This window comes from Marmota monax, unplaced genomic scaffold (assembly GCF_021218885.2).
Source record: "Marmota monax isolate L192 unplaced genomic scaffold, Marmota_monax_Labrador192_F-V1.1 WCK01_AAM20220418_F8-fsc00362, whole genome shotgun sequence".
Taxonomy (NCBI): domain Eukaryota; kingdom Metazoa; phylum Chordata; class Mammalia; order Rodentia; family Sciuridae; genus Marmota; species Marmota monax.
This window is the reverse complement of record NW_026694757.1, coordinates 728,905-872,694: the sequence shown is the minus strand read 5'-3', so window position 1 is coordinate 872,694 and position 143,790 is coordinate 728,905. Positions and strand designations below refer to the sequence as shown.

Here is a 143,790-nt window from a genome sequence, read left to right as displayed (position 1 = left end):
CCCAGGGATGCCCCGAGTGAAAAGAGAATCCTGCAGGGTCAGGATGTGAATTAAGTCCAGCTCCACCTCTCAAAGCGACACATGGCACAGGGCCTCAGTCTCCCCATCTGTCAAATGGGGTGAAAGGTCAGAGAACATGCCCGCTCTTCCCACTCCCTAGTCACCTGTGGCCACAGGCCTTGCAGGTCACCCTTTGCAAAACCACATTCTCGCCCCTCTTCATGTGCCCATTCCCCTTCAGGAAGACACCCTATTGCCAGCCGGGACAGTTCTAGGATGCGGCAAACTGCAGCACCCCAGCTCTGGACGTCCTGGGACCCCGCTCTGTCTTCCTTCTGGTCACCCAGCCTCCCAGGCCTGGGCTTGCTTAGGGCCCCTCACCTGACCCAGGAGAGGAGGCGTGGCTACAGCCCCAGCCGTGGGAAGGGGAGCAGGGGACCCCAAGGCCGCCTCTGCAGCGGTTATGACACCCCACCCCAGGCTTTCAGACTCAATTATTCCACTTTCCTCCTCCACCAGGCTCTGCATCCAGCTCACCTGGGGACCACCGAGGCGCCCCCTCCTCTGGCTGCCGCCGCCACTCCAGGCAGCGCTGGGAGGGCGGGCTGCTGGGGTCACATGACAGGAACCCTGCCCTCCCCGCCCCTGCCTCTCTTCCCTCTCGGCTCGCCCCCGCCTTCCCCGCCGTTTCCACGGACGTCTACTGCACCGAGCAGGCGCTTCCTGTCGGCCGTGGGGCGCGGGGGCGCAGGTGAGAGCCGCGCGCCGGCTCCGGGGGTTGGGCAGGCCCGGTGCGCGCCGGCTGGGGTCCGGTTCAGCTCCCTGCGGGCGTCGCGGGCTCCGCTGCCCTCGGGCCACGCTCGGACCCCTGCAACTGCAGCGCGTGCGCCCCTTCGCGCCCTCTTTTGGCGTGGGAGCCGGGACCGACCCTCGGGCAGCGGCGGCGGGGTGCAGGGCTGGGCTCCTTAACTGCTCGCCGCAGGTCGCTTTCAGGCGGGAAGCAGCGCACCCGGCCCCTGGATCTGCAGAGGCCTCTGGCGTTATTTCTGAACTTCCCGCCTCTATCATTGGCACCACCCTTTGCCCAGGTCCAGGGACGGGCCTGGCTTCTGGCCCGTAAGAAGCCTTCGGGAAGCAACCCTAGGCGCCGGGAGCGCCCCTCCCGGCTGGACGTTTCGGAGTTGTCCCGGCATTCCCGGGCCTCATCCCCGGGACGCTCTGCAGCCCAGCCCTACCTCCCTCTCCTTGTCCCCCTCCCTCAGAGCCCCGTCATCCCAGCTCTGAATCCTCCCAGAGCTTTTCTGCCTCCCTGATCACCCCGCTCCTGCTTTCCAGATCCCACTCTGTGCCAGCCCCCAAGCTGGCTGCTGGTGGGCGCAGTGGGCTGGGGGAGCAGGGGGAAGAGCCTCAAACGCTCTTGTGTGTAGGAAGTGGCACTGCTCCAACTGCGTTCACCTGGGGCCATGCACACGGCGCCTGGGCATGCAGAGAAGGGCCGGGGAAGAGGCGGGAGGGGTACAGGGCCTGGGCGGGGCTGGGCCTCCATGCGCCAGGGAGCCCACCTGAGAACCACACTTACAGCTGCGAGGAAGCCCCACCTGGCCTCTCCCTTCAGGTCCAAGCTCAGATCCCTGGACCCGTTCCCACAGATTTCATGAAGTCCTCGCACTCCTGCATGCTCTCTGGAGTCCTGACCTCCCCCCCCAGGAGGGCCCCATCTTTTCATCGGTCTTCGACTTCCTGTTCAGTCACGTGTCTGCCTCAGCCCCCTCCACCTTCTCATGAGCTTGGGGGAGAGGTGTCTCAAAGTCAGTTTCCTGCTTACAGCTCCCAGCTGGACCAAGGCCCCTGTGCTGGCTGATGGCACCCTGGAGACTGACCATCCTTTCTCAGCCTCGGTTTCCTTATCTGCGAAATAGGAAGGTCAGTGCCTGCCTTGAAGTGCTTGTAGGGAATAACAGAAAACCCAGCAGTGGGCGCAGCCCTTGGGAAGTTCGCTGTCTTCCTCTGCGCCCCCTCCCGCCCGCTGGCTCACAGGAATCGCCAGAACTTTTACTAGATAAGCCACAGGAACCCCGCCCCGAGCAGAAGGGGGCGATAGCCGCTGGCGGAGCTGGGGGTGTGGCGGATGTCGCGCTGGAGGCGCGGGAGGCAGGGGTTACCCAACACGGTGTGGAAAGGCTGCGCACCGTCGGGTTTTGACAGTCCCTCGCCCTGGGAAGTGGGTGGGTCTGGATGATTGTCCCCTTTTGAAACTTGGGGAAACCGCGTCTTACAAAAACTGGGGGCTTGGGCCGGAGTTTGCCTGGAGGCCGACAGTCACCCCTCACCCTGCGCAGACTCCAGGGACCGGGCGAGAAGGGTCGGAAGTCGGCGGGCAGAGGGCGCAGTCGGCCGGTGCCCCAGCGGGGCTGGGCACACCCGGAGGGAGCGGTCACGTGACCGATGCCCGCCGCCTCGCGGGGCTGGCGGTGCAGCTCCCTCTGCCCTCCAGGCTTGCGACAGTCACTGATCGCCCCCCCTGGGGGGGCCCTTTGTCACTCGCTCCCACTGACCCTCCCTCAGGTCGTGGAGCCCAGAGCGCCGTTCCCGGCGGCCCTTGCGGGACAGGTGAGCCACTCGCGGGCGCACCGCCCCGCCTCCCGGCGCCTCCCAGGTGAGTGGCCCGAGTCCCGGCGCGGGGTCCCCGCGGGGTCGCAGATCGGCGTGGCGTGGGGTGGGGTGGCGCTGGGCCTGCGGCGGGCCGCTCCGCGGGGCCGCGCTCCTTCGGCCTCGAGGCCACTTGGCAGCGAGTTCCCAGAGGGCCTCCCAGGGCCGACTCTGGCTGGCACCGGAGCTGGGAGCGGGAGCCCAGCCCGGGCAGCGCCAGGGCGGGAGGCCTGCTCCGCGGCCCTGTCGCCGTCGCCGCGCGGGGCTCGAGGCAGGGGCGGCCCGGTAGTGTCGCTGTCCTCAGGGTGCGGGTTCCTGAAAACAGCCCCGGCGCTCCCCACCTGGCTCGGCTCAGGAAACGCTGGGACCTGGCCCGCCTGGGGCGGGGCACTGGGTGTCGCCCGCTGAAGTCAGGCGTGCCGGGGAGCCCAGGGACCCTGGTCCGCAGCCCCCAGCACCTCCCATCCCCTTGTGGATCTGAGCTTGGGAGGGTCTGTCTGCCCAGAGAAGGGTTCCAGGGGACCCCTCAACCCTGCTTGGCTAGTTTACACTTGGGGCCCGGTGGGGGCCACCTCTAAGGCTCTAGGTGGCCTCCACCAGTTATGTTTCTACTAGAGGGAGGGCAGGACCTGGGTTGTTCAGTCCTAGGTGTCGAGGATACCAGGCTGGGCACAGTGTGGTCACCAGTCTGCAGGGACTGTGCTGTTGCTGGTCGGGGAAGCCTCCTGAAAGGAACCGACTTTCCTGGTTCCCTGAGGCTGAGGGCAAGGAGGATGGAGGGCAGAGAGGACTGAGGCCAGGGCTGGGCCTGTGTCCCGCGGGAGTTCTGCAGAGTCAGCCCATCGGCAACAGTGTTGGGCACCCCACTCCCACAGGGCGCTAGGCCCAGAGGCCCAGCCCCACACAGGGCCATGCTGGCTCCACTTGTGCTGGGTGACGCCAGAGCCAACACAAAGGGGGCTTGTTTGGGTCCAGCATCCTCCCCCATGGCCACCCTGTGGTGATGGAATGTAGGGAGTCAGTCTCCTGAGGACTAGAGGACCTTGGAGTGCCAGAGTGGAGCACTCAGTGGGGTGGGGGCAGGGAGCCCTTCTGTGTGCTGCTTCCGCTGGGGGGGGGCAGGGTTCAGGGCTGCCTGGCGGATTTCCTGCTAGAGGAAGGGCTTTGGGGTTACAGGGCAGGCACAGGCAAGGCCTTGAGCTGCCCTGACCTTTGTCCTAGAGGAAGGTGTCCCTGGGGCAGCACCCTGGGAATGGAGGGCCTGAAAAGGGCAGCGTCCACAGGCACCCACCCCTTCCTCATTTTCCAGGCACTAGAGACCTCTGACGACATCGAGGAAACTGATGGGAACTGCAGGTCCACACCCTTCCTTCCTTTCTTTTCTCTCTTTCCCTCTTCCTCAGCCATTTTGGCATGAGAGTTACTTGGGGTCACTCCCCTGACCATTTGTTTATCTGTGGGTGGGGGATAGGAGAGGGGGCAGGCAGCTTGGTCCCCCAGGGAGCAGGCTATTTGGATGTGTGCCAGGCATTGAGGGTTTACTTTGTCTCTGTCTCATCAGATGGGCAGTGGGAGTCTCCAGAGGTGGTGTCCAGGGTTTGAGCTGCCCTAAGTCTGCAGACGGGCTGGGCGTGGACCGCAGACATGGCCCAGCCACTGGCCTTGGTCCTCAATGTCCCTGAGGCTCTAGGGGACCAGGAGTAAGTGCTTTGGGGCTGGGGACTGGTGGATGGTGGCTGTGTTACCATTTCTGAGCTGGAGCCTGGATTCCCTCGTCCTCTCCCGCCTGGCAGCCAGGAGCCCAGTCCCTATGAGGAGAGCGAGGTGCATGACTCCTTCCACCAGCTCATCCAAGAGCAGAGCCAGCTGGCGGAGGAGGAGCTGGAACTGCAGCAGAGGCAGCTGGTGGCCGGAACCCTGGGGGTCCCAGGTGAGCCCAGGCCTGGAGGCTAGCAAGAGTGGACAGGAGCTGGAGATAACCCTCCTGGCCATGGGGTGGGCAAAGTGGCTGGGCAGGGACATCTCCTTCTTTTATAGGCAGTGGTCACCAGACCCTCCTGGGGTCAGAGGGTGCCCCTGTCCACAGCGCAGCCACACTCCGCATCTTGGCCAGCATGCCTAGCCGCACCATCGGTGAGTTGGAGCCTCTGCCCTCATTGCTGGCTTCGACCCCCTCCCTGGGCATTTGTGCACCTCTGAGCCAGACCCTTTGGCTCTTGGCCACCCCGCCTGCTGCCTGGAGGCCCCGCGCTACCCCACGCTGCCTTGCTGGGTTCTTTGGAATGAGTGGGTCCTGAGGTCTCTGATAAAGGAATTGTCTTGGGCCCTGGGAAGACCTGAGGGATGGGGAGGCCTGGTGCTGACAGCCGTCCTGGTGGCTGGCAAGGTCCGGCCTGACTCTGTCCTCCTCACTTTGCCACGCACCTTCCTAGGCCGCAGCCGTGGGGCCATCATCTCCCAGTACTACAACCGGACGGTGAAGCTGCGGCGCCGGGGCAGCCGGCCCCTGCTCGGCGACATGGTGCGCTCTGCCCGGCCCAGCCTCCGCCTGTATGACCTGGAGCTGGGCCCCAGGGCCCTCGAGGAGGATGGTGAGTGAGTGGGGGCCTGAGCCCCGGTGTTGAACGCCAGCCTGCAGGGAGGTGGGCAGGAGGTCCAGGTGGGCAGGGGGCTGGGGTGCAACAGAGTGAGGAAGCCTTCTTCCTTGAGGTCCCTCCTCAGGGACTCTCAGGGGCAGGCAAGTGGGGGCTTCAGGTTGCAGACAGCTCGGGCCATGCCCAACAGGCACTGAATAGCATTTGCCACGTGCCCTGGAGCATGGGAGTGTGTCTGACAGTGGGCGGTTTTGACACTGGACACGCAATGGTGGTCAGTAGACCAGTGCAGCCCTCATGCATCCCCCCTTCTGCCCAGTGAGACAGACATGAGCCAAGGAGACAGAGAAGCAGATGATCAGGGCTCAGATCAGTCTCCGAGAAGAGCGTCCTGAGAGCCAGCCCAGCCTAGAGGGTCCAGGGAAGCTTCCTGGAAATGACCAGAGCAGAGAGGACAGATTCAGAGACCCTGAGGCAGGAGCCCCCCCAGCCTGTCTGAGTAGCTGAGGCTGTGGGGAGGGTCTGGTAGGTGATGGAGCAGGACAGGATGGTGTGGCCCCTGGGTGAGGGCAGATGCCCCAGTCACCATTTACTCTGGGACCAGGCCATGTTTCAGCTCCCCGAGGCTCATTTCTTATCTGTGGAATTGGGATTAAGGTAGCACTCACCTCCTTGCTCGTTGTGAGGATGTAGGGAGGCGGCACCCATGCTTCAGACCCCAAGTGTGGTGACTGACTGGCCCCTGACCCTGTGTGGCCTATCTGCTGCCACTGGCCTAACCTTATGTTGGGCTTTGAACTTCTTAGATGAAAGGAGAACTCTTGTGGGTCCTGGAACTCTTCAGTTATTTTTCTTTGTGGTGCTTGGGATGGAACTCAGGGCCTTGCACACGCTAGGCAAGCGCTCTATGACTGAGCCACACCCCGGCTCTGGGTCCTAAAACTCTTACTGTTGAGGTTTCAGAGTGCCCTGGCCAGGGCTGGGGATGTGGCTCAAGCGGTAGTGCGCTCGCCTGGCCTGCGTGCGGCCTGGGTTCGGTCTTCAGCACCACATGCAAACAAAGATGTTGTGTCCGCCGAAAACTAAAAAATAAATATTAAAAAAAAAAAAAAGAGTGCCCTGGCCAGGCCATCTCAGAAACAGTGTGTGGGGGCAGTTGACGTCAGGGCTCTGAGCACCCAGGCTGGGTCCTGCCTCAACTTCTCCCAGCAAAGGCTGAGCACAGCAGGGAGGTGATGGGAGACGGTGGGGTTTCACTGGGCCCAGAGGTTTCTGGGGGCCTGGTGGAGACAGGAGAAGGGGTTCTGGGCTCCAGGGGGTGGAGGGAGGGGAGGGACAGAGGCTGCCATCAGTGGCTGAACCTCAAAGGGGCCTGGGTCCTTCCTGGGGGCCACGAGCCCACAGACTTGAGAGCCTTCTATCTGGCCAGCAGGAGGGGGTGTGGGCTGGGTGGTAACTCACACTGCTGGCCTGGGTCTGGCTTTGGCCGCACCTGGAGAGGAGCCAGCCAGGCCCCGCAGCAGGGTACAGAGCTTGTGTTGGGTGATAACCTGTCCAGGACCCTGGCCATGGGCAGAAGGGAGGGATGCCGTGCATCAGCTGAGCCTCTCTCGCTACAGAGAAGCAAGGCCTCCTGGTGAAGGAGCTTCAGGGCCTGTCGGTGGTCCAGCGGGACCACATGCTCCGGGGGATGCCCTTGAACTTGGCTGAGAAACGCTGCCTGCGGTGAGTGTCCCCCAGCCTCGCATGGCCTCAAGACCTACTTCCTCAATTAAGCTGAAAGTGGCCAGAGAGAAGGGTCTCAAGTCTGTGGGCGGGTGGCCCCTCTGAGGGTCGGTCACTGACAGTAGCCCCTGTCCCCAGAGAGAAGAGCCAGATTCAGAGGGGGAAGCGGAGGGCCCGGCAGGACCGTGGGGGCGTCTTTTCCTGCTGCAGCCGGCTCAGATACGCCTGCATCCTGGTAGGAGCCTGTGGGGCTGGGGCCTCGTGTGCAGTGGGGCCAGGCGGTGGGTGACCGCTCCTCTGCTGCTGCCCTGATGGTGGCCTCCTAATCCTGGCCTTGCCTTGGGGCCGCGGGTGACTTGTGTGGTCCTAGCCCTTAGAGCCTTCCTGTCACTGTCCCCGCAGGCCCTGCATAGCCTAGGGCTGGCGCTGCTCTCGGGCCTGCACGCCGCGAGGCCGTGGCGCCACACACTGAAGCAGATCGGAGGCCAGTTCGGCTCCAGCGTGCTCTCCTACTTCCTGTTCCTCAAGACCCTGCTGGCCTTCAACGCGCTGCTGCTGCTGCTGCTGCTGGGCCTCCTCGCGGGGGTGCAAGCTGCCCTCCCGCCCGGCCCGCCGGACCCTGCCCCCGCCTTCACAGGGCTGGAGCTCCTCACAGGCGGGGTGAGGAGCCCCTGGGCCACCTTCTGCCCTGACTCGGCCCCTGCCTCTGGAGGCCTGAGGGCGGGTGGGCTGGGCGGGAGGGGTCCTGACCTGGCTCTGCCTCCTCACAGGGCTGCTTCACCCACACTGTCATGTATTATGGGTACTACAGCAACGCCACGCTGAACCAGCCCTGCGTCCCTCCGCGGGATGGCCACCAGTGCAGCCCCGGGGCCAGCAGCCTTCCCTACAACATGCCCCTGGCCTACCTCTTCACCATGGGGGCAGCCTTCTTCATCACCTGCATCTCCTTGGTTTACAGGTAATGGCCTTCTGCCACGTGATCCTGGCTCTGAGCACCACCCATATGTCCAGTGGCACTTCCTTCCACCCATCTGTCCTCCCATCTGTCCACCCACCTGTCCGTCCATCCGTTATTCATGTATATTTCCATCATTCATCCATCCTTTCTCCATCCATTCACCCATTCCTCTACCTGTTCTTCTACCTATCCACCCACCGTCTATCCATCCTTCTACCTATCCATTTATCATCCATCCATCCCTCTATCCATTGATCCACCTATGTACCCACCTGTCCACCCACCCATCCACCCACCCGTCTACCCATACATCTTTCTATCCCTCCATCTACCTATCCTTCCATCCTTTGTCCATTCATCCCTCTACCTGTTCATCCACCTATCCATCCACCTACTCATCCACCCACCCATCCATCCATTAGCCTATCTATCTACCCATCTATCTGTTTATTCATCCTTACTTTCATCTACCCATTTGTCCATCTACCCATCCACCCACCCACCCATCCACCTGTCCATTCCTCCCTCAAGTGTTGGGCAGGAAGGTACCCAAGCATGAGGCCTAACCTAAAGAAGCTTGCTGTCCCTGGGAAAAGAGCAGTGAATGGGCTGGGACAGTCCGGGCCCTGGGGGCGTTTGCACAGGTGTTGGGAAGGTTAAGTAAGAGTGGGCAGAAGAACAGAAGGGAGGTGCTGTGGTCATTGGGTGAGCAATGCAAAGGCCCTGAGGTGAGCCTAGTGTTTTCCATGTGGTGTCTGTTACTGGTGAGTGAAGCCCTGGCTCATCTTCCTGTGGGCGTGTGGCAGACAGGGCTGGCCCAGAGCGGCCAGCAGTCCACTCCGGGCAGGAAGCTGAGGGCATGGCTGCCCAGGGCAAGGTGAGAGAGGAGGCTGCAGGGCTTGTCCTGTCTTCCTCCTGGGCCTCTGTTCCCCTAGGCCCCCGTCACCCTGCCCATCTCTGCTTGTTCCCAGCATGTCGCATGCTTTTGGGGAGAGCTACCGGGTGGGCAGCACCAAGGGCGTCCACGCCATCACCGTTTTCTGCTCCTGGGACTACAAGGTGACTGAGAAGCGGGCCTCTCGCCTCCAGCAGGACAACATCCGCACCCAACTGAAGGTGAGCGGCCACCTGCCCTGCCCCACGGCCCCAGAACTCCAAACCAGCCTGCCAGTCCCTGCAGCCAGCCCGGGCTGAGGTGTCCCGGGAGCCGTCTGTGAGCTGGCCGCGAGGGCTGGGATGGGGCGCAGTGGGTCATCTGCCATGTGCAGGCGGGGCCAGTGCTGCCAACACGGCCTCGGGCTCCCCCGGCCCTGGGGGGTGAGCAGGGCTCTGCCGGAGCCCCAGCAGGTGAGGGTGACTCCCTCCCAGGGCCTTTTCTGGGGTCTGTGCCCTCCTGTCCTGCGGCCCTGGGGTGATAACTGCCCACCACCTTCCTTTAGTCACTGAATGGCCACAGTGGCCCTGTGAGTAAGGAGGACGAGAGAGAAAGTGGGCACAGAGGTCACGTCCTTTGCCCAAGGTCTCAGGCGCGGGGCCTTGTGGAAGTCCTCTGCCGTCCTGGGTCTTGTGCTGTGGAGAGCTCAGCTGTGACCAGGTTCTTGGCAGCTCCTGTGGGGGGGCATGTGTCCTTACCTCAGGGGCCACGGGAACAGAGGGCAGCTGGCTGGCACTCAGGAGGCTTCCTGGAGATGCTGCTGGGGCAGACAGAGGGGGCCGGGGAGATGGGGAGGCGGGGAGGCCTGGGGCAGCAGGAGGTGCGGGCTGCACAGGGAGCCTGGCAGCCACCTGTCCCTCTGTCCTGCCTGTGTTCTGTGTATCTGCACGTTCGTGCTGTGGGCCAGGTGACAGGTCCTGCTGCCCCCACAGGAGCTGCTGGCTGAGTGGCAGCTGCACAGGAGCCCCCAGAGCCTGCGTGGGCGGCTGCGGCGGGCGGTCCTGCTGGGGCTGGCATGGCTGCTGTGTCTGGGCACCATGCTGGGCTGCTCCGTGGCCGTCTTCGTCTTCTCAGAGGTCACGATCCAGGTGCGGGCAGGGGCCGGGCAGGACCCCTCAGGCTGGGCTGCAGTCTCCCTCCTTCTTCCCCGCCCTCCCCTGTCCTCTGGACTTCCTGGATTTGTGAACTGAGCCTGGGTGGGCCACTCCTGGGCACGGAGGTGCTGCCTGGCTTTCTGCCCCTGGGCCCCTTCCCACAGCCCCTCTGCCCCCTCAGAGCCCGTCAGTCAGAGTGGACGTGACCCCATTGGTGCGGTGCTTCAGTGACCGCATCCCTCCCCTGGTGCCTTGCAGAGCCCGGAGTCTGCCGGCCAGGAGGCGAGGCTGCTGGCTCTGCCCCTGGTGGTCTCCCTCCTCAACCTGGGGGCCTCCTACCTGTTCCGTGGCTTGGCTGCCCTGGAGCGGCATGAGTCCCCGGGGCTGGAGGTGTACGTGTCCATCTGCAGGTGTGTGGCTGGGCGGGCATGGGCTCCCCGGGTGTGCCTGCTATTGCTGGCCCCCTCCCTTGGCCTTCGCACTCACCTCCACCATTCTGTGCAGGAACCTCATCCTCAAGATGGCCATCCTAGGCATTCTTTGCTACCACTGGCTGGGCCGCAGGGTGGCTGCCCTGCAGGGCCAGTGTTGGGAGGACTTCGTGGGCCAGGAGCTGTACCGGTTCATGGTGATGGACTTCCTGTTCGCACTGCTCGACACGCTGTTTGGGGAGCTGGTGTGGAGGCAAGGGGGTCTGGATAGGCTGGGCTGGCTTCCCACCCTGTACTGGTCACCTGGACACTCTACCTGGGCAGTGAGGCAGGGCCTCAGACCGGTGGGGCCTCCCACCCTCGTACATCTGCATCATGCCAAAGCTTATTGAAGTTTCCAGAAGGTGCAGGAGGTGGAATGCGATGTGTTTTATTTATATATTTATTTTTAATTTTTACTTATTTTTTGGGGTCCTGGGGGTTGAACCCAGGGGCCCTTAACCACTGAGCCATATCCTCAGCCTTTTTATTTCTTATTTAGAGACAGGGTATCTCTAAGTTGCTCAGGGCCTCACTAAGTTTCTGAGGCTGGCTTTGAACTTGAGATCCTCCTGCCTCAGCCTCCCGGGTTGCTGGGATTACAGGTGTGCGCCACTGTGTCTGATTTGGGTCGTGTTTTTAGATTGGAAAGGAAAATGAGGTGTCTAAGAGATACATGTGTCGTAGTATTAGCCTTCTTCAAAGGAAAAGAGGAAAGAGAGTGGAGAGCATCTTCAAAGTGTCACTGGTGGGCTATTATAGAATCTAGACTTCAGATGATTTTTATTTCCTTATTTTTTTTAAATATATGAGTTTAGTAATAAAAAACAAGATTGTTAAAAAACTTTGCAGTTTTTGCTGCTGCCGCTGTGTGCTTAGGTCAGGTGTATCTTCACCAACTTAGAGAAAGGTTGAGTGGGGCCAGTTGCAGTGTCCAGTCCTTGAATGTTCCAGGATGGCCGCTCTCTCTCCTGATACAGGCTGGGTGCCTGTGTGGGGAGGGCCACGTGTACCAACCTGGTGCCTTCCAAGGTGGGATGAGGGTCTTCTGCCCACCAGTCAGGCCCCTTCTTTACCCAGGCTCATCTCGGAGAGGAAGCTCAAGAGGAGGCGGAAACCTGAGTTCGATATTGCAAGGAATGTTCTGGACCTGATTTATGGGCAGACTCTGACCTGGTGAGGTGCCCCCACTTGCCTTGGCTGCCCAGTTCCTAGGGCAGGCAGAGCACTGTGGTCCGTGACCCTTTCCCTGGGTGGCCTCCCTTGCAGCAGCAGAGGGTGCGGGCAGCTTGTTCCCATCTGAGCTGGGTCCAGGAGGTGGGGGTGCTGACAACTGGCTGTGCCCCTCCTCCAGGCTGGGGGTCCTCTTCTCGCCTCTCCTGCCGGCTGTGCAGGTCCTCAGGCTGTTGCTCCTCTTCCTGGTCAAGAAGGTAATATGGCTGAGCGGTGAGCAGCTGGTGGGGGAGCAGCAGTGGGTGGGCACACAGCTCTGGTAGCCCATAGGTGCCCCGGGCTGGGCAGACTCTTCCCTGTCCAACTATGTGGCGCCACGGCCTAGGGCTGGGCATGTGCCTGGTGTCCCTGCCTTGGGCAAGCCAGGCACTGGGTTCAGAGGTCTCATTGGGGCCTGTGCTGTGCTGGGTGCTGGGTACTGTTCTCAGCAGGCATGCTCAGGGCTGAGAGCCAGCGACTTTGCCCACACTGGTTCTGAGCTCTCCTTGATCCTCCATCTGCTCACCTGCATGGTGGGACCAGTGCCCTTGCAGGGCTGGGAAAGGTCAGACTTAGAGCTGGGCACAGTGTCAACCTTCAGTCAGTGGAGGTGGCTGCTGGCCTCAACCCTTTTTTTTTTTTTGTGGTGCTGGGGATTGAACGCAGGGCCTTGTGCATGCGAGGCAAGCTCTCTACCAACTGAGCTGTGCCCAGCCCTGGGTTCAACCCTTTTGTTGGCTTGACCTTGGGCAGTGTGTCCTATGTGCCTCAGTGCCCCCTCCAGGCGAGGAGGGAAGCCCTGCTGGCTCTTTCCAGCCCTGTGCTCAGATTCCCAGTGTTGGCCTTTCTGCCCATGGCTGCCACAGTCCTGTAGAGTGAGCACAGTGAGGTCCAGGTCCTGTCCTGGAATGCACGGCACCCTCCAGGCCACTGCCCTTCCTCCCTTGGGGCCCTGGGTCTGGGAAGGGCCCTCCAAGGTGCTGTGGCTGTGGCAAACTGTGGTCTTTCTCCCCAGGCTAGCCTGATGGCCAACTGCCAAGCTCCCCGCAGGCCCTGGCTGGCCTCGCACATGAGCACGGTCTTCCTCACACTGCTCTGCTTCCCTTCCTTCCTGGGTGCCGCCATCTTCCTCTGCTACGCCGTGTGGCAGTGAGTAGGCTTGAGATGGGGTGGGCAGGAGGCCTGGCCATTTTCTGTGCATTCCTGGGTTGGGGGTGGTGGTGCTTGGCTGGAGGACCCGCCTAGGAATTGGAGTGATGTGGAGGTTGCCTTCCTCTGAGGCTTGGGGGGGAAGTGGGTGGAGGGCCCATTGCCCAGAGGGTTCCCATTAACCTCTTCCCTCAGGGTGAAGCCCTCGAGCACCTGCGGCCCCTTTCGGACCCTGGACACCATGTATGAGGCAGGCAGGGTGTGGGTGCGCCACCTGGAGAGTGCGGGCCCCGGGGCCTCCTGGGTGCCCTGGCTGCACCGGTACCTGGTGGAGAGCACCTTCTTCCTCTTCTTGGCATCTGCCCTGTTGCTGTGAGTGCAGGGCTTCCGGGGACCTCCTGACAGGATGCAGCCTGCCATGGGGCCCTGGCACAGAGAGTACCCACCCCCAGGCTCCTGCTCTGGGCACTATCCTGTCCTGGCCCTCCCTGCCACTTGCTGTCAGCCTGACCACTATCTCCTGCAGGGCCATCATCTACTTCAACATCCAGGTGGTGAAGGGCCAGCGGAAGGTCATCTCCCTCCTTAAGGAGCAGATCCGCAATGTGAGTTTCCCTCCCTTCCACACCTGGGGGATGCCTGGTCACCGGCCAGCTCCCCCAGGCCCTGCACCCCTCCCCTGAGCATCTTGGATGGTAGTTTCCATGGATTTATAGGCGTGATTTGGTTAAACAGGTGTAGAGGTGACAGGACCAGGGCTCTGGCCAGAGCTCCCGGATGCAGGGGCACCACGGGGACTCCAGTTTGAGGGTGTGGCCCTGCTGTGGTGCAGTGTTGGGCAGGGTTTCTGAACTATTGGAAATGGCTTTTGGTCTTCTCCAGGGACACATGCTGGAAGGCGGGTCCTGGTCAGTGCTCTCATTGGACAAAGAAGGGCAATGAGGCTGGAAGACATTTCTTTATTAAGGAGACACAGGCACTTTCCTGGCTGGTCACTCCTGCTGGCCTCTTCTCAGGAATGCCTTGGCCTGTGGCGGGATCATCTCCTTCAGGGTGCTAGACTGTGACCCCTGCAGATTCCCAGTGGTGGCCTTAATGAACCGTCCTGAGCTCTGACCTCATCCAGTGCCATTCTGACGAGCACTGGGCCACCTTGGCTTGTGGGTGCCAGTTTCCAGATGTCCGGCCAGGACTGGGCCTGGGGCTTCTCTTTAGCACTCACCCTGATGGAGGTCAGGGGCTGGTGTCTGCCGTTGGTGTCAGGAGCAAGGGTGGAAGCGGTCAGGCTAGGGGGAAGCTCTCAGGGATGGCTCCTGGGTGGTAAATGGCACAGCCACATAGACCCCGCTCCTGCCTCTCACACTGGGGCTGAGCTCAAAGCCAGGTGTCTGGCCGAGATGATCTCGTCTGGCCACACCATCAGAAGCAGGCTTTTGGTGAAATGGCTCCTGCCCTTCCATGCCACCTTTCACTGCGTTGGGGTACTGTGTGGGGAGGCACACAGTGGCACCGGGAGGAGAGTCCCAGCTGTCCTCCATTTCTCTGGAATTAGAGGCCTTTGTCCAGGTGGACCCTGGTGCACAGTGTGCACGAGGCTGAGCCCCTGCTCCTAGTCCGCCTCAGGGGCTGCAGGGCAGGCATGGCTGCTCCTGTGGCCCTCCTGGGGTCCTCGCTGGCGGCCAGGAGAGTAAACAGCCTTTCCTTTTCTGATACTGGAACCTGGGGCTGTTCTACCACCCAGCCACGTCCCCAGCCCCCCCCCCCCCCCTTTTTTTCTCATGACACTTCTTGCTAAGTTGCTGAGGCTGGCCTGGAACTTGCCTCCTCCTGTCCTCCTGCCTCAGCCTCTGGAGCGAGTGGGACGACAGGCATGGCCATGGCGCCCAGCTCCATCCTCTCCTTTTCTGTCAATGACTTGCTAGAGGAAGACGAGGTGCCACAAGGAGCCTGTGGCCCCTCTTTACCGTAGACATTGCAGGGTGCTCTGGGGCAGAGCCAGGTCACCAGGCACTAGGAACCAATCTGTTTGGCTACCAACAAAATTGCTCCTGGAGCTGTTGACTCCCCTGGTGAGCTCCGCCGCCTGGTCTGGAACAGGCCAGCTCTGGGTGGACCCAGGGATGGACACCTTCTGTCTCTCACCTCTTGTGTTCTGACCTCCCTAGGAGGGAGAAGACAAGATCTTCTTGATCAACAGGCTTCACTCTGTCTACGAGAGGAAGGAGAGGAGCAGGTGAAGGGCTTGAGGGGGGGGGAAGAGGCCTCTGTGAGTTGAGTGGGAGGGGCCGGGGCTGGATAGCCAGCATCTCTCTGGGTTGCTGACTCGAGGTGGGTTGGGAGGAGGAAGCAGGAGCCAAAGCCTTGCACACCCTTGCCCCAGTGCTCTCTCTCTTCATGAGCCATGAAGTGCCAGCCCAGCTGGGCCACCTCCCCACAGAGTCAGCCTCTGCTGTGGCTGCCCTGCAGCAAGGCTGGGCTGGCCAAGCACAGACATGGTTCCTTCCTGTCAAGGCCTGATAGCCCGACTGTGCAGTCTTTCTGCTGGCTTCAGCCTTCATTGTTACCTGTGGGCAAGGGAGATGGCTGAGACGCAGACCCACTTATTCAGCTTACACATGCACATAGCCACAGGAGGGTGGCCTCGCAGCTCCCTCTGCCTGGTGGACATACACCAGTACGTACGTGCACAAGTGTGTATGAGTGCAGAGCCACACACGCCTGGCTCTCCCACTTCCTCCATGGCCCATCTGCTTGGGAAATGGAGAAGCTGGCCCCAGAGTCACATCTGCAGGTCTGTAGCTACGGCCACCAGGACTTCTCCCCAGCAGCAGGCCTGTGTTTGGAAGCATCTCAGAATAAAACCCTTACTCAGTCACTCACTGGTCAGACATGCTGGCCCCTGAACTATCCTTGGGGACCTGGAGGTCATGCACTCTTGGCCTTGGTTTCCCCAGGTAGAGGGATTGGCATCACCCAGTCGCCACTGCGGGTAGAGGCACCGTGTTCCCTGAGCCCCTCCACTGCTGCAGCCTGCACAGGAAGCATGCCGACAGCACAGGGCTGCTGCCTGTTGCTTACATCACACAAAATTGTTGACATGTGACAGCATTTGACCAGCAAAAGTGGAAATTTCACACAGTTCAGTTCTCCCAAGCAAATCCATGGAAGGTGAATCTAGTGGCTGTCTCCACTCCAGCCTGCTGCTCACCTGCCTCCATCCTCCCTCAGCCTTGGGAGGCCTCCAGTTCTGCCAGGGACTTAAAGATTATCTCTTGGAAAGAATTTTGGCATTTGGCCATGCTGTTGGGCCCTCACTGACTTTCCTTTCTGGCAGAGCTCACAGGAACGAGGAGGCCGTGATGCCCTCTGCCCTGCTTGCAGACGGAGGGGACAGCTGGTGGGACAGTGAGGGGCCTTGCAGGCTCCCCCAGCACCCCCAGTTGCGCTCCGTCACTACATCCTGGCAGGCAGAGACGAGGATCTGAGACCCCGTGGGACACTAGGATGGTGGTGTGACCCTGCTTCCCCCTTCCATAGGCTGAGCTGAGCTGAAGATGGAGCGCAGAGAGTGGGCAGGTGGGGCCTGCATGCCTCCAGGGGGCCCTGCCCCATCTGGGACTCTTATTTATTTACATTAAATGGGTTTTGCAAAATGGGCTTGTCTCAGGAGGCTGTGCTTGGAACCTGGGCCTGGCCAGGTATGTATAGAGGGTTCCTGCAGTGCTCAAGGTGTCTGTGTGGCAGGGTGTTGTGGAAACTTGGCCCAGGGGCCATGGAGTTTCTGGGCCAGAGGGGGCCCTCTGCTGGCCAAACTCTTGGAGGCAGTGCCCCTGACCAGCCTGACCCTGTATCTGGGAGAGGACTTGTGTCTGCAGGGTAGATGGGCAGGTCCAGGCTGTGTCCAGGGCCATAAGTTGACCAGTGGGGGAAGCAAATTTAGGGAAGGATGTTGAGGGAGGACAGGAGCCTTGGGGAGAGGAGCCACCAGCACCAGGTCCTGCAGTGGATGGGGCTTGATGTGTGGAATGCCCACGGGCTGGGGCAGGCCTGATCATGGCTGGCTGGGGGTAGGGGTGGGTCTGGCAGGCTGAGCCTGTGGAATGCTTTAGACTTGAGGACACAGGGAGTGGGCACAGCCTTCCACTCCTAGCCCCAGTGTCCTGATCTACAGATGCGCACAGGATCAGGGGCAGCAATGGCCCTGCCACTCATGATTTTTAGCGGAATCCGGAAAAGGCCAGGCAGAGTGAAGCTCATGCTGACTACCAGCTGTCCCCCACCTGGGCCCTTGCTCACTGGAGCCTTCCCTCCCAGGGACAGAAGTCCAGAGGCAGCTGCCATCACTCCTGTGGTTCACCAGTCATGGCTGAACCAAGTCGAGCAGTGTTGAGGGACATCTGCAGGTAGCAGGTACTGACCTTAGGGAACAATTCTGGCTCCATCTGTGGACATGGTGCTGCTGGGTGAAACTGAGTGGAGAGTCCAGAAAGTGTGCAACTGACCTGGAGTCCCCAGGTCCCGTCCAGGAGGTGCTGACCTCTCCATCACAGCCCTTGTGTTGGATGGGGATCACTGCTGGTGTGATTGAGCACTGCCGTCAGTCTGGATTTACTGAGGCCATTACAACTCCATGAGACCAGGACAAGCTACTCTGACAGATGCTCAAAAAGCTGACCATGGTGTTTGTAGAATTACCTAGTGTCCTGCCAGTCTTGTGTCAGGCCAGTCTGTAGCACCAGTGACTTCTTTGGATTTGAATCCAGAGGTTGCTGTAAGGGAAGCTGCTGGTGCGGTTAACAGCTTTGAATAATGTGGGTGGATCTCATCCAATCAATTGAAGGCCTTATAGAGCCAAACTCAGGTTTCCCGGAGAGGAAGGAATTCTGTGCCCACTCCTATCTGTCTTCAGCTTGCTGCCCACCTGTGCACTTGAGGTTTGGTAGCTCCAAGACTGCTTGGGTCACTTCTCTTCCTTCTTTACTTCCCAGTGGTTCTGTTCTCTGGACTCACTATGTGGCCTTAAGGTCCTCTGGATTAGGTGGATGGGCTTGGGCATGCTCTGTGACCTCTCTTACTCCAGTTCTTCATCTCTTGGGACCACTGTAGCAAATGACACAGCTTCTGTAAGTGCTTAGCACTGTGCCTGGCACCCTTGAGTTTTTGGGTAGTGCTGCAGTTCAAACCCAGGGAGCTACTCCTCAGCCCCTGCACTTAAATTTACTTAAAAACGAAGAAAAATAAAGAAGGAAAAAAGCTCACTATATCTGCCAAATGAAATCAAGTCAAGACTTGGAGACTGCAAACTGCGATGCCAGTGCAGGGGAGCGGCCGTAGTACGCAGACTGAGGACAAGGCGACCGTCTCTGCTTCTCCATCTTGGCTGCACAGGGGAATGATGGGGATTTTAAGACTGGGGTTGCCACCCCAGGGACCCTGAGTTGGTTTACATGTGCCTAGCACTGGCATTTAAGCACCGCCAGGTCATTCTACCCTTGCTCTGGGCCCTGAGGCCAGCTGTGCGGCACTCCATCAGGGGACATTCCTCATACGGTGGCTTGTCAGCAGGAAGCCAGTGGAGAAGAGCTGATGTGCAAAGCTGGAAACTGAGTGCATGTTCCCTTTTGATCCTGCGTTGGGTGTTTCTCTCAGTTCAGCCAAAGGTTCTCTTCCTGCAAGGAATTTTCTTGAAATGCCTGCTGCCCCTGTTTTTCCTCTTCCCACCAAACACAGGCCAGCTGCTGGGCACCTCTGACCTTGTCTTCCGTCCATGTTCTGGGCTCCCTTTGTACCTCTTCTCCAGCTTTCTCTGACACGCCGCCTCTGTTGAGCACCCCTCTCCACCAACCTTCCACGCTGGTGCAGGAATAGCTCCAAACCCAAGTTTCCTTGACTCCAGAACTCAGGCCTCTTCCCCCCTGGATACCAGGAACCCCTGTCCAGCCCTGAGGCCTTCACACAGGGTCCCCACTCTGCTCTGAACCTGCCCCTCACCCTCCTCAGACTCTTAAAATCCGATGGTGCCTGCAGCGTGCTGCTCCCGCTGGGCAACTTGAAGGCCCTGGACTTCTCCTGGGGGAGAAAAAGCAGGTGCACCCACCCTCAGCACACTGGCATAAATCGACCCCTTGCTGAATGTCTGCACATAGTGCCAAGGTGCAGCTCCTGATTGATGGAGTGTTGAATGCCAAGTGCACTTGGTAGGTCCCATTTCTGAACTCCATCTTCCTCTGCGTATGGCCCTCTTAAGGCCCTTCTCAACTTTCAGAAGAGGCTGGTCAGGGCCAGTGGCTGGCCACCCTCTCGGGGGGCCAGCTGACAGGAGGTGGACTGATGCACAAGAGCCAGGGGAGTCATTCCTCCAGTCCCTGAGGGGTCTTGACGGGCACTTGGGGTGTTGTCCAGAGACACTCTCGGTACTGATCAAACAGAAGCACCAACACATCAAGCTCAGGCTGCAAGTGTTCCAGGATGGAGTGAGAAAACGGTTTCAAATCTGCCACCTGGAATCCTGTGGCAAGGCTGCTGCTGCTTTACTCAGCACGGCAAGTCCCACCATACTGGTACAAAAGCTTGGTAGAAGTTAAGCTAAGGCAGTGTTTAAAAACAGATGAATAAAACGTCCAGGAAACACAGAAGACCTTTGTTGTACTCTTCTCTGGGACCAAGGGCGTGAAAGTACTGCACCTGGCTTCTGTGATTGTTATTTTTTGGTGCTGGGGATTGCACCCAGGGGTGCCCTACCCGTGAGCCACATCCCCAGCCATTTTTATTTTGACACAGGTCTTTGCTAAATTGCTGAGGCTGGCGTTACAGGTGTGCATTACCGTGCCTGGCCTTCTCTGATAATTTCTGATGCCCACACTGGGTCCTGGTGACAGGGTTGGTCCTCAGTGCACCCTAGCAGACCCAGGATCAGCCTGCTGTTCTTCCAGACGGCACTGTTTCTCAGATGCACCAGGCTGACAGGTGGCCGCTGGTAGTGGAGAGCTTGAAAACTGTTGTTTCCCAATAATTATTAAGATTTAACCATTAATAGCAAAGCCAGAAAGCAAATGATAAAATACGTCAAACAACCAAAATTCAGAGTTTAACTATATATAAACCTTGAAGATATCAAAAAGAAAGAGAATTTGTCCTACACAGGACAACTCCTAGTTTCAGCATACAAAATCAAAGTTGATAGTATCTGTTTTTGAAAAACAAAAAACACATTAATTTGAACAGCCAAGAAAAAAATTGCAATTTATTAAGATTCAACAAAGCGTTGTACTGTTGAAAGCAACTTTCGGTGCATGTTCTTCAACAATCACATTCTATGAGGAAAAACATTAAGAGCCACAAACTTGTTTTTTAATCTCAGAGTTACAGACATCTTAAATTCAAAATAAAAGGTCAAAAAAAAAAAAAAAAAAAAGGAAAAATAAATCCCCAACAAAACCCCCAAATAAACAGATTCTTTCTTCCATTCCCCAAATTTAAAACATTGGGAGTTTTCTCTACGACTCAGGGCTAAATGGCAGCACGGGAGCTGTATGACTGAGTGCTCACGCACGCACACGCACACACACACGCGCACGTATATTTGATATGCATATCAAATATGTAGGATGCATGTACTGGCAACGCGATGCTCACTCTGAGGAGGGGTCGTCAGCTAGATGCACTACTAAGCTTGAGGGAAGTTCTGAACCTAGGTTGTGCATAGTTCATGATCCTCTGTAAAACCAGCTTTTGTTGATCTGCAATCTTGCAGGACTTTTTTTTTTTCTATTTTTTTTAATTTTGTTTTTTTGTTTTGATAAAACCATTAAAAAGCTAATTAAAAAAAATGTAATGCACAGGTTTCCTGATTGAGCAGGCAGGGAGCACAATGTCCATAGACTTTTTAAAAACATACTGGAGGGTATGTTATTCCATTGTCTTTCTTCCTTGCAAAACAATCAAAACATTGATCATTTTTAAAACATAAAGCAATTTTTAATATATAAAGCACTCTTCAAACATCTATTTCTTTTGAGTCCATTATTTGGTAAATATGTAACTGCTACACATTAGAGATTAGGTATTTTTCATCTTTGTGGTTTTTTTCTTTTTTCTTTTTTTCTTTCTTTTTTTAAATTTTTATCATTTTTTTTTTAATAACATCTTCAGTGCTAGGAGTTGGGTTTAAAAATACATGAAATGGTGTGGAGCTGCCCTCGGGAGCCCTGGCTTTCCTGAGAGCGCGTCCGGCATGTGCAAGACAGTGACCACAGCGCCTCGTCACCTCGACGAAGGGGCGAGGACAGTCGACAGAGTCCACGACGACGGCCGAAGGGGGACGGCACTGTCCAATCCCAGAGCTCTGAAGTAGCGCGTCTGCATTCTGAAAATAGGGTTCTTTACGACCGAAGTCTTTTTTTTTTTTCTTTTTTCTTTTTTTAAATTCCTTTTTAAAATTTTTATTTTAAAGTCTGAAGGAGAAAAAAAGGTCTGTAAACAGGTGGGAGCCCAAACCCCGGGCTCCGCTGAAAGCAGTCTCAACCACGCCCAAGTGCTTGTCCCGCTGCTGCCGCGGAACCGTTGCTCTTTACAAGTATCTATGGCCACAGTTCAACATCACTTCTTTCTCTTTAACCTTATATTCCAAATGGAAAATGGTGCAATACTCTGGTAATGACTTCTTGCATTAGTCCACAATAAAAAGCTGCTAAAGGTAGAGATACATATCATTTCTCCAGAGATATACACTGCAGTTTTAGATGCAATAACAGAGTCCTTGAGTAAACATTTACACGTGAATTGTCGCCAGCCCTGTCCTGTGAATTCTCTTTACTGTTTAGGATTAGCTGAAGGAAGGGCAGGGACACCTCAGTGCAAAGTTAGAAGCTAATAATAACAAACGTTTGACCAATGCGCCAAATAAAAGCATATACTGAATAAAAGGGAAAACCCACAGTTAAATCCCTTGCACTCTACACACACACACACACCCACACCCACCCACACACACCCACGAAGTGCGTACTGTGCAGGAGCACACGTGCACACACACACACCCCACACTGTTTCACATGCACACTCGCACACATAGGCTATGAACTTAATAAATTTTTCCTAGAGCCTGTTTCTGTGTACTGATGTCAACCTGGAAGTGTAGAATTAGACTTAGAAAGTGTTCACATTTCATTATTGGCCTGCTGGATTCAAGTATTTGCATGTTTGATATGTCTTTTTTTTTAACTTTTAAAAAATATTTTTTGGGATTAAAAAAAAATGACATGAAAAAGTAATGAAACAAGGGTAATGTGCATAGGCGGATCCAGGGGAACAGAGGGCAGAGGGCGACGGTGCCGCTCTGCTCAGTGCCAGCCACCTTGCCCGACCTGCCCTGCCCCACCCGCCGCCTCTGGTAATGTGCATAATCGTCACAGGCTCACTTAATAGGCTTCCATCTCCCTCCCTCCCTCCCTCCCTCCCTCCCCGTGATAAAATAACCCTTTCCAGCCCACAATCTGAAAAGTGCCCTTCATGATAGAACTATTCTAAGCAGCTTTTATACTTAAAAACTCAAAATGACAACACACCATACAAACGTAAGACGACACAAAATAAAAAGCTATGAGGAACATCCTGTCGTTAGCACGTGACACTGACCAAACGCAGCCTGCACTGTTTTGGAAACAGTTCACAAGGGCTGCGGTGAAGGTTCGTCTTCGGAACTGGACAGAGGTACTCGAAAGGGCCGCGGGCTGCTGGTCCTGGGGCCACAGTGCCCGGGACTGGAAAGGTCAGCTCTCCTCCTGGTGCAGGTGACCCTGGCCCTAGATGGACTCCCCGCTGAGCAGGTCCCCAGGCAGCAGTGTGTTCAGTGGGGTGGGGCTGCCGATCACCCTGCCATCCTCGGTGCTGGGCGGGCCCCAGAGGCTACTGGAATACTGGGGCACCCCGCCCCACAGAAGCTCGCTGCTCCCCTTGCCGCCCAGGCAGGGGGTGTTCCAGTGGGCCGCCTCGCTGCGCACCAGCCCATGGGTGCTGCCTGAGGCGCCCAGTCGGGGCTGGCTGCTCCCACTGCTGGACTGCCAGCTGGACGTGGGTGGCAGGGCTTGGCCTTGGGCTAGGAACCGGTTCACTTCCTCTTCACTGGCGAACTCCGCCAAGATGGTAGTGTTTCCCAGTACGCACCTAGAGGGGAAACAGGCAGGTGAGTATGCTCCCAGAGGCTGGGGCTATGCCATGGGGAGAGGTGAACCTGGGGCCTGTGCAATCCTGGGGCTGGGCTTTGCCAGTTCTCAACTAGACTGTCCCTTGCCTGGACTTCTGGCAGCCATGAACTGGTGGGCACGGCAGGTGTATAAATTCATGAGTGATACCATGAAACTGGAGCCACTCAGCATCAGTGCCACTTGCATACTGGGCTAAGACCAGGAAGAACTAATACAGAGGGCGAGGGCTGGGGCTGGGGCTGGGGCTCAGCAGTGGAGTGCTCGCCTAGCATGTGTAGGCCCTGGGTTCTATCCCCGACACCACATATAAATAGATAAATAAATACACACACACACACACACACATACATACATACATAAAATAAAGGTATTGTGTCCAACTACAACTAAAAAATAAATATTAAAAAAGAAAAAAAGAACTAATATCGAGGCCTCATATCTCAAGGGGTGCTTCTGAGTAGGTCTTATACACTGTCAAATGCACAATTTAAGGAGGCATTGGGGCTGGCTGTGAGGACTGCTGACAGTGCCCTCTGAGCAGTGTGAGGGTACCTCCTTTCTGTGGTTGGACCTGACGTGGTCTTTGGGGAGCCTTTTCTACTTCCAGCAAGAACCATCAGTAGAAACCCACTCATTACAACACACCTGTGATGGACTGAACTGAGTTCCTACTCCAAATTCATACACTGAAGTCCTGCCCCTTGCTTCTAAATGTCTGTATTAAAGAGACAGGTCTTCAGAGAGTTGATTCAGTTAACTGAGGTCCCGTGGGTGGCTCTCATCCAACATGACTGAGGCTCTTATTATGAGGAGACCGAGACATTGACACACACAGAGGACACAGAGAGAGGATGGCTGTCTACAGGCCAAGGAGAGACAGGCCTCAGAAGGAGCCAACCCTGGTTACACCTTGATCTCAGGCTTCTAGGACCCAGGACCTGAGAGGTCGAGCTCCTGTGGCACACAGGCCCATGGGGGGTGTGGAGGCAGCCTCAGGACATAACGCCCCCCAGGTGCTTGGGGCTTGAGGCCATCTGGCAGCACAGGGCTGAATGAGGGGAAACATACATGTGCAGAGACTTCTGGGCCTTGGCCGCCTCCTCCTTGGAGCTGTAGCGGACCACAGCGTTGCCTTGAGTCAGGTTCAGATGGAATGTGATGAGAGGCCCATGCTGCAGACACAGCGTCCGCAGTGTAGAACCATCAATCTGGGGAGGAAGCACAGGGCACTTCCACTATCTTCTTCAAAGGCACTGCGAATGGATGCACTAAAATGCCAGGAAAGTGTCTTTCCTTGAAAAGGCTTACTGACACGCTGACATGTGCTACTTCTGGCACACCTGGAATACTGGACACCTCAGTTGTATTTTATGAGTTAAACTAATCAGAGGAAGGAAAAAAATTCCATTCTGAGTTTTGCTGCCCTCTCACCAGGGCACATCCCACAGTCTGTGGTTCACAAAAGGCACCAGGGCCTGATGGCCCTGTGGCCTTGCAGGTGTGTGCAGGTCAGGAATGGTGACTACTAGCTGGCCACAAGGCCTGAGCTGGCCAAGTCACTCTTGAGTTGGCGGTGAAGACAAGAGTTCTGTTTACAAAGGTATGCTTTTCGAGCCCCCTAAAGGTGAATGAATAATCAAGCACATGGTTAAGAGCAGCCCTGTATCTGCTCTTTGAGCTGGAGCCCGGCTCCACTTGCCTTGTGTGCTCCTAGGCTGAGAGGGTCTCTGACACACTGCTTGCACCAGGGCCAAGTGGCACTTCTGTGACTGTGCTCTATGTCCCTGTGGGTATGCAGGATACCCCTCCTGTTGTGCTGGGGCCTTACCTGGGGTGTGAGGTTGCGAAGAACAAGCCAGCTGCTTGTTCTTCCTGAGGTGTCGGTGCTCCAAGCAGAACCTGTGTGACAAGCCCAGGGCACAAGATCTCAGTGACAGGCTGAAGAGTCAGGTGGCACAGCCCTGTTCCAGGTTTCTAACCTTATCTAGAACACATGGCAACCCCTAAAGCCCTGCAAGCCAGGGAGTCCCTGGGCATCTTCTGGTCAATCCAAATCTCACCATCCCTGCAGACACCTGTCTGCGTCTATGAAAATCCCCACTTCCTGGCTGTCCCCACCAGCTCGGAGGCCTGTACATTCCCACCTGTGCCATGAGTGATGGGATGTGACGGGACAGGTGAGAATCACCTGGGAAGTTCTGGTCTTCCCTGACCCCCCAACTTACATTCAATGTGCTAAAATTCTGCATGTTAACAAAATAAAAGCAAATCCACAAGGATTATTATTACCATTATTATTTTTCTTTTGGCACTGGGGTTTGAACCCAAGGGTACTTTACCACTGAGCTACATTCCCAGTCTTTTTATTTTTTGAGACAGGGTCCAAGTTGCTCAGACTGTTCCTCTAACTTGCTATCTTCCTTCCTCAGCCTCCCTGTCACTGGGCTTACAGTTCTGAATTACCACACTTAGCTAAGGGCCACTATTAAAAGGCCTGAAACAGTCTTTCTCAAACTATCTGTCGCTGATTTAAACTTCAGTTTCTGAAGTCCCCCATACCCTTCTCGTATCCCTCAGGGTTAGCCTGAGGTACCCGCAGGAAGCCCCAGAGCCCAACAGCACCAGTGCGCTCTCCAAGCTGCTGGGTTGTTTTGGCCTGGAAAGCCCCTATGTTCCATGAAGTCTTGTGGAGAAGCAAACACAAGAAGGAGACATCAAGACACTGGTGCTGGTTGGTGGGGGCTGATAGGAATGGGAAGCTAAGGCCAAACGGGCCTCCCTGGGAGATCAGCACGTGGCATAGCAGGACAGAGGACCGGCGTCGGGACCACCTGGGACCTTCTGGCCCAAAGCAAAGCTGCAGTGAACCATAACCCAGGGGCTGAAAGCTGGGCTAGGCCAACCAAAGCCCACAGGTGCAGGGAAGCCTCAGCTCCCTCCAGAGCCACCGGTCTCCAGGGAGCATGCAGGGATCCTGAAAAGGGAGGGGACAAAACCACAAGTACAGCCCCCAGGAAAGGAGCAAAGCAGCTGCGAAGAGAAAGGCACTTACCAGAGGAGTAGGAGCTGGTCCAGCCGAGGGGGCTGGCACCCCAGGTGGAGGAAGGCTTGGGATTGGCAAGCCCTGGAGGGGGCCTGGTGGGTGCAGTAGTGTTTCTCGGCACCTTCCACAGCTCATGAGACAGAGAGGCTTGCGTGTGGGAGGCTGCGCCAGAGGACCACGTCGATTTAATGTCTGACAGTTTACCTAGAAGGCAAAGAAACAGAGCATGTTCACTCTGTAGTCAGAGAGGAAAAGCACTTGCTGGGTTTGGGGAGCAGGCACACACTCTGTGACACCAGCAGACGGGGAAGAAAAGAAACACCAATACCACATCCTGAAGCAAGGCCCGAAGCACGCTGTTTTTTTTCCAATTCCTTTTTTGGACAGAGTCTTGTAATGTGGCCAGGCTGGTCTTGAGCTCCTGGTCTCAAGTGATCCTCCTGCCTCAGCCTCCCAAGTAGCTTAGACCACAGGCATGTGTTACTGCACCTAGCAATGCGCTACTCTCAATTTCTGCTCACAGTCTGCACGGCCACTATAGCCAACATTTGCCACAGAGAAAATAGCATTTCTGAAATCAGCGTTGAGGATAACTTGCCATGGAAGCCTAACGGGACACACGTAGTAATGCAACAGATCAGGTGCGGTCAGAGGCCACAATGTCCATGCGTTCTTCCTTATGATAATTTCTTTAGGTAGCAGTCCCCTGTCAGGGCAACGCTCCTGACATGTGACCTTCCCCAGCTGCCACTGCAATCTCCCACAGCTTCTAGAGACACCCCTTGTGCACCTGCCATAGGAACAGAAGCAGTCCAGCTGCCCTGAGGCCAAGATGCCACATCTGGCATGCTGGTTGGGGAGACACTGTTTTGGAATGAGCAGAGTCCTGGACGTTTGCATGCTCCTGTGTCCACTGTGTCCAGTATTCATAGCACAAGTGTGGTTCTCCAAGCCTGGCACCCAAGATGGCTCTGACTTCACAGTGAACAAATGCTAACCATGGAAAAGATGTCAAAAAACGAAATGCTATGTAAGACTGACTCAGAGATAAGGAAAGTGTACGGTTTTGCTCTTCTCTTTAGCCAAATGACTATGGAGGTTTTAAAAGTCTAAATATACCCCTCCTCTTTTTTGGTACCAGGGATTGAACCCAAGGGACTCCACACAGAGCCATATCCCAGCCCCACCCCCCTTTTTGGGGGGTACTGGGGATTGAACTCAGGGCCACTTGATCACTGAGCCACATCCCCAGCCCTATTTTGTATTTTATTTAGAGACAGGGTCTCACTGAGTTGTTTAGCACCTTGCTGTTGCTGAGGCTGGCTCTGAACTTGAGATCCTCCTGCCTCAGCCTCCCAAGTCTCTGGTATTACAGGTGTGCAACACCGCACCCGGCTTCCCCAGCCCTTTTTGAGACAGGGCCTTGCTAAATTGCCTAGGTTGGACTGGAACTTGTGATCCCCCTGCCTTAGCCTCCTGAGAAGCTTGGATTACAGGTGTGTGCCATTGTACCCGGCTTTGTTTTTCTTTTAATAAGATGCTAAACTACATTGAAAGTGTTTTTTCCCCAAGGTAATGGAATTATAAAAATTCTTATTGAAAAAAACCTTAAATGCTATTCTCATATGGACACAGTACAGTGGTTTAAAAATTTGATAGAATACAGAGATATGAAATAATTTATAAATATGACACACAGTTTTTGTGTCTAGTTGATACCAGGTGGATCCAGGCAGGAGGAGGTAGGCCCTCTGCGAATACCAGGGCTTAACACCAGGACCTGCCAGTCTCCTCCACCTGTCATGGAATTTAAGTAATTCCCAGCTGTTGTCTGCCTCTGAGTTTCTCAAGACTCACATACTCTCTGTCTTGTAGTCATGGGGGAGGAGAGAAGGAAGCAGATCCACTCAGGCTGGTGCTGTGCTAGGTCTGCAATGGTGCCTTATACATCACCTGATCTTCACAACCCCACTTCCACTCCATACGTGAGGACTCAGATGTGCCTGAGGTCCCGCAGTCATGCAAGGCAAGGCTCACACCAGCTCCAGCACTCAGGAGGAGAGTAAAGGGACCAATGGGAACAGCTGAGGCCTGTCAGTTTGTCTGGGGAAAGAAAGAAAATGCTACCTGCAAGTGGAGAGGCCAGTTCATACCTGCAGCACTAGGTGAGGAGGCAATGCTGCTCAAAGAGCCACTGTAGCCGGGGGCACTGAGCGGCCAGGCACTCGAGGAAGGCAGTGTGGCATTCTGAGAGGATGGTGGGGAGGACCCTGCAGAACCAAACATGGCACTAAGAAGGGGTGGCAGGTGTGCAGCCAGCAGCTCTGATGGGATGAGGGGCAGCATACAGATCACCTCCTGAGCTTCTGTTTGGGCAAAGGCCTGGATAGGGAGGTGTGGTGCCAGGAGGCAGATAAGGAATACCTTTGAGTCAGTCCCGTAGCCCGTGGGAAGGCCTGTGTGGGGTGCTCCTGAAGGCTGAGGAGACAGAGCATGAGCTCTGAGGTAAGGTTACATCAAGCCATGGAGGAAGATACACCACCAGAATATTTAAAATGTCAGGTCAGAGTTGTAAAAGGTCACATGACTGTTCCCTGCACAGTAACAATTTAAATGCAGGGCAATCCTCACCCTTTCATGGTTCAAACCATAGCCACAATGAAACGCAGACCCCAAGCTTTTCATTACAAATTCTGACATGAAAACATGAGCACTTTCTGACCCTTTATCTCCCTTCCTAGTTCCCTCTGGGGACATAGGCACAGTGGAGACACTGTCCCAGTAACTGCGTCCTTTCCAAGTATGGTGCCCACAGAGCAGTACTTTCTGCTCTGAGGAAGTCCCTCCCTGCACCCTCAAGACACCTGGTTCCTTGGGATGGAGCTCAGCTCCATGTGGCTTTGTGCACTGTCACTCTCACTCACAAAGCTGGGAGGGGTGGGCAGGTGGAGCAGAGAACACTGCCTGGAAGCAAGGGCGGAAAGGGCTCTTCGGACTTGGGACCTGGACACAGATGGACTGTTGCCTTCATCACCACAAACAGAATCTGATGGCTTAAAAGCTACAGTCTCCGAGGCAGGGCCCCCAGGTATGTGGCACCTCCTACATGCCCTGCTGTAGGGGACCTCTTCACCAGAGCTGACAACCATTAGAACATATTTACGTTCTGCAGGTCTCCAATTTTATTTATTTATTTAGGTACTGAGGATTTAACCCAGGGTATTTAACCACTGAGCCACTTCCCTGGTCCTTTTAACTTTTTATTTTGAGACTGTCTCACTAAGTTGCAGAGGCTGGCTTTGAATTTGGGATCCCCCTGCTTCAGTCTCCTGAGTTTCCAGGATCACAGTGTGGCCACTGCCCCTGGCAGCTGATGTGTTTAATCCCAGAGTTGGATTCCATCTTCTTGTCTTGTCTCCATGGCCAATGTGCTTCTCAGCTTGGATTCCTTTCCACTCTTAAGTCTTTCTCTTTTATCAGGTAGGTATAGAACCAGAGGCAGTTGCTTGGCTCTGACCAGAAGCCAGGTGCCTCTTGAGGCCACCTTTACCACATCACAGAAAACTGGGCCAGATGGTGGATGGCACTCGCAACACTCCTGCTGCCCCCCAGAGGTCAAAGGGTCATGTGTAGCTCCATCTGTGCCTGCTCTGGAAGCTCTGCTGTGTACCATGAAACCTTGATTCTTTTAGCTTCTAATACCTGGATCAGCACAACCCATATCACACTTACGCACAACTGTCAAGACACATGGGCTTGCTTTGCCTGCTCTGCCACACACAGGTGTGACTTCCACTCAGGCTGTCCCTGCCATCTCACGCAGGCTCCTCTATTCTGACACAAAGCAAATACCTCACTCCAGCAGGTCTTACTTTAAGTGGAAACCTAACTTAACATTGTGGGAACTCTGTGAGACGCCTTCTCAGTGATGGCTCTCAGATGTCTCTTCAGGCCTCCTTTCTAAGGGCACACCTTAGAAAGCCTCAAAACTGCACCTCAAGTCTTTGTGTGTTTTCTGAGTTCACAGCTCAGCCCAGCACTTCTTGCTCTGAAGTCTGACAGAGGGTGGGCTAAAAATCGGCACTGAGATTTGTGCCAGGAAAAACAGATTGAGATGGATGAAAAGGGTCTTCCTAAATCCTTTTCAGTTTAAAGAGTTTTCAGGTGGAAACTTTTTCATTAAACAGCTAAAGGTTAAATGTGATTCTATAATGTAACCTTAAAAAATGCTATAATATGAAATACAGGTCGAGCATCTGAAATTCAAGGAAACTTCAGTGTCATGTAGTTGGCACACTGTAGACTTTGCATTTTTGGACTGGGTAAGCTCAACTACTAAGTCTCTGTAAGCATTCCCAAATCAAAAAGCTCTGAGATCTAAATCACTTCAGGCCCCAAGCATTCTGGATGCAGGACACTCAACCTCTACAGATCAAGCAAAACCATGTCCCCCAAATCAGTCTTCCTGTGCTGCAGCTGACAGGTGACAGAAGTAGCCCAGCAGCTGGGTCTCAGCCGACTTGCCCCCCAGCTTACACTGCCTGCTGGCATCCTGAAGGAGGCTGGACCTTCCCAGCTGAAGGCAGGTTGAGGGGCCCTCCTCACCTCCACTCTTGAGGAGGTAGCGGTTGACATCCTGGATGGTGGTGTTGATTGTAGGCCCGGTGGGAACACTGCCAGGAGTGACGTCAGGGTCATTCTCGGGATCGATATTCTGAAGTCCTTTCCACGGAACTCCAGGATGGAATTCTGTTTGTGGAAATCAAATGAAATTGCATGCTAGAGAACCTTCGCATTGCTTCCTGACATTTAAAAATATTATTTTCCTGATTGTGGAAATTTTTATAATATGATCATTCAGTTCAGGCACGTGTTACAGACTCTTTCGTGAAATCACTCCCTCCTTTGGAACAAAGCAGAACCGGGTACTACAGCCAACATCCCAGGCCTGTATGTTCTTGCCAGATGGTATCCAGTGTGCCTTCCCCCATTGCCTTACTGCCACTCCTGATAGTGGACTAGGGAGCCACAGAACAAGGCTTGATACCCACACTGATCTGACAAATGGATTCCCAATGGAAATGACAAAGGGGTGGGCTTGAAGCTTCCAGAACATGTGGCCTGGGTCCTGTTCCTCCTAGGTTCAGGGAGTGTTCAGATCTGCTGCTGTAGGTGTTGTGTGGTCTTACCTGGGGGCCAGTTGATGCTGGAGCCATTTGAGATTTTATCACTGTCAGATTTGGCACGTGACCAGCTATGGGGCACAGCTACAGGAGGACTGGCTGGTGACTCACTGTTCTGGATTAAATCGTACCGGCCATAGGAGTCGTCAATGGAGGACTTACCTGGAGGCCCAATGCTTAGACCTCCAGGGATAGCACCTACAGAAGAAAGAAACAGGATCCCAGTGAGTACTCTCTGCTCAAGACGCAAGGGCTGCCAAAGAGCCTTCCCTTCCAGGTTTGTCAGAGTAATGTGAATCATCAGACCTTGTCTGTCTAGGATTCTTTGGTTAGTCCAAAGTTTGTCATTGTAGGACCAAAACTCTTAAAGAACCATTTTACTTAGTCAAGTGGGAACCATTTTTTTTCTTAAGTCAGTCTGTTTCCCAGGCTGGCCCTGAGCTCCTGGGCTCAAGAGATCCTTCTGTCTCAATCTCCCGAGTAGCTGGGACCATAGATGTGTGCCTCTGGGCCTAGTGAATATTTATTTCTTGCAGTGCTGGGGTGGAGCTATACCTCCATCCATGCTGGAAATCTTTTTCTTTTTTTTAAGTTGTAGATGGACAAGATATCTTTATTTTATTTGTTTGTATGTGGTGCTGAGGATCGATCTTAGCCTTTGTGGTTAGCTGCCACAATTGCTGTTATCTGTGTCTTTCCCTCCTGCAGTCAGCCATGCTCATTATGGAAGAACAAACTAGGTGTTAAATTTACACAGACTAAACCAACCAGCCACAGGTGTCGGGGCTCCCTCTTGCCAAGGAAGGTGCACAGATGTTGTGGAGAACATATTAAATTTCCTTCATGTTTAACGCCACCAGGAAGTTTATATTTAATGCTTAACAGTGTGATTACCTTTGATGATTAACATTTTGCTTCTTTTTCCCTTCTAAGTATTTGATTTTGTGTTTTATTATTTTATTGAAAGAATTGACTCATTTTTGTGATTTAGGAATGCAGATGTTAAAAAAAAAACAAGCAAGCATACAGGCTCTGGGGTATTTTCAGTGATTTCTGGGTTTGAAGCTAAGATCTGACGACTGAGTTTCAATAAGTTTGATCCTTAACGAGTTGAAATCTTATGTACTCTGTAAAAGAATGGAATGCTTTTACTCCATTTTCAGCATTGGGTATGTAGAAATGTACAGAATGAGATTCCCTACGATGGGATAATCAACGAATGAGCCAGGAGTGACCCCCTCTGTGGGTGTGCTGGCCACGACGTACCGTGCTTGCTAGGATTCTGATCCAAAGGAGAAGCAGCACTGGACAAGCTGTCCATGGAGTTCGGGTGTGTCCACTGAGGGAGGCGTGACTGGGACTGAGATGGGTCTTTCACCGACAAACCACTGGTAATGTCCATGCTGCTGACATTCATGTTTGGGTTCAGTCCAGCTGAAAACAGAGATGCCATTAGGAGCTACCTCCCCTTCCTCTGCCCGATTTCACTCCAGGCTTCATTGATAGCGAAACACACTGTTAATGCTGGTGAAAAATGCTTCTCTTCCAAACAACATTTTTCTTTTCTTTCTTTTTAAGCAATATTATTCCTCAATTAAAATGAAAATTCCAACAATCTTCAACTAAGTACATCCCACAATTCTCCTCATTTTGTTTGTTTTAGTGCTGAACATGGTCCTGAGGCTGCTCAGTCAGAGCCAACACAAAAACAGTGAGCCAAACAGGAAGGAAAATCCTTTCATATTTCAGGGCATTTTTTGAAATGACCCTCTGCCTACAGAACAAGCTGGTCTGAATAACTAGACCTACCTTTAGTGGACTTCTGGTACACAAGCATTCTTGAAAGAGTGCGAGTTGTGTATCAAATGGCTTTTCAGGAACTGAACTGTCTGGGTGAGTGGGAGCTGCCATTTGCCATCCCAGCTGGAATGGTGAGCTGATGCTCCTAGAGATCTGCCAAGGTCCAGAACTACGTAGGTTGACAAAGATGATGGGGACGACCATGACACAAAGGCTGAAGTGAAGAATTCCTGAAAGGGATGCCACTAAGGGGTAGGCCAGATGTGTGGGCTGGAAGGGAGCCACCTGTGGCAGGGCAGCCCAGCATGACGGATCACTCAACAGTGACAGTCTGCATGCCATATACACCCACCCACCCACACACCATGTGGTGCCCAGTGAGGAAACCCTATTATTAGGCAAGGTGCCAAACATTTTGGTTCTTAACTTTATATCAGGGGCTGCAAATTCAAATGCCTACGGGAGCCAGATGGACAATTCAAATGAAGGTGAGGAGGGCAAGAGAGACTACAGCAGGACAGACAGGCTCTGAACTGTGAAAGCAGGTGCTACTGGGCAACCAGATACTGCCATGTGGAACCCTGACCGGTGTGGCCACTTTTTTTTTTTGTACTGGAGATTGAAGCCAGAGGTGCTCTACCACTGAGCTATAGTCCCAGCCTTTTCTTTTTGAGACAGGGTCTCAATAAGTTGCTCAGGCTGTCTAAAACTTGCAATCCTCCTGCCTCAGCCGCCCGAGTCACCAGGATTATAGGTGTGTATCACTGTCCCTGGGCCAGCTAATTTTACTGGCTTTTTTTTTTTTTTGGTGGTGCTGGGGATTGAACCCAGGGCCTTGTGCTTGTGAGGCAGACACTCTACCAACCGAGCTATATCCCCAGCTCCTTTGGCCAGGCAATTTTAAAAGATGCCAGGAATAATTTTTATTTGATAATTTCCCATTTTTTTCTTCCTTTTTGTACTAGGGATTGAACCCAGGGGTGCTTAATCACTGAGTCATATCCTTAGTCCTTTTTATATTATATTTAGAGACAGGGTCTCACTAAGTTGCTGAAGCTGGCTTTGAACTCGTGATCCTTCTGCTTCAGCCTCCTGAGTCACTGGGATCTCAGGCATCCACCATAGTGCTCAAATGACAATTTCTCAATTTTTAAATGTTAGTGATTGATAGAGAGAGGGGGGCGGGGACACACAGAAGATAGAGACAGATACACACTTTGTAGACCTAACAAAATACTTCTGCAGTTGGATACTACCTAGAGACTGCCTACTTCCTTGCTTTCACTTCCATTTGTACAGATCTATCAGATGAGGGGCCACAAGGCAAGGGCCAGCAGAGCATCCAATTCCCACAATTTGGCCCCAACCCCTCTCTTAACTCTTCCTTCACAAGTAGATAAACTGGCCTGGGCCAATATGAACTGACCCTGGAAAACACCAGAGCTCCTCTATAAGGCCTCTGTTTGTAGAGGCTTTCTCTTTATTCATCAAAATGCTGCCTAGTTGAGGCTCAAACTTAAACCCTACTCTTTGGTTTTTCTTTAGTCATCAAGGTGAAAGTCAACTCTCTGCTCAACAGCTCTGAAAGCCACTGGGTACCAAAGCCACTTCTTCCTGAATGTAGGCCTCATCTTCTTGTCTAGGTGCTTGGCTCTATGGGGAAGAAATGGAATAGCCAGGGAGGCTGGACATGCAGACAGAAAGTGGACAGAAGCCCATGACTAGGTATGGGCTGCTGGCTCCTGGCACCACTAGCTTAGCTCCTAAGAGACTTTTGGTATGTGCAGCTGCAGAGATGCTGACAGTCAGTAGGAAGGTGAAGTTTCCTATATCTTACTAGTTATTCATTTTCAATGCATTTACAAAACTGTAATGTGAATATTAGAACATTTTATCAAAATAATTTCATCAGATTTTGAAGATTTACTGCATGAATTCTTTCATTACACTAAGAAAGAAATCTTTCAGAGCAGAGATGAGCACACTTTATTTTCCAAAGCAGGTCAAGAGGATAGGTGAACAGTACAAGCTAGATTTAGAGCATTTGAGGATGACAGGTGGAATGGAATTAGTTTCCAGAACAACCATTCCTAAAACAGAAGAAAGAGCCTACATGAGAAGCAAATGTACTACATGGTGTTTGCCACAGGCTATGGACTGTGTGAGAACTTCACATATGAACTCATTTGATCTTTAAAGAAACCCTATGAGGTAAACATTTCCACTTTAGAGATAGGAAACCTCAGGTAAAGAGCAGTGAGACAAGTTGCCACAGTTAGCAGTGGGCCAGCTGGTGGTGGGCTGGGACTCAAACCCAGGAAGCTAATTCCTAGGTTAGGCATTAACACTAATGTTGACACCACTTCTTGGACATCAGGCACATTAATGGACAGGACAGGAATGAAAGGACAAGACAGTCCAGTCTAACACTTATCAGCTTCATGTTAAAGACACACCATGTTTGTTATGCTTGAAGCAGGAGGTGTTCCTATGACTAGAACTTGCCACTTTTTTCAGAGACAAGTGCTAGCACTTACAAGGGGATGTTACCAGTTGGTAGCAAATTCTCTGTCACTCAACTGGCCTTTATCCTTTAGGGTATATTTTCTGAGCTACTGATTTCCTTTGTCCTATGTCTGCAGATTTTGACAGCAATAAACAGGCCTGAAATGCAGCCCCTTGCTCTGGGTGACGTCTCTCCTCTGCTGCCTTTGGTTGCGTGATGCATGTCTTTCCTGGCCAGCCAGTATGACCTGGAGGGCGGGAACCATGGCTCTGAAGATTTGTGGGCTTTACATGCTGGGCATGCTCTGGCGGGTCAGTTCCCATTCTGCACTGGAGGTGCTGCAGGGACATCGGCTACTCCGTGAGCAGGGCCTGCTTTAGTGAGTCTGAACACACTACTGGCAGAACCACTGTAAGCTCTTTCCTGCAGCTGGAGCTGGAGGACAGTGGCTGGTAAAGAACAGCAGACGAAAAATAAACTAGGAATGAACAGGTTGTGCTGACGCAACAGTGGAAATGGGAATTTCTCTGGGGTTTTGAAAGACCTTGTGGTCAGTGTTTTGTTTTGCAGAGGCAGCTGGTGTTGCTTCCTCTGCAGAGGCCTCTGGAGGCCTGCTCTAGGGGTCTTTCTGGGGCTGCAGTCCTGGCATGCTGTTCAGCACCAGCCAGCCATGCCGCCCACCGCAGTGCAGTGCGGTGGCCACAGGAGACTCACCGAGAGGGTAAGGAGCAAAGGTGTTGGGTGAAGACTGCTGCTCTTTGGTCTGCAGGTCAGGTAGGCCAGGAGCTTGGGGGTGAGGGGGGAAGTTGTCCATGGCCGATTTGCCTGCAGAGGGGTGCAGAGACAGGTGCGGCGGGGGTGGCGGCGGCGGAGGCTGCTTCACAAGCAGGGCCTGGGCCAGCTGGCGCTGGTGCTGTTGGATCTGCTGCTGCAGATTAGTGATTGTGCGCGCAACCTGACAGGAAGAGACACATACACGTTAGCCAGTGTGAAGTGATATGCATGGCTTTTCTACACTCCAAGTGTTTTCACATCTAGGCCTTCAATGGCTGGGTCAACCCCCTCCCAAACTTAGCCAGTCCCAGGACTTTTGAAAGGGGAGGTTCACCTGGGGGGAAAAAAAAATAAAGGACAATCCTAATAATTCATCAGTTACTGTTTCTTCTATCAGGGACAATCAAGGCTAATGATAAAAGTCAGGCTGGGTGACACCTACTTGCTGCTCCTGTTGTCTCATGGGTCCGGAAACATTACGCTGGGCCTGTAACATCTGCTGCTGGATTTGTAAACGTTGGTATGCCTATTGACAGAAAGAAAAGATAGAATGTTATTAGACAGCCATCAATAGATGGTTCAACTTCCTGACATTGAGCAAATAAAAAATAAATTTACTCTTATCATGGTTGAGGCTAAGGTCCAGAATGGCCAGATTACAGAAACAAGCTGCCCCAATCAAAGAATAGGTACTAAATAGCTCCTAAGCACCTGGAGGCCATGTGATTACCTCAGACAGTGCTGTGGGAACTAAAGCCAGGACAGAACCCCAAACATGGGTCTGTGAATCCTTTCGGCAAGTATACCTGGGGCCAGCATGGGCTAAGGTGATCTCATGGTTCTAAGTACGCTGGTGCAGACCCTGTGTTCAGCTGATTATTTCAAAATGCTGGTGGAATGCTAGATTTTTTTTCTTACAACATGGATTTTGGGATATATTTTTGACAAGAGAACTTAATTTTAAAAAATAGGATCCAAATAACAGTAGAGATTAAGCTCTTAGAAATGTCTCATTAATTATAGATTCACTTAAGTGGATCTATGGAGGCCCTAAAACTGAACATTAGGAAGCACTGAACTTTATTTCTCCAATCCTGGGAAAAAATTTGAGAACAGAATACACTAAACATAATGTAGCATTTTCTTGATGTTCTGCATCCTAGGGCCAGAGGAGCTCTCCAGGTGAAGGAACAACTCTGGCATGTCAGGCCCACAGCACTGTCCAGTGCTGCGTGTCCTTGCTCTATGGCAACGGCTCTAAATCCCTATGTTTATAAGGTATGTCTGGTTCTCACAGCACACCATCTCCTTCTTGAGGGTAGGGTCTTCCGCTGCTGCCGCCAGCACTGAAAGCCATAGGACTGCACAAGTGCATTGCCCCGAACCCAGTACCGCTAGCCTCCCCAATCCCCATTGTGGACCAAGAAAGAGCCTCAGGCTGAGGCCACCCTACCCTGTGTCTTGAGCTCTGTGCTTTTCAGCAAAGTCAGAACACCCACAGTGTCTCTAGGACACTTCCACCCGGTTGCCTCATCCTCCCCTGCTACTGACTGAAAAGCCAGATGTCCAAACTCCATAGACATGTGCTTAAAACCTACATCTTGAAAATACTGAGGCGGGGGCCTCAAGGGCCCACAGACTCCTGTATAAGCAAAAGTCTCACTGGGGCGCCATCCATTAGAGGCCCCTGATGCTCCCGCTGTTCTGCTGCCTGACTCCTACAAGGCACCAGCCAGGACTTCTAAATACACCAGGTGCCCACACATCAAAGAATGGAATAACAGACAAGGCCCTGTAGTGTACATCAATTTAGTACACACCTAGGCAATATAACAACATGGTGTTTTATGATAAAAGGAATAAAACTTTAAAAATTAAAAAATTCAAGACATATTAAATCATAAAACTTTTAAGAATAACTGGGTCATAGCAGCCATACTCTCTCTCTCTCTTTTTTTTTTCAGTTCTGGGGACTGAACCTAGGGGTGCTCTGCTACTAAGCTATACCCCCAGTCCTTTTTTAAATTTTATTTTGAGATAGGAGCTTGCTAAGTTGCTGAGTTTGTTCTTGAACTTGTGACCCTCCCGCCTCAGGTTCCTGAGTAGCTGGGATTATTGGTGTGCCCCCAACTCACATCAGCCACTCTCAGAGGAGGTCTATGAGAGAATCAAGTTTTTAGCTCCAAGGCATCTAGCACCCACGATGAAGCGACTCTGACCTGTTTGTAGAATGGGTACTGTGCAAACCACTCTTGGGAGAATTGAGGAAAGAGTCACTCAAAATGAGTTTTTGTGTTTTATGGCTCAGATGAGAAGCTAAAAGCTCAAAGGAGAGATGGCCTAACTGGATCTGAGACTCCTGAACACGAAGGGGCCAAAACACTTACAAAACTTCGTAAAAACACCCTTAGTGAAAAGCTTTATAACTCACAAACAGTCTTGATGACACATCACACTAGGAAGAGAAGTGTCAGAGCAACCACGGCTGTCCGTGGTGTGTGTTGCTTAGGCGACCTATGAACTCACCAGCTGCAGCTGATGGAGCTGGTTCAACATCGTCATATGCTGAGGGTTAATTGGCGAGGTTAATAGTGCAGGGTTGAGACCAATGTTTTTTGCTGCAAACTGCAAAAGCTGTGCTTGAACCTGTTTGACATAAGACACACTGTCAGCACCATCTGTGAGAACATTTACTTGTCTGCAGAGTGTTTCAGAGACTCAAAATTTATTAAATGATAATTATATTTGTTTCAGGGTTGGACTTCAAAGGCCATTAGAACATCTATGGACATTTTAACATTAGTAGTTAACATGCTGAGAATAAGGAGGGAGGAAGAAAGGAAGGGGTAGAGTCTTTAGAGATTTCTTTCCCTAAGTACTTCAGTTACTCATTAGCTTCCCATGTGTGGGTCTCGGTTATTCCTATCAGTGATTGAGTTCTGCCAAAGTGAAAGCCTTAAAGATGGCAGGCAAGGGCAAGTGTCTCTCACACAGGCCCCTGGGCCTATCCCCTGCACGAGCTGCACCCCCAGGAGCTCAGCAAGCCCCTCCCCTGTGTGCACACTCCAAATGCTGCCACTGCTGCTACAGAGCAGATGTGCCTCTGGCTGGACACCACTGCCCCCAGTCTTCCTGTGGCTCTCTGCAGAACTGACCTGGATACCCACCTGCCTCCCGCTCAGTGAAGTCCCTTCAACTGGAATTCACTACTCTGAAAAAAGTACGGCTAACACTGGCTATTTCAATGTTTTCCAAAGTGTGAAATGGATCTTAATATCACAGGTAGGCATGCAAGATGATTTTGGTGTAACATGGTTGAGGATGTTTTACTTTAATAATTGTCTATGAGCTGGGGCTATGGTTCAGTGGTAGAGCGCTTGCCTAGCACATGTGAGGCAGAAGGTTCGATCCTCAGCACCACATAAAAACATAAATAAAATTCAAGGCATTGTGTCCATGTACAATTAAACAAACAAACAACCCCCCCCCCGTAATTGTCTAATATTTATTAGAAAAATATTGATTTTTCTACTTATGATAAACATGAAATTTTCTTTAAATAAGTTAAAAAGGGCAAGTCAATTTAAAGAAAAAAAATAGCATGTAACAGTATAGCTAATACGGAGATCACATTGGAATTCATTGAGAAAACAAGATAGCACAGCAATGAGTAATATTTGAGACACGTCCTCTGCTCAGGGTGGGGCACAACACTAACTGTTCTCAGGCTGGGTGTGGCTGTGGTGCTGGCTGTGGGCAGAAGCATGCACTGGGAAGTGGCATACAGCAGCCTCTAGGCGATCCACACAAAGGGCTGTCCTGTCCTCTTTTGTTTTCTTCCTGAGGTCGGCAAGTAGCTGTGGCAGAGCTGCCCCACAAGCTCTTAGCTTTTTCTGTCTACACTGTCATGAAAGAGAGGAATGCCTGTGTTGTTTTAGACACATCTTTTGAGGCCTGTCTGTATGGAGGCTTACCCTGATCCTAACACATTTAACTAGCATTCTACCAAGTTCTAGCCATCTCCGTGAGTGCACAAACTTGGACACAAACCATTTCAGAATAATGCTTATTCCCACACATCCTGCTCGTTTCTGTATACCAATACTGTCTTCTTATACGCCATGGTCTGAATGTTTGTGACTCCCAAATACCAGTGTTGAAATCTACTGCCCTTCGATATTTTAGATTAAGAGTTGGGACCCTTGGGAGGTGACTGAGTCATGAGGGCTGAACCCTGAGTGGAATCAGAGCCCTCATCAAAGAGGCCCAAAGGAGTGTGACTGCCCCTGCTTGCATGTGAGGACGCATGAACTCACCAAACCCCAGATCCTCCAGTGCCTTGATCTTGGACTTCTAGCCTCCAAAACTATGAGCAACAAGCCCGTGCCGTTTATTACTTATCCAGGATAAGGGATTTTGTTATAGCAATAAAAAGTCAACTGAGACTTAAATTTTACAAATAATGGAAGACTGATGGGTTAGTACATTTCCTTTTGGAACCGATTAAACACAAGACTCTTCAGGAATCTCAAATATTTTCCTGGTAACAGAGGCCTCAGGGGAGAAAGCAGTTTTCCCTCTGCCACAGGTGGTAGGGACCTCAGGATGCTTTGCTCCTTCCTGGGAGGGCACAGCCTCCCTCTGCCCCAGAATTGACATATCAAGTAGAGCTCTGATGTGTTATCAACAAAAAGCAATCAATTACTAAACATTCTTATGAGGGTAAGGACTGTTACATTGTGATTAAAAACTCTATCCAAAGCCTGAAATTATGGAATGTTCTACACATGCTCTCTGTGACTGCCTTCAGCTTCTCAGCACAGTGTGGCAGTCCTGGGTTGTTAGGGGTCATTTCCTCCACAGCCCAAGCTGCCAACAGAGCAGCCTGCCCTGCCCTTTCCAGCAACCCAGGACCAACATCAGGTTCATCAGAGTAACTCTCTAAGGCAAGCCCAGGACAAACTGCACCACTGGTGGGGTGCCGACTTGTCTTCCCTCAGAGCTGCTCTGACCTGTGGCAGGCTGGGTGGCTGAAGCTGCCTGAGTAGCAGGCTTTGGGGATACTCCTGGGGCAGCAGGGCCAAGCAGCTTCCTGAAGGTTAGGATAGATTTACAGGTTTAAAACATCAAGGACTCCTCTTTGATGTCGATTAACTCAGCTCTCACTTTAAAAGAGTGTCTCGGATATGGCCAAGTCCCCACCAAGCACCCGCCTATGTCGCCCACTTGGCCCGGGTCTGACCTGAGGGGATAGAAACTGAGGCACTTGAGCACGGAGGCTGGGCTGGGAGGAGTTAAGAGGCTGCACTGGCGGCTGCGGCGGCTGCTGCATGGTCCTGGCTTGTGCTGCTCCGCTATTGCCAAACACACCCAGATTGCCACTCGGGATCTGCAGGGAGACGGGATGGACTTTAGGGAGCAGAGGTAGGCAGTTGCACGGGTGGGTGAAATAGTGTGCTACCCACCTATAAATGCAAGGTGGCTTCTGCTTCCCAACACTGCCAACCTGTTCCACCACACCTAGGACCAATACTATCTGTACTGGTGATAGTGGGTGGACAGTCAGCCACAGAAGCAGCTGATGCTTTAAGCTCACAGGAGCCGTATGATAACAGCCCCTTTTCTGGCAGTACTGGGGACTAAACCCAGGGGTGTTCTACTTCTGAGCTACACTGCTGGTCCTTTTTATGTATTTTTAAAAATTTGAGACAGGGTCCCACTAAGTTGCCCAAGCTGGCCTTGTGATCTTCCCACCTCAGCCTTCTGAATGGCTGGGACAGGCACGTGCCATTGCACTCTGCCTGATGGTGCATTTTAAAGTGTCCCCAACAAGGCTGTCAACTTACAGAAACTATAACAACAGAGTATTTCAGCAAACAGTGATGTGGACATGGCTGTCTGAATGACACACATTCAGGCAGCCATTTCCAGAAGGCTATATCTATGGTCAGAGTTAAAGGGCAAGAATGTTTGGTTATTACTACTGACCCAGAGGAAGAGTGACATTTTCAAATGGGAAATATATCTATTATTTCAAAAAACCTTGGAATTGAATCAACTGGCAAATTTGGGTAGTTAACCTGTGTCAAATCCAGTAAGTCTGTCCGGGGTGCATTTTCCACACTGTGTCATGAGCTACCTAACAAAGAGGTGCAGCAAGATGCTCTTGGCCTTCTCTTGGAAGAGCAGTCTGGGAGGCACAGGGCAGAAGACCCATCCTGTGTGCACACTGCTGCTGGGCTGCTGACTCCTGACAGCAGAACATCTGGAAGGGAGATTCCTACCAAACTCGACAAAGCTAGCAACTCCAAGAGCCAGGATTGCACTGAAGGTCAACTGGGATCTCTGAGTGGAGAGGACACTGTTGATAATCCCATGGAGACCACAGGCACAAAAGGGCCTGCTCAGACTCCCTAACACTAGATGTACTTCAAGAAAGGGGCAAAGGTGTGTGTGGGCGTTTTCCCCTGCAAAACCAGCCAGGAGGGCTGGCCTGTAGCCATCAGAGTGCTGTTTGTCTCAATACCATCGAGTCAGAGAATCCACAGGAAGGTGGAGAAATGGAGAACCAAACAATCAGGCCTCCCAGGCCCTTGGGGGACCTCCTGGCGAGACAGGTCCCCTCTGCTTCTAATGGGAGGGGAGTGCCTGGGTTCTCTTCCAGCTCAGTATTACTTGGCAACACATCAGCATTTAAATTAGCAGGAAGTTGGTGTCCAGGGCATGGGAAGACTCAAGTATGTTTTGGTTTAGTGTAAAAGAAACAAACATTTCCTGTTGCACTGTTAAATTTCAGGAACCCCTATTCAGTTCCTGATTTTACCTGAAACACCTGAGAGAAATTCTTATGGTATTTTCAACTACTCTTCCATATTTGATTGTATTTTAAAATAAAAGTATTAATGGAAAATAAGAGTGTTTTCATGGAACACATCTTTCTAAGGGGCAGGTGAACAGAGACCACAGTCAGCTTTCTCCCCAGTCTTACCTGTCTGGAAGAGTTCAAGTTTTGCATGCCCAGCCCTGAGGCAATCCCACCCAGGGCCTGATTGGGGAGTGCACTGTTGGAAAGGGGGAGCTTCAGGCTTGGGGAAGGCAAAAACGGTGAAGTCGTGGGCTCTTCCACGAGGCCGCCATCCTGATTGGAGAAAGAAAGGGTGAGCTGTGCGCAGCGTCCACCAGCAGACAAAGCACCGAACAGTTTCCCAAGGAAGGAGGAAGGGGACGGATGGAGAGAGTTAAAAGAGCGAGTGTGGACAGTGAGGGAATGGATAGCATGGGCGAAAGAAGAGGGGAAAGAAAAAGAGAAACAGGATTAAGATGCCGTTTTCATTGAAAACATTCTACAAACACATACATTAGCTTCTAGTAGTACTGCCTTCAGACACTGCTGCCCCTGACTGGGGAGAGTGAGGAGGAGGGGCCAGAAGTGCTGGCCAAGTCTGATCTGGAGAACACAGTACAGCCAGTTTCAAACAGGTTCTTTGAGAAGATAGGAGCAAGGCTTGAGGCATACATGGGCTGGATTCTGACACTCACCAGCTTTGACCTTGGCACTCAGAAATTTCATAAAGTTTAACCTAATATGAGTGGAAGTCATAAAACATACAATCCTATTATAGTTTTTTCCTTATATTAATTGTGGGCATACTATGTGCTAAGGCCTTAACAAATTGATTTCATCCAATGTCACAACCCATTTGCAATATTATTCTGTTTTAAATATAAGCAAATAGGTCATGGTCCCACTCTCAGGGTTGTCAGATTAAGCAAATAAAAGTACAGGATGCTGTGTTAATTTGGAATTTCAAGTGAACAAATCATTTTTTAGTTTAATACATTCCTGGTTCACTCCACAGCCCAGTTTTCTGAAGTGGAGTGTATTGTCGAGGTTCTAAGAACAGAGAGAAAAATCCTATCAAGGATGGTAAGAGCCCTCCTGGGAGACTTCCTATGTTTTCTAAAGCACATCCCTTCTTGTTTCAACTTTATATTCAGGGTTGGATCATTCTGATCAAATCTAACATGTGTTTCCCTGCTTTGTAGGTCCACCAATCTGGAGGGGGACACCACTCCATGATAACACTAAGAGGACTGAGCTGACCTGGACTTGAATGTGCAGGGAACCCACCACGGGGGCTGTGGGTGTCACTGACATGGGTGGCTGGCCAGGGCTCAGCCCTGCCACTTCCCTTTCTTCAAGGCTACACATATAATTTCCAAATGGAAGAACTGTATATTTGAAATTAGGCAGTAAAACAAATGTGATGATCTTGTGTACTGGAAAGACTGAAGTGGATAACCAGCTAAGTTCCCACAGCAACAATGAAGATCAGTTTTCAATTCCAGCATTTTTCATTCCTAGTAACATCATTTGTGAAACATATTATGCCTCTGAGTTAAACTTTCATATAGTAGGGGAAAAAAAGTTCAAAGTCTAGCAAAAATTTAATCTGACTTGCACTAAGGACACAGTTTAAATGAAAACATTTCTCATTTAAAAACTGCCTAAATCTATTACCTTGTCAAGAAAGGTGGGGCGGTCCATGGAAGACTCTTTGGAGATTGGTGGGCGGCAGCCGAGGGGTTTGGTGACCATCCCATTATAGTCAGTCACTCCCAGTCCACGCTTGTCCATGTCCACCTTCTTTTCCAGCAGAGCGCCTGGGGCACAAATACAGAACAACATGAAAAGCAAATGTGGTCATGGATGTTGACATAGGACAGGTGCTAGCTCCAGCCTCAGGGAAGAGACCCCTGAGCCCTTCAGAAAGCAGCAGGGGCACAATAGCCCTCAGGTGCTGGGCCTGCTTGGCACCCCTGCTGCCTCCCCTTGGAGGAGCGTACCCATGGCTGCCCAGGCTTCACATGCTTGCTTCCCCCCTGAAACCACCAGTGTCAGGGCCTTCCTGACTGTCTATGAGAATGGCTCTTACTCACCTTGTGGCCTCAGTTCCCATTACTGCCGTCTTGTAAAACTAAACTGCTTTTGTATTCCTGGAAGCTTCTGGCCCAGTGACCGGCATTTGTTTGGGTCACTTTAACTTTGCATTACTGTACAAGTCTCAGAAGCTGGTGCTCACTGCTTCCACTAGCCCAAGCTTCTCTGCTCTGACATCTCAACCCCACCTGATCACACCATCTACCACTATTTTTCACAGATTTTGTACCTGAAAAATCTGCCTACTCACTGAAGTCTGTAACCCCCAAAACAATAATTATGGCATCTTTGTGGTCACTTGTGGGAATGTGCAGATTGGCAGGAAACATGAATCACCCAACAATCAATCTCATGTCAAACCCAGGTCATAATACTGTACAATGAGTCTGTCCTTCCTTCCTGAGGTCCACTCAGTGCCCCATTTTCTGTATTTCTGTGCTTCTTGCTGGTGGTTCTGGTGAGTGCTGCTGACGCCCTCACTTACTCATGGCCTGGTCCAGGTTCATGCTGTTGCTCTTCAGGGCCTCCTCGGCTGGCTCTCTCTGCAGAGGAAGCAGAGTGCTTGTCAGCAGCATATAGCAGCAGAGGGAGGGCTAGGAGCAGCGTGGTCACCACCATTGTGGAGAGTGCTGTGATGGCTAGGGTTTGGACCTGGAAATGCTTTTCTCCACTGCTGAGATTACAGGCGTCTTTTAAACAGAAAGCACCCATAATTAAAAATGACTGTGGATCTTGAAGAACTTATATTTAACATCTTAGGAACATAATGCAGGGTTCTAGGACAGCCTTCTAAGTTCTCCATCAAGTGTCTTCTCTATAGTAATGATTCAGCAGGGATGCCACCCGGCTGATACAGCAGGGCCAGACATTGATGCAGGAAGACCCTGTCCCACCTGCCTCTCTAGAACCGGCAACTGTTAAAAGTCACTTGCAGTCAGCCTAGGGGTTCTTTTCCATGCCATGAGTTCTAGGCTCTGCCATCCAAACTTCCTCCAAGAAACAGGAAACAAACAAACAAACAAACAAGCAAAAAAAAAAAAAAACCAAAAAAAAACCAAGTAGGTTTATCTTGGTTGTTATCCCTCTGATTGGAGCTGACTGATCCAGTGGACAACGGAAGCTCCAGGGTGCTGTGATGACTTCAGCAGCTGGGCCACAGGGGCAGTGCCCTGCACAATGCAGGTACGCCTGGCCTGAGGCACCACCCTACAGGTCACCTAGTGAAGACACTCATCTGAATAAGGATTTGGAAAGAAGACATTCAAAGGGACTACACAGCGACCATAGTGATAGCCCTGGCTCTCTGAATCCCTGTCATTTCCCTTAGGAAATAAACAAACTGGTAAGTTTTCACTTACTAGTGGGAACACACTGAGATCTGAATTCTCCCTATACATCATCAGAAACTCAGGAATTATACAGGCTTGGTTAGAATGACTTTTTTTTAAAATATGATGCTTTAGTATGTATTTATACCAAGCTTTCTCTTGTAATCTTCTTCAATCTATTACATTAACTAATATAATTCACTTTTAACTATAAATTATAAGAAAATAAAAAAAAACTATATAAACCATGGAAGCTACAAATCATGTAGTTTCTACTCTATGAAAAAGCTCGTCTTTTTAAAAAAAATTTAAAAATATTTATTTTTAAATTTTAGGTGGACAAAATATCTTTATTTTTAAAATTTTTATGTGGTGCTGAGGATCGAACCTAGTGCCTGGCGCATGCCAGGCGAGTGCGCTACCACTTGAGCCACATCCCCAGCCCCTCTCATGTCTTTCTTGATGGAAACTGAGTGGGTCTTTTGCTGCAGTTCAAACCTAGCCTAAACTGCCCACCAAAGGGGATTTACGAGCTAATGACATCAGTAACCTCATCCTCACAGCCTTCCTTGTGTAAGAAACAATTACAGCTGTTCACTTGGGCAAATATGGGGGAGTAGTAACCGGAGACCACTCACTGGGAAGCCCATGTCTGTGAGTTGTTTGATCAGCCGACTCATGATCCAGGCCTCATCCTGCTTGCCAGATGTCTTCATGCCCTGGAATGAAGTGCAGGCAAGGTGAAGGGCCAAGAGTTGCATTTCTCCTAGAAACAGGAGGCAGCTGAATCTCTTGATAATTTAGAAGTCACAGGATCTTTTTTTTTTTTTTTTTTAATATACTTATTTGTAGATGGACACAATGCCATTTTTTTTTTTTTGTGCTGGGGACTGAACCCAGGGCCTTGTGCATGCAAGGCAAGTACTCTACCAAGTGAGCTATATATCCCCAGCCCTGGACACAATACCTTTATTTTATTTACTTATTCTTTGTGTGGTGCAGAGGATTGAACCCAGTGCCTCACACTTGCTAGGCAAGTGCTCTACTTCTGAGCTACAGCCCCAGCCCCCAAGGACCTTTTTGTTAGTGTTAAATTGTGTTGTACTCCATGAGGTCCCTGACAGTACTTGTGACAAATACTACAGAGAACTGCAGGGTGCAGCACCAGGTTGGTTAATATGTGTAACTTATGGACTTACAAAAACCAGGGTGATTATTTCCCCCTCCTAGGGAATCAATTTGGCTTGTCACAAGAGCATACCACTTTCTTTCTTTCTTTTTAATTTTTTTTTATAGTTGTAGATGGACAGAATGCCTTTATTTACTTGTTAATTTTTATGTGGTACTGAGGATTGAACCCAGTGCCTCACGCATGCTAGGCACAAGCTTTGCCACTTTGCTACAGCCCAGCTCTTAAAGAGTACTACTTTCATTATTAAATAATCACAAGGAATGCTCCAAATTGCATGGTTTTGTCCTTTTACAAACTTTATTCTCAATGGAAAATACAGGGGGTTTGTTGCAATGAATGAAAGGGCAAGAAGAAGAAAACAATCCTTTTAATTTTATTAACTATTCATCATTTGTAACCCTCAGGTGAGAGGAAAGGAGGAAGAAGGAAAATGTCAGAGAGAGAGAATAAGAAAAGGGGAACAGGTCACCTACAGGAAGAGAGAACCCAGCAGGAAGGCCCAGAGCCTGGAGAGTAACTTCCCTCTGAGTCTGCACTGACAAAGGCTCTACTGATAAATCAGAAACAACTGGGTGACACAGTGAGACTCATTCTCAAAAAATGAACAAACAAAAAATGCCCCCTCTAAGAATATACCTCACTGTGTGTTCTGGAACAGGAGCCTGCTATAACTGTGGTAGAGCATGTGGAGCGGGCTTATGCCTTCCAGCAAGCAGTTCATCTGGGGCTGTTTCCACAATTACCATGTTGCTGAAGCCACATCAAACCAGAATATGTTTTATTTTTATTTTTTTGGTACCAGGGATTGAACCCAGGGGGTGCTTAACCCACTGAGCCACATCCCCATCCCTTTTTGTTTTATCTAGAGTCTTGCTGGGTTGCTTAGGGCCTCACCAAAGTTGCTGAGGCTGGACTTGAACTTGCAGTCCTCTTGCCTCAGCATCCCAAGCTGCTGGGATTACAGGCATGCACCAAAAGGCCCAACAAGACTATATGTTAATTAACCAATTTGGTTATTTCAGGTCCCATTATAACTGTTTATCTGGCAGCTCAACCATAAAGAGACTTCTTTTTGATGTCTGCAATCACTTACTTCTACTGCTGGTAAACGGGGCCTGGTTTTAGTTGCTGGGTTCTGCTTACTGCTATGTTTTTCTAAAATGTTCTTCTAAAGTAAATTTTCTTTACAGTAATACATTCACATGATTTACAAGGAATTAGAACATTCTACAGAACCCAGTATGTGTACATACATGTGACTCTCCCTTACAAAACTGTAAGTGTACTATTCATCTTTTTCATACCTTACCTTTTTTACTGAACAATGTATTTTGCTGAACTCTTCATATCAACATACCTAAACCATAACATATTTACAGATTTTTTCTTTAAAAATGTGCAGTTTCACACCAGACCTGGTGGTGCATGCCTGTAATCCCCCCAATTCTGGAGGCTGAGGCAGGAGGATCTCAAGATCAAGTCCAGTCTCAGCAACTTAGTGAGACCCTGGCTCAAAATAAAAAATAAAAAAAGGGTGAGGATGTTGGCTCAGTGGTAAGCACCCCTGGGTTCTACTCCTGGTACAAAAAAAAAAAAAAAAAAGTTTAGTTTCCCATGCTATTAATGGGACATAATTCAACTGGTTACTGTATGTCTTTTCGTTTTCTTACTACAAAAAAGTTGCAATAGAAGAACACATGTCATACTCATATGGCTGTACCATAACAAGTGGAGGTGCTGTGTCAAGTGCTAATGTCCATCATTTTGACAGATAACATCACGCTGCCTTCTTTTTGAGTTATATTGATTTATATTTTTGCCAGCAAACTAGAGTACTGATATTTTCACAGCTTTGAGAATAGGATGCTGACAGTGTGGCACTGAGGATGATGTCAGAAAACGAAACCAATGATAGTGGAACAGAATCTGCATGGATTCAACTTTGTAAATCCATACTTTGCAACCCTGTAGTAAACTTTCTTAAATTTAAAATTTTGACTATAATCAATAGTAACTCATGTGTTAACTTTTTTTTCAGACTGGAAAAATGTTCATTAAACTCATGAAGAAATGAAGTGTGATGATTTGGGCTGTTCAAGTTTTTTTTTTTTTGGTAGCAGGGATTGAACTCAGGGGTACTTAACCACTGAACCATATCCCCAGCCCTTTTAATTTTTTTGATATATAGACAGGGTCTCACTAAATTGCTCAGGGCCTTGCTAAGTTGCTGCGGCTGGCTTGAATTCATGATCCTCCTGCCTCAGCCTCCCAAACCCCTGGGACTGTAGGCGTGGGGCCATGGTGCCTGGTAGGGTTGTCAACCCTAATGTATATTCATCAGTATTCAAAACACCCTAATATTGCATCAAAGACAGTTTAGTAATAAATATTTTAAAAATAATATCAGTACTCCTTTTTTTAAACTAAAGTTTTATATGATGCTCACATATTCTTTTGCCAAAAAAAAAAAAGGCATAAAACCTGAGATTATTATGCTATGAAATTGAAGATCACCTTGTCTGTTGTTTTTTATTGGTCTCTGGTTGTTTTATTTATTTTTAAAAATGTTTTGTTTTAGTTGTTGATACAGTTTCTTTATTTATTTATACATGGTGCTGAGAATCGAACCCAGTGCCTCACACATGCCAGGCAAGTGTGCTATTGCTGAGCCACAACTCCAGTCCTGGTCTCTGGTTGTTTTAAAAACCATTTTCTAGGACTTTGTTAAGTATCAAAGAGATCAGTTCTGTGATGTGAGTTACAATTTTTTCCCCTGCCTGTTATTTGCACTTTGTCTCTGATTAGCTTATTTTCTGTTATGCATGGTTTTTGTGTTTATTATTGAAATCTAAAATTCTTTTATGGCTTGAAGATTTTAGTCATAGTTAGAAATGTCCCTCCAACTGCAATATTGTTTTTATAACAATCATGATTTTATATTTTTATATTGAAATTTGTGATGTAATTGGAATTTATCTTGGTGTGAGTTGGGGGTTCAGTATCTTCCAGATGGCTTCTCATTTATTTCAATACTAGTTAATGGTACACTTCAGCTATCCAACTTTTTAGTTTGGGAACCCCATTATACACTGTCTTAAAGATTAAACATCCCAAAGAACTTTTGTTTATAGACGTTGTGTTTGTCAACATTTACTGTATTTGAAGTTAAAGCTGAGAAATTAAAAAAAAAATATTTATTAGTTTTATTCAAAAACAGCAATAATAATAACAGAAGCATTACATATTAACATAATTTTTTTTGGGGGGGGGTACTGGAGGTTGAACTCAGAGGTGCTCTACCACTGAGCTACATCCCCAACCTTAAATTTTTTTTTTTTTTTAATTTTGAGACAGGGTTCATTAAATCGCTCAGACTGGCTTCAGACTTGCATCCTCCTGCCTCTGCCTGCTGAGTTGCTGAGATTATGGCCATGCACATGGTGCCTAGCTATGAGTAACATTATTTTAAAAAAATTTAATTACATTCCTAAAACACATTTCCAGTGAGATGAACCTGCACTGTGTTGCCCCTCTGTGACTCTAGAGGTCTGGCTTAAGGAACAACTGGGCTCTTACATTTCTGTATGTGCTCTTCCTGACAGTTCCACTTGTGTCCCCTACAGGCCCAAGTGTTGAAGGCTGCTCCCCAGAGTGGCATTACTGGGAGGTAGGGCCTAGAGGGAGGTTTTTGGGTTTGGGGCTGGGCTGTGCCTTCCTCCCTGACCCCTTCCTCCTCCTCTGACTTTCTGGCCAGGAGGTGTGCAGCTTGGTTCCACCATAGCTTTCACTATGATGTGCTGCCTCACCACAGGCCCAAGGCAATAAGGCTCACTGATCAGAACCTCCAAAACTGCTAGTTCTCTTCTGTAGAAGCACTGCACCTACCTTTTGAAGTCCCTTTTTGGGGGCATTGCCCCAGGAGCTGCAGGAGGAAGTGCTTTCTTGGGAAGCAGCATTGTTCCACAGGTCCCCTTCCTCGTCCTCCCACTGGCTGGGGCCCAGGTTCACTTCATCCCCACCACTGCCCCAGCCTTCTTGCATAGATTTGGAAGCTGGAAGGAGAGCAAACAGGAAATATCAAATTCTCTCCCTAAGGCATGTGGAGTTTTGCTCTAATGAAATCCGGGGAGGCGGAGAAAAGTGGGTACAGTATGATCCACCTTCTCACATTTCCTTTCCCTGGTACCTAAGAAGGGGCTTTCTCCTCCCATCATGGATGATGCAGATACACTTGTGTTTCCTCCTCTGCACTCCAGGTATCTGCAATCCATGCTGTTCCAAACTTCCTTAACCAACTACACTACCACTGTGAAACAGTGTGAAAGGAACCCTGCAGCCCTAAGGAGTGGGTGGCAATGTCTGTACTCTGAAAAGGCTGCTCTGAATGAGGCCTCCTGAAAGTGTCTTTGCCCCCACATGGCTCTGCTGTCACTTGATCTAAGCCAGTGGGCAATACGCCACGCGGCCAGTGCTTCTCAATCCTCACCACAGTGGCAGTCAGTGGGGATCACATGAGAGGCTGCTGGCCTAGGGTATCTATCTGTATTTCTGACAAGCTCCCCAGGAGATGCCCACAGCTCCAGCACAGAAGCCTAGCGCTGGGGAAGAAGCTCAATATTTCAGGATGTTACTTTTTCCTCTTTTTAAAAATAGAAAGTGATTTTTGGTGTCAAAGCATCCCCATTTTCGTTCTTGGAAGAACTAAAAAAGGCCAAACTAGGTGACTGTGGATACCCAAGGTCTTTAAGATGATGAAAATTTGACATCTACGAGGTAGACAGGCACATAACTTGACCTCATGGACAAGTTCTAAAAACAAAATACACTGCTTCAAAATGGCATGTGAATTTAAACACCCAGAAGTTCCCTTATCCTTTAGCTTTGTAACCAAAAGCAACAGAAATGGACTAAATACTTCTAGCACAACTGGTGGATATCTGGAACATACCATCCACTGTCAATAAAACACAAAATCAAATGGAGTTATATTTTAAGGTCTAGGACATCTAACGACATACAAAGAAAATAAGATGCTTTCTGCAGCCATGTAAACAATTTCCCCCCTGGTATTGAGGACGGAAGCAGGGGTGCTGTACTACTGAGCTATGTCTCCTGCCCTTTTTCATTTTGAGACACAATTCAAGTTGAGGCTGGCCTCAAACTTGAGATCTTCTTGCTTTAGCCTCCCAAGCACCATTGTGCTGGCCTGAACAATTAATTTTCACATCAGACTTAAATCAGCCATCTTATACTTAGGAAACCCCGGGCCTCACCCATGCCGGGCAAGCGCTCTACCTCTGAGCCATACCCCAGTCCCATATTTTTTCAAGTTGTTTTAAGTATGAACAGAAAGACCCAAAGTGAAATTTTGTTTATAAGATGAAGATAAAGCAAGAAGTTTCAGACCACTATGAATATGTGTTTTTAAGACTCATCTCAAGAAAAAAAAAACCGTCTGCTCTATTTGTCTTCTTTGATGAATAAGTTTAATCAGCAGGCACAAATACTGCAAAGGAAGAGTGAGAACTGCAGTTGGAACCCTCACTGAAATGCTGGGGAACAGAAGTATTTCAGATCATTTTTGGATTTGAATTATTTACATGTACATAAATGAGACATGGGGACAGGACTCATGTCTAAACTCAAAATTCATTTGTTTCATATACACCTTATTCATACAACCTGCAGGTGACTCTAGTAACTCAGTGTTCCCATCCACCTGTGCATGTGGCCTGCAGGTGACTCTGTATTATTTATTTTCTATGCACCTGTGGAACCTAGCATATGAGGTCAGGGTGGAATTATTTTTACCATGTGGCCACATTGAGGCTCAAGGATTTCCAAGTTTTAGAACACTTTGAATTTTCAGATTGAGGGTGCTCAACATGCAGTATATGTTTAGTATGTTTGATTGCTTTAATTTTTTTTGTATTTAATTTAAAAAATTTTTTTTTATAGCTGTAGATGGACAGAATGCTTTTGTTTTATTTATTTTCTTATGTGGTGCTGAGGATTGAACCCAGTGCCTCACGCATGCTAGGCAAGTGCTCTGACATTCAGCCATAACTGCAGCCCCTATATTTATTTTTAAAAGGAGGAGAGGATGGGACTTCTGTTAAAAATTCATTTATGTTCATGTGTTAGATGTGGTAAATATTTCTTTATAGTCTTGGTTAAAGTTAGTCTTAAAGTATAAATAGATTGAGGTATACTGTCTCCTAATACTTTAATTTTTAAAATTCAGTTTGGTCTGGGGCTAAGTGGTAGTGTGTGTGTGCAGCATGTGCAAGGCTTGAGATTCAATCCCAAGCACCAAAAAATAAATGAACAAGTGTGACAGCTTAAAAAAGGAAAGTGTTTTCAAATCCAGTGAAAAGCATCTGTCTACATAGAATGCTTTGAACCATTTTTACATCCCTAGATCAGGGCATGCAGAGTGCTTGGCTCACCTGGCTTGCACAGGGCTGGGGTGGCAGTGGGAGCACTGGCTCTTCCGAATGTCCCCGTTGACTCAGCAGGGTGATCACCCCACCCGCTGCCACTGCTGGGTGGCTTCCCCCATGCGGCTGTGCCGTTGTCCACCAGGGTGGAAGGGGGGGATGGCTCCCCCCATGAGTTTTCAGCCTTTGCGTGAGCACTGGGCATTTCTCCCCAGCCTGAGGAAACTGAAAAGGGTGCCAGAGAGGACATAATAGGAGTGAAACAGAAAGAAAAAGTAAAACTGCCATCCAATTTCCAAAATCAACTCAATGCTCATGATTCTGCACCTGCCACAGTTCATGTCACACTGCTGACAGCTCCTACCAGTTGTAATTTTCACAGAGTAGGTTATCTCAGCAAGAGAGATGATCAGATTCCAAATAGTAATTGAAGACTAGAAAACAACACCAGACTTTGCATGCAAGAGAAAGCTTAGGGTATAAAATAAAAACAGTTAAAGCAAATTTTAAATGATTTGGTCTCAATGGGAGTACTACTATCTCAACGATAAAATTTATTAATTTTCTTACTAAAGGCAAAAGGAATCAGTTCCCTTGATATTCATTATTCTGATAACATGCAATAATACTGATAACAAAAGGACATGCAATCTACAAATCATTTTAAATTACAAGCTCTAGGATGAGCAATAGATTATGCAAATTGTTACCAATAACATGGAAGCCATTCCTGATTACCGGCAACTGCTAACAGTAATGTTGCCTATAATTATACAGAAAATAATGCATATTGGGGAAAAGTTTTACAAATTGCAGGAACAGAATTAAATCAAGAAAATTAATGTAACTGATAAAAATTATGGATGCTCTGGGAAACTAAAAAATGTGGGCATTGCTAAAGACCAATCAGCTAAAAATATACTGATTCACTGTAACTAAATGGAAAATTCACCTAGAATTTGTCAGTCTTATATTTCCAACTCTTTAAAAGGCCAACATTACAAATAAGATTTTTTTCCCCCTTTTTGTACCAGGGAATGAACCCAGGGGTGCTTAACCACAGAGCCACGTCTCCAGCCCTTTTTATTTTATTTTATTATTTTTTTTTTAAATTTTTTATTGTTGGCTGTTCAAAACATTACATAGTTCTTGATATATCATATTTCACAATTTGATTCAAGTGGGTTCCAGCCCTTTTTAATATTTTATTTAGAGACAGGGTCTCCCTGAGTTGCTTAGGGCCTCGCTAAATTGCTGAGGCTGGCTTTGAACTTGAGATCCTCTAGCCTCAGCCTCCTGAGCCACTGGGATTACAGGAGTGCACCATCATCTGGTCAAATAACTTAAACAAGTAAAAACTAATAAATATTGGGCTGGAGTCGTGGCTCAGTGGTAAAGAGCTTGCCTACCACATGTGAGGCACTGGGTTCGATCCTTAGCACCACATAAAAATAAATAAATAAATAAACAAACAAATAAAGGTATTATGTCTACCTATAACTAAAAAAAAAATAAAAAATAAAAACCTTAATAAATATTGGGACTATGGTAATTATAGCCAACTGGTTTTTATGGAATGTTTTTAATTTCTGTTAAAAGCAGCAGCAAAGTCTACAGAGTATTTTTAAGTAGAAGGTAAATGATTTATAAGCTTCATGTAGCCAAATGTTAGACATAAATATAAAAGCACTTGTGTACTCAAAAATCAAGAATACATTTTTTTCTGTCTTAATACACACACAATGCAAACCTACATGCACTTCAGGGTGAGCACAACATCACCATCCAAGGTTCTAGGAAGTGCTATGCAGTGAGATGTAACAGACAATTTTGGCGCAAACCAAGTATTTTCAGTAGACAAAAAACAATTATAAACAATAATTTATATTATTTAATATAAATATTAATATATTTATATTGTAATATTAAAATACACATAATCTCCATTGTTCAGTGTTTACTGCTAGAGTAAATTTGCTATCCCTTTTGTTAATAATGTACAGGGAGTATTTTAAACTTGGGTTGATGAGGCAGAACAAATTTTTACTTACATTTAAGATATAGTTGTTAAAATTTTAAAAGTGATCCTCTTGGGCTGGGATGTGGCTCAGTGGTAGAGCATGAAAACATGTGCTTGGCACACAGTTCCTGGTTTACATCCCCAGCCCGAAAAACAGAAAAAAAAAAATCCTTCAAATAACTACCATTTTTTGCAAAATATTTCTGTACTGTGACTTCTGGGATCACTGCTTCTGATTTCAGTTTCTTTGATCAAACAGATAGTTGGGAATAGTAAAGTACCAAAGCACCACAAGGATATGTAGCTTTCATTTCATATTTGAATATTTCCCCCACTTTTTTGCAGTACTAGGGATGGAACAGAGGGCCTCCTGCACATCAGGCAAGCATACTACTACTGGCCCCAAACAGAGATTTTTGCCTTTCATCAGATTGGAGGGAATGAAGTGCCCCAGCAGTCAGCACCAGGAAGCTGGGGCAGACATGAACTCAGAAAAGGCACAGGGCAAGAGCTGCTCTTTCCCTCCTTCAGAATCCCACTGTGAACACGACAGTCCTGTCCGTGGCCTGCACTCTCTCTTCTACGAAAGCAGAAATCAGTTCTAGATTATTCCATGGACCCAACTTATGTATGTGACAGGGAATCCTTCTTGAGAAGAGGTTTAGTTAAAAAGCGGCCAGTCATAATTAAGTGAAAGAAAAATAAAGGACTAAAAATTTAACTGACTAGCATTTACTGAACGCTTGTGATGCACCTGGCATTTTTAGGTACTGACTGAAGCATTAACAAAGCCTCTTCCTCTGTGAACTTCATGTAAATGTGCTGCAGCACTGGATGGCAACTGACGGAGGCACATTTCCTATCTGAAACCAAGATGGCATTAGCTGCTCTCAGCTGGGAGCTCCTTTTACACAAAGGCCAGTCATGTGCAAAGCATCCTCCTTTTCCAAATGCTTTGTCCTGTAGGCATTCGACGTTTCTGTTTCATATCAATAGATGCTCTTTGAGAGCCCATTAGAGGGGACACTATTAGAGTGACAGGGGTCCTGCTGAAAAGCCAGTCCCTCTGGGGCACCATGTCGCATAGGCATTAGGAACAGAGACTGTCTAAGTCTTGATTTTAGCACACCAGTACAGGTTTTAAATTATCCTTTCTTGTTAGCACTTGGGAGGCTGCATTGTTTTCAACTGTCTTAGTCATCTATTTTGAATTGAAGGTACATACAGCTAGAGCATTTGTGTAAGTGGTTCATGCGCTGCATACATTGATACGCATCCCTCCTACCTCTGTAGCAGGACTACCCACTTACCAAGCCCCCCAAAGCACAGGAAACCAAAAAACAACCCAGTGCAATCCCCTCACCCCAAACAACCCACATCCACAAAAAGCATAGATCACGCAAATCACTGCATGTTGCTTAAAATGGAATTACTTCTGCCTGCTAAGGTCACTAGAAACTGTTCCTGGATTTGTGGTGTGAAAACAGTTGAGCTATAAGAATACACTGCTGATTGGTTTAGGTGACACTAGTTTTTGGTACCATTTTTACATCAAAGAACAATAACCAAACTTTCTAGGACAGGAGCTCTTAAGCAAGGGAGTTGTTCTCTAGCATCTGTTACTGGTGAGACACATAACTAGGGAGAAGCGCCCCTAAATTCAATTTCCCCAGGTTTTAGTTTATCAAATTGAAGTCATGCCTCTATTTTTTTGGTACCAGGGATTGAACTCAGGGGCACTTGATCACTGAGCCATATCCCCACTCCTATTTTGTATTTTATCTAGTGACAGGGTCTCACTGAATTGCTTAGCGCCTTGCCATTGCTGAGGCTGGGTTTGAACTGACGATCCTCCTGCCTCAGCCTACCCAGCCACTGGGATTATAGGTGTGTGCCACCATGCTTGGCCTAATATTTTGTAATATAATTTTAAAACATCTGTGTTACGCTGGGTATTGTGGCACATACCTGTAATCCCAGCAGTGTGGGAGGCTGAGGAAGGAGGATTACAAATTTGAGGCCAGTCTTGCAGCAACTTATCGAGACCCTCTCTCAAAATAAGACCAACATTCACAATACTTTCCCTTTGGTTTTCTGACTGACATATGACCCCACTGGGCTGCTGCTGCTGGCTTAACTTGGGTGGCATTTACACTGGATTCCACATTTAATCTTGGGGAGACTATAGTGTTTTCTCTTCTCCACACCAATCCCTTTCAAATTATCTGTGCATTTTTGGGGAAGCCTGATAAGAGTTCAGGGATGAAAGAAATCATCTCTGAGGGTTCTCCTTGTATCCCCATTAGATTCAGAGTTACCTGTGAGGTAATTGTGCTAAACAGTTACAGCACAGTTACTGTTCTGTATGTCTGCAAGTTGATTTTTAAGTGTCCCAGAATATTTATTTCTAAATGTACTGGGTAATCACACTGCTAAGTAGTTTTGGGATCTTTTTTTAATTCCCTCAGAAACATAAGTAAAATGCTGTGTTTGTATTTTCTTGCTCTTGTCACTTCCCCACCAGTGACTGAAATGGCCTGCGTCTATGATGCGTAACAACTTCAGGTCCTGTTTTGCTCAGGTCAGACTAAGCCATTGGGGTGATGTCACCCAGGAGGAGTGCCTCATGGGCCAGGGGATACAACTTGGTGTTCTGCATCAGTGGGCCTTGCGAGCCCTCCTTAGGTGGCTTATAGTCTCCAATAAAAAGACAGGCACAGGAAAATTTCTGTAGATTGTTACTATTGTACTACCTCCAGAATAGGGTTGAGCCAGGTCTCAGCAATCCAGTTATCCAAGGTATACTGCATTTCTTAACATGATATCAGTTTTTCTCAGGTTCGTAGATAACTAATTAATATCAACACAAGCAAAAGAAAAAGATGATTGACATATCATTTGCTCCTATAAAAATGGATATGCAAAATGTTATTGAGAAACCATATTTTGTAAGATGAGGGTGCAATACCCATAAGTGATAATGATCGACATTTAAAAAGTAACTTAAACCCAGAAATATAAAAGGCAATTACAGGCAGCTGGGGTGTAGTTCAATGCTAGAGCATTTGCCTCCCATGTGTGAGGTACTGGGTTCGATCCTTAGCACCAAATAAAAGTAAAAAAACAAAATAAAGATATCGCGTCCATGTATAACTAAGAAATATTTTAAAAAAGGCAATTACATGAAATTAGCACAGGACAACAGCAAAATTGCAGAATACTTATAAAACACCAAATTTATAAACAGCAGAAACTTCATTAGGCAGACAAGTGGGAGGCTTTGTTAGGAAGGGGGATCCCAGTGGATCTATGGATAGGTACAGCTCCAGTCTGTGGCTAACAGGCACCTGGCGGGCACATGTGCACGGTGTCGTCACTGGGCAGGAACTGGTGTGAAACTGTGCCTGTTACTTGAACAGGCTCAAAGAACAGATAGGCAGAAGAATATTGCAGAGTGACAGGCTTTGAGCACTTGAAACCCCCCAGAGTGGCAAATGTGGCTCTCACTGAAAAAAATGGATTGGCTCAGGTCTGAGGCTTGAATACTTGAATATCCCAGGTAATGTGGAGCAATGATACATTAGTGCTGCCACTTTGCACTTGTGGTAGAAAAAGAGATTAATCTTATAAGTAAGAAAAATTTCTAAGTAACTCTCTTCTGTGTGTTTGTGTAATACACCGAACTTGACAGTTTTTGTACACGGTCTTACCAAAAAAAAAAAAAAAAAAAAATCTGTCAATTCTTTGTCTCTGTTATATGGTAAAACATTTTAAATTCACAGTTGCTTATACAATACTGCTTCATGAACGGGGCTCAGGAGCGGGCAGGAGAGAAGGAACACAGACACAGCTACTGTGCTGGGATAAAGTGAGTCATGGGAGTTTTCTCCTTACATTGTGAAACTACATTGTGTAATCTGTTAACAAATGTAAGTTTTTTTCATATTAAAGAATGATCTTGGTCCTTCTAACTAAAAAAGAATACCTTTATCAGGGTAAAGTTCACGTTCCTTGTCTATTAAAAACCAGTTAAAAGTGTTTTCTAAAATGATATATGGAAGGGAACAATTGCCATCATGTGCTATGTGGTTCCCAGCTCTGCAGGGTGTCATGGTGTGATGTTTCAGAGCAGTCTGCAGGCCGATATGCAGATTACACATGGGACTTTACCACCAGGCACACAGGTGCTGCTGTAAGCTGTGAGCCCCTAGGTCTTGGCTGTAAAAGGAGATGGCACATGAAGACGTTCCTGGTACAAGGTCACAAGGTACCAGACCACCTGAGAGTGCAGCTGTGGGACAGGCCATGGTGGTGGCAAGGGATGGTGATAGCATTTTAAAAGGCTGATTTTTCTTAGCGGACTTTCAAGCTGTATTAAATTTGTATTACTGGCTTCTCTCACTATACTATACCACGTCTTCATTTTCAGATTTTTTTTTTTTTTGGCAATATTTTTTTTTCTTGATTTCTCTCACTTTCAAGTACTTCTTAAAATTTAAGTGCTTAAAAATAAGAGTTATACATTAGTAGAAAATAGTGATCACAAATTCAAATGCCCCAAAGAAGCAGCCTGTTAATGTAAACTGTCCTGGTATTGATAACCAAAGGCTACTGCTTGAAAGCCCTAGGTCTGGGACCCTCAGGGCCCGGCAGGGATAGGGGCAAAAGGAGCACACACACTAGTTGATTGCTACTAAGAATCCAACATGTCAGGATCTACAGGTTTTCAAAAGTAGTCAGAAGTCTGCAATTTTTTTATATGAAAATTTTCATTAAAAATGCTCATTCAGCCAGGCATGGTGGTGCACACCTATAATCCCAGCAACTCAAGAGGCTGAAGCAGGAGGGTAACAATTTAAAGGCCAGCCTCTGCAACTTATGGAGGACCTAAGCAACTGAGAGAGACCCTGTCTCAAAATAAAACATAAAAAAGCTGGGGATGTGACTCAGTTATAAAGTAGCCCTGGGTTCAATCCCCAGTGCCCCAAACAAATAAACACTGATACACAGAGAAAATGTGGTCAAAAGAACATGGTTGTGGGACCAGGTGGGGCCTGTGATTTGGAAGGCTCATGTAGTGACACTGAACTGCAGGTGGATCCACACAGGATCCCTGATAAGGCAGGTAGCATTAGGGAGGTAAAGGTGAATTGCCAAGGAAGTGAGAGGAGCCTGAAGGACTACATGCAGCAGGTGAACGGGGGAGGTTCTATAGAGAGGCATTTGAGTTGATGCAAAGAGGACAGTTCTCATTTCAGCCCAGCTGCTGAACGCTTACCATGAAACCCAAACAGCTGCTAATGTCCTGCTGCCTTGTACAAACCCCTCCATGCACCCCACCCACCTGGGGCTCTCTCCAGCATCATCACTGCTCATGCATGGTCCCTCTGCTACAAGTCCCACAGGCCAGGGTCTTGGCTGCTTCACTCCTTGCTGTGCTCCAAGGCAGCACTGTGCCCTGTGGTCTCTGGGGCCTGATACTGCCCAGCCCTTTGGGGTCTGTTCTTGGCACAGGCCGATGCTGCTTCCTCTCCTTCACACTTCCACCTCTCCCTCTTCCTCTCCACTCTGGGCTGGTGCTGGTGTCCTTGAGCTGTCAGCCACTGAACACTGGCCTGCCTGTGTAGCTACCCTTTTCTCCTCTACCAGATAGACAGGAGCACCTCACCTTTGGATGAAGGGCTCTCCTCCCTTCCCACATATCCTCATTCTCTTCTCGTTTTTTTTTTTTTAAATTCATCTCCAACTGTGCTCAAAACTCTACAATCCTATGTACTTTTCCTCTTGACCTAACCCCTGTGCTCATGGTCACTCTCCCATAGCTGCACCTTCAGCCAGCTCTGCACTAAGACCTAGTCTTTTATGTCCAATTTGGGCACTGGACATGTCTGATTTCTGTGCCTTCTGCTGTGCTCACATATACTCCAGCAGATGACAAATCATCTGTCCCTCGCCAAAGCCCCGAGTCCATCTTCCTTCTTGGCTTCCACATCCAAACAGTCACTCATTTTAAGCCCCCTCTACCCATCTTCACCACCACTGTCACCTTTTCTCCAGCATGGCTTCTTTTTACATTCATTTTACAGACAGAATGGCTGATTCCACAAAAAGTAAGTCTTGTGGTTCAAGATCTGCTTACAACTGTTCCTTGTTTTTCCAGACCTCTTGAACAGGCTCAAACAGACATAGTCCAGACCGACCCACCCCTGAGCCCCACTCCAGTTGCTGCTTTCTCAAAGCCTTCCCCCATCACAACCTCCAACTACTTTGAACTCCTATTTGTTTATTCCATTTGTTCCCTGTGCCACCTCATGGGAACTACATGGGGTTCAGAGGGATGCAAGGAGCCAGCTACAGTTGATTTCTGGGATAATGGAGTGAGGCAGCCATGGTACCAGATTCTCCACTCAGGTCTGTCCAGCAGTGTCTGCTAGTCAGGATGGTTTTTTTAAACCAACGTGTCTGCCCATGACAGTCAACTGGCACTCAGTACTACTCTGCTGCCCCCATGGGCCTTCTGGAATCACTAATGCCAAGAGTGAAAAACAACACTGCACTCTCACAGGTGGGATTCTGGATGACAGGTGCCATCTATAAGATGACTGATTAGCCAGAGACTATCCTTAGTCTTGTCTTCATGGCATGTTTATAAAATTTAGGGACAACAAAAAGCTAGAAGGAACATCTATGGTGCTGTAGGCATACAGAATCAGGGTTCAAAATGCTCTCAAGACACTGGAAGCCCTGATCCTGACAGCTGGCCAGGGATGGAGCTCTTCACTTGGGCTGAGCAACCATGCAGCAGAGCTGTTCTGAGGGAGAAAGGGAGAGTTGGCTTAATCACAGCCTTAGGAGGAAAGATGTGTTTTTAAATTCAATTTGATACATGTATGAAGATGTGAATTTGGTGTCAACATACCTTATAGATAATCAGAGATATGATAAATTATGGTATAATGGTGTATTAAGAATTGTAATGCAAAAATAAATAAATAAAAAATAAAAATAAATAAATTCAATTTGAGGAAAACTGCATGTGATATGGTTCAAAAAGCTAACAGAAACTTAGAATGCATTTATAGGAGTATGGTTTTGGGATGAAGAAGGTTATAATCTTGGCTAACTATGCACTGGTTAAAGTGTACTTAGAGCAACAACATCAGTTCTGGACAAGGGACTCAGGGAAACAGCTTCCCAGATGACCATGAGAAGGACTGAAAACTGTGAGTTTAAGGAAAGCTTTAAGGAGTAGAAACATCTCCTGGTTACAGGTCAGTGAAATGTGGTAATCAGTCAATTGCTACAAATTTTGCAGTACAGAAGAGAAATTAACTCTGGTATTGTTTCAGGAGACAAAACTATAAGCATAATTACTAAACCAAGAGAGAAGCTGACTCAGGAGCAGTCTAAGGAAGAGCACAACAGAGGCAAGAAACAAGCATACTGGGCATGGTGGGTGGAGCCTTGGCGGAGGTGCCTGATTCTTTACTAAGTTGGCAAAAGAGACTTCAGAATGCAACCAGGCCAGGAGCAGGATTATGTGCTTTCTAGTGCCTCCCATCTCTAAGAAGTTCTGAAATTTGGTGAGCAATCTCCTTCACTGCTTAGGCAGATTCCATGCCTAATGGACAGTGATACTTTGTACATAGGCCAATATTCCAATTAGAAATTTGGGACTATTGCAAGTTGTGCAGTTACGAAGTCCAACTGAATTTTATTTGCACCCCTTACAGGAAGCTTCCCTGAGTCCCTTGTGTCCAGAACTGATGTTGTTCCTCTAAGTACACTTTAACCAGTGCACAGTTAGCTGAGATTACAACCTTCTTCATCTCAAAGCCATACTCCTGTTTCTCTTTTCTACTGTAATTCGACAATATTGTAATTATCTCTGGGGGAAGGCTGAATTATCTCTTCATCTTTTCTTCCACTTGCACCATGAAGGAACTCAAAATACAAGTCTTAGTTTGATTTTAGGATCTTCAACTGAAATAAAAACATGACTGATACAACTGTCCATTACATTTTACAAAAATTGTTTTCAGTACGAACCACATATCAGAAACAACCGTGGAGCTTTAACACTACCAGTGAATTGGGCTTCATTCCAGACAGATTGAATTGCACTCTCTGGGACTGTCATCCCCTCCACCTCACCAAGTTCCCAGATAACTAACTCTAAGGAAAGCCAGGGCTAAGAACCACTGGCTTATCTGAGAGAGTTGAAGACTATTATTTCTAAATTAACACAAACTAATACAATGGGCCCCAACCCTTTCTGAAGAGGACATGGGTCTTCTTTCCTCTCCCATCTTATGATCATGGCTTGCTGCTGACATTGAGGGGGGTTTGGGTGTGTGGCATGGGGGTTGACCTGAACTATCTGCACAGCACATGTTAGAGGAAGCCTTTGTGATTATGATAAGACGGATTATTTAAAAAGGCTTAAAAAACTGGGCAAAGGCCAAATAACATCTTCTGAGAGTGTGCCTATGCAAACTTAGTGACTGATAAAGACCAGAACATTTCTGATTCTCAAAGCATGAACATGACATAAAACATTGGGAAACCTCTAAAATGAGGTTTAGGAAGATAGGAAGTAGCACTGAACATACACGTATGAGGCTAAAATGAAAAAAGAATTCAAAATCGTTCCTGTAACAAGATACAATCTATCCAACAGTTATATAACTTATGAGGAACCCAGACAAATCAAAAGAGTCACCACCTGAATATAACTTCACATAAGTGCCCTCTGGTAATCTGAACAAGAAAGGGAACAGCTCTATACCTTCTGTGCATAGAAAGCACAAGGGGATCCTGCCTTATGTATTCTCTTTGGATGATATTCAGGTATGATGCTACAAGGCCAGGGCACAAAGTGATTTCACTGTCACCTGCTATATGACCACTATACATAAGTAATGAGAATAAACTACTTTTGTACTTATAATGCAGCTTACAGCACCTTCCATACCTGGCCCAAGCAATGGTGACCGATTCAGCTGTGTGCTGGCCTGGTGCGGGGGTGGTGTCCCGCCCCGGTGTGCAGGGTTGCTTGTGGAGGAGGGGGTGGTGGTGGTGGTGGTGGTACTGCTCTGGATAACTGGGTTGTTTCTATCCCACATGTTTACAGTTTTATTGTTGTAGTTGCTTGGGTCCCCCCAAGCTGAGGTACCGTCATCAATTTCCATCTTTCGTCGGATGGACGGTGGAGAGGGTTCTTCCCAGCCAGTTGCCTCACTGCTGTCCTTCTGCTTGACTGGCACTGGGCCTCCAATCCAGCCTGTCCCTGTCTGTTTAACAGAAGCAGCTCCTCCCCAGTTACTCACATTGTTGTCTTGGGACTTGTTTGCCCAGTTCTGTTGGGGACCAGGTTTTAGGGACTCCCCCCAGTTGGTACCTGGATTCACCTTTGTATTTGTGCTGCTGCCCCAGCCACTGGTCCCAGATCTTGTGGCATCATTCCAACCAGACCCTGATCTATTACTCTCAGCATCCCATCCAGAGCCATTTTTCTTCCCATCCCCCAGGTGTCCAAGGACAGATGATGAATCTGCCCAGTCTCCCCCTCCTGCACTCCAGGATGGATTTGATCTTTGTCCATCTCCCCAGTTTTGGGATTTGGGTTTTTGAGGCTCACCCCAGGTGGGTGACTTGTCCTCCTGATTCACGGTCCCACTCCAAGCATGGCTGCTCTTGGCAGCAGCAGCATTATTAACAGCAGTAGAGCTTATCGAGTCCCCCCAGACCCCAGGGCCACTTGGTGCTTTGTTGTTGCTGTCTCCCCAGCCTGTGTTTGCTGGCACAGCAGCAGGCGGTGAGCTGGCCCACCCCGATACTGAAGAGGTATTTGTACTGTTCATGATGGACCCATCGTTCTTCCCCCCTGAGTTTGAAGACTGAGTAGCTGCACAACCCCAGGCCTCTGTCCCATTGTCATTTTTTCTTTCTGACCTAGGGGATTCTTCAAATTCCCAGGCAGTGTTTTGCTTTACAGGAGTCTGTCCCCAACCAGTGTTGGACAGAACCCTTGGGTCGAGATCATTCCTTGGCAACTGGATATGTCCCTGGTCTATCACCCCTTTATCCCGCCTCCGGCCCTCTCCTGCTCCTTCCCTCCCAGGGCCTCCTTCATTGTGATTGCCAGACCCATCACTACTCCCTTCGCTGGCTGTAGTTCCAGAAGATGCAGCTTTGGCCCAAGAGTTCACATGTTCACTGCTAGGCTGCAAGGCAGGAGTCTGGCTGGCAGAGGTGGGGCCATCCCAGCCTCCTGGTCCTTTCCCACTGATGTCACTACTGGAATGCTGGTTTGGGAGCTTTCCCCACTCCCCATTCATACCATTAGAGGAGCCTCGGCTGGGGTGGCCCCACGCTCCTGAATGGATGTTACCAATGCCACTGCTGCCACTGCCCCTCCCCCAGGCAAGTACCCCTGGACCTGCAGGAGGTCCCGAGTCCCAGGCGCTCCCTCCCCGTTCTTCCTTTTGCACAGCACTGCTGGATCCATTTTGTTTAGCACTTAATGCTGAGTTCACAGTGTCTGCATTCCCCTGACTGAACCCAGAACTGCTATTTGCTGTGGCAGGGTTACTGGGGGTCAGTCCCCACACAGAGTTGCTTATCCCTTCGCCCCCACCCCCACTGCCTTGAGAAGCCGATGATCCATTAGCACCAGGAAGGCCTTGCAGATGGGGAGGGAGGATGGCCCCCATGCCCACAGCCACGCCCCAGTTGGGCAGTCCATTTGTCTGCATTGCATTGACAGGGTTTGGTGAGGAGCTCATGGGGTTAGTGTTATTTGGTCCATCAGTGTTAAGGTTCTGAGGTTGTAGGCTGAAAGACACATTCTGAGACGTGGACGTTTGTGGTTCTGTGCTCTCTTGTGGCAGCAAGTTTCCCCACGCACCTAGAGTGCCTGTTGGATTCCCATTCTGGCTGCCCATATTCTGACCTATGGCACTGACTGGACTGCAAATACTGGAAGGGTTGCCTGTGGCCACAGTTCCTTCATGCCCCAGTACAGGCCAGGCAGCTGGGTTGGCATTAGGACTAAGGTTAAGGTTAATGCCGGCACTGGAGTTGGAAGCACCCCAGCAATTCTGACTTCTCCCATCGCCAATCATGGTGTCCATTTTCCCATCCCCACCACTGACACAGCAGTGAGCCAGGCCAGAGCTGGAGCCCGTGGCTACGCCCCACGCTCTGCCTGTGCCTCCACTCCCGTTAGCTCCTGCTGCCCCAAGGGCACTCTGATGAGAAGGGCTTTGGACCAGTGCGCTGTTGGTGCCGTTATTGCCATTTGTCTTCTTGGTATGTCCTGTGAAGCTGCCCTGGGCACTCCCTGTAGCCATGCTACTGTTTTCTGAGCCACAGTTGGAGGCAGAGTCAGTGTCTGTAGGACATTCTGAGGCAGATTCAGTCTCTGTTCCTGTGCTGGAAGGCCACGCCTCCTGGTCAGTCCTATCTATTATCACTTTTTCCCAGCTGCAGTTGGCATCGCTTCTGTAAGAGGGCTGCTGTCCCCAGTGGGAATTTTCATAATGATCTGTCAGTCCACTGTGACCGAGATCTAAAAAAGATGAAAGAAAATTCAAAATTAGATTTTCCTCCCATTTGTTAATGAATCAACTGTCAAACAGTCTTTGGGGAAGTTCTTTCAAGTTTTCAATTCTGAATGACAAATGCTAAAAGTGACATTTAAAAAAAAAAAAAAGCTGTGTATCTTCTTAGTGGCTCCCAGTATAAAGAGAGATAATGTTTTTAAAATTACATTATTTCTCACCACCACATCATAATTTCACCCCCTTGCGCAGAGGCACAATGTATGGGAATGGCTTCACTTGAAAGTGGCAGCTCTGGAAATTTTGACCCTGAAACTCCTATGAACAGGTGGACTCTGTGGAGCACTGGCGAGGACGCTGTGTTCACATGGGCCATTGAGTACATCTTGTGGTGCTCCTCTTCCCGACTTCTAGTTAGTTATGGTATCCCTAGAAGCCACATGAAGCTCTTTCAGTGGAAGAACTGTAAATGCTTTGCAGAGTCACATAATAGCCAATAGTTTGGGGAGAGGGGAAGGCAAGGAGAGAGAAGACATATTAGAGAAAGTTACCTTCCGTTATCCAAGATACTAAGTGTTAGGAATGTTTAACTGTATTTACTACTTTATCTGGTCTAATCCGTAATTTGCTTTATCACTGTTTCTTGTGCATTAATTTAAAAAATTCTTGACTCTGCAATTGGTATCTTTTTGGATTTCTAGGGATTCCTTCTGAACTTGTTTTCTTTTGAAAAATGTTTTTATTTGTTCTTTTTAGATATACGTGACAGTAGAGTGAATTTTGATGTAGTATACATACGTGGAGTATAACTTATTCTAATTAGCATCCCATTCTTGTGGTTGTACATGATGTGGAGTTTCACTGGTTGTGTATTCATAAATGAACTTCTGTACTTATATTTTACTTTCTTATTTTATTACTCTGTTCTTTTGAGATCCTCAGGATAATTTAATATGCTATCTTCCTACAGTACTTATATATCATTTCACTCTTGTGATCCTCTAAAAGTATCTGTCATTTCATAACTGCATTTTATCTCCTGTGATTTTCTAATTATTTCCAATGTTGTAATCAAACTTACATTTCAATAAATTTTCTAGTAGGCTATTCAAGTATGTATTTCTAAAAAATAAAAGTAATGTTTGAAAATCATTAAAACAAAATGTACAACAAACACATGTTAGATATCCTTAGTGGAGTTTCTTTAAATACACTGTGAAATTTTTCCTTCTCTTTTAGATTCCTATAATTATGTTCTCTTCAAATTTATTTCAATTAGATCTTATCTGTGGAGGGCTGGTGTTGTGGCTCAGCGGTAGGGCGCTTGCCTCACACATGCGAGACCCTGGGTTCGATCCTCAGCACCACATAAAAATAAATAAATAAAGAAATAAAGTAAAGGTATTATGTCCAACTACAACTAAAAAATAAATATTAAAAAAAGATATTATCTGTGGCGAGTTAAAGCATGGTCTTCCCAAGGAAGTTCCCCTTTAAAAAGCTTGATGAAATTAGCTGGGAGTGGCCACACTGGTCACCCTAGCAACTCGGGAGGCTGAGGGAGGAGATCTCAAGTTCCAGGCCAGCCTAAGCAACTTAGCAAGACCCTGTCTCAAAATAAAAAAAAAAATGGGTTCAATTCCTAGCACCACAAAAAAGGGAGAAATAGTTTGATGAAACTAAAGGAAAAATAAGAAAGTATGTAAAAATGATCATACTTGCAAAAGATTATTCTAAAGTTGATATCAACCTTAAAAAAGAGAGCTTTGTTGCCTGATTAAAAGTAATATGATGAATTTAGAATTATGCTCCAGGTCATTCCAAAGTAGGTAGGCAATTCCAGGTGAAAATGAAAACAGGTAACAAAAAATTTTAAGTACCTAAATTCCTATAAAACAACCAGGCTTTCTCTTGTTAAATGTTAAGGGCCAACTCTCTTAACTCTGGTTTATGATAATTTCCCCTCTTGGTTTTGCATGTATTCTGAAAAACTAGCTTATGCAGTAACTAACTGAAAGGGATCAATGAGCCACTCATCACTAACACAGAAAGCAAGCCCAAGCTTCCAGACTGCGATCATGGCTTGTAGTCAGCAAATTCTGCTGGAGTTCATTTCATCATGTCCTGTTTCCCTTGAGGACAGGCTCTGCCTTGAGGCAGGCCACTTGCCTCTAAACTAGAACAGCAGGGGGTCAGCAACCTGGATTAGCCAGCTGGAATACACAGTACCACCATTTCTGTGCCATAACTGTTGCACTGTGGAACATGGGCCTTGCCTTAATGGTCTGCTTAGAGGATCTGTGTGAAGTGATGCCTGAGGCTCACTCAGTCCACATTTAGAGTGGTCATACATGGGATGAGTGACAGGCTGAAGAAGACAGCACCAGGCTAGCAGAGAGGGGAGGACCAGCTACTACTGAGTGCTGCTAGACAACTGCCTGCCCACATGCAAAGAAAAAAAGGAAATTCCCTTATTTAATACCATACACAAAAACACACTCTACATAAGTAAGACCTATTTAGGGGTGGTACCGTGGTGCACGCCGGCCATCTCAGAGTCTTGGGAGGCTGAGTCAGGAGAATCAGGAGTTTAAAATCAGCCTTGGCAACTTAGTGAGACTCTAAACAACTTTGTGAGACCTGTCTCAAAGCAGGTACTGCTTTTGAGAAAGACTGTCTCAATTCCTGGTACCCAAAACCAAAAACAAAAACCTGCAAAACCCTTTAAAGCTTAATAAGGAAATACAGGAAACTTATTTCTGGGACCTCTGACATTGTATCTTCTTACAGAAGACATGAAATGCATAGCCATAAAACATTGATAAATTTGGCTACATTAACATCGAAACATCTATACAACAAATGACATCATATACTGAAAAACAAAACATAAGCTACAGGCAGGTAGTAACAGATAAAGGACAATTTTCAGAGTAAAGAACTTTTATAAATCATTAAGAAAAAGGCCATAAACCTTACAAATAATGAAGAAAATCCAGGAACAGGCATTTTAGAGAAACAGTGACTAAAAATCAATCTGATCACTGGATCAAAAATCTAATTTCTCAGGGCAAGTTCCTCAAGGGTATAGATGGTACCTTCTTAGTTCTATATCCACAATGCTTGTCACATATTAGGTAACCAATGTCTCCTGGATGAACAAAGGCATAAACGTTTGAGACCAAATGCAAGTTCTTGCTAAGTAAGTCACTTCTCAAGTCTAAAAAGATAATGTTGAGCTATATTAATCCCTGAGATTCTTGGCTCTAAAACTTGCAATTTCTAGAGCTTACTAGAAATTGTATTCTGGTACAATACACATTAACATAAGAATCACATATACACAAATTCAAGCTGCATATTTGGTGTGGTCAATCTCAATTATGATATGAAATCAAAGATGTTTTTAATGTGATAAAATACACATTAACACAAAATTTACCATTTTAACCCTTTTTTGAGAACAGAATTCAATAGTATCCAGTATCACCAGCATCACCACCCATCTCTAGAAATTCCCCATTGTCCCATACTGAAACTGTACCCACTGATTCTTCTGCACCCACTCCTCCAGCCCCTGGTAACTCCCCTATTCTGTCCTCTGTGGGTTTGATCATGCCAAGCACCTCCTGAAAGTGGAACCACACAGCATCTGTCTTTGTGTCTGGCTTGCTTCACTTGAGTGGAATGCTTTGAAGGCCCACCCATGCTGGGGAATGAATTCGCTCACCATTTGCACTGGTGGTTGATCAATTCTCCATCGGGTAGACAGGCCACATTTTGCTGCTTCTCCCTTTTGGCCTTTTGAGAACAGGGGCTCTGAGCACTAGTGCACAAGGATCTGCTGCAGTCTCTGTTTTCATTCTTCTGGGCATCAGACTGTCCTCCACACCAACCGCACCACCCCATACTCCCACTAGCAACATGCTCTAATTTCTCCACATCCTTGACAATACCTGTTATTTAAAAAAAAAATTTTTTTTTTTTTTTAAATAACAGTCATCCTAGTGGGTGAAGTGGTATGTCACTGTGGTTTTGATTTTTATTTCCCTAAAGATTTATGGTATTGAACATCTCATGTGTAAAGCAAAGATATTTTTATAATCAAATTTGTTTATTCTGTTTAAAATGAACAGAGTCAAGAACCAGGAAATAGACTGTTCGCATGTACTGCTCTGGAAGGGCCCACCACAAAGGCAGCACACTTGTGTAATCCTTCCCAGGCTGAGGTGCACACCAGTGGGGAGGAACTGACAGGAAGCAAAGTCTCTTCTACACAGGGCAGGTGTGCAGGCATCCCCAACAGCCAACACCCAATAAGAGCAGGAGGAAGCCATACCTGTTGAGTTCACACATGGGCATCTCCAAAATCCTTTCACTAAAAACAAAACCCAACCCCCCCTCAAAACACCCTCTTGTCCAGGTGGCATGACGGCATTCCTGGAAGATTATACCAGCTTGCCCAGTCTCATTCCATTCCTGATCCCAACCGCTGTCTTCAGTGCTGCACCAAGATTCTTCTCCAAAGACATGGGTCCTGAGTGCTCACCCAAGCACTTCAAAGTCCGCCTCTCTTTTGAGGTCTCACATTGTGTCATTCCTTCCTTTGCTCTGGGCTCTAGCTCAGCCAGTTCCTCAAGGCATTGTTTGTACCCTGCCCTCCTAAGACAGGGCCATTGGAGAGCTGCCCCTGCCTGGACTCAAGATCTACTCTGCTTTCCTATCTCAACTCAGTGCACATCCACTTTGAGAGACTTTCTTTCTCCAATTAGGACCCTCTGCCATATTATTTTAGCCTTCCTTTCCTGTTAACCCCTTTTAGATCAGGTTGGCAACAATTGCTGCACAGGGTTAGAGGGTAAATATTTTATGATTCCTGGGCCACTGGTCTCTGTTTTGCTGTGGTGGTATAAACGCCACTACAGATAATGCATAAATAAACCATTGTGGGTGTGTGTCCAATGAAACTTTATTTTCAAAGACAGGTGGTGAATCAGAACCGGCTCATGGGCCCACAGCTTGCCAACTTCTGTTAAATGACACATTTCCTGGTCTGTTATGAACAAGCTAAGTGTTGGGCTCAGTGTCTAGGCTCAGAAAAAAGACAACACCTCTTCTCATGGAGCACCCAGCCCAGCAAGCTACCAAGCAATTGCTGGCTGGTCTCCTTCTTGGCGGCAAATCCTGGAAGGCAAGGCTTGCCTATGCCTACACTATTTTTACCTCCAGAGCGTAGCAGATTGTCTGGCACAGGGGAGGCCATGAAGAATTATCCACTGGACGAGTAAATGAGTAATTCTCATCAATACTTCAAAGCAGCTTTGAATAATAACAGAAGAATGATGTTTATATCTTCAATTGGTTTCAAAGGCAGTATTAAGCTTCGCTGCCATGTTGCCTGGCAACCAACTTAACTGAAGTCATTTGTAAAAATACTAGATTATCTATTCAGAAAAAAACTAGTAGGAAAGGAACCTACAAGAAAGTTCAAAGTCATTTTTATTTAGGAAAAAGATTAACTGAGACTACAAATCTGTATCTAAACATAGTTCCCTTCATGAGAAACCACACTACAGAAGTCAATTTGGCTGGAATGGTGACATTCACTTAAAAGAAACACAATGCGTAGCTATACTATCTCTGCCTCCACCTCCCCTCTTCTGGGGCTCTGGGTAGCCACAGGAGACACAGGAGGCCTGGGAACCGCCCAGTATAGTGCCCATTACCTCCTCAGGTAATGGATTTCAGCTGTTCTCTTATTCCTTACTTGTTGGTTCTTCAACCCTATCAAAATCTGAATCTCCCAAAATTAACCTCACTGAAAATCCAATGGAGGTACATGGAGACAAACAACATAAAAAGTGAACTAAAGTTGTGTTCTGTTTATTTATCACTTAGGAATGCTCTAAGGGCAGATCCTAGGTATTTCTCTAAAAATTTTTCTGAAAGTGTAAAAGCCCAAATCCAAACCTGACATATGGACTCTGACTTTACCATATGAAACACCTTATCATTTACTTGTTTTTTGGGGAGGAGAGAGGCATCAACAAATATAGGTGAATTGATCATTATAATGGATTTTATTGGGATAATGGGGAAATTCAAGTATATTAAATTTAGATATATTAGATAATAGCTCTATATATCAGTGTTGAACTTCTCAAATGTAAAATTTGTAAAATGCTATTACCAACATTCTAACATGATTCACTCAGAATCTATCATCCTCAAGTCCCTTCTCCTCAGCTGATGGGAAATGAGGATTTCTGTCTTCAATTCAGCCAAGAATGGCAAAACTTACATATGTAGCTCCTGAAAGGGCTTAAAATGAGGCCGAGATTAAAACAAACAAATAAGCAAACAAACAAAAAAACAGGCCAGGTTAATTTGCTATACATTTTATCTATGTGTAATCACTTACTATATAAGCCACTAAGAACATTTTTTCAGTATGTTTTCATTGTCATGAAAACAGTAAATAAGGAGACAAAAAAGAGACAATTATTATAAAATTTTCCAATGTGATCAAGCTTTAAGAACTCCAAAATAAATATGCATTTTTTTTTTTTCAGGAAAAGTACTTTTGAGGTGCTATGAGCATTAAATATGGGAAATAATGAACATTAAATATGGGAAAACCAAGAGGTGAAGCATGAATAGTGAAAATTACTCCACGTGTAGTCCTTATAGTTCTGGTTTTTGGCCTTACTGCTGGGTCTTCCCAGTGTGGTGCCCTAGGAAATTTTCTGACAAACTTCTCTTTTCCCACCATCTAGGGCCCCATACTGTGTCTACCCTCATGTGACTCCTGGTAAGTGTCCTCATCTGAAAGTTCCTTGAGACATCCACATTCAACAGCGTATTCCACAGCTGCTACCTGACAAGATCTCAAGATTGAAAAGATGGGCGGGAAAGTTCTCAAGACTGTAAAGTTCCTGCTCAGAGAACTTTCTACCCAGGGCAGACCCAGGTCTGACACACAGAAGCTTCATTCTTTGCTTTAGTTTTTCCTTATGTCCCTTCTTTCATTTTTACCTTGTTCTACCACTTTTTCCTTCAAAGTTTTAAAATGGGGATCAACTGTGTCTTATCTACTTGTGATAGTATGCACCTGTAGTTCCCACCTACTTGGGAGGCTGACATAGAGGATCACTTGAGCCCAGGAGTTGGAGGCCAGCCAGGGCAGCATGGCGAGACCCCATCTCAAAAACACAACTAGCAGAACTCACTTGGAAAGGCCTTGAAAGCCAGAAAGCAAAAAGGCATGATTCCAATTTAGTATTTCTGGTTCTCAAATATAGACTCAAGTTGATTTGAAAATGTCACTCAAATATCTTACTGTTATTATCGCTAGTGAGAACTGTTGAGTGTGGATGTCTAAGCAAGCTTTCAGATGAGGACAATGCCAGAAGTCACATTAGGGCAGGCACACAATAATGCCTTAGCAGACTGGTAAAAACTAAACAAGCAACAGAAAACGAACAGCAAAATCTGTCCTCTACATGTGAGTTAAATTTAAAGCCACTTTGTAAAAATCAGGCTCTCCCCACTCACCACACCTCCCTGCTCTTCTTTAAGACACTCTTCAAGTCCTCAATAAGGACTCCGAGGAGTTTGAATAGCAGTATTCTGTCACATCCCTGAATGCCTCCTCTGTCCCTTCACCACTATCATCATCATTGGTGTCACCACAACTATCATTACAATGATTACCATCACTATGGTTACCACTGCCATCACCACTACTACTACCGCCACCATTACCATCACTGCCATCAAAAAACTATCACAATCACACATTACGAAGAATGGTTCCCAGTGCTTTTAACTTCTATGTTCACTAATGCTTACTGACAACACAAATCCCTTGCTACCTGGTGGTCAGGGACAGGCTAAATGTTATTACTGTTTTCAGCTCTTGAGGACCCAAGAAACCTCCCATTCAACTCTACTCACTGTGTACAAAAAAATCTCAGGGAGAAAGTACTTTGCAATTAGAATTCTGTGGTTGAAGAGACTCCCAAGCATCTCATTCAATTGCTGGAAGCACAAGGGATTACTGAACGCAGACCAGAGTAAAAGGATTACTGGAAACAGTAATGAAACTTCTAAAATAAATCAGCTTGTTGCCTTGTGTTTTTCTTGAAAATGGCTGTAAATGAGATTGCTTTCTTAAGGTTAAGGAGTTGGGAGTCGAACTGCTGAGCAGGACCCTCCAGGGGCCATCTTATCCCACCCAGCTGCAGCCAGGAGCTAGGAGCCAGGGCGAGTTCTGCTCCGCACTGGAAATTCAGGTTGACTCAGGAGAGACAGCTGCTTCTTGTTCAGGGCTTGCTCCGCCTCTCCTGCTCTACCAGGAAACACCCCACAGTAGGTGCTGCTCACCTCCCACGGGATGTCCCCTGGCACAGAGTGGACCCTGTGATGTCCTAGCTCCTAGGGCTCCAGCTCCAACATGTGAGCAGGTCCAGTTGGAGCCTCCTGCAGAGCTGCCAGGGCACTCTGGCCCAGGTAGGTCCAGGTGACGCCCCTTCCATTCACTCCAGGAGGAGACCAACGGGTGGGGCACCGACAGTGGGCTCTTCACACTGTGATCATCTAACTGAAACTGCACTAAATCTACCTCCTTCCTCTTCAAATTCTCTCAACCATCACAAACATTTTCACTTCAGGATCCAGTAACAATTAGCACCACAGCCTCTTCTGTGTTTTGAAAGCCAGCCAAAATAGCAGCGGCATACTGTCTCCTGGCTGCATGTATGTGAACTGTCACCCCACTGCTCTGCCTTTCCTTTTCATCCCTTCTTTCTCTTCCTACACATCCTCTCAACGTTCCACATACCAACACCAGCTGTGATATTCTCAATGAGCCCATATGGAAATTGGCAAGTGTTCAACTTTTTAATTACTTTTTTGCCTCTATCTAAAAAGGATCTAAGCAGCAAACACTGCCGAATATTAATCAAACCTTCTGTTTAATAAATGTACAAAGCATCCACCAAAACAATGTTGTTTTGCTTCTGCCTAGGAAAAAGTTTTTTTTTTTTTTTTTTTTTAAATAAAAGCTCTTGAGTGTTTCAAGTCGGAGTTATCACTTGCAAAATGTAATCTCAAGAGAAAATAACATGGGGCTAGGGTTGTGGCTCAGTGGCAGAGCACTTTGTCTCTCATAATGAGGCACCGGGTTCAATCCTCAGCACCACATAAAAATAAATAAAGATATTATATCCATGTATAACTAAAAAAATATTTTTTAAAAAAGAGAAAATAAGATTATAAAGTGATAAAGTGGCATTCTTTGGAATCCTGGCAGTGTAAATCACTACATGTGTATATGCTAACACTCATCCAACCAGGTCAATTGGCCAAATGAACCCACCCTCACAATCAAAATATGAATTCAAACACCAACTTTCCCCTGGATTATTCTGTGAGAAGACTAACATTATATTTGCCAGAAACAGACTTTATTCAAAGAGAACCCAGTTCATAAATGGGAGATGGCCTGGCCCACTGGTCTGGCAGAAGCTCTTCCACTACAGGCAACACCTGGCTGTGTCTCTGGCTACTGTCAGTGACAGGCTGTACCTTGCCCATGGTCAGAGCTAGCGCCACTCTGAGTCCTCAAGCCAGGCCAGCCTTCCTGTGCCTAAAATACTTGTAGGCTGCCTCCTCCTCCTCCTTTATGGCTCTTGGTGGGCTACCCCAGCCCTTGGAAGACATTTCTCACCCCTTGCCACACAGGCTCCTCTGGGAACAACTGCTTAAGAGCCTATTTTCTACAAGTGGCCCATGGGATATATATTACTAATGGGAACAGGCTTGGTCCTGGAAACCTCTTTTGAATTGGTGGTCCATTACATAAAGTCTGTTTTTGCCTTAAGCTTCAGTGAGTTTCAATGCAACATCAGATTATTAAATCTTATCTATATCCAGGACTTATTTACCTGCAGTACCGGAGATGGAACAAGCAAGGCAAGTGCTCTACCTTAGAGCCACGCCCCAAGCCTTATTCTTACATGCAAGTATTAGGATCTTGTTTATCTTGTTTACAAAATGGGATGTTGATTTTAATAAAGCTGCAAAACCAATCAAGCCTCTGTGTGACATCCAAGGTCAACAGTGACAACACAACACTGACACTATGCCGACAGAGGGGTACCTGAACCTGAACTCTGGCAGGAAATGGAGGAAGTCTAAAAGTGATATACCACTTTTGGGGACCTGTCTGGGGACCCAGAAGATGCTCAATTGGTTCTCAACTCAGGCTGTTTTCATCACCATGGTTAAAGCAAAATGTTGGTTTTCACTGGAAAACCAAAACTACCTACACTTGTAACTGCTCCAAAGAAGCAACAGTCAATTCCATTTCTGTCCCTACAGCCTTGCAGCACAACTCAACTGGCCCACCACTGGTCATGCCATGGGGCACAGAGCCACAAGCCTTGGGTGGAACAAGGGGCCATGCCCCCAGGTGTCTGCAGGATGTGTTCCCATATTTGCAACAGCCTGGGTCAAGATGCAGCCACATGAAATGCTGATAAATCCTGCCCAATGGCCCACTAAGAGGTTGTGCCTATTTATTGGCCAACCCACAGAACATCGAGCCACTTTACCTCCATACTCTCTAGTTGCCTGAGGTGGTTCTGGGGTCTGGAGGGTGTTAAAAATGAGTTAGCGTGTGATAGGCACTTGAATCAGCAAATGGTAAGCACCCATTCAATAGTAATACTGCTAATATACCTAACAAAGGAATAGGAACCAGATTTTAAAGTTTTAACAATTGGGTAAGTGAAAAGTGGTATATCACGGTTCTCATTTTCTTTTCTCCCTGATCATAAGTAACACTTTCAATACGTGTAGGTCCCATGTATGATTCCATGATCTTCCGGTTCACATTTTTTGGCCCAATTTCTATTGGGCTGTTTCTTTCCTTGCTGATTTGTACACCCCCTTGGTTTTTCTGAGCTATTTACCCTTTACTATATATACATTATAAGCATTTCCTCTTAGGTTTTATTTATAACCTTGTATAAGGTTTTAAATTATTATACACTCAAATTTGTCAACTTTTCTCTCCATAGCTTATGGTTGAAAGAAACTTTCCTAATAATATCTGGAAAATACTCTCCTGCATCATCTTTGGTGGTTCTCGTTTTGTTTTGCCTATGGCTTTCTAGCATCCATCAGAGATATGATTCATCATGTTCACAATGACCACACTGACCACTGTCTGATACCTGCTTCTATATGTACTCCCTGTCTTTCCACTGTATCTCATCAATCTATTTATTTATCCTGCCCAGCAACACATCAAGATTACAAAAGGATTACAGCTCTGACCGCTTTTTTTTTTTTGGTACTGGGGATTGAACCCAGGGGCACTTAATAACCGAGCCACATCCAAAGCCCCTTTCTGCATTTTATTTAGAGACAGGGTCTTGCTAAATTGCTGAGGGCCTTACAAAGTTGCTGAGGCTGGCTCTGAACTTGCAATCTTCCTGTCTCAACCTCCTGAGCTGCTAAGATTATAGGCATAGTCCACCATTCCTGGTGGATAGCTATTTTCTTTTTCAAAATGTCTTGGTATTCTGTTCATGAACATTTGTCCTTCTAGATGAACTTCAGAATTGGCTTATCAAGTTCCAGTAGCATCTTGCTGGAACAGCTCTGACTTACCACAATAAATTTTTGAACTGGTTTTTTGTTTCTACTTAGTAACACTAATGGCCAGCTTGCTCAGTCTATAGCCTCCTTGCAGCCTCTCACATCTGGCCCTCAAGACACACTGACCCTCTGCAGGCCTATGCCTCTGCATGCGGGCTGCTCTCTTTTACTTGCTCTGCAAAGTATAGCTAATCTCAAGCTCAGCTCCTGTCACTTCTACCTATAGAAAGCCTTCCTTGGCAGTCCTCCTCAGCAGTCTGGGTTGTTGCCCTTTTCACATGTGCATTGCAACTTACACTGATATCTGTCACAACATCCCAACATACTTTTTCACGAATCAAGGGTCCCCAATGCAGAGTATCTACATTCTGTGGGCATTCAACAAATGTTTTTGTTCAATCAATCAGGGCTTGATGAAACTCAAGCTCTGAAAGATCAGTATTTCCTGCCCTCCTCAGAGGTGTGCATACTCAGTGTGACGATGCAGTCTCAATGCTCTGCTAGAACAAGAAACGCAAAGAGATGGTGGGAAAGTACAGGACTGGTGCACTACTTTGTCTAAGAAATGATAAAACTTGGGGTTGCAATTTTTTCTGTATACATAAGCTTGACAAATTAATGTAAAACATCGGATGGATCATAATGGAACTTTGGAAGAGCCAAACCAACCTACCAACATAAATTCCATTAGGAAATACATGGTATATAAAGAATGATTAAATAAAAATTGTTAGGTGAGGACCCTTTCCTGATTCCACCAGTTGTCTTGTACTATAACAGTATATAATTTTTTTCTATACTCAAAAAGTTCCCAAACCCCTACACTTTCAAATTTTTAAGACTTTCCCACTTCTACATCTGTGTGGTTTAATTTTACTCCCAAATTCTGTTTACCTAATTGGACAGGTAAGTTTCCTATTAACACAGTAGGAACTGCAGCAATCCACCTGCAACTGGAAGAGGCAGCAAATGGCCAGACACTTACATGTGAGGAGATCAGGAAGCCCCTCTGGGCTTCTAGCAACATTTAAAAACTACGATAAAGGTGACCTGAACTCCATCAATTCCTTCCAGAGGATATTCTACCTTCTCTGACTTTCCAAAGAACACTAAAACTTGAGAGAGAAAAGATTTCACATACAGACCCACTTGGGAAAAACACAGCAATCGATAAACTAGGTTGAAAAAACTCCCAGGTTTGCTTTTCTTCTCATTAGGAGTGGTGTGCTGTTGAAATTCCTCAGCATTAGTCACTCACCCTGCCTGCCTGCCTTGCTCTTAGTTCTGCTGACCTGGCATTCATACTTTGTTTAATGTAACCTTAGAGTTAGAGGAACATACTTACGAAAGAAACTCTTGTCATTTTAATGCAGGAATGAGAACCTGCTTACAAAAATATCATGAAAATAATTTCAAAAAAATTACAAGAGCTTTTATTTTAAGCAGTACCTAAAAAATTTTTCACTGCAACTGGCTATGCTTCTGGAAAGTACTCATACAATTTCACCTGGATTTGAAGTCATTAAGTGACTTGTACCATGAAAAGGAAAGTTTATAGAATATTCAACTCTAAGGAGAACAGCTGAAATTCCAAAGTACCATGTGAGAAAGCTTTACTGCACTGTTTCACTTTTTCTTTTTACTACAGTATTTTAGAATGTAGTCACTTCCAAGATGGTATGTGCTTGCTTCACATCTCAAAGTGTCACTAGTCCCAAGTCTCAGCTGCATTTACTGAATAACTCAATAGGCAAGGCCCTACATGGAGTATGAGATGCATACCTCATCTTAAAATCCTGCCAAGTAGTAATCTCTTCACTGGGTAGATGAAGGGTTCAGAGAGTGAAAGTGACACAGAGGATGTGCTTGGTCTCTTAACACTCTGCATGCTCCTTCCATGCACACTGACATGCCGCTACAATCTCCAGGATGAGCCCACAATGCAATGGCAATCCAGCAATACCTACCACAGACCTCAAATAAGCTCTCCAGAATAGTGTTTGAGTCATAACTTAAAGGAAAGGGACCTTAGAGAGTAGAGGTCACAAGAGATGCAGACCTTTCCTAAGAGACATGAAGTACTAGTTGGGGGCATCACCAGTACTAGCTTCTAGGTCTTACCCACAGTTCAGAGCCTTTTCTCTCTGCTAAGCTAGTTACACAATGGAAAGTTCAGATACTTTTCCTTACAGCGTCTTTTTGATTTAATGGAGAGGTGAGAATAATGAATTAATCACCAAAAGATGCAGATTATACAGTATGGTGAGCCATGAAGGCCAGAGACTTAAGAAGCTGGGCAGTGAACTTGTCATGGGGAAGATGTGCCAGCACCAACCCCCATGCACTGCCCACAAACAGTCTGCTTAGGACAGAAAGTGGGCATGGAAAAGAGGAGGGAAGGGCTGATCAGACAAGCTGCAAGGGCAGGAAAACAGAGTTTGTGCATTAGGAAGAGGCAGGGTGCTGAGGGAATGTCTCAAATCAATGAAAGGTGAACTGTGGGGAAGATTTACATGCTGACACCAGAGAGTGTGGGGACGAGAGATGGTGTAAAAAGGAATACTTTTGTTTAGACCAAGAATCAGTTTATTTTCTCCACAAAAAGGGTTTATGTTCTCAAATCTTTATTTATTCATTTTTTTGTGATGCTGTGATGCTGTGGTGCTGGGAACACAGGGTCTTGTCTTATGCACCCTAGGCAAGCCCTATACCAAAGAGTTACACCTCCAGCCATGTATGTGTATATGTATGTGAGTATATATGTGCATGGAAATTAGTGTGTGTATATATATTAAAAGGACTATAAACTAGAAATGTTTTCTTGGATAAAGTTGTTATGTTTAGAAAAAATCTGTTTTATAATTCTTCATTTTCTTCTTTTTTTGTGATGCTGGGGATGGAACCCAGTGACTTATACATGCCAGACAAGTGCTCTTCAGTCCTGAAAAAGTTTATTAGAGAATATTATTTTTGCACCAAAATTTTATGGAATTAATCCTTGATGATGCTGTACCTTTTATGTAAGAGGTACCAGGAACATCCTGCACCAATAGCATCTGAGGAGAAGGAACCTGATGCAAAATAGTCAAGTAAGCGCATCCAAGTGAGGTGCAGAGAAAGGTTATTACATTTCTTATCCAGTTTTTCACACTAAACACCTTAACTCACTAACCTATTTAGATCTGACTGCAGATCTTGGTTAAGATTATCCTGAAGATGATGGCATTTCTGAAAGTAATTTGCATGTTTGATTTAAGTGTTTGCAGCTAAACAGATGGGACTATGATCAATGAACATACTTTTTCTTTATTGTCTTGCTTTTTGGTGACAATCATAGGTCTACCTCCCCTCTACCAGTTGCTTAGCAGATAAAAGTCAAGGCTATTTGAAGAGATATGGCAGAGTTATCTTAAAATGTTCATTTCAAACATACCACAAAGTCACAGTTTTGAAAAACACTGCTAAATACTTTTAGGTTATGTTGGCATTATTCCCTATTATAAAAGGTAGCACATGAAAGAAAACAAGTATTAATATGACCTGTGACATATTTCTTTTAAACTCCAATCATGAAAGCCTATTTGCTTATCTAATTACAGACCTGAATTTCATAACTATAAGCAAGCGTGTTATCTACTATAGAAGGGACATCAACTAGCATTTAAAATTACTTTTTAAAAAAAGTTAAGAAAATAAAAGAGAAACATGGCAGCTGAACTTAAATACTTTGCTCTCTCCCCAAAATTCCCTAAAACTATAATAAAGAAATTTCTCAAAAGTACAAATCATAAAATGCAGAAGACTGGAGAAGGAGCAGACAGGAGCTGAGACAAGGAACAGCTACATCTCGGCAGCAGGAAAGCAAAGGGACACATGGCAGTTTTTTCTGGGAGTCAAGAAAAAGCTGCCAGACAACGTGGGCAGGGAAGCAGCATGACGTAGTTGGAGCAGAACCCCGGGCCGCAGGGCTCAGGCATGTGCATACTCAGAGACAGCCTCGCTGCAAAGGGAAAGGTTTTCAGTGCATAGATTTTCAGCATTGCCTTGATAGGGTCACATGGTCCTTTAGTTTCTGGTGAGAGAGCAGTTGAGCCAAAGAAGTTAATGATATCTTCAGATACAAGGAAATACCAGGATAAAGAGAAGTAAATACAAACTTTCAAATCTGATATCAATCAGTCTATCTCTGTTACTAAGTATATAGTGAACATACACCAAAATATGTCTATTTTTATTTCTCAGAGCAGAGTTCTCACATAAAAAGTCTCAGGCTTGGGGCTGGAGTTGTAGCACGGTGATACAGCACTTACCCAATGTGTGTGGGCACTGGGTTTGATCCTCAGCACCATGTAAAAATAAATAAAGGTATTTAAAAAAAAAAAAAAAAGAAAGCAGCAGCCTCAGGCTGAGGGTGTGGCTCAATGGTGGAGTATGTATCTAGCACACACAAGGCCCTGGGTTCAATCCTTAGTCTGCAAAAACAAAAAACTCTACTCCCTTGCTTTTTACCTGGTTGGAGCTTGCTGGAATGCTGCTGCGACCCGGTTCCAGGGAGTGGGGGAGGGCTTGTCCCTGCAGAACCAGCAACCTGTGCTGGGCTCACACTGGTCAGAGTCCCTGTAGGTAACGGCTGGCCTCTCTTTAACAGCTGCTTCTGTTCTTGCTGGCGGAAGCGTGGAGGCACCTCTCGAGGCAGGTAACGGGATGCAGCTGGCTGCTGGCCACCGGCAGATGCACGTTTGCCATTGCTGCTGCTGGAGATAGTGCTGGTGGAAGTACTGGTACTGGTACCGGCAGGTTGGAGCTGGCTTGAACAGGTCTTAGTAGGTTCTGGCACTAAAAAGAACAAAAGGAAAAAGAACCCAAAGCTTTAATAGTATCTTCTTAAAATACAACCCAAACCAAGGAAAACAAACAAAAAATACCAGAGGAAAAAAATGACAATGCAGTGCTTTGGAAACAGAACTGGACTAAAGCCTGCAGTTGCAGTTTTGAACCCAGTTTTCCTACAAATGAACTGTCATCTTGAGATCTCGGGCTAGCTGCTCTGGGTTTAGTGTCCCCATCTGTAAAAGGAGGGTAACAGATTAAACACAATTCTCACACTTGCTTTCAACAGAATCACCTCTAGAGGGTGTTAAAGCCCAGCCAGTTTGTCTCCTACCCCTACCCACATCACAGACCTTCTGATGCAGTAGGCTGGAGGAGGGGGAGAAACTGGGCACCTGAGCTTCTGGCAAGTTCTTAGGTGATGCTGCTGCTGGCTCGTAGACAACCCTTCAAGAACCACTGCTAGTTCAGTGTGTATACAAATCACAGGATCCTCAAGGTGTCCTTGAACTTATTTTTGTTTTAATTCTAATAATAATGAATAAGTTATTGTGCATTCTAAGCTATATGAACAATTAAAGCTGAACAGCACTGGATTTCAGCGTCAGCATTTGTGGGAATACCATCTACAGCATTGCCAGATTCACTGGAAAAGGAGACAGTTAGCTACTTTGCAAACCATGCTAATAATCACAAGCATGCCCAAGGCAAAGGTTGGATTGTGTAGTGGTTAATGACCTGCATGCCCATGCCAGGCACAAAAGAACCTAAGCCCCAACAGTTGGGCCCGCCTTCCTCCTGAATGTCCGACACTACTATCCAGGACATCACATTTTTCATGTTATTGTCTTTGGTTCTTTTTTAAAAACAGACCTGGGGTTAACTCAGAGGCACTCTATTGCTGATCTACACACCCAGCCCTTTATTTTAAATTTCAGACAAGGTCTTGCGGAGTTGCTCAGGCTGGCTGCAAACTTGTGATCTTTCTGCTTCAGGCATGAGCTACCACACCCTCTAAAACATCCTTGGTTGTGTGGCTGAGTAAAATAAAATCTCATGTACAAAATGAGTTTATACATAGTTCAGTGTATATCTTTAATGAACAAGTAACATAAAAATATTTAAGTCCACAGTGGGGGGTTCTGAAAAGTTACTGTTTTTCTTTATATTACCAGCTCCGGTTAGTCTCCAGTTTTTGTCTCACAATGTGAACTCCATGGTCCACCAGATGACTGCTACACTGCCTCTCAGTGTTCTTGAGGCCTTTGTCCGCCTTTCTGTCACTACTGCCTGGCAAGTCCTTCCTCCTGAAAGAAGTCACTGTCTGCTACTCTATGCTGATTCAGATCTCTTCAAGAAAGCTCAGCCACCAGGCAGTTCAGTGCTGCTCTGAAAGCATGGTCCCTGCCTTTTGTGCTTCCCCCCAATCCTGTATGCTCCTGGGTCAACAATTCACTCAAACCCTTCCAGTCAAGCCTCTCATGCCTTTACCACCCCTCTGCCCAGCCTCTTCCCATGCCCCACGATAAACCTGACTTTACACTATAGAAGCCAGATAGCTATCCAGCAAAGACCTCCTCAAGTGCTGCCACCACGGTATATCAGTCCCAAGTGTCAACTGCCCTTTCAACTTGGAAGCTGAAGCACTTCCTCCTTCACTCACATCACTTATGCTGGGATGTGCCCTGCAATCCGTGAGGTGTCAGTTCACTGGCAGCATTTTTCTTCTTTCTTAGTGGTATATGGGATACCAGTACATCTCGTAACCAGTTAGGATCAGGGAGGCAACATGTGCTCCAGAATCCAACTCACAGCTACCTCCAGAGCAGACACAGAGAAACAAAGCACAAGAGTGGGTCTTGGATTTATTCCTTCATAAGCTTTTATATTTTTTTTCTAGCCAGAGCTTTAATATGACAGAGATGTCACTATGTGTACAAAAAAAATCCCGTCACCTGTGAGTGTGTGGGAGGGTGGAGGAAAGCACACTTCCTACCACTCACTGGAGGGGGGCTGTCTGGCGACTGCAGCTGGCTCTTTCTCATCAGCACTTCAACATGCTCAAATCTAATCCCTGCTAAAGGGATATAGCTCAGTGGTAGAGTGTCCCTGGGTCCAATCCCCAAGATCAATAAATAAATATGAAAAAATAATTGTCAGCTCCATGTCCCCTCTGCACTCGTGAGGATGTTCTTAACAATCGCTAAATGAAAAGAGAAGGAGGCAACCCTCTTCATCAAGAACACACAGGAGCCACTGAGCTTGGCCATGTTAGGTCTTCTCCTAGAAACCCAGGTGCTTTACTCCATCTCAGCACTGAGTCCCATGCACAAGGGAATACCTTTATTTCAGACAGGTCTGCCCACCCCTTCCTATGTCCTTCAAAGACTCCTTTTGCTTCACTGGCCCTGCCACCTTTGTTCTCATCCCTGCCTGGGGTGACTCAGGAGTGGGCATCCATGCTCATGGCTCTCACCCTCCTCTATGTGCCACTGAAGCCCACATACTGCCCCAGAGTTGTCTCCCTCTCTAAGTCCAGTCTCCAGGGCTGCTTAGAAGTGTCTCTCTTCAAACCAAACCTAATGAGATTGAACGAGAATGTCCTGGCACTAAGCCAGGCCCATGCTGGTTGCTGTAGGAAGGTACTGATGCATGAGCGATGGCTTCTCACCTAAATACACCAACTGTTAATTGGGAAATTAATTGATATGTACTAAAAGACACGTAGTTTTCCAAACATGGATGACTGAGTGGAAATCTTAAGACAAGGATGGAGAGGAAAGATGACCATGTGGTGGTCTTTAACCACACATGGCTACTAACAGTGCTGGATGTCCACATTGAGATGTGCTGCAAGTATGAAATACACACTGGATTTTGAAGACTTAAGACAAAAAAAAAAAAAAGAAAAATATTGAATATACAAATAAATATGAAATATAAAATGCATAAAAATATTTTTCATATTGATTTAATGCTTAAATGGTGTACTGTGGATATACTGATATAAAAACACATTTATATTAAAAGTAACTTTAGTCCCTCAGTGGCAGGGTGCATGTGCAAGGCTTAAGTGTCTTAGGCTTAATCCCCAGAACTGTAAAAAATCACTTCACCTGTTATTTTTTAATGATGCTACTACTAGACTCACCTGGCTCACTTTTTTTTTTTTTTTTTTGGTGAGATGGGGTCTTGTTATGTTGCTCAGGCTGGTGCTGAACTCTCCTGGGCTCAAATGATCCTCCAGCCTCAGCCTCCCAGATAGCTAGGATTAGAGGTGTGCGCCATAGCACCCAGCCTAAACAGAATTTCTTTTCTGTTTTCTTCTTTGTAGTGCTAGGGATTAAAACCAGGACCTTGCACATGCTAAAAATGCACTCTACCACTCAGCTTCCATTTAGGCCCTCATATTATAATTTCTGTTAGACACTGTTGCTCCAGAAATGACAGCTGGAATTTTTTTTTTTTTTCTTTTGGTACTGGGGATTGAGCCCATGGAAGTTCTACCGCTGAGTTGCATCTCTTTTTATTTTTTAATTTTGAGACAGTCTCATTAAATTGTCCAGGCTGGCCTTCAACTCAGAATCCCTCCTGTGTCTGAGATTATAGGAGAGCGATACCATGCCTGGCAGCAAGGTCTTCTTGAAAGAGATCAATTAAGCTAGTTTCTTAGAAATATGTTATATTTAAATAATTCTGTTTTTCTAAAGGTTGCAATTGAAGCAGAGACTCAGAATACAGCAGCTGTGAATAATCACACTGTGTAAGGTGAGAGGTTTTTCCCTTACAGCTCTACATGCCACACCAAGCACTGCATATTGTCTCACAAAGAGAAGAATATCATTTGTTAAATTAACAAAAAGACCAAGGGCCCCTGGAGCACAACACAAGCCCAGTATGCCGAGTCTCCCTCATACCACCTCATAGTGTCTCCAGCTGCCCGAATGCCAGGCTCCAGGCTGGGAGAACAGAGGTCCTCTTGGGCCCTGAGGAAAGCGAACAGACCTCTCACACAGCAAAGCAGTGAGCAGGAACCATGAATCCTGACCTGGTTGAGCTGTACTTTTGGGGTCTCTTCTTCTTCTTCTTTTTTTTTATGTCTATTTTTTAGTTGGAGTTGGACACAGTACCTTTATTTTATTTATTTATTTTTATGTGGTGCTGAGGATTAAACCCAAGGGCCTCATACATGCTAGGTGAGCACTCTACCACTGAGCCACAACCCCACCCCCTTCTGGGGGTCTCTTCTAGGTGATGAAGTTATATACCTGCTGTAATTTAAGCCAGTACTTTTCAGACCTTTGAAACTAGAAGCCACCTAGCACATCTCAAATGAAAAGTGAAGCATCTCAAAATTTGGGTCTATTCTCATAATGCAGATAAATCAAATGAGTGATTTTGGATTAGACACATACTCTTTCTGGATCCAAATTTCTGAATCTATTCCTGCCCAAATAAATAAGATAACCTATAATAAAATTTAAAAACAAGAAGAAATGGGGTATCCAAGCAATCCTAATGTTTCTCTTCTTCACACAAACCTGGATCTAAAGCCATGCTTCAATGTAACTATCTTTCTACACATCAGTGTTTCCATGCAGCAAAACACAGCAAAGCTGTGGGAATCAGTTTAACTTGACTGGGTTTATGGATGGTCAACAATCATTTGTTTTACTTAGTAAAAATTAGGGGATGGGGTTGTGGCTCAGTGGTAGAGTGCTCGCCTAGCATGCACGAGGCACTGGATTCGATCCTCAGCACCACATAAATGTAAAATAAAGATACTGTGTCCACCTAAAACTTAAAAATGAATAAATATTTAAAACAATAAAAATTAAGATCAAAACCATTTACTAACTAAAGAGTTCAAAAAAGTTTCAGAGAGCTGGAAGTTTTGTTTAGTCTGCTTTGCCTAAGTTTTTACTTTTTTTTTTTTTTAAATGAGGGCAACACCTGCTGGTAAAAAAAAAAAAGGCAGGTATTAACTCTTTATTTTAAGAATATTTTGCTTTCAGCTAAAATTTTCAGGTACATTGTCATAATAAGGCCAAATAGTCTATATTATAAACTGCTACTGATTTTCCAAAACCCCAGATGACAGCATGGACAGGAAGTCCAGACTGTCCCTGTGGGGCTCTGGTGGACTTCATTTAGGAGCTCCTTTTCAAACTTGTACACATCATCTCTAAAAGACCACAGGAGAGGGCCTCACTGATTCCTGCCCCTCTAGTAGTTACTTTGCAGCCTCCCCAACTGCTAGTCACAGTCCAACCTTTCCCCTTCCCAGCATTTGCCTGAACTGAGCTTTATGGTGTCACTTTGATACCACGAGCAGCATCCGAGGCTCCTGACTTTTCTTCCCGTGATCGGGTATCATGCTCCTGTACATTTAGCCCAGGCTTCACTCTGGTTTCCCAACTGCTTGGCCCTGCCACAGGGAAGGCATGACTGTCTACTTATTCCATCATAAGCCCCAATACAGTGAAGAATTCTCTTTAATCTAATGTGGACTGCCCAAATCCCTCTACTGTATTTGTCTAAAACATTATAAGATATCCTATACTCTTTGAAATTCAGATACCCCAGCTCCCTCCCTCTTTCAATCTAGGCCCTTGTCTTCTGTCTGGTTTACTGAGGTAGGTACTCATTTACTCCTTCATTCAACAAACAGCAAAACTGTACCCAGCTGCTGGGGATCGGCCTGTGAGTACACCCTGGCAGGCTAGTTCGCGCTGTGCGTGCAGCTGTAATGACCAGGCTGATGCTGCAGCAGGCACCGTGCCTGGAAGCAACAGGCAGCAGGGCTCCCGACTCTTTTCCCAGGTCTCAGCTCCTCAGCTCCTGTTGGGGGAGTTGTTTCTGGAGACTGCTCAGTCCTCCTCAACCCTTTCCATGATTTCATAGGCACTTCATCCCCTGTCCTCAGTCTGTTTCTGTTTTAAGTAGTTAAGTAGTAAGCAGGACACTTGAGTCTTTTCAACAACACTATGGCCTCTGGTGTGGGCAAGACATGCAAATGCTTCCTTCTGATGGAAGTATCTCAAAGGCAACTCGAGTTACAATCTCCTGGGCCACCCTTAGTTGCCTCAAGTACACTGACAGGGTAAAGTGGTATGTTTTAAAAGTTGCTTTTTATAGGTAAATGCTGACCTACAGGGATGTTTTAATCCACACATTTTAGCACATCTTATTTCTAGAATCTAGATGTACTTTACATGACTGAATACATTTAACATGGTTTCCTAATTCATCCTCCAACTCCACCAGAAAGACATTTAATCAACAATATGATAAATACATTTTTTGGTTTTCATCTACAGTTCCTGGCTCATAACTCTCATAGATAGCCCTTGTTACGTCCTTAGTGACTAGAACAACAAGAATATCTTTGTTTTTAAATATATATATTTTAGTTGTAGTTGAACACAATAACTTTATTTATTTATATGTGGTGCTGAGGATCCAACCCAGAGCCTGGCATGTGCTAGGCGAGTGCTCTACCACTGAGCCACAACCCTAGCGCCCCGCACACCCCCCGGCAAATCTTCTGTTAAAGTGTCTGGCCTGTTGTCCTTGGTTCCCAAAGCAGCTCAGAAACAGTTGTAGAGTGCTAAGGTAGAAGACAATCTCCTGCTTCAGTGGCCGGGCTGCCTCTGGCCTCAGGGAGCACAACCTCTCCCTCTCTGCCTCCTTCTGCTCTCCTTCCGCCTGCTCCTTGTTCTCCTCCAGGCAGGCCACAGAAACCAGAATTCCTCTTTCCCAAGGTGGCTCACAGAAGCTAAAGAGACTTCATCTTCTCCGCCTTTCTGTCTTAGAGCTGGTCACACAGAATTCTCTGTCCTGCCTTGTCGGATAGTAGCAGATCCCAAGACTCCCCGTTTCGGAGGGGGTCCTTCCTTAGACTCAAGAGGAAGGAATGTGAGGGGGCAAGAAGAGTCTGCACACACAGGCCTCACTGGGTTTCCCTGCTGACCTATTAGCCCTGGTGTCCTGTCACCTTCCACACAGTCATCAGTGCCCCAATCATGCCTGAGCCTCTACAAAACCCCAGAAGGCCAGGATTTGGGGAGCTTCTGCAGGAAGCTGAACAAGAATACATCACCTGCAGGAGGGTGGGGCGCTCGGGATCCTTCCAGACCTTATCCTGTTCACCTCAACTGGCTGCTTATTCGAACCATTTAAAATACCCAACATAATAAACCAGTAAACTTGCTTGAGTTCTGAGAGCAGCTCCAGCAAATCAATCAAGATTAAAGAGGGATTATGGGAGCTCCAAATTGTAACTGGTCACTGGGAAGTTCAGAAGGTCCCGACTTGTGCCCGGGTCTGAAGTGGGGCAGAGCTCTCAACCTTTGGGGTCTTACATTGTCCCAGAACTGAAGTGAACTGGAGGACTTGCAGCTGGTGACCACTGCAGAATTGCTTGCTTGCTTGCTGCTGTGGGGAGAAACCTCCAAAACCTTTTGGGATCATAGAAACCATTTGTGTTGAGCATATAGTAGGAGAAACTGAGTTTGTATTCATCTTTTTACACAGATAGCATCTCAGAATTTCAGAAACAAGTTTTTGTATGATACAGCAAATAAACTTCTCTCATGCATAGGTACTACACAATGACAAAAAATAAAAATACTAAAATATCATGCATTAGAATTGCAAGTTTGAGGCCAGCCTCAGTATCTTAATGAAGCCCTAAGCTACCTGGCAAGACCCTGTCTCAAAATAAAAAAATAAAAATAGGCTGGGAATGTACTCAGTGGTTGACTGTCCCTGGGTTCAGTCCCTCGTACCAAAACAAAACAGAATATATATTCAAAGATTCAGAGTTTTATTTATTTTTTTTAAAGATAGAGAGATATGAGAGAGAGAGAGAATATTTTAATATTTTATTTTTTTTTAGTTTTCGGCGGACACAACGTCTTTGTTTGTATGTGGTGCTGAGGATCGAACCTGGGCCGCACGCATGCCGGGCGAGCACGCTACCGCTTGAGCCACATCCCCAGCCCAAGATTCAGAGTTTTAAAAAACATTTTACATTTAAATTTGCTCAAATATATATGATTAATGTTTGCAAGTGTGACTATATGACAGAAGTATTCTCATATGCTAAAATAATCAGATTCCAAGAAATGTTTTCATGATTACAATTTCTCCTGAAACCTATACAGCAACTCACATTGTGGGGAGAAGTAGGAGACAGCTCTGAGTAAAGAGGGTCCATCTGTTGTGTTTATCAGCAATACCAGTGGGATTCAAAGCGCTGGCCTTCTGTTTGTTCAGTTGACAGCTTCTGGCTCGTCTATCACCATGGTAATATTTGGAGCCCAATTCAAAATGAGCACAAACCCATTAACAACAAACTACATTAACTAAGTGTCTATTTTGCCAATGAGAAATGCTATTTAGAGGTATTTTCTATTCTAATGTATTATGGCGATCTCTAAGAGGTATTAAAATTAAATTAATGCTACGCTTAATATTTCAGATCAGATAACATCAATGTTAAAAGAAAGTAAGACTATTTTAGTAATGACTACTAACAGTATGACTCATTTAATTAAAAGGTTACTTTGGCCCTTGAATTCTTCTACTCTAAGAAAATGTAATATTTATGGTATAGGCAAGTATTTCTGAATTCTTTTTAAATAATAGCAGGCTGATTTAGAAGACCTAACTAGAAAATGTTAGTAACAGCATCTGTTAAAGTCACCTACCAATACAGCATTAAAACATACTGCTCCCAAAGCAACTTAGGGAGACCCTGTCTCAAAAGAAAATATAAAAGGGGTTGGGGACATGGCTTAGTGCTTAAGTGTCCCTAGGTTCAATCCCCAATATCAAAAACAATCAAAAAATGTACTGGCTTTTCTACAATCTTTCTTGTATCTAATTTCAATTGAAACACTCCCCATACAAGAGAGGCAACACACTGGACCAGACATTGGGGTGAAGAAAGTCCATCAAACATGCAGCGGGCCATTCTTCCAACCCCTCCTGACCTCCTCTCCTAAATTACCCTGAACTGACCGAGTTCTCAGCAGACAGCAAATCCTACAGCTCAAAAAAACACAATGTTAAATGGAATCATGTCTCAAGGGTGTTCTAGGACATGAATATTTTCTTCTCTGGAACTTAGTGTGTTTTCTTTAATATATTAAATTGATACATTGCGAAGTATTAATCCTAGCATATTCCCCCCCAAAGAGTGCAGAGTCCTGCAGTCTGCCAGAAGGGGGCACCCACGTCAAAGCACTGCAACACCAGTGGGAAGACTGGTGAGGGAGAAGGAAAACTGACCCTGTTGCAAGTGGGTTGAAAAGCCTTCCTATTCTCTAACACCTCTGCTGTGTGGCAGCACATGCCCTGCCAGCCTTTTGTTTGCCTAGCCCCTGGAAAATGCTACACTCCTCCAGCCTTTGAGGCCTGCAAAAGCTTGTTCCTCTGTAGGTGGAGGTCCTTATCTACCTCTTTCCTTTCCCGGGTTTACCAGTGTTCTGGTCACTGTTTAGATATCTTAGTCAGCATTACCTATAGATGCCATCTGTAATTCTCAGGTCCTCTGATCTTATGCTCTCATTCTACCAAGTTCCCTTCCTGCACAGTGGCCATGGCAGCTGGCAATGATACAGGTAGCGCTGTGACTTATATCTATTCCCTATAAAACTCTAAGACCCACAGGATGGAAAGCATATATATTTTTAAATAATTTTCTCCCCATAGCAACCAGCACATTATCAAGCAAATAGCAGGTGTTCAATAAATATCTGCTGCATAACAGTAAAGACAGAACCAGAAACTAATCTATATTAGCCTTCCCCTTTCACCTGCAGCCTGCACTATGCATTGTTCTAATTGTACCCACACCCACTGCCTTCTGCCCCTCCCCACTAAATCAGTTTAGTTCAGTTTTAACCCTGGACATGCCACTGGGTTTTCTAAAATATACATCTCATGATGTCCTTCTCCCACTTGGAACACTTCAATGGCTTTCTTTGGTTTAGAAAATCACATCTGAATTCCCTAGTTTCAACTCCTTTTCTGAGTCGGATAGGCTGTTGAAAGCTCAATTCTAATGGCCCGATGGCTGGGCTTGGGATGACCTGGAAAAGGTGTGTCTCTTTTTCCTTGCTTTCTTAGCAAACTCAAGGCACAACTGCGTAAGTGGCCAGCTCTAGCATGCATTTATCTCACTCTTGTCAGTATTTTCCTTTCCCATTCTCTCATTTATTTTTACTTATTTAAAAATATTTTTTAGTTGTTGATGGACCTTTATTTTATTTATTTATATGTGGTGCTGAGAATCCAACCCAGGGCTTCACACATGCTAGGCAAGCACTCTACCTCTGAGCCACAACCCCAGCCCCTCTCATTTATTTTTAAAAGTAGGTAATTATGTTTTATACAGATATAAACATTTAATGAAAAGATGAGCATTTAAATTTTTTCAGATAGAAGGTGTGGGATAAATAAATTGCAGCACCCAGAAACTGAACTGCATTCACTTGCACGTGTGCGCGAGCAAGCACACATGCACGCGCGTGCACGCACACACACACACACATATTTTTTTCCCTACTAAAATCTCTCTTTAAAAACAGGAAACTTATCTTTGCTGACCAGTAGGTATTTATTAACTGTTTAATGAATGAACTAACCAGCCAACCAGCCAACTCTAGATAACCAACACATTGCAATTTTTGGTGTGCTAAAACCTAGATGAACCATCATATTTAAAAGTGCATGTTTCTTGATATTATCACATGACAAGTGCCTGCCCACTCAGAAAGAGAGGGAAGGACTATGCCAAGCCATGTGGTGTGGCATCTCTCTGCCCAACTCCAGAGGCCAGTTGAGTGTCACAAATCGATTTGGAAGAAGAAAATAAATAACTCAATAAAGACAGGCAAACTTTACTAAAGAAGTTATGCAGATGACAAATAAGCATATAAAAATTACGTTCAATACCATTAGTCATTAAGAAAATTGGGGTCTGGGGTTGTGGCTCAGTGGCAGAGTGCTTGCCTAGCATGTGTGAGGCTCTGGGCTCGATCCTCAGCACCACATACAAATAAATAGTTATTGTGTCCATGTACAACTAAAAATATTTTAAAAAGAAAATGCAAATTAAAGTCTTAATAAGATACCCCACAAATCTATTAGAATGAGTGAAATTATACTCTGTGTTGTGAAGCACAACTGTGAAATAAATAGTATTATTACTGGAAAACAGTTTTGCAGTTTTTTGGTAAATTAAACATACACCTATCATAACAGGTGCTACACTGACTGTGGCAATGGTTCCACAGGTGTATCAATGCCAACGTGTGTTAATCTGTATTACTTAACCATGTGTACGATAGCCAATAATGACTCAATAAAGCAGTTTTAAAAAAAGAAGAAGCCAGGGTTGAGGTTGTGGCTCAGCGGTAGAGCGCTCACCTAGCATGTGTGAGGCACTGGGTTCGATCCTCAGCACCACATATAAATACATAAATAAAATAAAGGTATTGTGTCCTACTACAACTTAAAAAAAAAATTACACACACACACACACACACACATATAAATAAAGAAGCATCAGCCAACCTAGGTTAACAAGGGCCTATTTCTCAGAATGCAGGCTGTCAGTTTTTTTCTGTTTAGAATTATGAACTATAAACTGCCTTTATGTTTAAAGTTTTAGTTTAGGGCTATACTGTACTTTCATGTCATCTGAGACTCAGTGAAGCAATCACAGGAAGACGCTGTGATTGGACTTAGAATGAGGAACCAGAGCATGCTTGCCTGATGCCTGTCGTCACCAGTGTCACTGCCTTTCTTTTAAAATTTAATCAGGAACTTAGGCATTCATGTACCTGTACCTGCCTAGAGTTTGGTGTTTGGCAATACATTTTTATCCTTTTAAATTACCCATCTATTTTAAAACAACTCATCTTAACACTTTTGTTCCCATGAGATAAAATTAATATATTTATTATCTTCCTCTCAAGACTTAACAGCAAATTGATTCCTTTAAAAACAGAAAGACAAATCTAATATTTAGAAACCTAAGATAGCATCCCTTAAATATCCCTCATATAATAAATCTTGACGGGATTTATTATCCATTAATTAATTTATTTTTGGAGGTATCGGGGATTGAACTCAGGGGCACTCAACCACTGAAGCCACATCCTCAGCCCTATTTTGTATTTTATTTAGAGAGAGGGTCTCACTGAGTTGCTCAGCGCCTTGCTATTGAGGCTGGCTTTGTCGTGATCCTCCTTTCTCAATCTCCCAAGCCGCTGGGATTACAGGCATGTGTCACCGCACCTGGCTCTTTCAGCTTATTTAGAAGAATCCTAAGATCTGAAGTTCCTTCTAGAGTGACTAGGTCTACTAGTAACAGGTATATAACACCTGTGTCTCCCATCTTGCTATATGGTGGTAAAAGAAAACCTGCACAATGAGGGTTCTAATTCTTCTGTTACCTAGCTGTCAAACTTTGCACAAATAATTTACCCTCTTTGGATCTCGATTCCTTATCTGGAACAGGAACTGGGTAATCTCCAAGGATCCTTCAAGCTCTAAGATTTTTATCAATTTTGTAGACAGGCAAATAAAATGCCACATAAGTACTGACCATGTGGAAGACTTTTAGCTACTGCCTTTAGAAGAAACGTGCACACTCAGATATTTGGTTTAGTTATGTGAATATGAGTGTGAAAACTTGTAAATTCCAGGATTCTGGCCAATTTTACCACTCTATATAACACAGGAAAACATGGATCTGACGCTTTATAAACATTAATTTCTGATTACTGTATTGAGACCCTTAAAAGACAGAGCGAACAGTGATCACTCCCCCCCACAGGAAAGCAGAAGTGCACCTGCTTAGTCAAGAGCAGAATGTAAATGCTCCTCTCTGATCATCTAAATCCTGCTATGAAACCGGGAAGCTTTACACCTCAATTCTTACTATTCTTCATTTATGTACAAGAAGTTCTGTATTTTTAGAATGAGTCTTAATAATAGTACAGCAACCTGCATGTAATTTGTGACTCCAAAAACTTTATCGGTCAATGTGAGGCTATTGAAAGAATATGATTTTAGGTGATTTACACTAACAAAAGCACAGAAAGTTTCTCTTTTTCTTTTTTAGTACTAGGCATGGAAGCCAGGGGCATTTTACCACTAAGCTACATCCCCAGCCCTTTTTATTTTCAGACCTTCACTAAGTCACTGAGGATAGCCCTGAATCTGTGATCCTCTTGCCTCAGCTTCCTGAGCCACTAGGACTACAGGTGTGCATCATGGCACCTGGTGAAAGCACAGAAAGGTTTTTTGAAAATTAACAATTACAAACTAAACATGGCCAAAATTCAATACCTGATTCCAAAATTTAAATTATACTCCTTCAAGCAAGATTAGAATACTAATTAAATGTATGTCCTCAGCAGTGCTGTAACATACAAGTTAATAGCCTTTCACAGCAGGATTTTATCTGATCTCACACCAATTATGAGAGCAGGTAGGATCTGACTAATGCAAACCCAGTGATTGTGTTCAGCTGTTGTTCTTTGGGCACCAATGCAAAATTGACAAGAGATTATTTTCTTTGTGAGCAGCTCACAGGAAGGTTCTCAGATGGCTCAGGGCAGTACTTGAGGGGTTGCACCTGAGGAATATGGACTGGAGGGAAGTGGCAGAGTCCATAAAAACCTATATTTATGTTTGTGAATTCATAAGGAAAAATGCATTCAAGGATGGTTGACAAAATGTTAACTGGTAAATATCTCAGGATAGAGGGATTTCAAGTAAACTTTAATTTCTTTTTAGATAATGCTCAAATTATTTTTAACAAAAATTCACTACTTATGTTCTTCATCACAGGAGGAAAAATAAGGAAAGGTTATCTACAACAGCACCACAAGACTAGAGGCAGGAAAAGGAGGAGGGAAGGGATTCCAGAAAAATAAAACATGCTCAGATTTTTCAGGAGTGTAGGACATTCACCTCAGTGATGATCTGCAGGATCAGAGGAGAATCAGAGGAGAGGAACAACAGTGAACACAATGTCTGAATGAAAGTCCCCAGAGCTGACAGTGAGTGTGTCCCCTGGCTGCAGGGTAGCATGCAGGGTGTGAACACTGGTGGCATGGTATTTCACACATTGACTCTGCTGCTCTGAACCTTTAAAAGAAAATGGCCTCCACAAAGAAGGCACAGGTCAGGATGTGAAAAGACAGCCAGGGAGAATTTTCTGTTTAGTTGTGAATCTGCAAAGCAGACTTTCTGAAAACCTTGTTTACAAATGTATGGGGTGGGATGGGGTATGCTATATATTAGATTATGTTTTTCAGAAAAAATATGTTTTTAGTATTAGTCTTCAAAGTGAAGCTTCCTAGTTCAAGTTAAATGGTTATAGTGAGATGTGAAAAAATTTTAATATGCTATTGAAGATTGATCTACCAAGATAGTTAAAATTCGGTAGGAGAAGACACATGTGTGTACATAATACACTCTAAAAAGTTCTCTGAAAATGTTTAAAATAAATCAAAATTTAAGGGCTGGAGTTGTAGCTCAATGGTAGAGCATTTGCCGAGTATGTGTGAGGCACTGGGTTCAATCCTCAGCACACATAAAAAATAAATAAATAAAATATAAAAAGGCATTGTGCCTATCTACAACTAAAAAAATATTTTGAAAAAATCAAAACTTAAAAGAGATCAAATGGGCGGGGCCTGGGTTCAATTCTCAGCACCACATAAAAAACAAAGGCATTGTGTTGTGTCCATCTACACCTAAAAAATAAATATTAAAAAAAAAAAGAGATCAAGTTTCAGTTATGGAGAAAATTAAGTCAAATGCAATGAATGCCAAGTAACAAAGTCACTGCTTTCCTAATGCTACTAGCTGAAAGGTTTTCTTTGAGACACTCACACAACCTAGGCAAGCGCTCTAACATTTGAGCTATAGCCCTAGCCCTGAACAATGTATAATACTGCAGAACAAGAAAATCAGTAATTGATTTGATGAAGTTTGATGTAATTATCAAGACCAAAACAATTTAACCTTGTCCAAAAAAACTGATTTGGCACATTACACATTCTCCTTTATAGGTACAGCTTCTCTCTTGAGTATTCAATTCCTGAACTCATTCAATATTAAACTCTTCCTACATTCAAATGACTTGGGCCCTGGACTTCAGAGTGTTGCCTGGAATACAGCAAGGTCTCCCTGCTCCTGGTGATTCTTTCAGGCAGGCTACCTTGGCCCTGGAGCAAAGTGTACCTAATAACTAACTCAAGCTCTGCCAATTGCTGACTGTGTCCTTGGTCAGCTCTTGGCCTCTGAGCATCCTCCTTGCCACAGGCAATGCAGGGTGAGTGTTTGTTGCGTGTTTTTCCTGCAGGCTGTATGGCAGAAGATTCTGGGGACATCAGCCACCATTTACTTGCTCTGCAGTCACTGGGACACACAGCAAACTTCGAGTCATTTGTCCTTTGGAGAGAATGCACTAACAATGCAAAATACTAAATGTAAGGGCCCACTACAGCATCTAGCATGAAAGGAGTTTCTGAGTGAGGGTGCTGGGAGGAAAGAAGGAGCAGGCAAATGGAGCCCTTGCCCTATGGACTATAGGCTACAACAGGGGACACAGACAGGAATGCTGGCTTGAAGCAGATCAACCTCATGTTTGAGCAGAGATGCTACTACAACAACCTCACAGGATTGTGAGGTTGTGGCTCAGTGGTACATGAGCGCTTGCCTAGCACATGTGAGGCATTGGGTTCGATCTTTAGCACCACATAAAAGTACACAAATAAGGGCTGGGGATGTGGCTCAAGTGGTAGCGCGCTCACCTGGCATGCGCGCGGCGCTGGGTTCAATCCTCAGCACCACATACAAATAAAGATGTGTCTGCCGAAAACTAAACAATAAATATTAAAAAATTCTCTCTCTCTTAAAAAAAAACCACAAATAAAATAAAGGCATTGTGTTCATCTACAACAACAATAAAACAAACAAGAAAACAACCTCACTGGTTCAGTTGAGCCAAATCTGCGTTATCTGACATTAGGGTCCAGTCAGAAAGTCAGAACCTTCAACTTGTAGCAGCCAATTTTGATTTGGCCTGGTAATAATGGAGAATCAAAGTAAATTTGAACCTAATACTGCTAATACTCTTTAGTGAATTACCTAGTAGTAGCACTGTTAAAATTCTTTACAGCCAAAAAGCATTTTTTTAATTTAGCAGGATGTGAATAATAATTACTATGAACCATTCTAAAGCTAGTTAGTAGTTACTGATAATCTATACCAAAGGAACAGTATTTTAGAGAAAATAAAAACCCCAGTAGAATGTGGAGTCAGCAATGAAAATACTCATCAGCACAGCAATAGAAAATATTAACTCTGTGTAAAGTGGCAGGCCAACTGTAATTCACGATTACTATACATAAATAAGCAATCTGTTACTATCTGAGGAGAAACAATTCCAATGACAGTGAAAACAGAATACAGCTAGGATTTAAGCAGAATGTAAAAATTTCTCAATGTTAAAAAAAGCAAATGAATGATTCAGAAAAATAATTCTGTATTTTAAGTGACAATTATTAAAATGAAACCATTGTTTCTTATTTCAGATCATAAGTTCAAATACAACTAAAGTACCAACCCTTTTGAGCCCTTCTGAAATTCACAGTGCTTCTAAGAGTAGAAGAAAGAAAAATGTCTTTTTTACTTTGCTGCCTTTTAGTATTCATTTTATGTTAAATTCATCTTTTAATACGACTCTATTTTAAGGCACAGAGGCTGAGTGCACCAGGGTCAGATGCCCTGGGCTCCCTCAGTCCTATCTTTACAACTGTCAATCAAGAACAAGCCACTTAACTCACCAGGAGCATCATCTGTAAATGAATTCCTGTCCTGCTCAATTATAAAGTTCAATGAGATAACATACATAACCTTTTCTTTGAAAACAATAAAATGCCAAACTGAAGTAGAGTGGATTGGTAGTGACAGCAGCTTGAGCGAGCATGCTCATAAGAATATCTCAGTGCATGTGTCTGTACATACAACTGTGTACATGTGATGGTCCAACAGAAAATAAGAACTTAAGAATGACAACAATTAGAGACATCCTTTACTGAGCACCAACTATACATGAGGCATTGAGCTATTTTCTTGCATGATTCCATTTTGTCATTACAACAGCTTCATGAGGCAATTCATTACCTTTCGAATTTTAAATATGAGATACCCGAGATTTAAAGAAGGAAAGTCACTTGCCCAAAATGAAACAGAGCTGGTGTATATGACCCAAGTGTATGCCCTTAACCACAGGAAATCACCTAAACACATCAAGCATGAAATGAAGAGGCTGAAAGTGTGGCTTGCTTGTGTTCATTCTAAATTTCCAACACAACCCCAGGGATGCTGGAGCTTCGCTGAGAACTGTGTGTGTTTCCAACATCCCTTAAGACAACAGCAAGCAAGCAAGCTCAGGACTTAAGAGGACACAAAAGAAACCTCTTCTGTATCAGTAAGAAAGACAAAATACAAAAAGGTTACACCTACAAAGAATAGCTGGCAATGAGGAACTGGAAGCTTTTTTAAAAATTCAGATATCTTTGGTTGTTCTTATTTCAACTCAGTCAACTCAATCAGTTTGATCCTTATTTGGTGCAAATAAACCAAAATAAATTTAAAAAGCATTGTGTAGAAAGCTAATGTAACATTCTTAAGGCATTTTTAGATTAATCAAATGCCAATGAGATGCAGATGTAAAACCAGTGATAAATGAAGAATTTCACAATGAATAATAAAAAAGTAGAATCACAGACAGGCTTATATCCTTTGTTTTTTAGACATCAATTAAAAATTTTTAAAAATCACCCTCATCATAAAAAGTTTAGTACCACCATAAAAAGCCCCTCCCCCTCAATATAAACAAACTTACCTTTGGTTTTTTGATCAGCAGCCTGGAAAAAAAAAAAAAACAAACCAGAAACTCTTTAGGAACAATAGTGTGTAGAATGTGTGCATATATAAAAGTTTATCAACAGAATTTTAGTATTGGAAATTTTAAAAGCAAGTTTTTGTCCAGTTAATTTATTATAATTCATTACAGGGAAAAAAATATGTATTTGTCTACATTGATTACATCCCAATATTAACCTAAAGGCAAAAAAAAAAAACCCAAAAACAAACCCCCAAAAAACTATATGGAAAGCTCCTTGAACTCTATATTTTAAAACAGTCTAAAAGGCATATGGTTTTAAACTATAAGATACATGGGCAAGAATGAAGACAAATGGTATACTTTGTATTTTAAATGCCATGAAATTCAAGTACAACTTTAATGTTTACAGCAGAATTTTTGATTTTTAGTATTTATTAAATATTTACTAATATTTAGGATTTATAAAAGAACATATTCCAAAACTGCAAAAAGTATTTCTAGCTTTTCTAATAAGATTAAGTTTCATGGCCCTTTCCTCATTGCCTAGAGATGGCTGTTCTGGACAGTTCTCTTTATCACAAACAACTAAAATCAAACTTTTGGAAACACAGCTCTGATTTTTTTTTAAAGAGACTTGTGCAGCTGTCACTCTGTGTGTATTCCACTAGCAGGATATCTACTACTTGCTGGTTACAGATTTAGCAGATTGACTTAAAGTAGTAGTAGGATGAAACTTGGCACTAGAATGGCTATGACAATGCGAACGAGACACAATGATCACAGAGACAATGAAGTTAGTAACTCTGGCCAAACCTTTTTCTGAGCACCTTCCTTCTTTTTCTTTTCTTCCTGCTTTTTCTTTTTCTTTTCTTCCATCAAACGCTCCTCTTCTTGTGTTTCTTGTTCTTTCTCCCTGTCAAAAAGAAAAAGAAGTGGTATTAGTATAATGGCTATTTTAAAATTAAAAAGTGGAAAAAGCATTAACTGCAGAAAGTTTAAGCCAGGCACATATGGGTAAAAGGAGGCCACTTACAGAGATCATCAGAAATGGACATTTATTCTGTATTGCGAGGTGTACTTTTCTACTACAACAAGCTGTCTTATCTTTTTACTGGCTTAGTTGTCTCTTTCATTCAGTCCACATTTACTGGGCACCAAACTACCACCAAACATTGTATTGGGAATGTGGGTACAACATGGAGTCTCTTCCCTGTAGCCCCACACCAATGTTTCTCAAAGTGTTGCCTCTGGGATCACCATCATCATAATCAGTGGATTCCTAGGTTCCACCCTGGCTCAACATACCAAAATCTCTGGAAGTGATTCTCAGCATACTATAATTACGTGCTTGTTTGATAAACCAACTGTTTTCTTAAACAGGTCTCATATGGCATGGTAAGTTATTGTAAAGATACATGGGTATGCAGCATAGAGGAACACACCTGGAAGAAGTCACAGCAGCCTAGGAGCTAGGCTGCAAAGCTGAAAGGAATTGGCTGGCGTAGGATGGTGTCAGTGGCCAACAGATTGCTGTCAGCTCCAAATTCACCCTTCAACACCTGGCTGCGATAGCTAACAGAGCTGCTTGAAGCATTGCCCTTTCAGTGAGCACAAAGTGGAGTTTTCTTAGTAGAGGGTACTTGAGGGACACTGACCAGCATGTGGATATGAGGTCACTGGCGATGGTTCCAGACCTGGGCCCTGGCACAGGCAGCCCCTCAATAACCCTACAACTCTGGCATAATCTACAGTCACTTTCCCATGACCTATTCAATACAGACATAGTGCTCCAAGCCTCTTGCTGCTAACCCACCCCAGATTTGTCTCTGGTGGTCTTCCCAATAGTATGGTCCCTACCGACTACAACACACTGTACCTCAGGCCTGCTGCACCAATACCCTACATCTCTGTCACATGCCCAGGCATCAGCTTGTCCCAGAGCAATTAAACAAGTTAACACACATCAAAAGAAAATGCTCTCTCTCTATGGCTACACACCTATCTTAAAACCACCACCACCACAAGTGGGAGCACACCATCCCCATTATTTTGTTTTCACTTACTAATCCACTCCAAAATGTGTGGGGAGGCTCGGCTCTCTCCCATCTCTACATGGTATGCACAGCTTGTGATTTCTTAAGGTACCAATTTGAGAGGGTAACAGCTTAGTTCCTGTAATATGGCCATGGATTTGGCTCCTCCATCACCCTCGTCACTACTTTCAATTAAATCAATAAACGGCATTTGCTTTATAAGAATATATAAATGTTGGCTGCGGAGCTATGCAATACACTGTGACCACTTTTTAGTTTGTGGAGCTGGTTTAGAGTTCCTAATTGTCTCTGCCCCCCCCCCAAGATGTTTTTGATTTTATATTCTTTCCCCTACTGAGTTTAAAATATGGCCCTCTAAAATCCCAATTCTAGAGCCTTCCACTCTGCTCTGTCTGGGTTGGGGGCACCCCTTGTGAGAGAGAACAACCTATTGTTGAACCCCTGTGAATTTTTAAAAATCATATTAAAATATACACAATATTCCCTTTTAAGTATTTTTAAGTTCACAGTTCAGTAGTGCTCTGTTTACACTCTTGGACAGAAGTCCACCTTGCAATGCTGAAACTATCCCTACCAAAACACCTCCACTTCCCCATCTCTCAGCTTTGGGCAACCTCCCTTCTACTTTCTCTGCGAATCTGACTATACTACATACCTCATTTGGTTTTGATCTACATTTCCCGTGACTTCTCACAGCTGCTGGCCATGTGTATGGTTTTCTGGAATCTCTTGATCTTGTCACAATTTTACCTATTCTTTTGCCTTGAACTTGCCAGGTTCTGGAACTTCAGGATGATATACCTGCACATTTTTTCTGCCCTTATTTTTGCTTAGCATTAGGCAGATGCTTTCAACAAAGACACACTTCCTTCAGCTATTTTCTTGAGAACATCTTCTTTGGGTTACCTAAATAACATACTGAACCTTTTGGATCAATAATAATTAACCTTTTATGTTATACTTTTTTGCTACTATTACTATTTCCTGGGCTCTTGGCTCAACTGCATCTTCCAAACCATCTACTGAGTTTGTTTCATGTCATTTAAATTTTTTAGTAACTTTTTCTCTCTTGAATGTTCCTTTAACACAGCACCTTCCACACTCTTGTTTTCTGGATGAGAACCACCTCTATTCCAGCTGTGAACATGAATCAGGGTTTTTCTGAAGGGCTTCTGCATTTCCTACAACTGTCTGTTTTCTTCCTTTGGAGACTTCTTCCTCTGGGCTCTGACAGGAGAGCATTTCCTTAGTTGTCTAGTAATCCCTGCTTGACCATTCAGGCCTGAATGTGAAGCAACAAAAAAAAAAAACAATCCAGGGATTTGTGTGCATGAGTAGACTTGTTTCATGGTAGGCTTTGCTTTAGAGAACAGACAAGGTGCTGGCTATTTTGCCAGAGCAGTCTCAAGTGCCAAAATATGACATTTTCCCTGGTAACCAGGGCACTTTATCTATAGTATTAGTGACCATCCAGATTACTCCACTGCTGGAATTTTTGATCCCACTTTCCAACATTTGGATGTGACTTTTATTCTATTCCCATTTCCTTCTAAATTGTTTTCATCAATTACTTTCCTAGAGAGCCTAAACCTCAGGACCATCCCTTATGGCCACTAGTTCAATCTCACAGGAATGAGTGGAGGGAGGGAATGATTCATTTAACAAGTGTTTTCTGGGCAATGGCTTTACAAGTGCTCTGGAGTTACAACCATGAAAAAGGCAATGTATACATACACCCAAGGACACTCACATAAATGGTGCAAGTGCAGCAAATGATCAAGGCCACTGCAGAGACGTGTGTCTGTGGGTCAGCACATGGCAAGATGAGCAACTGGGCTTCCTCTCACAGGATCTTTCTGGAGAGGGAGGAGACATTATATCCTAGCTCTAACTGAAAGCATGAGCTTCCTCTGTCCTTGGGCTATGAGTGCTTTGTTGGCAGGATTCTGTTCTGTCTCTGTGGCCCCAAGAAAAACCTGTTACCATTCAGGGCATTTGTTACTAGTGTCTGGGAAGATCTCAGCTGAAGTCCACACAGGACAAAATCTCAACGCAAACTTTCTTTTCAAGACACCAACTTTATTTTCTGATATGATCATGTATACTTAGAATTACATTTACATATACATGATTTAATGTAAATTTATAAATGTAATTTTTTTCTTTATTTGGGGGTACTGGGGATCGAACTCAGGGGCACTTGACCACTGAGCCCAATCTCCAGCCGTATTTGATATTTATTTAGAGACAGGGTCTCATTGAGTTGCTTAGCATCTATCTCACTTTTGCTGAGGGTAGCTTTAAAACTCACGATCCTCCTGTCTCAGTCTCCTGAGCCACTAGGATTACAGGTATGTGCCACTGTGCCTGGCATTTTTTTCCCCCCTCAGGAAAATATTTGCTTTTCTGTTTGATTTTCTTGGTATCCCTTTACCCAATTCTCATGTCTCTCCACATCCACATCAACTGTCCACTGTTACATGACCACCAGATAACCTGTGTTAACCAATCAGTTCAGATACACCTGTTTCTGTCCAAGCTTATGTAATGATATGAAAATACATATACATTTTTACAAGGGGTGTTATTTGATTATTGTTTTGCAAAACTGGGATAATGCTATATAAGCTTTTTTGCATCTTGCTTTTCTCATTCAATATATTTGGGTGAGGGAATCTCCCTCCCACCCTGCAACTGACAGATCCAATCTATTATTTCTAATGGCTCCATAATATACCATGGTATGAATGTTGTCATAAAATACTTATATCATAAATTCCTCTATTCATATGCATCCACTCCACTTCCAGTTTATTGCCCCTACAAAGAACTCCCCCTCCCCTCCCCAGATTCTGAAGAAGAAAACAGCATAGCTTAGACTGGCAGCATGGCTTATTTTCAGTAGTAGTGGGAACTAGGCGAGGAGAAAATCTGATTGCACACCTAAACCTCAGGGCCAGGGCGATACAAAGTACCTACCGTTTATACAACAAGGTATCCTGTGGTGAGCCCCTCTGGCTGTTTTTTTTTAACTAAAGAAAATTTTTATTTTGATAATCATCCAAGTTTATATACACACACACACACACACACACACTATCTTTCATTCTCAAACAGTTCTGCAGTCTCGGGATTAGAAGGCACAGGTGGAGAACAAAGCAGCTCTCACAGTCTCAGGCAGCTCTGGAAAGGGTGGGGGACAAAAGCTTCTCCACAGGGCCCCACCAGCATGCACTCAGTGCTCCTCATGAAACTCACATTTTCCCAAGGAAACAATGATTTGAAAGATGAAATTATGTAGGCAGACTGGGAATCCAGTCCCCACCCTCTATAAAACTACTAAGAATGGAGAATATTCCAATTTACAGTCTTTCTGTTGACTGCTATGGATATTTGTTAAAGAATAAGATTCAGTAAAAGAGCAAGGGGACCTGTTTTTGCCCTTGAGGTTTAGTTAACCAAAACTGAAAATGTTTCTTATCTTTAGTTTCCATCTATAAGATACACCACGTCTTACACCCTGAAGTTACACTGGTTACACTCCGAACATCTCATCAAAATATTCCCTAGTTCATTCTGTGTGAAGCTGTGTGAAGCTGTGTGTGTGTGTGTGTGTGTGCATGCACGCGTGTGCACGCATGTGTGACTTTTACTTTAAAAGTCTGGCTAATTCAATAACAAGTCCTTGTGGTGTTTAAGTTAAGAAGGGCTGGTAAAATGTTAGCAGACAAAATTAAAGAGAGAAGAGGAAGGAAGTGGTACCCTGATCAGTTGTCACAGCAATATGTAAGGTTCTTTATTTTATTCAACATGTCTGAATGCCTGCTTTGTATGGGAAATATTTGCTGCACCCTGTAGGTAGCATAAGAGGACAAGGTAATCTTAGATCTCTGGGACATATAATCTAGTAGGAAAGAGACAGTAAAGCTTGAGTTATATTTAATATTCCACATACTATGAAAAGAAACAGTAATGAGAAACAGAGAGGGATTTAGAGTCACAAGAAGGGGTTCTGCTGTACTGTTCCATTATGAGCATATGGGGGTGGTGAAAAGGTGTAGCTAAGCCGGGTGCAGTGGCACACACCTGGAATCACAGCTACTCAGGAGGCTGAGGCAGGAGGATTGCAAGCTCAAAGCCAGCCTTGGCAACTTAGCTTAAAATAAAAAGGGCTGGGGACATAGCTCAGTGATAGAGTACTCTAGGTTCATCCCCAGTACTGCAAAACAAAACAAAACAAAACAAACAAAAATAACCCTACCATCACTACCACTTGGTCATCTAGCATAATATCAGGACTAGGGGTGAAGAAGAGAAACACACACCAAGTAGCTCTGATGTACAGGACCAGAGGAGGATCCTTGGGTGATGTGGCCGACAGAATTCTCAGATCTTCTGAGGTTTACCATGTAACTCTTTCCCCTTAGGTGTGGAAGGGACCGTGACTTGCTTCTAACCAGCAGAGGGCAGAGGAGTAAGCCATTCCATTCCCTTGCTATGTGATAGAAGACTCTTCTAGCAGACTGGTTTTAGATTCTCCCTCTTGATTGCTGGCTGTGAAGAAATGAAACAATTATGTATCCCGAAACAAGGAACTAATACTGCCAGTGGCTTGAGAAAGCATGGACAACAAGCAACCCATCCTTAGCTCCCATTGTGACTGAGGCCTTAAGAGGCCCTAGCTGCATCCAGCCTCCTGACCCATGGAAACTGAAGTAAGAAGAATGTGTTACTCTAAGTCACCAAGTTCATGGTGATTTACTATGCAGCACAGAAAACTAATACAGACAGTGATGTAGGATTTCTGGGCCTGCAAAGAAGGGGGAAGCCCACTCTAGTTTTTTTCTGCTGATTCACAACAAACAACTGGACAAAGAATAATACAATACAAAAACACAAATAAAGGAAAGTAAACACAAGCAAGTGGCTTAGGGAGAGGAGTTGAAATGTAGGAAGCCAACCAGTAGGGCGATGAATTTCTCATTTCCCCTCTTCTCTTGAGGCTTTGACCAGGGTGTAAGCTGCAGTCACAAAGCCATGCTGTGGCAGGGGTGGCACAGGCTGCTAAAATGGAGACCTTTCTCACAGAAGACTAGAAAAAGGAGCTCCTGGGAGCTAGATGGTATAAGGGGTCCCAGGGAGGAATCACCTAGAAAAGGAAAATTCCGTAATTCTGGGTATGGGCTGTCACTGTCTGGGTGGACTCTACTTGGTTCTGCGTGTGTGCTGCTGACCCCAAAGAATGTGAGACCTAAAATACCAAATCTGCGTACACTGTCCCAAGTCTCAGACTAACCCCTGGCTATGTGCCTGGGCCAGGCCCAAGCAGCACAGTGAAGGCCTGGGACATACTGAAGCCCTGGACCCGTTGCCCACAGGAGGTAAGGTCTGCTGTGGTCTCAACTTTTACTTTGGAGGGTGAGTAAGAATTCTAGAGATCTGAGAGGCATAACAAAACCAGCTGGCCTCAAGCTTTCAAAGGAATCCTGAATTATTTCCATGTTAGCGCTAATACAGACTGCAGACCCAGGATTTAGTTAAGATTTACCATTATGGCTGAAACAAAACAATACAGGACCCCCTAGCAACTCTCACTACGGAGCTCCTGTATCCTGAATTTACCTGACTTCTCAAGAAACAGCACTGCCTGCTTCTTGCCTCAGAAACCAACACCTCTGGGGCTTGTTGCCTGGCCACTGACACGTTTCACCAGTATTCTCCTATTTTCTTCTCCCACATGCTTTTTAATCACAGAACAAATGTCATTTCTCATATTGGTAGGCTTTTTCTGGAAAATAAGGTTAGTCACCTGTATGTTTCACTTTGCCACATGGCATCTTTTTCCCAACTGGGAACCCTGATTCCCCATAGAGAATGACTCTTTCTCCCACACCTGAATCCAGGGACTTTTAGGGACAATGGCTCCAGGAACCTACCATGTTTGGCTAATCAAAGAACAGTGCATTCCCTGGGCCACAGTACTTAGAATCAGGGAGGGTCCTGGATATGAACCAGAGATTGGAAGCTGTGGAAGTTGCCTCTCAATTGCAAAAATCTTGAAAATGGGGCACCACACCAAGGAAAAAAGGCCAAAAAAAAAAAAGGGGGAAAAGAGCTGAGTCTCTATGAGATGTGGCCTGAGTCCAGGAAGAAGTAGTTTCTGCAGCTTGGTACACAACGCCCTGTGTTCCTCAGCAGGGCGTGAGCACGAAAGTGGCATGGGCCGATCATGATACTCCTTGGAATGGAAGGAGCACCATTCAGCAGACAGCTGAGGCAGATTCACCTCACTTACTGTCCCTATACAAGGCTTGTCCTCCTTTCCAGGTGGCTGGTCTTTGTCCTGGCTTGTCAGCTTTTCCTTCAACTTTGTCAACTACCTCATATGGGTCCAAAGTTCTTTTCCTCCCTTAAATTATAGTTACTTTTCATTGCTTGTAACCAAAAAATCCTGAAAAGTACCTGGGCTTGCTCAATAAAACTGAGTACAGAACAGAAGCAGCACTTTTAATTATGACTGATCTTAATGGTGATTACGTTCAGTAAGCATTTCTACCACTATAAAAGTTCTGTAAGTATTATTGTGTTAGCATGTCCATTACAATTAGAGAAATTACAGATACCCTTTTATTTTTTGAATACCTTTATCTGAGTTTAAAATAGCCTCAAAATTTTAAAATAGCAGTATAATTTTAATGACATTCCATTTTCATAGTCAATTTTACACAAACACACACACACAAATATTTTTGTTGTTGTTGCTGAACATACTTAAAGAAATAGGAAAAAAAAATCTCCAACCAGTTTCAGAGACAGTAGAACTTGCTGGCATGGCCTGGTGCGCAAGCTACAGAGTAGTTACTGACATAATCAGAATTTCATTGTTTGCTAGAAAATTTAAAAAATATATGTACTCTGAAACCTGTGAAAAGCATAAAACCATACCCAGAAGTGTCCAATTCCAACTGCTGAGGAGTCTGGAGGTCAGGAATTTTGCCTGCTCTGTGAAAATGGATCTGTGGCCTTTACTTTTCCTTTGCCAGCTGGTCAGGTATCCAGCTTTTCTGGTAGAGGGCGCCAGAGAGACAGTGTGAGGCGAGTTCTGCTGTAGGCTGGGTGCTGCCAGCATAGTACCTCTGGTGAGAGGCCTTTCCCATGACTGCTTTCACAGCAGATGACAAACTTCCATGCACACAGCATCACAGCAACTTCTCTGCCATGCCCTGAACCATGATTTTGGCCTCTCCGGTGAGCCTGGGCCTCAGTCCTGTGGGCTTTTACCGGGTCCTCCATCTTAGCCCTTCAATCCGCTGTTCTATACTCTCAAAAGACTTTTTTTTTCTCCTGACCTTCAATCCCTCTTCATTCTAATCCCTGCTACTAGTAACTATTCGTTATAGTAAACGTTCCCCATTTACAATGCCATATGGTTTCTCTCTCGTGACAGATAAGAGAAACCCTTAAAACGAGAGCCTATTTCAATCCTGCCACGTAACTGGAGACCTTTTTTTTTAATATTTATTTTTTGGTTGTAGTTGGACACAATACCTTTATTTTATTTATTTACTGTATGTGGAACTAAGGATCGAACCCAGGGCCTTGCACGTGCTAGGCGAGTGCTCTACCGCTGAGCTACAACCCCAGCCCCAACTGGATACCTTTTTATACTGTCACGTCATCATAGTTGTGCCTAAATGATGAATTTAACTAAGAGCACACAGACCTGAAATACCAAACCTGAGAGTACAAGAGCTCTTCTGCCTGAATTTGCTAGTATCACTAGCCCGCTGTGTTTTTTTTTTTTTTTTTAAATCTCCATGATGTCAGTATTCCAAAACTTGTGTTACATTTGGCAGGTTTATAAAAGGGACTCTTCATTACTATGAAACAGGAAAGGATGAAGCCCCAGCACCATGGAAATGGGGTGGAGGGGGCCACAGGCAGTGTCTGAAGCAATGAAAGAAGGCAGGGCAATGGACTGTAGGTGAACTCGAGGAGCCTGTCCTGTTCAAAAACCTGGCAATTCTGTGAGCTAACAGGGCTGTTAACTGAATAGATTTGGCTTCAGGAGCCACTAAATTAACTTGTGCTCAAAGCTGGATTCTAATTTGGGAGAGCAGGCAGGCGTACAAACCTGGGCAGAAATAGCCTGATGACAAACTGTGCAAGGGAAAAATCAAATAAGAAAAGATGATACCACAATCTACCCAGTCCCTTGATCCAGAAACATCTGAAGCTCAGGGATAGTATGGGAAGACGCAGGAGAGAGGCTTTCAGAGGTATGTGCTATAGCAATATGCTGATAAAGGAGCAGAGTATCTGCCTAACAGTTTCTATAATGAAACTTAAGTAGAAAAAAAAATTATGTGACTAAGTTATATCTGTGCAGAAAAAAAAAAAGCCCACAGGTTTTTGGAAATGTATAGGAAACAATGAGGAAGAAAACATCTGAAAAAATATCAGTTATAGAAGAAATTTAATTTTCTATTTTGTTTTCAAGCACATGGCAGGTTCAGATGGGGAGGGGAAAAGAGCCTAAATAGAGACCTTAGAGAAACTATCTAAGAAAAAATGAAGCTTAGCTGTTAGTCATTTGTTCAAGCAGCACAAAGCAGCGTACTGCTCACTGGACCAACTGAGCTCACACCAGAGCCCTGGCCTAGAGTCCCCCTACTGAATGCTAGCAAGTGTTTTCTGGCCACAGGCTATTGTTTCTGCACCTGACAACTATCTGGAAATTACTGTCTTACATCCTAACTCTAGTATTCAGAGTATGTAAACTTGTAGGAGCCATGTGTCTAATACTACGCTATTCTAAACTTTAAATGCCCATTTGAAAAGGCAACATTTCCCACTGCCCTAAAAAAAACAAAGTACTGCTAGTTGCCACTAATTTGGCCTTCGGGAGGGAGGGAGGAAGGGAGGAAGGAAGTAAGGAAGGACGGAAGGAAGGAAGGAAGGAAGGAAGGAGCCTACAGCTTACCTCCTCTGAGGGCTTTAATGGAACTACACCTAGTAACAGATTAATAGATACTCAGGGCTAACCTACAATTTGCCCTGTAGTGACAATTTCCCAAATTATTTTACCATTTAAGATTTAGTTCCTCTGTCCTTTGTGGATTCTCATTAAGCATGAAAACACAATTATTCTGTAGTGGAAATAAAAGTTTCCTAGCTGTCAGGTCCAAAAATAAAATTTCCAGAGGGTGTACCTCATAAAGGGGAACATCATGCACTGGACAGCTTCTTTTGATCACCAGAGTGTGTGAAGTATGGGCTTCCTTAAACCATCTCTTACAGGCTCTCAACAGCCAACATGCATAATGGGAAAACTCAGAATGCTCAAAAAGTCAGCAAGTGTCTAGGAAGTCCAGACAATATGTCCATGTTTCTGATGCATGTTGTGCTTAGTCCAAAGATAAAACTTTGAAAATCAAACTATCCTCCAAATCACCAAGTTTCATATGAAAAAAATACTAGGGTGGTGGACAGTTTGAGGTTATAGTTCTTCAAACTTGCAATAACAAGAGCTGCCATTTATTAAGCACTGGGAAGATCTCATCTAATCCTTAAAACATTCCTGTTGAAATAGGTATCACCAACGTCTTAAAGCAGAGGAGTCTGAAGTTGGGAGGATATTGGTGAGTAGTTCAATGCACAGACACTGACAGTAACCTGCAGAGCTGCCATTCAAGCTGAGGGCTGATTGAGTGAGTCCCAAGCATACACTGCATGCATCACCCCACACTATATCCCCAAAAGAGAATATATTCTTTATTATAGTCCAAAGTGAGAACCATATGCTTCAGACTTGAACCGACAGGAAGGTGAATCTCATGAGTTGGAAACTGAAGACCCTAATCAATACCATCTCTTGGATGGTCATTAGTTAGAATACAGGCAAAGCTGCTATGAAAGAGAGACTCCAAAATACAACATCTTCAAGATGTCCCTTCCATAGTCCAGAGGCTGGCCAGGTACCTTTATTCCATTTTGAGGTCATCTTGGGACTTAAGTTCTTTTTATTCACTAGAGGAGGAAAAAGAGGAATTGGAGAGCAAATCATGTCCATTTTGGTTCATGTCCTGGAATTTTACATGTTATTTCTATTCATATCCAATTGACCAGAACTTGCTCAGATCTAGGCTGGGGAAAACGTCTGCAGATACTTCATCCAAAACTTCTTGCAAAAGAGGACAGGCCAGGGACGCAGTTCTGAGATAGAGCACTTGCCTAGCATGTGTAAACCTTGGGTTCAATTCCAGTACCACAGGGAGGAAAAAAAGAAAGAAAGAAAGAAAGAAAAAATAGGGAGAATATACTCAGAGAGTCTGAGTCTAATTAACAGTCTCTAGAACTGATGGATAGCCTGCCAATTTTTTACAAACGATAATTTTTCTAAAACAAAACAGATATGTACACATAGACACAACTTAAGTTTATGTCTACAATATACAAATCAAGCCCCCAACTTTCAACTCTATAGATATGATAAAAAGAATTTTAGTCAGAAACTTCCCAAGAGAGCAAGATGTCATCCTTTATATGCTCTAGCTACAGAAAATTTATTAATGCTTCCACAGAATGACCAAGCAACACAGGTTCTTAGAATGAATTTGTTACAAAGTACCAGATGTTATATAAACTAAGTTACTTTTAACTATAAAACATAGTTATCTTATGTACTAAGAAAGAAAAAATTGACAATTACACCAGAACAAACATGCCACTGACTATAACCCCGTGCCAATCTCAAGATATGTTACAATAGGTGAAATGAATTTCTTAGAACAAATGAAATACTGTCCTTTTGAAGTAACAAGTCAAACTGATCTACCCCATGAAATTACTGGATAAAAATCAACTCAATTTTGGAAGACAAATTATTGTAGTTGCTATCAAGCCATTCTTTATGATGATAACATAAATAAATATACCAAAACCATACCTACATTCATAAATTACACATGCACTCATATGGGAAAGAGATACAATTCCCATCATGATCCATTAATTACAAGGTTCTCTGAAGTGCAGGGTGCTATGAGCACAACATAGGGGAGGGGCTTGATCAGTCAGGAGGTCATGGATGGTCCTATGGCAGTGACCTTAAATTTGGAAGGAGAGCTGACTGGATGACATCATGCATGAAACCTCTATGGGGAAAAGCACAGAGCATGTTTAATAATCAGCAAAAGGGCTTCAGGGTGCAACCTCAGGAATAGAGAACTTGCCTAACCTGTGAAGCCCTAGGTCCAATCCCTAGCACTGCCAAGAAGGAAAAAAAAGAAAAAGAAAACAATAAGATGACAGGTACGCCTACGGGATGGGGAGCAATGGAAGAAATAGCTAGAGCAACTCTGGCAGGCGAGGAGGACTTAGGTTAGATTTTGTCTTTATCCTCAGAGCAATGAAATAAGCAAGAGATTAGCAACTGTATTTGTGTTTTTAGGAGCTTGTTCTAGCTACCCTGTGGAAACTGGATTATGGGAAGGCTGGTATGGACTAGTGGAACCCATGAACAGGCAGGCTACTGCAGCCAAAAAGAGTTGAAACTCTAGGTTTGGGGAGCAGTAGAGAATCTGGGTTTGAAGATTATTTGGGAAGCAAAGTGAACAGGACTTGGTGAGGAATTGAATATGGGCATAAATGGTGAGGAAAGCATCAAGCACAGCCACTAGGTCTCTCTCCAACATGCCCAAGTGCATGGCAGCATCTGCCACTAAGGCAAACCCTGGAGAGGGACATGACGAATTTGAGATGACTGAGGCAATAAACTGGGGAAGGACTGAGAACCGGATTTATAATTCTCAAGTTCAAAGGAAAGATCTACACTGGATAAAAACCTTGGGATTATCAATGTAGAGATATAAATTGAAGCTAGGGTTGTAGCTGAGTTTAGGAAGGAAGGGAGTTTCAGAGTGCATACAAAAGTGGGGCAGGGACCAAGGCTTCAGGAACATCAGCCCTTGAAGGTCAGGCTCAGGAGGACAGTTCATTCATTCAAACATCCATCCATAATTTATGCATCAATTATTTATTAATAACTGGCCGCAATGTACCAGACTTTGAGGAACAGGGATATTCAGTGACCAGATACGTAAGATTGCTATTTTCAAGAGCTTACAATTTAGCAGGTACATAAATAAAAAACATAAATGAATAAACAAGGTGATTTCAGGTTGTGATGAGTATTAATCAAGAACATAAAATTGACATTGTAACTCAAATCCACAAGTGGCACTGATATCAATGAGATATCTAAACTGATGACTAACCACTGAGAAAGTTCTAGATAAAGTCCAATCTTCCCTGGATGTGTACGAAAATTGCTTTCCTGAAAAAGGAAGCATACATTACAGCAGCACACAAAGAAACTGTATCCACATGAAATGGGTTCTGAACTCAAATAAATGAGTCTCTCACACAAATATCCAGAGGACTATTCAACAGCTGTGAAGTGTGCAGTAAGAGGTATACTGCATGTCATACCAGTGCCAGTCCTAGGCACTGTACAACATCCAGGATCCCTGACTCCCACACTACCCCAACCATGTGACATCCTGAACACACTTGTACCTTTCCAAATGCTTACCGAGGGGCTTGCTGGTCAATGACCTGTAAGGCAACAGGCTAGCACTGTGCTCAAGACAGATTGTGGGGACAGAGGTGCTCCTCAGGTCTCCACATGAATGAGTTTCAATTGCAGAAACTTGTCGGAACTGGAAACATAATCTTTCATTTGGAGTGTACTTGGTGTACCATGTGCCATACAAAGTTCTACAGAAAACACAGGTGATCTAGAATGGGGCTCTTATATTTTAAATCCATATATCCTTGCACCTCTTAAGTTTAAAAAGTTTCCTTGAAAACTGATATTATTTTCCCACTACCTTATTCATCTCTGGGTACATGCCCCATTACACAGAATTTCAACAGTCAGCAAGCAACAAGCGAGGTCCAGCACTGAAAAGGAAACTGTTTTCAAACCCCACTGATTTGGTTGTTTACAGTCTGAAATACAGACTGGGAAAGATGCTAATTATAACGGAAACTTTGGATCCTAAAAATGTGCTCACAAAATAAGAGAAGAGGAGCAAAGGGGGATGGAGTTGTAATGGGACAGCAACCTTTTGAGAGAGACTTGACTTCAGGGCAGGTGCAGAGAAGAAACAGATACTGAGAGGAGGATGCAGTGAAAGATTCCATCCTGGCACAAGACTCTTAGTATAGTTAACCACCATCCTAATTTACACTCTCAAGAATGCTTACGTAAACTGGGTGGTAGCTGACACCTGTAATCCCAGCTAGAATTATTAGCAACTTAGTGAGACCCTGTCTCAAAATAAAATATAAAACACACACACACACACACAATGCTTAGTTAAGTCTAGAGAGTTTTCTAAACTTAAAACAAAAACATATAGTTGGCATATTTTTCTTTTGTAGTAGTGGGATTGAATCAAAGGGTGCTCCACCCCAGAGCTCCTCCAATGCAGCCCCTTTCATTTTTTTTTTATTATTATGAGACAGGGTCTGGAAAGCTTCTCACTGGCCTTGAACTTGTGATCCTCCTGCTCAGACCTCCTGAGTATTTGGGATTGCAGGTATGCACCAGTATGTCGACTGGCTGGTTGACATAATTCTTTACATAAAATTTCATATTCTGCTTTTTCAGATTTAAAGCATTCTCTTTTTATTTTTGGTACTGGGGATTGAACCCAGGGGCACTTAACCACGGAGCCATATCCCTAGCTTTTTTTTAAACTGTTTAGGGCCTTGTTAACTTGCTGAGGCTGGTTTTGAACTTGTGATCCTCCTGTCTCAGCCTGCTAAGCAGCTGGGAATACAGACATGCACCACTGCATCCAGCTCAACTAATTTTTAATACACTTTCATTGTGAAGATGGACCACCATTTACTGAAAGCCCCTGCTGTTTCATTCTGGTGTCTCCACTGAACTCTTTTTTAATCACTGAGCCCTTTAGCTTGTAGTCTGTTCTGCATTTGCAATTATTGTCTGCAGAGATGTTTCCAGAAGCAGACTTTTGAAAACAAAAGAGTATAATTAAAGGTTTCGGCACTTATTACCAAACTGTTATCCCAAAACCTTTTAATAATCTAATTAAAGGATTTTTATTAGCCGAGTACAAGTGTGGTTTCAAAACACCCTTACAAGCACTAAATATAAGTTTTAATCTTTGCTAATCTGATAGAAAAAGCATCTTAATGGTCTTAAGTTATAATTCTCTGATTACTAATTAACATACTTCCTCATATTTGTTAACCAACATGAATTTATTTTCTGAGAACCACCTATTTATCTCCTGACTCATCCTTTGAGTTCTTAGTGATTTTTTTTTCTCTACCCATTTTTATAAGAGTTTACATTAAACTGGTTAACCTTTTACCATGTGGTCATAACCATTTCCTCATTTTCAGTTTGCTTTGTTTTTTAATTTTTTTTTTAAGTTGTAGATGGGTAACATGCCTTTATTTTTTATGCGGTGCTAAGGATGGAACCCAGTGCCTCACTTGTGCTAGGCAAGTGCTCTGCCACTGATCTACAGCCCCAGCCTCTTGCTTTGTTTTTAACAAAGGCAAAAATTATACAAAAAATAAAATTTCACTTTTATGTGCAGAAGCTACTCAAATTTGCTGTTTTTATTTTCTAGATTTCTTCAATTTTTAAATTTTATACGGTTAACACTTTATTTAAAATTAATTTAGGTGTTTGGTCAACACTACGTTCTACCTTGCTTTCTTTCTTAAACAGTTTACTCAGAGTGGCTGAGTGTCATTTATTGTTCAGGACTAAACAATCCTTCCTCTCTCTACTGATTTGTGACACTGACTCTTTGTGTATTAAAGTCATATTCAACAGATGGGCCTGAAGATCATTCTGCTCCATGAAGAGTTGTACATTTCTGCAAGGACCACAAAATTCTCATCATTCCAGTTTCATAAAATTTTGTTATCTGCTACCGCTAGCTTCCATTCACTACACCTTTAAAAACTGTTTATTCTTTCATCCTTCAGATGCAATTTATGATCATTTTGTCATGTTCAAAAAGAAAAATATTATAGATTTTTTAAAAAATTAGAACTGTTTTAAACCAATAAATTAATTAAATTTAAAGCCTCAGGATTTTATTTTCCCATTTGAGAATACCTCTCATTTGTTTTTCCCCTTCAGTGATATCATTGTTTTTTCTTTTCCTTTCCTTTTCTTTTTGGTACTGGGGATTGAACTCAGGGGCACTTAAACCACTGAGCCACATCCCAAACCCTTTTTTTATATTTTATTTAGAGACAGGGTCTCCCTGAGTTACTTAGGGCTAAATTGTTGAGGCTGGCTTTGAACTAGTGATCCTCTTGCCTCAGCCCCAAACTGCTGGGAATTCAGGCATGGGCCACCATGCCTCCAGAAGACACCATTGTTTTCTTGTTTGCTGATTTATGTAAAGTGCTGGGGGAAGAACCCAGGCTTTCCACAGGGCTGAACACATGCTCCAATATTAAGCTACTCCCTTGCTCATTTTCTTCATATTTACTTTTTATACACATTCAGTTCACACCTTGGTATTTTATGATGTAAAAGACCAGATAGTCTATGTATTGCCTAAATGTTGAGTGATGGCAGATGTTAAGTAAAGTTACTGATTCATCTACATGGCATACATAAATTTTTAGCTAATCATCCCGAACTTTCTGGGTACAAAAACCTATACATCACAACTAACTTTTCTCCTCCTCATTTCTATTTGTATTTGTGGTAGACAGAAGACTGCCCCAAGGATCTTGGCCCCTGATATCCATGTACCTTGTCCCGGTTATTCTAACCACCACCAATCTAGGTACCATTTTGAAGGGAGTTTGCAGATGTAATTTTGCAGTCCCAAATCAGATGACCTTAAGTCTAGAAGTCTATCTAGGTGGTCCTGACCTAATCATAGGAACCCTTTAAATTTGAAATTAGAGATCAGAGACAGAGGAAGGCAAGGAGCAGCTCCAATGCCAGTCCCCAAGGACAACAAGGACCTCAATCCTACAACTGCAAGGAGCCAAATTCTTCCAGCAGCCAAGAATGGAAGCAGCTTCCAACTCAAATCCTCATCAGGGCACTTAGTCTGGCCACCACCTTGATCTCAGCCTTTTAAGAATGAGCCCCTATGGCTCCCAGCAACTGGGGAGGCTGAGGCAGAAGGATTGCAAGTTTGAGGTCATTCTCAGCAACTTTTTGAGATCCTCAGCAATTTAGCATGCCCCACTGAGGTTCAATCCCCACTACAAAAAACAAAAACAACAACAACAACAAAAAAAAAAACCCTACTAGATCTCTGATCTAAGATCTCTGACCTAATACATAGACAGTTCTTTAAACCTCTAAGTTTGTGATAATCTGTTTCACAGTAACTGAAAACCAATGGCTTACTTAATTGGTCTGGACTTAAATAGTAATGTTATGGAATCTTAACACTGGAATAGTCAGAAGTCAGAGATTACACCAGTGATTCAACAGGGTAGATTTAATATAAAGATGTACTTACTATGCGGCTGGGATTGTGGCTCAGTGGTATAGTGGTGCTTGCCTAATATGCATGAGGCACTGGGTTTGATCCTCAGCACCACATAAAAATAAGATAGAGATATTGTGTCCACCTAAAACTAAAAACTAAAAAAAAAAAAAAAGATGTGTTAACTAGAAAAAAGTGGGCAAGTTTAAAGAGAAATAAAAACAGGTCTTTAAGGGGCCCACAAGGAACAAATGCAGGACCTGGACATATACTAGTTCAAGGTATGTGTATGAATAAAGACAGGGCTGAGTTTAGGATTCCTCCATGCAGGACTCAAGAGGGTGTGGCCACCATGACACAGCTAGACAGGAGTGAAGGGATCTAGGAGGGCACAGGTCCATATGAAGGCCTTTCTGCAGGCAGAAATTTCCTTGAGGGCATGGATTGACCATGGTGCTTCATAAGCACCAGAGGTGAATACTCCCAGGACTCCCTGAGGCCACTCTGCTGACTGCTGCACCAGAAGCAAGCATACTGGAGGCAGGCGGAGAAGTCCCCTTCATCCCACTCTTCCTCCTTCCACTGTTCCTCCAGTGCCTTGTGCTGACAAGGCCCAACACAAAGCCAGCAAGCTACAGGGAAATGTCTGCAGTGCCCAGCTCCAGTATCAAAGGCACAGCACAGATGGATTTACACAGACTGGGAAGACACCCTTTACACCTAAATTTACATGAAGCAGCCTATCTACCGTTTCTGCCCAATGACATGCAGCTATCTTCCTATAAATGAAGGTGTTTTCACCTGCTTCCCCAAATGAGGAGCCACAGTCCCCCAAATCACTAGCAATATTAATTATAGTTCAATCTCCGCTAAATATTCTGCTCTCTGAAGAAAACTGCAAAATTAACTACCATATATTTGTACATACAATAAGGGAAGAAGAGAAAGAAGTGTTTGTTAGTCTTTGTTTCTGGGCCATGGATAGTGTTTCTGACTTTCTCCTACACTGTCCACTGTCCTTTGTTCTTGACCAGAACCTCAGCTAGCCAGTGTTCTCAACATGGCAAGATGACCCAAACTGTCCTCCCTGAAGCAAGTGACTCAACAGACCTTTTTCTTTACTCTTTAACAGTGTGCCCAGAAGTTCCATGAGACACTCCAAACATGAGTTAGCCTTCCTTGCCCTTTGGTACACTGTGACCCTGTTTCTCCCAGGAATCACGACTAAATAAATACTCCAGGCAACACAGTGGCTCTGTTGGTACAGTGGCTTACAGAGCTCCACATGGGAGGCAGCCTCACCTTTCTACTCAACAGAACCACTCAGCATCCCCAGTAGAGACATTCTCTGCTTGGAAAGTGAGAACTCCAAATCCCTGGGAGTTCAAAGCTGCTAGAATGTTTAGCTGAAATTGTGGGAGGGGGTTATTAGGTATAATCACAAAGACTCAGATGAGCATAGTGGCACACACCTGTAATCATAGGAGACTGAGGCAAAAGGATGGCAAATTCAAAGCCAGCCTCTGCAACTTAGTAAAACCCTGTTTCAAAATTTAAAAAATTAAAAAATAAAAAGGCTGGGGATGCAGCTCAATGGAAAAATGTATTCCAAGAAACAATACTTGGTAGTGAGACTACTTTCAAGTTTTTACCATTAAGTATGATACTGGAAAGTTGGTCTATGAATTTATGCCATACTGATATCCTGATGGTCCTTAAACACACACACACACACACACACCCTCTCCTTTATTAGTTTAGTACTATACAAATTTACAAATTCTATTCTTTTACTCTAGAGGACCTTTCCTCAACTTGAGTTCCACCACAGAATAATGCTCCAGGTGACTATTTTTAATAGTCTTTTCACCATCCTACAAGCAAAGAAGGTAATTCATTATAGACAATGGATGTCCTAGCACAGATATGCTAGTTCTACTAACACAGATATGCTAGATCCTACTAACAAAAGCACTGTAGATTGGTACCTTAAACAACATGAACTTCTCACAGTTCTGCAGACCGGGAAGTCTATGATCATTTAAGGGCCCTTCTCTTGGCTTGTGGGATGGCTGTCTTCTGTGTGCCTACATGGGGGAGAACATAGGCAAGAAGGAAGCAAGAATACAATTTCCACTTAGGAGGGCTCCACCATCAGGACCTGATACCTCCCAAAGGCCCTATCTCCTAATGTCATAACACTGGAGGTTAAGATTTCAACATAGGAACAGGGGGAGACAAAAACATTCAGTCCACAAGACCTAGGAGATAGAAAACTCTATTAAGGGTAGACAGTAAATAATTTTGAGCTTTGTAGGCCATTCGGTCTCTGCTCCACCTACTCAGTTCTGGAGTTGAAGTATGAAAGCAGCCATGGAGAGTCTGTGGATTAATGAGCATGACACCCCAGAAATCATAATTGAGTAAAGTAAATAGCAGGCTAGACTTGGTTCAGGGCTTGAAATTTGCTGAGTTATGTCTTCGAAATAAGGATGTGATTCTGTCACTAAACTGAGTGGGAAGGATTGCTTTAGATATGACATTATTTACCCACGACTCACTGAAATTTAGTACAAACTGTAAGGACCTTGGGACATCTAAATTGTATTTTACCTCTTTCAGCTTTTTGTGCTGCTATCATTTGCCAGTTTTACTGTTTTAGAAGTTAATACTACATTAGATTTATTAATTGATTTATCCTTCCCAGTGCTCTTCATTCTTTCTTGCATCTCCAACTTCTATCTGGGATAATCTTCCTTTTACTGGAAGAACTTCTTCTTCTTTGTAAAAATATGTTTTAGTTGTAGATGGACACAATACCTATATTTATTTATTTTTATGTGGTGCTGAGGATCAAACACAGTGCCTCACTCAAGCTAGGAGTGCTCTACCACCGAGCCATAACTCCAGCCCTGGAAGAACTTCTTTACAGTTCCTTTACTGTTGATTTGCTGGTGATAAATCTCTCAAACTTTTGTTTTTCTGTCTGAGAACGTCTATATTCTACTTTCATTTTTGAATGATATCTTTGCTTGATATATATTTCCAGTTGGCAGCTACTTCTTCCACGTTCTGATTTCCATTTCCTCTGAAGAACAGATCATCAGTCTTTATTGTGGCTCCTGTAAAGATAATGGGTCTTTCTCTTTCACCTGACTTTTCCTTTTATCTGTTGAGACCTAGTCTCTCTATCTTACCCACACAGGCCTCGAGTTCCTGGCCTCCAGCGTACCTTTTGCTTCAGCCACTGGCTGGGACTATGGGCACATTCCACTATGTCAGGCTTATGCCTTTGGCTGATTTTAGGATTTGGGTTTTTTGTTTTAGCAATTTTCTCTTTATTCTTTCTTTCTTTCCTTCTCCCTCTTTTATTATAAGATTCTCAATCAGTATCTCTTTAAATATTGCTTCCGATCTATTCTTTCTGCTCTCCTGAGATTCCAACTGTAAGTATTTCAGACTTGTAACAGATCCTATTTGTTTTCTTGAATATCTTTGTTTTCCTTTTATTTTTACTTTCCATTCTTTTGTCCCTGTGCTTGGCATGGATGTCCTTTTGTAGTCTATCTTCCTGTTCACTAATTCTTCCTTCCACTATGAGTATTCTAACTATACACTTTCCTGTTGAATTTCTATTTTGAGCTATGATACTTTTCATTATAAAATTTCCATTAAGTATTTTTACAGTTTCCAGCTCAAATTCTCCATTTGTCATCTAATTTAGTGACCATAAATAATTCAACATTCCCTTAAGCTCCACATCTGATGACCCTAATATCTGTTATCTCCTGTAGATGACCTTACTGTCTTTTTCTTCATGCTTAATCTTTCTACATTCCTATTATTCGATTGACTGTTGATCTTGCATGTGAAACATTGTGTAGACAGTGTGAGGTTCTGGACAACGTTACCATCCTCTATACAGAACTGAGTTTTGCTTCTAAGAATACTTAAGAGTAGGGACCATTTGCTTTAGTCTCTTCCAGCGGATTCAACGGTTTCAGGATCATTTTTAAATTCCTCCAACTCTGAGGGTAAGTTGCTTTATGGAGGGGTGGGTTGTTCCAACTGAAATCTGGAATGTATGCCAAAGTCCTTCCTCATCTCCAAGTGTGGCTTTGAGCCTTATGCACCTGCTGAAATCTCAGCTTTCTGTTCAGCTTTTCAGTCAACTTTGGGGAGGCAAATAAAAGCCCTGGAAGGATCATGTGGCACCAAACATGATCACTCTGTCTTGTAGGTCTCCCTTCTCTCAAAAGTCCCTGATGTACTGGACTGTCCAGTGCCTTCTCACAGGTGTCAGTTCTCTTTTTAGTTCTCGGCAACAGATTGGGCAGCCACAGCTGGACTGCCTTGGCCACAAGCAGACATCTAAACAGAGGCTGACTTAGTGAACACCTCTCTAGGAAGCAGTGGGACAACCTTACAGATTTCTTTATCTATGGCTGTAGAAGAATATCAGCAGAGTTCTGTGCATACCAAAAGACAACCCTTACTTGACCTTTTTTTTTTTTAATATTTATTTTTAGTTTTAGGTGGACACAATATCTTTACTTTATTTTAATGTGGTGCTGAGAATCAAACCCAGTGCCTCACGCATGCTAGGCGAGCGTGCTACCACTTGAGCCACATCCCCAGCCCGATGTTAATATTATATTTTTAATGTTGAATTTATCTCTTTAGAGGATATTTTAAAGAAATACTGATGAATTATATTTTCTGAAAAATTATATTAATCTCAAAAACAAACCCAAAGTTAGAGTTTTGGCGACCATTTTTCATTTTTTAATATCACAATTAAGCTAGATTCATTAAATAAACTGGATAATTATCCCTCTAAATTCCAAGACAATTTAAAAGTAACTACAAAACGTATGAACATCTGAAAAGGAGAAACTCTTAGGAGATACATTCTTTTCTTTTTTCTTTTTCATGGTGCTGGGAATAGACCCCAGGGTCTCACACATGTTGAGCACAAGCTCTACTACTGACCTGCACCCTCACATCCTAGGAGATAAATTATTTTATAATTAAAATTTTGTCCTGGTTCTACGTGGGTTTTTCTGTATTCTTAAGAGAAGTATGACTATTTTTTTTTTAAATATTTATTTATTTATTTTTCGGTGGACACAACATCTTTGTTTGTATGTGGTGCTGAGGATCGAACCCGGGCTGCACGCATGCCAGGCGAGCGCGCTACCACTTGAGCCACATCCCCAGCCCAAGTATGACTATTTTTAAAGTTAAGATCCGGTCCTAGCACAAAGCTAGAGCTCAATAAATATTGGTTTCCTTTTGACTTAAAAAACAACAATAACAACAACAACAACAAAACAACAACAACAAAAACCCTGCTTTTTGTTTTTCACTATGTTATAAAACATATTTTGTTTCGGAGATGGGGAGTTCCTTTTTATTACCCAAAACTTTAGAATTACTGGAGGTTAGAAAGGTAGAAAAGTTGTTAATAGAATTGAAAATGAGGTATTTTTATTCACTACAATTTAATCACTCTAACTCATCAAACTTTGAAGAGAAACTTGATATCAGAAGATAGTATAGGTAATCAATCATTTATGCAATATTTACTGAGTATCTACTAGGTATCAATCAATAAGCTAAGTTTTATCAAAACTACATTAAACATGAATCCTGCTTTCAAGGAGTTTATCATCTAGAAGAAGGAAGAAAATCTATACAAATATAATCATCATAAAGTGTTGAAGGTCTAAGTACTACAAGAAAGACGCTACCTAGAAACATTTGCCATATGATTCATACACTCTGTATTCTGAGTAGCAATGTTAAGCATTCTATTTTACTTCTTCCTCTTTAACCTAACTCTAAAATGAAGGTGAAAATCAAGCTATAAGTGACTATGTATCTTATGCATCTGATCCTACAGAATAAATTCATCAACAAAGAACCAACATTACCACATTATGATTATTAAATGCCAAGGGAGATATTTTTATAAGTATTTCTGGAAACTTGACTGGCTTCTCTGTATGAAATAAATTGACAATGTGATCACAAGAAGATATCCTGATATTCTTAAAGAATATAAATTTGATCTCTATCCCTCATCTTTTCTCAATTATTTTTTATCTATCTATGCATCTATCCATCTGTCCGTCCATCCATCCATCCATCCGCCTTTCTTTGCGGTACTAGGAGATTAAACCAGGGGCACTTTACCACTGACCCCAGCTTTTTTATTTTTTATTTTCAGACAGCATCTCATTAAGCTACCCAGGCTGGTCTCCAATCTGTGATCCTCCTGCTTTAGCCTCCTCAGCCACTGGGATTACAGACACACACCACCATGCCTGGTTTCAAATAATAATTTTATAATCCAGTACTTGTGGATATTTTCAGGCTAAAACATCCTCCCCACCTTACAAATTATATCAAATTGATTATATGGTCATGTTCATGATAGGGTTAAAAAACATGTTTTTTTAAGTTATAGTCATGAAAGCACAAGGAAGCACAAAGTGTGACAGTGAGGAGCAGACTGCATACCTTCTGTGGGCACACCCACAAACCAAGGCTCTCACACTCTTTGCCTAGTCCTGACAACAACCTGTGACGGTGCCCATCATCACCAACCTCTTCCAGCTAAGTAAATGAAGGTCATGGAAAACAAAAACAACCCTGAAGTCATCTAGCCGATTAGTGGCATTCCTAGAAATATAACCTAGAATTGACAACTCCCAACACCACACTGCCACAGTGGTCCTCAAATACTGGTTACGGGCAAGTGAGAAAGTTTTATGATTGCACAGAATGAGAAAAGTAAGGATGATGAGGTAAACTTTCATAGGTACATTTACTTAATTTATAGGACTCTTCTGTAAGATGACATCCTTTCTATAATAACATTTACTGGTGGCAGTTTTTTATTCAAGTGTCTTATATGCCAAGACTAAAAAAGATGGCCACCATATGTTGGTTACTATTTTTATTGTTAAAATTTTACTTGTATATGAAATTCCAAAGTCTAATGACAACCCTACTTCTCTCCCTCCCTCCCTTCCTATGGTTCTAGGAACTTAGCCCAAGGGCACTCTAACAATGAGCTATATCCCCAGCACTTTTTGTTTTTATTTTGATACAGGATCTGGCTAAGTTTCCCAGGCTGGATTCAAACTTGAATTTCTTCTTGCCCCAACCTCCCAAGTATCTGGGATTGCAAATGTGGGCCACTGCACTGACTATCATGCTTTCCTACATTTTGAAAAGAACAGATTTTTATCCCAAAAAGAAAAAAATTTGATTAAATAATACTAAACAACAAAAAATTACCTTCTTATAAGAATGACAAATATTTTGAAAACTGCCATGTGTAGCTGCATTTATAGGCAAACTCATGAAAGGCACAACGTTCCCACCATCATCTTTCCAGTGATACCCAATTTTTAAAATGTTGTTTCTGTTCCCCTCAACCATAGTTCCTCACATCCCCTCTCACCAACATACTTCAAAACTTAACCTTGACAGATATGTTCATGTGGTGAAGGTTTCACAAGTGTATACATATATGAAGGTTTTATTGAGCTGGGCATGATAGCACATGCCTTAATCCCAGAGACTTGGGAAGCTGAGGCAGGAAGATCCCAAGTTTGAGGCCATCCCAGGCAACTCAGAGATTCCCTGTTTCAAGATAAAAAATAAAAAAGGCTGGGAATGCAGCTCAGTGGTGGAACACATTTGGATTCAAACCCTTGCAATGCAAAAGGAGGAGAAAGATTTAGTGAAAGGTATATTGTAAATACATGCAGATTAATTTATGTAGGAAATAAACTTTAATATAAAATATGCTTTTTAAAAAACTTTACTAGGGGTAATAAGATATCTGGGCATCAAACAACTGACTAGAAGAATTTTCTTTCTTGTCTTTTTCTTTTTTTGGTACCAGGGATTGAACTCAGAGCCACATTCCCAGTCCCATTTTGTATTTTATTTAGAGACAGAGTCTCACTGAGTTGCTTAGTGCCTCGCTGTTGCTGAGGCTGGCTTTGAACTCAAAATCCTCCTGTCTCAGCTTCCCCAGCAACTGGGATTACAGGCATGCACCACTGTGCCCAGCTGGGAGACTTTCTTTCTAATCCTCCTTAGTGTCATATTTAAATTGTATTAACTGGGTTAAGTTTTTACAAATCCTGATTTCTTGAATTGCCTTTCTTGTGTTATTTGCAACATGAACTTTAAATAAAAGTTTGCTATTTTACAAACTGTCTTTCTCATTTACCTATGCTAAAAAGGCATAGAACTAGTTTTCTGCAAGATGCGGCTCTCTGATCTCAGCAAGTCATATATACCTCTCTGGGTCTCAGTTTTCTCTTCTGTAGACTCCCTACTACACAATCCACTTCCCCCTTGCTGGTATCAAATCTGTGGCCTCCTGCATGCTAGCCAAGTACTCTTCCACTAAGCAACAAATACCCTCATCCTAGAATTATGAACTTTATTGTTCCTACATATTTTATAAAAACAAAACAAACAACTCAGAACTATGAACTTGAAATTGTTTTAGTTAAGACTTATTCTTGGAAATTGCTGATAAGCAGAATACTATGCTTATTAATAATATTGTTACTGCAACCCATTATCACCATTATCCAGACAGGATGTAGCAGTCTAATATGAACCCCCGCCAAGATCAAGCAAACAGACACCTTCCCATTTTTAATAAAAAATAAAGTTAAAATGTTTAATAAGTATATCCAATTTTTTTTTGTGTGTGTGTGTGGTGGTGCTGGGATTGAACCCAGGGCTTTGTGCATGCAAGGCAAGCACTCTACCAACTGAGCTAGATCCCCAGCCCAAGTATGTCCATTTGAATGTGCACTTTCAGATCACACCAATTACATCTTAAGATAAAGGCTTTATTCTTCCTTTAAAAAAAAAAAAAATTTATAGCTGGGTACAGTGCTACACACCTGTACTCGCAGCAGCACAGGAGGCAAGGCAGGAGGATTCCAAGTTCAAAGCCAGCCTCGGCAATTTAGTAAGGCCCTAAACAGCCTGGTGAGACCATGTCTCAAAATTAAGAACAAAAGGGGTAGGGATGTTACTCAGTGGTTAAGCACCTCTGAGCTTAACACCTGATACCAAAAAAAAAAAAAAAATTATAGTGAATTTACAGAGTTATGTGGTCATAATAATCATCATTCAGCATCCAGGTTCAGAACATTTTCATTACTCCCCAAATATTACTCATCCCATTTGTAGCCAATCCCCTTTATTGTCAGTCCTAAAATACAACCAATATACTTTTAGATCCTTATAGATTTGTTTTTTTCTGAAACTATTCCATAAATAAAATCTGGTTTCTTTCACTTAATATATCTTTGAGGTTCATCTTTGTTCTGGCACATATCAGTACCTCTTTTATCACTGAATACCCTTCCACTGTACACACATATGACGACCGACACCTCCTTTATCCATTCACCAGCAGGTGCCATTTGGACTCTTTCCACTTGTTGGGTTCTATGAATGTCATCCATGTTCGTGCTCTCTGTAGACACGTGGTTATCTGTCTTAGGTTAGAGAAGGAGCAGAGGAACTTATTGGATAGTATGATGAATTTATATTTAACTTTTTTTATTTTTAGTGCTGGGGATTATTTACTAGTTCTGGTAACTTTTTTGTGGATTCCTTAGGGTTTTTCTTACATGCTGGACCATGCCATGTGTAAGTAAGGACAGTTTACTTCTTTTCTCTAGGGACTTTTTTTGTTATAGCACAGCTATAATTTCCAGTATAATGTTGAAAAGACCTGAAGAGAATTGATGTTTTTTTCTTGGTCCCAATTTTAGGAAGAAAGCTTTCAGTCATTTGCCCCCTTCAGTATGATGTTAACTTGCTGTAGTTTGTACTTTTTTTTACATATGCCTTTTTTATCAAGATGGGCTTGAGTAGTTTAGGCTGGTGATATTAAACTTGAGAATCTTCAGTGGGTATGCATGTTTAGTCACAGGATTGAATGAGATCATCAAAGGAGCAGAAAAGGGAAAACTTACTAGACTAGGAGTAAAGTTAGGAGAAGCTTTCATAAAGATGATTGGCTCAAATGTTAGGAATTTTAGGAAATTTAGAATTTGAAAAGAATAGAAGTCAATTTAAGCACTGTATAAGCCAAAGATGTGAAATAAATGTTATCACATGACAGCATGTCAAAATTGTGACCACTGGATATGTTAATGATATCACTAACAGATTAACTTAGAGAACAAATTCAAAAGACCTAGGTCTCCAGGTAAAGAGACATTTACAATATGGACATATTCACATTAGTCTTATTCTATCTATGTTTTTAAACTTACAAGATCCTTAAATTTTCTCCTGCTAAAATTAGAGCTACATTCCATGTCTCCTGTTTTTTTCTATATCCATAAGCCTCTCTACTACTCTGTCACTTAACATGTATTTCTTCTGAAAACTATGATATAAAATTTAATAAAATCACTTCCAACCCAGGCAGCCAAATAATGAATCAAAAGATAATATGCTTATGCAAAACCAGGTACCTGAATCTCCATGTTTAGTGAGTCTTTAAGGCAGACACATGGTTCCTGCAAACTTTTTGTGTTGAAGAACCAGAAGAAAGATATAGTGCAGAAGAAAAATGGGTCAAATGAGGGAAATTGCTTTCCAACTGAGATTTGAGATTGAATAGGAAGTGGATGAATTAGAAGAAAGGCTGCTATCACCCATTCACATGCTGCTCTTATATATCAAAGGCGGCTTCCTTCCAGCTTACCCCATTAACTAAAGCACTCTAGTTTCAAGGTGACACAGATTTTTTTTACAGAAATGTCTTCTCTCTTTTTATAACTTGGATCAAAACTAGAATCCCTTTAAATGGGCTTAAAATTTTCAGTAATGTTAATTTTCAAGTAATGCTCCAAGAAAAACTTGCTACTGTGGCAGAAAAAACAAAAAACCAATCCATGAGTTCTGTTTGTCTTCCAGGCACACTCCTGCCTAAGCTGCATTGCTAATGCCAGAGTCAGAAATTGGGGTGGGGGTTTTCAAATATAAATAATGTTTCTTGTAGACAAATCAAAGTAGTGTTCTTTTAACATTTCTTTAGGGCCTCAAATGATACTATCTAGGCGGTAAACTTCCAAACCATTAGAAATATGTAACATCTGATAAAAGGTTTTTATGAACAGTTCAAATACTACAGATCAAATTTGGGGCCCCAAAGACTTCTCAGATTTTTAAAGGTAATTAAAATCAGTCTGAACATGGTGGTACAGCAGCTGTGGACTGAAATCTTCAACCAACAGACTTAGCAGCATACAACACAGAAGAGAGGAGAGCACCCTGTTCACTCTATGGCTGCAAACCAGGCATTTATTCCCATCTCTAAAGCAAAAAGCTTCAGGAGAACAAATGGAAACAAGGGGGAAGGATGTGGGAAAGATAAATAAAAAGCAAGAGAAACTAATGGCTTTTTTTTTTTTTTTGGTGTTCCCGCTAGCAGAATACTGAAATTGATGTTCACTGATTTAAGATTTAGTTGGCAAATCACAAGTTAAAAGAAAACATTTTCTTAGGCTCTAGGACCTACCTAATCAAAGTTTTGCCACCTAATTAAATAGGCATATGTGTAAGCTACTTAATAACTACATCTATAAGCTGGGGTTCATCGCAGTAGCAGAGAGCTTGCTTAGCAAGCATGAAGCCCGCAGCTGGATCCCCAGCACCATAAATAAATAAATAAACATCATAAATCAACATGAAGTGATTTTAAGAAAAGGAATTGTGATAATATCTTTTAAAAATACCCTTACTTCCACAATCCTTCCTAAATAATAGAAAAATGAGTTTATGCTAACCAGACAATTCAAACCTAAAGTTGTAATGTGTAAGAAATGTCATACATCATTTCTGCCCAACCCTCCAGGTAACCTTATAAAAGCTGCACAAGGATCCCCAGGAGACTAAGATGGACTAATTCCTCTAAGCTGCAGCAGCCTCACACACTGAATTATGGTTGGGTCATTATTCCAAAGGACTAAAAACAGAAAAAGCATCAGATGATCAAGCTCCTGTCCCCATGATCATTTGTGGAAGCAACATCTCTGAAGAAACAGATGGCTCAAAACTGAAAAATTTTATTTTAATAGCCACAAAATATACAGATTATATAGGGATTACAAAACGAACATATTATCCCTGTTAACAAGTAACTCAATCTAATAAAAAAAAAACCAAAACAGTGAAGATGTTTTGCATTAATCTGCAAGGGACTATGCTGGGGTTTAAAATCTAAGGTGAATAGGAAAGATAAATAATAATCCTCACGTTAATTAAATAAAAACTTATTCACATGGGCTGGGATTGTGGCTCAGCAGTAGAGCACTCCTCTAACACGGGCAGACCCGGGTTCAATCCTCAGCACCACATTAAAAATAAAGGCATTGTGTTGTGTCCATCTACACCTACAAAAAATTAAAATATATTAAAAAAACTCATATACAAAAGCACAACAGTGGCTAAAATCTTACTACCCGACTGTGGGAAGATAAAAAACTATTTTATCCATTTGAAAGCTTTCCTACCCCACTCCAAAGGAGTAAAAAAGAAAGGTCCACTTAGTTGTTTTAATTTTTTTCTTTGTGAAAAGATAATTTATTATTCCTGGCTGGGAGTGTAGTTCAATGGTAGTGAACTTTTTTAGCTTGCATGAGGCAAAATTTGATCCTCAGCACTGGGGTAAAAAAAAAAAAAAAAAATCTCTTCAAGTTTAAAGAGTATATTAAATTTATCAAATCTTTAAAAAGTACTAGTAACTTCAACACAGCTGTTACTGGTGATGCTCCAGTTATAGTTCAATCTTACATTTCCTTGCAACTCTGTGAAGATTTTTTTTTTCTGTCATTATTCCATATCCATGAAGTTTACTGTAAATGTGGGACTGTTATATAAAGTCTGGGTTAAGAATTTTTTATGAGCATGATACTAAGAAAATTTAATTTCATTGAAAGTATTCACCATAATTCATAGCATAGTCCTATTATTACATGCCTCATTACAAGCTTGGATTTATGCTGTTGACTCAAATCTCTACTAGGAATGCAATCTCATATAATAAACTCTCCTAAAACTGCTATCTAATGTGTCATCTTTCCCTAGTTAGTATCTAATATTAGGATTTTTTGGTTTTGCCTTGCTAGAGACTGAATCCAGGGCCCACTAAACAAGTGCTCTACCACTGAGCCACATCTCCAGCCCAGCATTAAGAAGGACTTAATTCAAAGTCTGGCCCAGTCTAAGAAAAAAAGCAAGCACTAGCTGCCTCACCTCTTAGAACCCAATCCTTCCAACAACTGACACCAACCACTGTATATTATTTTGTCCTGGAGAGTCTTCCTAACACTTTTTCAGTTTCACCCCACCATTATGCTTGTCCAAGCTTGCACCACTTCACAGACAGCTATAACAGACATAGTTTCAATGCTGTACCTCCACTCAAAGGGAGTTTCCTATCTACCATTTGAGAAGTCCATCAAGCCCATCAACAGCCGTTCACAGTTCCCCACCAAACTATGGAGGTCCTACCCAATGCAGCCCCTTCTAAATAAACCTCACTCCAATACAAAACCCTCCCTTACTGTGAGTCCTCAGTGCTGATTTACTCAATAAATGTACTGGCCCATACTATGTCCCAGCCATTGTGTTAGACATGTTCTAAGATAGTCCCCAAATGTGGCTTGCCCATTTATCTCCTTGTAGAATATCCTTTTCATCCAAGCAAATGCTTTCAGTCTCTCAGGACCCATTCATTTCAAGCCAAGTCTTGTCTGTCACACTGACCCACAGATCCTCTATTCTAAATGACTAACTGAACACTCTCTCCCTGCATTTCCCATTTAGTTTTGTTTTAAATGGAACTTTTAGTTCTCCTGAGCCAAAAGGTATCAGGGAAAACCATGCTCAGTGGTCATACAAGTTTGAGAAATACTGAATTAATAAAGTTACCTTTATTAGCATATTTCCTTTTCAGCTAGACTTCCCAAGTGTCTAATATTTTGATTTGCATCCTCAAGTGGGAGGCTGTGCCATTACATACTACCTAGATTTTTGTTGAATGTGTATGTGGCTTTCTTCAAACATTTACTGCTGGCTCTCTTTTTAAACCTTGTTTAAAAAAGCTTATTTAGGGCTGGGGCTGTAGCTCAATGGCAGAGTGCTTGCCTAGCACGTGTCAGGTGATCCTTAGCACCACATAAAGAGAAACAAAATAAAGGCATTCTGTCTACAACTACAGGGGGGAAAAAAAAACTTGTGTAGTGCCCCTCTCTCTCAGCATCACTAGCAGAACAACTCCAGGAGAACAGGGAAAGTGCATTTCCTTCACTGTGGCTGCTGCAGGAAGAAGGCATGTAGTTTTCGTGGAATAAAGGAAGGAATGGGACCAGGCTTGGGCTTTAGAAGGCAGAACAGTGGAATGAGGAGGAGCTCAGGCTCTGGCATCAGAGGACCTAGACACACTTATCAAGGCTCCACCTTTGGGCAATTATTCAACCTCATCAGTCACAACTTCCCTGTATATAAAATGAACAGAATACCAGTACCTACACCTTACAAAATGCTGCTGAGGATTGGATGAGCTAACACACAGAAGATGCTCAGAAAGCATTTAGATAATACTAGCAGTTAGATTGGTGGGACACAGTGGAAAAGAAGAAAGATTAACTAAGAGGTTATTAAAATAAACAAAGCTATTTCTATGTATGAGGGCTTTGACATATACTGAGTTTAAATTTTGGCATCACCTCCTACAAGCTGTAAATGGAAATTACTTCCTTTTTTGTGTCTCTACCTGCTCATCTACAAAACGGGAATAATAAAAGCAACCACTTTAGAGGAGTGCTGTAAGGATTAAATAATACCCATGTTCTTGGCACACAATAAATGCCCAAATATTAGTTGTACCTATTTGAGGATTATTTTAAAACAAATCTGGTTGCCTGAGAAAATATTAAATACTCTCACCCAACCTTGCAAATGCACTTGCTCCCACATGATGATCACCTTCTTCCCCTGCTGCGACCCCTACCAAAAGAAACCCTGTCCAAAGCATTAGCCCACAGCCTCCTGAAGAGCAGCCTGTTGAGTTTCCCCCACTGCACACTCTCTCCTTGCTCTCAGTTTTTTATATTTCCTATGCAGTGTGAGAGGACATAATGCAACCCAAGAATAATTTTGCATCCCCTCTCTTTTCTATTTTTTTAAAATATTTATTTTTTAGTTGTAGTTGGATACAATAACTTTATTTATTTTTATGTGGTGCTGAGGATCGCATGGCCTCGCACGTGTTAGCGGAGTACTGCTGAGCCCCAACCCCAGCATCGAATCCCCTCTCTCTTAATTTCTGAACGACCCTTGTTGACATTGTTTCCAGGCAAGAATGGTTGCAAAGGCATAGGCTGTGCCTGCGCTGCCATTTCCCAATTTCAGATCTTAGTTTAATTCCCAGTTGCTATTTTAACTTAGGTTTTCCTGGCTTATTAAAAGAGCAATTAAAAATAAATTATCTTTGGGAATAAAAAGTAAACAATACCTTTGCCAGGCTCAAGCCAAGCAAATGATTTTAGCTGAGAGAGATCTTAGTGTTAATAGCTAGACTGTACACATAAAATGAATTCAAATGATACCCATTCTCAATAACCATTTTGCCATAAATTCGCATTTGGCATCAGTCAGTAATGTCAAAAGACAGTCTGCATGTTGGTAAAGGAGTCAATTATAGACAGGAGTTATCCAACTGCTGAGGAAAATGACTTGATGTTTTGAATCACAGGCCTGCAGTCAGAGGATAGATGTTACAAAGGTATAAAGAGGATTCACTTCTAAAAGGTCCAAAGAAGGAAAATAAAGGCTTTAAAGTAAAGAAAAAAAGAGCTGTTCAAATATTTGTATCCTAGAGGATCACAGGAACCGTTTGTAATCATACAAAGAGCTGGTGGTCACAAAAAATACTTATGATGACGGCAAGCTGACATAATTGTACACTGTATTTCACTTTCATACATGTGAAATAAAAATTGAAACTTTTTGTTGTCTCAGAAAGGTTTATGAAGAAGTAAAGTAAAAACTATGCCCCGTCAGACCAATCCATCCTGCAGCTCTCTGGAAGCCAGCTTTGAGACTCCTTGAGCCATGTGGCTCATGATCACGTATGTTTCCTGTTGTCTCCAACAGGAAAGATGTGTTGCAGCAAACAAGCAAAAAAAGAGGAAGGTAGGCGGTGAGACAGGCAACTCAACACTCCTTGGAACAAATACTTAAAATTCAATGGCCCACAAGAGGCATATATTTAGAAGCTGTATTTTTGTCCATTTTATATATCATAGAAAATCAAAGTCCGAACACACAGCTGGGACTCAGAGGGCCATCAAGAATATTAAGAGTTGAAAACAGCAGTGAAGGTTGCTTTCCCAAATCTGCCCCTCTTGTTGAGTGAGGTTCACAGCTCAGGAGAGTGCACCACACTATCTGTGCTGTAGCAGGGATGTTTCATGGCTGGATACCCAGATTGTCCAGCTCTGCACACATCTCTGTAGTTTTTTGAGGGTTGCATGGGAGGAATGCATTCTTAACAAATAGTTCTCCATCCCTGCAACAGCTTCTTCATTCACTGAAAACATCTGATGCCAAGAAAATAATTTATTTTCAGTATAATTCTAAAAATGACACTAAGGGTATAGACTTAATCATTTTTTAACATGTATAACCTTCTTATACTGCAACTGGAGAATTTAAAAACACACATTCTACTTTTCATTAGACAAGTAAACAGCTTAGATGCAACAGAAACCTTGTATGACTATTTTAAAGAGGTACTCAATGCATTCTCTGGGTAAGGGTTACACATTGCTTGGTTTCAACATCACACACACTCTACCCAAGGTTAGACAGTTATTTCTGGCACATAATCTTTATATTTTTAATAATTCAATTCCTGAAAAAGTTGTGTATAAGCTGAAAATCTGTAAATAGAAACACATTTATTACATTAAAGTCTACTTCAAGGAAGCTTACTGTGTATTATTTTGCTTAAAAAAATGCTGTCCTCACAACTGCACAATTATTTAAAAGCTAGTTCGTAAAAATTTAGATAGTCATAGTTAGACAAAATCCAAGACCTACTTTCCACAAAACGATTGGCCAGTTTTCATTTGACATTTTGCTCTCCCTATTGCAATCTCTGGCATTTGCAGACCAAAATGATTAAGATGTTAAGTATCTTTACTAAAAAACTAAAATCCAATCACCTTTGCTGTGAAAACAGCTGTGGTGTGAGAGACTGTATCACCTGTACTTTTAAGATATTTCACCACTGCTCATCTAAAATATGGGAAGACCCTCTGCCACAGAGTTTGAAAAAAGGCAAAAACAACAACTACAACAACAAACATTTAATTGTCACAAAACTGCAAGAAAGAAGCCAAAGCACTTTCAAAAGAAACAAAAACAACCCAAACCAAACAGATAAAAACAGTCACCTGGCTCTTCCTGCTTCCTCAGAACCCTTCTTACTAGCCTGCTGGGGGCTCCAGCTGCTTCCTGCCCCCTCCACTCATCTTTCTCCAGGGTGTCCATAAATCTGTCCCTGCCTCCTTCTCCGTTTCTCATGCTTCTTTACAAGCTTTAGTTCTGAGTGGTTTTTCCTTGCTCCATTCCCGGATCATTACTGTCTCAGACACTATCCTGATATGTGGATGAGCCTCAGACTCACAGCCAACCTATTTTCTTTCTTATAAATCTTCTCAAATAGCACCTTTGCACAATAAACCCTAAGTGGTAAATAGTTTTCTAAAACATACATCTGCAACCTAATGGATCCAATTCCTACTGGGGAAGACCACAAAGATCTATATAAAAGCCTCTTTAACCTTAAAATGTTAAACTATTAGGGAACTTGTATAACGCCAAAGACACTCTATCAACTCAAATAAAATAATGGACAAATAAATTAACTTGTTCTTTTTTTTCCCTTTAAGTCAATTTAGCATCTTTTTCCTGGGTTCCAAGAGAGCAAGCTTACATTCAGGACCACCTACCCTTCCTTGCTGTTGAGGAGGTGATAAAAACAGACAACACTGCAGGAATTTTATCCTTCAGGTCTTCCCAACCGAAAGCTGTCTTCACTATGGAAAAAAGCTGCACAACTCCAGTTCTGACTTCCCCATCCACAGGCTTGGTTTTGGAAATGAGCCAGATGACAACATTTGGAAAAGCACAAAATTTATCTCAGTAAAGCTTTTTGTTAAACTAAAAAGGTGGTATTGGTGAGAGATCCTATAATTTAAAGTCTTGTATACTCCCTATATGACTTATTTTTTAATCTTCCACATCAGAACATCAAATGAAACAATCCATTCCCCTTCCCTGTTCCTCATAATCAGGACTCTAATGGCAACTACTTATTCCAGAACTCCTGAGCCAACTAAGTACAAATACAAACCTGTTACAAAATAATCTGTGTTAAAGTGTTAAAATACATGCCACTTGGGGGAAAAAAATACAATAATAAACATTGTAAAGAAGAAAATCTAAAACCAACATTCACAAGTATCCCAAACTACTATCAGAACATTTAAATACCAAAATGAAATTAAGTCCTATGACAGACCAGTGTCAATTCTTACTTAATTTCACACTCTAATAGTAAAACCAAGGCAATGGTCAAATTGGTTTGGACAAGAAGCATGGAAGTAGAGTTCAAAATCAGATTCTTTTTTTTTTTTTTTTGGGGGGGGGGGATTTATTTATTTATTTATTTTTTACAAAGCTCTTGACATATCATATAATTAAATCAAGAGTGTGTCTATGTGTGATGTACTTATTTTACCATTATCATTTGCTCCCCAGTACCAAAAGAAAAAAAAAAGCAGCAATTAGTGAAACTGAAAACAGAAAAATTAAAAAAAAAAATCAATGAAACAATTATTATTTGCTTAATTATCAATTTCTTATGACTCAATGTGAGAGAAAAAAGATTATAAGAATATCTATTCTTTTGCAAATACAAATACTAAAGCTTTATTTAGAAAAAGACCCTTTCAGTACACATAAACAAAGTTTCAACTAGTCAGACCACATTTTGCTCTTTAAACACAATAAAATTAATTCAGATAATACAACTAATTTTTAAAACCTTACTTTGTATTATATTCCCCAATAACAGCATCCTAAAGATGCCACACTGAAGTGTTCAAAGCCCATCACTACCTCTGTTGTTCTGGAATAATGTAAATTTCTTCAAGGTGCCCTCTGCCTATCAAGTTCATCTGACCTAGGGCTAAGTTTTATCATTTATCCTTTCACTTAGTACCGAAGGAAGTCTGGAAAGGATATATAATAGCACTTCCCACACAGTTTAAACCGGCCATCGCTGTCCTCTGAAATCATTTAGGCCACATTCCAGCGTATCCATTCAGTTACCCCAGTCTAAATGTATGAAATAACTCACACAAAATAAGCTTTGTGCTGGGTCAGATTACATTCTGAGATGTACAAACCTCTCTCAGTGATGATCATAAACTGACGGGCCACCTATACTGGCCCAGGACATCAACTGAACACCAGCTACCGAGAAAAACCATCTCAGCAACACAATGGATTAAACCAGCCAGGAGGCTCCAACTTGCAACTCCACATTCTACTTGGACATCCACAGAGCACCATTTTGAGTTCAGAACCTGCACTTCACGCCCAGAAATCAGCGAGCAGACCACTCAAATGGAGGTTTCATCTGGCAAAGCTCTGAGACAACTAACTGCGTACTGTCAGATACCTTGGAACGCAATAGGTGCAGCCGAGACCCAGCGGCTCCTCCTCCCCCAGCTCCCGCACAGCATCCCAGCACAATCCTTCATCTTCGCCAGGATTTCTAAATCCCTGGCCAGCTTGCGCGCCAACAGTCTCTTGACCAGGTTAACGCACAGGGACCCCGTATATTCTCATCTTCACACTTTAACAGATGCAAATCTATTAATTAAATCTCGTCCACGAAGCAAAGGTGCAAATAAGGCATCCCTAAAAGCAGAGGTGGCGACGACGCGCTCGGATTTCGTTATCTGATAACGCTGCAGATGTTGTGCGGCTCGTTCTCCTCGGACGCATTACTCCGCAGTCCGCAACACCGTTACAAATCCACCTGATTTCAGACCCGCACGGCGCCCCCGGGTCCCGTTCTGCTCACCCAAACAACGCCGCGGGGGTCCCGAACCCGAACACTGCGGACCCCCGCATGCCATCCAGCGGGAACGCACAACCTGCGTGTGCCTGTCGGCTCAGGGCCGGATCTCACTCACCGCCCTCGTTTCAGATACGAGGGGACCGCGATGCTGGCGACCCACGCTCCCCACCACGTCCGCCGCGGGGCACACAGGAGGTCCGCACACCTCTTCCCGCGGCCCCGCGCTCGCGGGCTCCCTCCCGCCGGCCCGGGCCGGCGCCCCACGCGGGTCGCTCGGGGCACGGCTCCGGCTCGGCCCGGCCGAACAAAGGGCGGCGGACCTCGGGGCGGCGGCGCGCTCACCTGGGCTCCGTCCCCGGCGGCGGCTCCGCGGGGCTCCGGCGGTGCGGGCCTGGCGGCGGCGAAAGCGCACTCGGCCGCCCAGGGACCTCGGGGGCGCTCGAGCGGCGGGGGCCCGCTCAGCGCCGGCGCCGCGGACTCGGCTCCCGGCGCGGGCGGCGCGGACGGGTGGGCGGCGGCGCGTCCCGGCAGGTCCAGGTCCCGCGCCGGCGACGCCGCGACGCGCCCTCCTCCTCGCGCCCGGCGGGACGCGGCTTCGGCGCGGCCCGGGTCCGAGGCGCCGGCGGCGGCGGTCGGGGCGCGGGGCCGCTCCGCTCCCTCCGCCTCCGGCTCCGGCTCCGGCGGGCCTGTGGCGGCGGTGGTAGGAGCGCGGAGGCGCGGGACGGCCTGTCACGGGGCGGCGGGGAGGGACCGGCGGCACTCAGGGCAGCGCGGCGGCACGGCCGGCGGCGGCGGCTGCGGCTCCGGAGGCCGTCGCGCAAAGGTGCGGAGCTGCCACCGCGGCCATCTTGTTGCTCTAACTGACAAGAACCCCCCTCCCCCCACTTCAGCCAGACGGGGCGCTCGCGCCCCCTTCCCCGCCCCGCGTCGGCCTCCAACAGGAAGTCGTCCCGGCCCCTGGCACGTGACCACCCTGCATCTGCATACCGGAGGGCGGGCTGGCCAATCGGCGCTCTACGCCCCAGCTCCGCCCCCGCGCGCCCCTCCGTGGCCCATTGGCTTCTCTGTACAAGCCACGCCTCCCCCTTCCCCCTTAATACCCTCCCGCGCGATAGTTGTCCAGACCGCGCGGGGAGCGCGCCAGGTCGCGAGCGGCGCGTACTCTGGCTGCTCGTACGCGCGCTGGTTCTGGGAGCTCGCTCTCTTCCCGGGGATGCTTGGAAAGCTGAGCTGTGGCCTTCCCCATCATTGCCTGCCCTCCCGCCTCTTGAGTACTGTGGCTTCACATAAGTGCGCTGGCTCGAGGGGCGCCGACCCAGGTTTGCTCATCCACTGGGTTCTCCCGGACGGCGCTCCTCGGGGCCCCCGCCCAGACTTTACGCGGTATTTTCGCCCGGCGGCGCTGGCTCTCTATGCAGCGGCCACCAAGTCCTGGAGCTTGCACTGGCGCGCGTCCGGCCCGTGCCGTGCAGACACGTACACGCGCCGGCTGGGGACCGGGAAGCATCCCGCTCTCCTCGCGCCTCAGAGCCCGCCTCTGCGCGCCCCAGCTCCCGGGGGAGCGTTCCGCAGCAAGGCACACAACCATGCTCGCCCCTCCCAACCCCCAGTCCCGGGAAGCTGTCCCTTCCCCTTGGAGCGAACACCCCCACCCCGCCGTGCACACAGCCGGTCCGGACCGAACCCGGGTGCTCGGTCTCCTACACACCCCACGGTTCCCTCCTGGCGTTGGGTCACCCGCCGCGATCCTCCATTCTGCGGCTTCTCTTCGGTATACATGATTCGTTCATGGTAGGCAAGATCAGACCCAATGTGCAATCTGAAGAATCCCTTTTAACTTTCGGTTCAAGCCACGAGAAGATTTTGAAACCAGGTTTTTCTCCATTTTCATGAAAGGACGTGGAAGAAAGCCGGCTTTCTTCTCCGTGGCACCATGAAGATTCGGCGGTGCTATTACGGAAAGTTGCTGGTGCTCTAAGAGGCCATCCCCTGTCTACGTGTCACCATCAAGAACGGGAGATAATAACGCACGGATACTTTCGCAATGCAATTTTGTTACCGCAAGTGTCGCGCTTTGAAACGTCTAAGGATGAAAGAGACAACAAATTCCCCGCTCTCGTTTCCCTTCAGGGTCCCAGAAGCTGCCTACGCTGCTTTCTTTTTTCTGCCATATTTTAAGCCCTCAGGTAGTCTCGTTCACAAGTCACTCTCTAAAGTCGTTTTCAAATGTAATGCTGTGTATTCCCCCTTCCGAAAACCCACATCCCATACATGGATCCGAAGGCAGTCTAAGCTTGCATGGAGAAGTCTGCCCTTTTTATTCAGTTTTTTTTTTTTTTAATTTACATTAATTGCGGAGAACCAGCGTCTTTTCTATTTCTCAAAGGTCTCTGAGGCATTATCACACTATCAGGAGGGAACCAAAATAACATCTTGCAAATATACAGCACCCACTGGGTAGGCTGATAAATCAATGAATCCAAGTATATGGGTGGACCAACATTGTAATAAGCACAACTTCACTTTTTGAATTATTGAACCAAAATGTCATTATTTAATATTTGACTTTGATGTTGGTTTTGTAACTATGGCTTTTCAATTCCCTTCTGTTTGATTCCCTTCATTATTCCCCTTCATCATCTTAACCAGGCAAAATAGTTCTCTCTTAGACTGTAAACACCTGGAAGAAAGGCAGGCTGTCCTTTCTGAACCCAAAACTAAGTCAGAGTTTGGCATGTGGACCTGTGGCAATAGAAAGAAT

The 143,790-nt window shown here is 44.9% G+C and overlaps 3 protein-coding genes and 1 non-coding gene across 14 annotated transcripts in view; 1 reads left to right on the top strand and 3 right to left on the bottom strand.

Annotated features, from left to right (window-relative positions):
* Tmc8 (transmembrane channel like 8) overlaps window positions 1-1,716 on the bottom strand; it is an 8,867-nt gene extending 7,151 nt beyond the window's left edge. Inside the window, 2 exon segments of the mRNA XM_046424919.2 lie at window positions 1-30; window positions 538-1,716. The exon segment at window positions 1-30 is cut by the window's left edge and continues 224 nt beyond it. Of these exon segments, the coding sequence (XP_046280875.1) occupies window positions 1-30; window positions 538-1,068 (561 nt within the window). The 5' untranslated portion in view covers window positions 1,069-1,716.
* Tmc6 (transmembrane channel like 6) lies at window positions 626-16,441 on the top strand. 3 transcript variants are annotated; one of them, XM_046424920.2, is made up of 23 exons: window positions 626-751; window positions 1,828-1,923; window positions 2,566-2,656; window positions 3,959-4,005; window positions 4,211-4,349; window positions 4,443-4,579; window positions 4,687-4,782; window positions 5,082-5,240; window positions 6,863-6,968; window positions 7,107-7,203; window positions 7,371-7,628; window positions 7,739-7,929; window positions 8,865-9,045; window positions 9,796-9,951; window positions 10,216-10,367; window positions 10,462-10,641; window positions 11,508-11,603; window positions 11,782-11,857; window positions 12,655-12,788; window positions 12,984-13,160; window positions 13,315-13,393; window positions 14,954-15,021; window positions 16,123-16,441. In XM_046424920.2, the coding sequence occupies exons 5-23, from the start codon at window positions 4,294-4,296 to the stop codon at window positions 16,271-16,273; spliced, it is 2,550 nt and encodes an 849-aa protein (XP_046280876.1). In that variant the 5' UTR covers window positions 626-751; window positions 1,828-1,923; window positions 2,566-2,656; window positions 3,959-4,005; window positions 4,211-4,293; the 3' UTR covers window positions 16,274-16,441. The 3 variants fall into 3 exon arrangements, with proteins under 3 accessions (XP_046280876.1, XP_046280879.1, XP_046280878.1); XM_046424923.2 differs by having other exon boundaries at window positions 628-751; window positions 8,901-9,045; XM_046424922.2 differs by lacking the exons at window positions 626-751; window positions 1,828-1,923 and adding an exon at window positions 2,122-2,225.
* A 5,814-nt stretch (window positions 16,442-22,255) lies between these two features.
* Tnrc6c (trinucleotide repeat containing adaptor 6C) lies at window positions 22,256-141,501 on the bottom strand. Of its 9 annotated transcripts, none has more exons than XM_058572785.1 (23): window positions 141,372-141,501; window positions 103,042-103,141; window positions 102,226-102,247; window positions 83,961-84,287; window positions 65,195-67,792; window positions 54,210-54,425; window positions 51,646-51,812; window positions 47,207-47,287; window positions 45,725-45,782; window positions 44,821-44,963; window positions 43,288-43,461; window positions 41,542-41,688; window positions 38,826-38,945; window positions 36,742-36,825; window positions 36,240-36,480; window positions 32,486-32,653; window positions 31,226-31,417; window positions 30,642-30,785; window positions 28,190-28,306; window positions 26,046-26,240; window positions 24,822-24,892; window positions 24,062-24,201; window positions 22,256-22,952 (listed from the first exon to the last, which is right to left on the bottom strand). In XM_058572785.1, exons 2-23 carry the CDS (start codon window positions 103,102-103,104, stop codon window positions 22,592-22,594), a joined length of 5,829 nt encoding a protein of 1,942 aa, XP_058428768.1. In that variant the 5' UTR covers window positions 103,105-103,141; window positions 141,372-141,501; the 3' UTR covers window positions 22,256-22,591. The 9 variants fall into 9 exon arrangements, with proteins under 9 accessions (XP_058428768.1, XP_058428766.1, XP_058428769.1 ...); XM_058572783.1 differs by lacking the exon at window positions 102,226-102,247 and adding an exon at window positions 108,608-108,836 and having other exon boundaries at window positions 141,372-141,442; XM_058572786.1 differs by lacking the exon at window positions 141,372-141,501 and adding an exon at window positions 108,608-109,059.
* On the bottom strand, window positions 33,826-33,898 carry Trnav-cac (transfer RNA valine (anticodon CAC)). Its single transcript has one exon. It is a non-coding gene; the product is annotated as a tRNA-Val (tRNA).
* Window positions 141,502-143,790: the final 2,289 nt, after the last annotated feature.

What these genes read in the sequence shown, in the direction of transcription:
- Tmc6 (XM_046424920.2), top strand. Translation starts at nt 4,294, where the DNA reads ATGGCCCAGCCACTGGCCTTGGTCCTCAATGTCCCTGAGGCTCTAGGG. An exon ending in TCCTCTTCCTGGTCAAGAAG is followed by an intron (nt 11,858 to 12,654) that starts GTAATATGGCTG and finishes CTTTCTCCCCAG; the next exon opens with GCTAGCCTGATGGCCAACTG. An exon ending in CTCTGCTACGCCGTGTGGCA is followed by an intron (nt 12,789 to 12,983) that starts GTGAGTAGGCTT and finishes CTCTTCCCTCAG; the next exon opens with GGTGAAGCCCTCGAGCACCT.
- Tnrc6c (XM_058572783.1), bottom strand. Translation starts at nt 108,691, where the DNA reads ATGGTAAACCTCAGAAGATCTGAGAATTCTGTCGGCCACATCACCCAA. An exon ending in CTGTACATCAGAGCTACTTG is followed by an intron (nt 103,142 to 108,607) that starts GTGTGTGTTTCT and finishes TCTTTTTGACAG; the next exon opens with GGAGAAAGAACAAGAAACAC. An exon ending in GACCAGCTCCTACTCCTCTG is followed by an intron (nt 24,893 to 26,045) that starts GTAAGTGCCTTT and finishes CTTGTCACACAG; the next exon opens with GTTCTGCTTGGAGCACCGAC.